General features: G+C 50.3%; 9 protein-coding genes and 3 long non-coding RNA genes across 41 annotated transcripts; 3 read left to right on the top strand and 9 right to left on the bottom strand.

Moving 5' to 3' along the window:
- Positions 1–9,250: 9,250 nt before the first annotated feature.
- Positions 9,251–12,841, bottom strand: HOXB2 (homeobox B2). Its single transcript, XM_084749949.1, has 2 exons — positions 12,353–12,841; positions 9,251–11,614 (listed from the first exon to the last, which is right to left on the bottom strand). Exons 1-2 carry the CDS (start codon positions 12,735–12,737, stop codon positions 10,932–10,934), a joined length of 1,068 nt encoding a protein of 355 aa, XP_084606075.1. The 5' UTR covers positions 12,738–12,841; the 3' UTR covers positions 9,251–10,931.
- A 1,236-nt stretch (positions 12,842–14,077) lies between these two features.
- Positions 14,078–21,717, top strand: LOC311579421. Of its 5 annotated transcripts, none has more exons than XR_014773136.1 (3): positions 14,078–14,558; positions 16,252–17,889; positions 21,572–21,717. It is a non-coding gene; the product is annotated as an uncharacterized lncRNA (long non-coding RNA). The 5 variants fall into 5 exon arrangements; XR_014773137.1 differs by having other exon boundaries at positions 21,566–21,717; XR_014773138.1 differs by lacking the exon at positions 21,572–21,717 and adding an exon at positions 18,932–19,056 and having other exon boundaries at positions 16,252–17,881.
- On the bottom strand, positions 16,731–73,044 carry HOXB3 (homeobox B3). 18 transcript variants are annotated; one of them, XM_084749937.1, is made up of 6 exons: positions 58,452–58,586; positions 57,567–57,610; positions 42,103–42,283; positions 23,659–23,746; positions 20,059–20,659; positions 16,731–19,193 (listed from the first exon to the last, which is right to left on the bottom strand). In XM_084749937.1, exons 5-6 carry the CDS (start codon positions 20,507–20,509, stop codon positions 18,340–18,342), a joined length of 1,305 nt encoding a protein of 434 aa, XP_084606063.1. In that variant the 5' UTR covers positions 20,510–20,659; positions 23,659–23,746; positions 42,103–42,283; positions 57,567–57,610; positions 58,452–58,586; the 3' UTR covers positions 16,731–18,339. The 18 variants fall into 18 exon arrangements, with proteins under 18 accessions (XP_084606063.1, XP_084606062.1, XP_084606049.1 ...); XM_084749936.1 differs by lacking the exon at positions 57,567–57,610 and adding an exon at positions 47,216–47,291; XM_084749923.1 differs by lacking the exons at positions 57,567–57,610; positions 58,452–58,586 and adding an exon at positions 72,906–73,044.
- HOXB4 (homeobox B4) lies at positions 43,961–46,989 on the bottom strand. Its single transcript, XM_084749960.1, has 2 exons — positions 46,343–46,989; positions 43,961–45,525 (listed from the first exon to the last, which is right to left on the bottom strand). The coding sequence occupies exons 1-2, from the start codon at positions 46,794–46,796 to the stop codon at positions 45,227–45,229; spliced, it is 753 nt and encodes a 250-aa protein (XP_084606086.1). The 5' UTR covers positions 46,797–46,989; the 3' UTR covers positions 43,961–45,226.
- Positions 52,073–56,011, top strand: LOC311579427. Its single transcript, XR_014773148.1, has 3 exons — positions 52,073–52,742; positions 53,473–53,866; positions 54,965–56,011. It is a non-coding gene; the product is annotated as an uncharacterized lncRNA (long non-coding RNA).
- Positions 58,704–76,056, top strand: LOC311579420. 2 transcript variants are annotated; one of them, XR_014773134.1, is made up of 4 exons: positions 58,704–58,933; positions 68,976–69,075; positions 72,338–72,516; positions 75,946–76,056. It is a non-coding gene; the product is annotated as an uncharacterized lncRNA (long non-coding RNA). The 2 variants fall into 2 exon arrangements; XR_014773135.1 differs by lacking the exon at positions 68,976–69,075 and having other exon boundaries at positions 58,710–58,933.
- Positions 59,578–62,157, bottom strand: HOXB5 (homeobox B5). The gene is made up of 2 exons (XM_084749957.1): positions 61,535–62,157; positions 59,578–60,819 (listed from the first exon to the last, which is right to left on the bottom strand). The coding sequence occupies exons 1-2, from the start codon at positions 62,094–62,096 to the stop codon at positions 60,572–60,574; spliced, it is 810 nt and encodes a 269-aa protein (XP_084606083.1). The 5' UTR covers positions 62,097–62,157; the 3' UTR covers positions 59,578–60,571.
- Positions 64,245–73,033, bottom strand: HOXB6 (homeobox B6). The gene is made up of 3 exons (XM_084749961.1): positions 72,906–73,033; positions 66,203–66,694; positions 64,245–65,133 (listed from the first exon to the last, which is right to left on the bottom strand). Exons 2-3 carry the CDS (start codon positions 66,615–66,617, stop codon positions 64,874–64,876), a joined length of 675 nt encoding a protein of 224 aa, XP_084606087.1. The 5' UTR covers positions 66,618–66,694; positions 72,906–73,033; the 3' UTR covers positions 64,245–64,873.
- Positions 75,909–79,574, bottom strand: HOXB7 (homeobox B7). Its single transcript, XM_084749962.1, has 2 exons — positions 79,036–79,574; positions 75,909–76,719 (listed from the first exon to the last, which is right to left on the bottom strand). Exons 1-2 carry the CDS (start codon positions 79,433–79,435, stop codon positions 76,460–76,462), a joined length of 660 nt encoding a protein of 219 aa, XP_084606088.1. The 5' UTR covers positions 79,436–79,574; the 3' UTR covers positions 75,909–76,459.
- Positions 79,575–80,844: 1,270 nt separating this feature from the next.
- On the bottom strand, positions 80,845–84,917 carry HOXB8 (homeobox B8). 2 transcript variants are annotated; one of them, XM_084803354.1, is made up of 4 exons: positions 84,902–84,917; positions 83,593–83,819; positions 82,811–83,282; positions 80,845–82,023 (listed from the first exon to the last, which is right to left on the bottom strand). In XM_084803354.1, the coding sequence occupies exons 3-4, from the start codon at positions 83,232–83,234 to the stop codon at positions 81,716–81,718; spliced, it is 732 nt and encodes a 243-aa protein (XP_084659480.1). In that variant the 5' UTR covers positions 83,235–83,282; positions 83,593–83,819; positions 84,902–84,917; the 3' UTR covers positions 80,845–81,715. The 2 variants fall into 2 exon arrangements, with proteins under 2 accessions (XP_084659480.1, XP_084659479.1); XM_084803353.1 differs by lacking the exons at positions 83,593–83,819; positions 84,902–84,917 and having other exon boundaries at positions 80,845–82,020.
- A 5,545-nt stretch (positions 84,918–90,462) lies between these two features.
- HOXB9 (homeobox B9) lies at positions 90,463–94,897 on the bottom strand. The gene is made up of 2 exons (XM_084750787.1): positions 94,264–94,897; positions 90,463–91,703 (listed from the first exon to the last, which is right to left on the bottom strand). The coding sequence occupies exons 1-2, from the start codon at positions 94,778–94,780 to the stop codon at positions 91,468–91,470; spliced, it is 753 nt and encodes a 250-aa protein (XP_084606913.1). The 5' UTR covers positions 94,781–94,897; the 3' UTR covers positions 90,463–91,467.
- A 1,270-nt stretch (positions 94,898–96,167) lies between these two features.
- On the bottom strand, positions 96,168–115,894 carry LOC311579856 (uncharacterized protein). Of its 7 annotated transcripts, XM_084750785.1 has the most exons (7): positions 115,631–115,894; positions 114,643–115,001; positions 109,016–109,120; positions 104,572–104,715; positions 102,010–102,233; positions 101,492–101,630; positions 98,336–99,799 (listed from the first exon to the last, which is right to left on the bottom strand). In XM_084750785.1, the coding sequence occupies exons 2-6, from the start codon at positions 114,881–114,883 to the stop codon at positions 101,565–101,567; spliced, it is 780 nt and encodes a 259-aa protein (XP_084606911.1). In that variant the 5' UTR covers positions 114,884–115,001; positions 115,631–115,894; the 3' UTR covers positions 98,336–99,799; positions 101,492–101,564. The 7 variants fall into 7 exon arrangements, 4 of the variants coding, with proteins under 4 accessions (XP_084606910.1, XP_084606909.1, XP_084606911.1 ...); XM_084750784.1 differs by lacking the exons at positions 98,336–99,799; positions 115,631–115,894 and adding an exon at positions 96,168–97,025 and having other exon boundaries at positions 114,643–115,398; XM_084750783.1 differs by lacking the exons at positions 98,336–99,799; positions 115,631–115,894 and adding an exon at positions 97,047–97,347 and having other exon boundaries at positions 114,643–115,398.
- Between the last annotated feature and the right edge of the window lie 6,002 nt (positions 115,895–121,896).

The raw sequence follows: 121,896 nt of genomic DNA, 5'->3' as shown, positions 1-121,896 counted from the left end.
GAGAGTAGCAATGAGAAGATCCAGGTGATATTTACAGAGGAGGAAGGAGGAAGGGGACTTTTATTCTCTTTTCAAATGTGCTTAAAACTAGCAAAGACTCTGCATTACTCTGGTTTTTTTTCTCCTCTCTCTCTCTCTCTCTCTCTCTCTCTCTCTCTCTCCATTATCTTTAGTCTCCCTAAAAGGTTTTTTTTCTTTTTAATCCCAACCATCAAATGCGTATCCTAGTTAAGTCTTTATGATTATTCAAATTTTCCCATGAATGTTCTAGAATAAATAGGTGGAGTTTAGTTTACTTGGAGAATGGGAAAATTGATGCAGAGCTTCTAACTTAAGACTTAGAAGTGGAGTTCACCTTTTTTTTTCCTCTTCTTTCTTTCTTTCTTTTGGGTTAAGGCTGGGGGGTGGGAAAGCAGGAAGTGCCTCGCTAACTCTCTGAAACATGTCTTGGGATTAGAAGAGACAGACGCTCTTGGGTAGAGCCCATTGATGCCTCCTCCTCCAGACTCGGGAGGACAAGAATCCAACACCCACTCTCATTTGTAACTTGTCAGGGTGTCTGCCCTGACCACAGGCCTGGGGGGTCTGAGCTAGGGCAAGTCCAGGAGGGCAAGAGTTCAGGGAGGGATCTCAGTAAACAGTGGCGCTCAGGGAAGGAAGGCAAAGCAGGTGGGACAGGTCTGGGGCAACCCTTGAAACCTCTCAGGTTTCCTTATCCTCAAAAGGCCTGGCTTGAATTCCTCTCCCTTTAAGGGCCCCGGCCCGCCCCCACCCCAAGTTGTCTCCGCCTCTACGTCTCTACACCTTGCTGGCTCCCCCAACCCCCAACCCCTAACCCCTGCTTCTGCCGCCCAAGTCTGGCTCTCTAGTCCCTTTGCCTCTTTCTATTCCGCGTTATCAGAACCACTGCCTTGCTCTCCTCTCGCAGCTGTAAGCCCTGCTTAGCCCTCTGGTAGAAAGAGCTCAAAACACTTTTCTGACACCTCGTCCTGTTTCCTCTTCATATTACGCGCTGTTTTTTAGATCCAGACAGTTAGCAGCTTCTTCAGAAGACGAGGGTGCGGTGCTCGCTTGCCAAAGGGTTGTGTGCGGGACAAAGGAGACCGGAGATGCAAAGGATGGCCTGCAGAGGACTGACTGACCGTCAGGAAGTGAGAGTGAGGTGGGAGGAAACAAGTTTCTTCCTACTTCATTCACACTTGGGGGGCAGGGAGTATGGGGACATTAGACTTTCTCTCACACTTTTCCTCTTGTCTTAAGATGTGCTGTATGGAAGAGGAGGATGGGGCCCTTGAAGGGAGAGAGTGGGCATCATTTCCTAGACCCCAGTCTGAGCTAGGCCCCTTCGTGAAGTGGCCGACCTATCCTTCCCTCATCTCAGGAAGAAATTTCTTTTTTTTTTTTTTTCTTTTTCTTTTTTTTCCGGGATAGGGTCTCTCTGTGTATCCTTGGCTGTCCTGGACTCACTCTGTAGACCAGGCTGGCCTCGAACTCACGCCTGCCTCTGCCTCCCGAGTGCTGGGATTAAAGGTGTGTGCCACCACCGCCCCGCTGGGAGAAATTTCTCACCTAAGTCCTTGATTTAGGAACCAATTTGGCATCTAAAGGAAGAAGTAGACCCCAGAGGTGTTTAATAAACCGCATGCAACTGTCTGGGAGTTGTGGGGTGCATTTCCCCTCTAACAGTTGAACTCGGTGTCACCTATGGGCAGCTATTAACGACAGGAAGAAAAGAAAAAAGGCTGGGTCAAAGGTCCTTCAAGTCACAGTCAATGCAGACACTGGTGTCTGGACTGAAGCCCAGGCTGTACCTCAAGTCTCTAGATGTGTTTGTTAGGCTGTCTAGTTCAACCTTGCCACTCTTCTGTCTGGTTAGCAAGTACATAAAACCTTTCCAAAACTACCAAGCATGGTGGTGCAGGCCTTTACACCTAGCACTTGGAGACAGAGGCAGATGGATCTCTGTGAGTTCAAGGCCAGCCTGGTCTAATAGCAAGTTCCTAGCCAGCCAAGGCTACATACATTGTAAGAGCTTATCTCAAACAAAGAAACAAACAAACAAAAAAACCAAAAACCAAAAACACAAAAACAAAACCAAAAAAAAAAAATAAGGCAAACAAAGCCCTCACCAAAATTCCTGCTGGCAGAAAATACTGGAAACCCAATTCTAGAGCTTTCTTTTCTTTTTTGTTTTTGTTTTAATTTGTTTGTTTGTTTGTTCGTTTGGCTTTGGGGGTTGTTTGTTTATTTTTTTAGGGGTTTTTGTTGGTTTTCGTTTTTCAAGACAGGGTTTCTCTGTGCAGCCCTGGCTGTCCTAGAACTTACTCTGTAGACCAGGCTGGCCTCGAACTCACAGATCCCCTGCCTCTGCCTCCCAAGTGCTGAGACTAAAATTTTCTAACTAGTTTACTGAAATTCTCCTGAGGGTCTGAGTGAATCCAACACCCCAAAATGAAATAAAGTTGATTTCCTACTGTATATAATGTGCTTAGACATATATAGAGAGCATAGGCATATTTAGATCTAAAATTGTCTTGTGGTTATGTTTTGTTTTTAAGACGGACTCTTCTGTAGCTCAGGCTGGCCTTGTGCTTGTTCCATAGCTGAGGATGGCCTTGAACTTCTGATTATCCAGCCTCCCCCTGACTAGTGCTGGCCTTACATGTGTGTTGTAATATGCCTGGGCTAAAACTCTTCGAGGTCTCTGGTCCGAGCGCTAAGAATACAGACAAGGGAGATAGCCTAACCTGAAGAAGAATATTTTAAAAACATACATTTCAGATTTTGGTCCTTTTGGTTAAAGAAGCTGCATGGGCTGGGAAGCAGGTGGAATTGGCAAAAATCAGTGTAGCAGCACAGCTGTGTGCTCATCCCAGCCCAAATACCGGGAGGCAGAAACTCAAAACCAATAGCCGGTACTTCAGAGTAAGAAGAATATGTAAGGTTATCATTTTCCCAGCACAGGAAATAGCATCTTGCTGCCACAAAAGCGACATAATGCAGACCCACTGTCGTCCCTTAGTACCTATGCTAGTTCAAGTGTCATGGGTCTGGTTGAGACTTCAGGCGGTCTTACATGTATGGTATTACAACGCCGTAGGGTGAGTCCTAGACTCATCTGGAGTACTTGGGCTTAAGTCCTTGCTTGGCCATTTTTTAATATTAGGGCTCTGGACACGTTCCTTGACTTCTCTAAGTCTCAGCCTCAAAGAAGAAGAATGGGTTTAATATGACTTTTTCTGCTGCAGTGTTAGTAGGAGTAAAACAAACAAGGAGGCACCAACCAGAGAGAATTCTGCAGATGTATGATAATAGCATTATATGCTCACTCTGAAATCGTACAAGTCAGTCTTCTGCTTTTTAATATGACTAGCATATTAAAATATGGAAATAGGAGATGGGAGAAGAGCACATGTGCTATCCTTTTATGTAACGCATCACCATATATTACACAGTATGCACTGTGTATCATATGCAAATTTCATTGAAAATGGAGAGGGTTGGCCCTAGTTAGGTAGCCGGGTTTTCTTCTAAGCTAAAGCAATTTTTGTTTCGTATTATTTTAGGTTTTGCTTTCAAATTAAGGCATAACACTTAACAAAGAACTCAAATGATAAACAAAAACAAAAACAAAAACAAAACAACAACAACAACAAAAAAGCAACACTGCAGCAGGGAGATTTAAATTTACATACTAGAAAAGAAATTCTTGATTTTCCAAGTATTTAATGGAAGTCTTCTAGAGAGGGTGGTGTTTTCTTGTCTCATGGCATGTGGCTTTTAAAGCTGTCCTTTTGAGAGGTGGACTTAGAGAGTTTAGTAGGATGCAGGCTGAACTCATGTCTGGAGTGAATGACAAGTGAGCACATGACCAAATAGCAATTGAGGTAGTTCTAAAAGAAAAGCTTAGCTTGTGGTGAAGAATTTCAATGTTTTTCTGTCTGATTAGGGTTATCCGTTGCTGAGAATATAGTGTAGACATAGAACACTTGCTTGGTATGCATGAGGCCCTGGGTTCAATTTATAGTACTGTGAAAATTAACATTGATAATAATAAAGGAAAATAGTAGGGGCTGAAGAGATGGCTCATTGGTTAAGAGCACTGGCTGCTCTTCCTGAGAGCCTCGGTACAATTCCCAGCACCCACAAGCCAGCTCACAACCTTTAATAACTTCAGTTCTAGGGATCTAACGACCTCGTCTGGCTTCTAGGGGGCAGTAGGCACACACATGGTGCACAGACATGGAAGAGGGCAAAACACACATACAAATAAAATTAAATAAGAAAATGGGCAACTGTAATGAAGCATGCCTTTAATCCTAGCACTTGAAAGGAAGAAGTAGGCAGATCTTGTTAGGTCAAGGCCAGCCTGGTCTACATGGTGAGTTCTAGGACAGCCAGAGCTGTCTTGTGAGAGACCCTGTCTCAAAAAATTAATAACAACAACAACAACAACAACAACAACAACAATAATAATGGTTAATCAAATATGGAGGAGTTTTTCTTCTTTTTTGTCTTGGGGGGGGTTGTTGTTTTGTTTTTTTGGCTGGTTGGTTGGTTGGTTGATTGGTTGGTTGGTTTTGGAGACAGTTTTTCTGTGTAGCCCTGGCTGTCCTGGAACTCCAACTGTAGACCAGGCTAGCCTCAAACACAGAGATCTGTCTGCCTCTGCATCCCATGTGCTGGGGATTAAAGGCACGAGGCCACAGCCCCTGGCCAAATGTAATATTTTTGAACAAAATATATACTTTGGAAAGCTTATCCAAACTTGATCAAGGGACTGACTGGCAAAGATGGTTCAGTGAGTAAAAGTGCCTACTGCTAAGCTTGACCGCGGGAGTTCAATATCTGTGACTCACAAGCTGTCTTCTGGCCTCTACATTTGCTCCTTGCACATGTACACACACTAAATAAATCTAATTTTTATCTTGAAAACAAAAACAAAAAGACCAGGGCTGGAGAGATGGCTCAGAGGTTAAGAGCACTGGCTGCTCTTCCAAAGGTCCTGAGTTCAATTCCCAGCAACTACATGGTGGCTCACAACCACCTACAATGAGATCTAGTGCCCTCTTCTGGTGTGCGGGCACACATTCAGGCAGAATACTGTATAAATAGTAAATAAATAAATATTTAAAAAAAAAAAAAAAAGACCAGGCATGAGAGATGGCTTAGCAGTTAAGAACACTTATTCTTGTGGAGGACTAGGGTCAGTTCCCAACACCTCTCCCCCCCCCCCATGACAGCTCACCACTGTCTGCAGCTCCAGTTTCAGGGGGTCAAGCCCCGCCTCTTCTGACCTCTACAGGTCTTACACACACAGGTACACACAAAAAGTAAATATTCATTAAAAATTGATTACGGGCCTGGTGAAATAGCCCAGTGGGTAAAATCCCTTTCTGTGCAAGCCCAACAACCCTAGTTCAATGTCCGGAAGCCACATATAAAGGTAGCAGGGAAGGATCAGTTCCACAAAGTTATCTCTAACCTCCATACACTAGCCAAGGTCTGACTACCACACCTTCCCACACGTATATAATAATAATAATAATAATAATAATAATAATAATAATAATAATAATAATAGTGGTGGTGGTAATAAATAATAATAATTAATAATAATACTTTTTTTTTTAAAACTTGATCAGGCTAAATTTAGAACTGGATGGCTATCCAAATTGGCATTTCTGCAGTAGCGACTGGAAGCTGTAGTTGCAACAGAACTGACTCCTTCCCTGTTCACTCTGTCCTCTGTGGAAGGCCTGTTGAAATCCCTGCTCACCATAGACAGTGGAGAACTGGGAGTGGCCAGGAGGCAGAAAGGCCCCAGAGGCCACCTTCTGCAAGGCGAGGGCATGCATTTGATTGACAGCACATCTCAGGAAGCTATGCAGCAGGGCCCCGTGATACTTATCAGAGGTCGAGAAAAATGATGGACACCAAGGTTCTTCAAGGCTGTTTAGGGAACTTCGTAAGTTGTGCCTATGTTCTGACACCCAGTAACTGGATAAAAAGTCTATTATACATTGTGCCAAAGAATCTCGGTGGTTCTTTTTTAAACGAAATGGCCTACTCCTTTTAAATAATAGTAAAAATAGTCAAATATTGGGCAAGATGGCGAAGGATGAAAGCCACAGAAAGACTTGGCTAGGACACTTTTGAATACTTGTATTTAATGACCATATAGCTCCTGGTACATAACACTGTATCTGGTGACATGCTTGTTGAAAAGATGTTTAAAAAACAAAAACAAAACATGGGCTTGATTGTAGGTGTAAAGATACACATTACAATTTGTTAAAATGATCCCAACCAAAAGTGTGGAGGTAGGCTACTGTCAAATGTCAAAAATCACATGAGAGCATGCAACCCCAGCCATAATAAACTTCACAGCATCACCTGTGAAGATTGACTAATGTACCCTTAGCATAAACTAACATAGACTGCATTAGGAACATTTAGTCCTTCCATTTGTCTCACAGAGAGAAACTGAGGTCCAGAAAGGGGAAAGGATTTGCCCAGGCATAAGTTAACTTTTTTTTTTTTAATGACTCTGGGTTATCATGATTGCAAGTAATTCCTCAGTTTAATGGTCCTTTGCTCTCACTGTGGTATTAATGAGCCATTTTTCTTGCAAGAAGGATTCACTGAAGAGCATGGCAGACTGGCCAGCCCCTCTTGGGCCTGCACTGAAGCCTTCCCACTCCAGCCACAGCCAACCTATAACCTGTCTGTGCCACAGGCTACTCACAGTTGGTTCCGACCCAAGAGGAATCCTGTCCCAGTCAGGATGGGATTAAGCCTGCCACCACTGGCGGCGTCAGCTACCCTACCTAGGAGCCAGTCTGCTCCCACTTTCTCTATATTCAATCTCAGGATAGAGTAGACAGGATGGCCCTGGAGATGAAAGAAGGCCAAGAAACTAAGTAGGACAGGTTCCATATTGACAGGGAATCCCCTGATTTTGAAATTGAGAGGAGAAATTTAAAAAAAAAAAAAAAAGACTGTCTCTTCCTCTGGGAAAAATATTGCCTCTTTTTTATTCTGCTGGGCTATCACCAAAGATAGTGAGTTTGTGAGTTTGAGAAGAGACAGAGACAGAAAGGCTGTGTGGTTCTTGGAAACAGAATTTCAACTCTTCTCTAATAAACACCAAGGGGAAAGATGGATGCCCTGATTTCCTGGACTGGAAATGGCTTTCCCCTATCATACAGGTAATACAGGAATCTAAACAGGTAGGTTGAACTACTACTGCACCTTTTATTTAAATAGGAGAAAGCAAGACTGGCCCAGCCTCAAGCAGTGACTGGGATCCTCTGAACAACTGAGATTTGAAGAATTGGAAAGTAGGAGCCAAATAAAGTGGAGCCTCTTTTCTTGCTCTTTCTTTCTTTTCATTTTGTTTGTTTGTTGTTGTGAGGGTTTTAGGGAGGTGTTTTGGCTTTCGGTTTTTCTAAGACAGAGTCTCTTTGTGTAACAGCCCTGGCTGTCCTGGACTCCCTTTGTAGACCAGGCTGGCCTCGAACCCACAGAGACCCGCCTGCCTCTGCCTCATGAGTGCTGGGATTAAAGACCTATGCCACCACCACCGCCTCAATGTTTTTCTTTCTTTTGTTTTATTTTTTGTTTTCGATTTACTGATTTTGTTTTTATGTGTACGGATGTTTGCCCGAATATCTGTCTGTCTGTGTGCCACATGTGTGCCTGATACCTCTGGAGATCAGAAATGGAGGATCAGATGCTCCGGAACTGTAAACACAAATAGCTGTGAGCCACTCTAGGGGTACTGGAACTCAACTCAAGTCCTCTGCAAGAGCAGCCAGGGCTTATAACTGCTCAGTCAACTAACTTTCTGGCCTCTTCCTCCTCCTCCTCCTCCTCCTCCTCCTCCTCCACCACCACCACCACCACCACCACCACTACCACCGTACCTCTTTCTATCTCTCTGAGGGGTTTTTTTTTTCCTGTTGTGGTTTGGTTTTGGTTGTTGTTTTGAGATGGACTCTCACTCCTCAGCCCAGGTTGGCTTAGATGTCCACATATGTAAATCAGTCTTGCCTCAAACTCACAGCAATCCTCCAGCCTCACAGCCTTCTGAGGTCTGTGTTGACAGGCATGAGCCACCCATGCCCAACTTCTCCTTTTTTTGAGACAGCCTAGACTACGTAGTCCTCTTCCCTCCACCTTCTGAGTGCTAGGATGACAGGTGTGGACCACCAAGCCCGGCTCTCAAAAAATTCTTAAGTGTGGGAGGAAAGCAGAAGGCAAGGTAGCAGTGTAATCCAGCAGCCCTTCTCAGACTTTAATAGACCTATAAATCACTTAGAAATCTGTTAAATTGCAGGTTCGGGTTCTGTGGGCCTGGGGTGGGGCCTAAGATTCTGCATTTCCAACCGGCTCAGTAGTGTTGGTACTGCTGACCCATGGAGCAACCCAGCAGCTACAGAAATGGCACTGCAGGAATCCCTGGGTATCACAGACCAGCATCCCTGAATGGGCTTTGCTTGGGCTCTTGCCTTTTGGCATTGATGAAGGATGTTCTCCTTTTTACCAAAGGAAGCTGGGAGGTGGGTGATTAGTGAGATCTTTCTGGTATTCTTGATTTTTTTTTAACAACCTAGTATAGCTGCAAGAACATTTTTAATTAGACTAAATGATCTAGTTTGGCTATCCATAGAAATCAAAGCCCCAGCTGACATGTCTCTTTCATTTTGCTAGGGTGGAGATAGCTTATGTGATGTGATTTTTTAAGATGTTAAACACAGCCTGTGGACATATTTTATGGAGAAATAAACACACAGCCCAATGAGATGTATAGTGTGGTTTTAATATATTATATATTCACTTATTTATGGGGAAAATAAACACACAAGCCAATAAGCTGTGTATTATTACTTTAATATATTGAATTTATTTCATACCTATATATTTTATGAGAGAAAATAAACTAATAAGATACACGATATTATTATAATAACACATCTAATTGTTCTATATTAATTTATTTATGAGAGAAATAAGTGCAATTTAACATGACATAGGATTATTTAATGCATGAGGTGAATTCTATATTAAGACAGTTTAAGGGATTAAATTTTAGCTGAATAAAACGTGTGAACTTCCCACACTGAGGGACCCTTTGAAAAAGAAATGTAGTGGGTTTGCCTAGGCCTCCGTGTCACCACCTACATTGTCCTCTGCTGGTCCGAGGGAAAAGTCTGGGAGGCCCAGGAAATAAACTGCTCTTCCCCCCCCCCCAAAAAAGGCAACATCTGTCGGGGAGGTAGGTAGGTATCTGTTTCTGAGCCTGAGAAATATTAAATAGACCTGAGGAGGATAAATGGCTTTCCAGGGTCCCTTAAATCTCCTGGTTCCGGAGAACAAAACAAGAGGCATATGGGGAAGAGCAACCCTTGCTTTACTAAGTTTACAGAACAGGGAAGGGTGCAGTGGGGGTTGGGGGGGGGGCGCGAGAGGAGGGGAGCCCTGTTGAGACAGAAAATGAAGTTGTTGGTCAAGACAGGTGGGCCTGCATTTGGGAAACGGCTCTGGCCGCGGTTTCAAAGGCCAGAGCAAAGGATCAAAAGCCACCACTGGGTGAAGTGGTCCCGGGTCCCAAAGCACGCCACCCCCTCCCACACCAAAGGGACTGTCTCCGCATGCCCGGTCCTCCCCATTCCTAGACTCACTCTTCCTTCCTTCCTTTCCTTCTCTTTCTTTCTTTTTTAAGGAAAATAAAAACCCACAATTGTTGAGAGGTTCCCAGACTGTCTTCTTTTTGGCGTGAAAGATCTGGCCTCAAGAAAGTGGGAATGGGAGTGGGCCGGGAGCCGGACCCCAGCAGCCGCTATCATGGCGGCCACAGTCATTTTCCTGGTGCTCCTTGCTGCCCAGCCCAGCGCCATTTTGAACATCTTCCTTGCTTCCCGCTCTCCTGGCCCGACTCCACGCTATTCCTTCCAGCTTTGTAAGCCGAATGCCTCTCAAGCCGCCCCAGGCCTCATTGCTTCCGGACAAAATTCCTAACCCCGATTCCAAACCTGGGCGACCTGCAGCCCCCAGCAGCACCCTGGGCGCGGCAGTGCAGAACCTCGGCCCAAGCTGGCCGAATCGCTGCCCAGTTTCCTGCACCTGAAGCCAGCCGGCTAGCAAGTCCAAGGAGTCCGCCTTTGATTCTTTTAACCCTCTCTCTCCGCGGCCTCCAGGGCAGCTGGTCTTTTTCCACCCACTCTACCTTTATTTTCAAGCAGGGACCCTGGGAACACACGGGCAGGACCAAAGGCCATCTGTTGGCAGATGAATGGGTGATCAAGCTTCTTGGTAAACTCACAACTCTTCCTGGTGTGGTGGATACAGAAGTAGCCACCAAACTGAGCCACTTTTGTACCATCCGGACTTTGCCAGCCCCGGAGATGGGACCAGGACACGGCTAAGGTCTCTTGAGCCAGACCAGCCTCAAATGGGGCCTGGAAAAAACGAAGACCGGCCTTAGGGACTTGGGAAAAGAGTAGGATCCCAGCACAAACACTCGTTTTCGTATTATAAAGACATTTATTTACTCTATGAAAATAATGTACAATAAATACTTTCCCCTTTCCTATTATTAAACAATTTTAATAAATAATCTACAATCTAAAACTTAAAAAAAGAGGAAAATAGGTCCGTCTAGTTCTTTTTAAGAAATCCTCCCCCACTAGAAGTTAATTATTCCTGAGATTTCGTTGGAAGGAGTTTTACCTAATGGACTTTTCTGTGTGGTTTTAAAAAGTGAAAAGGGGCGGATTCAGAGCTAATTCGTTAATACCTGAATTTTAACAAAACATAAATGTGACTAGGGGTGGAAAGGGCTCGATTCCTTCCCTCCCCCACCCACCCCCGCGCCCCCCACAATAGCCAAGGAAGGCCAGGTGGAAAGGATCGAGGGAAGAAAACGGTTAGGGAAACTGCAAGTCGATGGCACAAAGCGTGCTGGTGAAGAAGTCTAGCTCTTCCTCGGAAAAGGGCACGGGGCTGTCCAGCGAGCCCTGCAGGCTGGGAGAAAGGCCTCCGGACATCTGGAGACAGGAGTCTGCAGCGAAGAAGTTGAGGTCGGGCAGGAAAGGCGAATCCTGCCGTTCGGGACAGGAGTCTTCGGGCAGTGGCTCGGGCTGCAGGCCCCCGGCTCTGAGCACCGTGCAGCCCGGGCTCGGTGCGTTCACACTCTCCAGGGGAGTAGCCGGAGGCAGGAGTGGCGGTGCGCCCCGGGACCCCTGCGCGGCCTCGGCGGGGAGGAAGCAGGTTTCCCGCAGTCGGTGAGAAGCAGAAGCGCCGCCCGGGCTGACCGCGGGCTCCTCCGATGGGTCTCCAGCGTCGTCCGTGGCGCTCGGCCCGCTAAGCTCCCCATCCTGCGGCTCTCGGTGCTGCGTCTGCCGCTTGTGTTTCATTCGTCGGTTCTGGAACCAGACTTTGACCTGCCTTTCGGTGAGGTCCAGCAAGGCGGCGATCTCAACGCGCCGCGGCCGACACAGGTACTTGTTGAAATGGAACTCCTTCTCCAGCTCCAGCAGCTGTGTGTTGGTGTAGGCCGTGCGCAGTCTGCGTGAGCCGCCGCCGCCGCTCTCCGGCAATCCCGGACCATCTGCGGGGAAAGCACCCTGCGTATCAAGAGAGTCTCAACGCAGCCTCCTCCGTTTAGCTGAGATCTGGGGCACCCCATCCGCTAAAAAGACTATCGGACCTACTTGAGCTCCCACCCCACCCCCCCAAAGCGCTTCCTTCTCTGTGTCTTTTTTTTTTTTTTTTTTTTAAGCGCTTTTCCACGTAGGCAGACCCGGCCCGGGTCAGGCCGGTGCATTCAGAGCCGCCCACGGGCCACGTAGGGGGCGGGGAGCAATTTCTCTTCACTCCCAGAACCTCCCCCCAGTCCTCCCAATGGACCCCTCAATTCGGAACTTTCCAACTCAAGCTGGGGAGAGGGATCATAGGTTGTTCCCCACCCCCTTTCCTTCCTAGTTTTTTTTTAATTCCCTCTTCTCCTATGCCTAGGAGAGATAGAAGGATCTCATCTTTGCCAGGTTCCACGTTGAATCCTAGGTACGACACTTCATTCCTCTACACAGATAATGGAGAAACATTTCTATGGAATCGTTTTCTTCTAGCACATTAAACACACACACACACACACACACATCAGCTTCCAAAATCTGTTGGGGGAGGCGGAGGGCGCTAGCAGTGGCTAGGCCCGGACCCCAGCGGGATACTGTGTGCCTCCCTAACCCCAGAATCCCTCGACCCAGAGAACCCCATCGCTTCACTTTCTCCCCTCCTCTTCCAGCTGTCCCCCCACCCCCACCCCGCCTCTACCACGCTTACCCACCTGAAGGGGTTCCGACCCCGGAGGCCCGGACCGAGGAGGCGGCTGGAGAAGAGGATGTGGCGGATTGGCTGGGTTTCTTGGCGGATTTCTTCTCTTTCATCCAGGGGAACTCGGGGGCTGCGGGGGCGGCGGGGAGTGGCTGCCGTGGCCGCAGAGCAGGCCCATCTTCGGCTTGCTTTTGGCTCTCGGGTCTCGGGAGGGTGGAGGCGCCGGGCTGGAGGCTGGGGAAGGTTTGCTCCAGAGGAGGAGGAGGAGGAATTAATGTCGACTCCTTGATTGATGAAGTTTGAAATGTCTCCAAGACAGCGGGGAAGGAAGTCAGGCACTCGGCGAGCGATGGCTGGCTGTTTATAAACCCAATCTCCCTCTCAAATTCAAAATTCATGGCTTTCAATGGTGGGGGAGGGGGCCTGCTGGGGGGGGCGTCAGGAGGGAGGATCGGAGGGACCCCCTCTCCCGCCCCCCCCAGGTTTATGCAATGGAGCGATTTCGCGGGGGGAGGGGGATTTTCCTCTCTCCTTTTTAAAATTTAGGCCTTTATAATTGTATATTGCTGATAAATACAAGCGTATGGGGATTCTCTCTATTAAACCCAGGACTCCGACGAAATTGCAGGGAATTCATGGTCACGGGACCGGTCTCCACCAATCGCTCGTCTGGGCCTGGTAGAAAACACAGGCCTTATTTGCTTTAATTGATTCAAAAACTCCAGAGGACCACGACCTGGATACCATAAGGCTTCCTCCTCTCCCTCCCACCCCTACATCAGTGTCCCACACTCTCCCCAATGGGCTCTCTTTTCCCAGAAGAACCAGAAGAACGGCTTCCTCACCTTCAGGGATGGTATGGTGGTGGGAGCCTGGGCAACGACCAAATTTAAGGGAGAAATGCTCTTCTTGTCTAAAGATTTTAATGGAGTCAGTCAATATGCTTTTTCTATGTGACCACCAGTATCCTCTTCCCCTCCGACCCCACCCCCCCAAAATAGCAAAAGCCCATTTGGGAGGAAGTAAGAGTAGGCGACTTCCACTCTTTGGGGAGAGGTGAAGGTGGCAATCAGAAAGGAGATGGAGGAACGGGACAGTAACGACCAGTGGCATCCCACCCACCCTCGAAAAGGAGTACTCTACACTTAAGAAAGGGGCAGGCTGGCACACAGCGGTGAGACAGGTGCCAGGAGCACTTTGGGGCATTGGCCCCTCCCCAGCCATGTACCCTAGGTTCTACTCCCTGCTCAGTATTTACAGACAATCCCTTATGTCCACCTGCCTTCTTGTTGGGGTCACCTTATACTCACAATCTGTGATACCCCAACACTGGCAATAGGAGGATGTAAGAAGGTCAAAGATGGCAGATGCATTCACAGCCCTCAAGTTGTATCTCTGTCCATATCCAGGGACACTGAGGTAGCTATCTACTTAACTTTCAAAACTAAGGGCAGTGCATGGGGGAGGGAAGGATCCCTCGGGACAAAGGGACCTCCCATATTTGCTTTTGGGGTGTTTTTGAAAATCCCTGGTAAGGAAAAAAAATCCCTAAAAAAAATTGGAGGGAGAAGAAAATGGAAGGAGAAGAAATAACGACCACCACTGAGACTATATTCTGTTTATGACCACCACCCCCCCCCCAGAGAGAAAACCCTTTTAATCTATTCTATTGTGAGGAAGCTATGATAGGCTTAACTTTAGAATATTGTAATTGACTAGAGGAAAGAGGCAAAAGAAACCAGAGCCACAAGCAATTTGGTGGGAAACTAGGCCTCAAAGCTGAAAATGAAAAGTCGATCCGGGGGAAGATTTTTAAATAAGTGGGTCAGGAGGACGAAGGAGGAGATGAGGCGATCAATCTTAGCCCCCTGACAGCTCCCTCCGATTGCATCAAAGAATTTGGCTCTTTGGGAAAGCAGAGGGGAACAGCCTAAATTCCACATCCCTTAAAAAGGCCTGAGGGAGGGGGGTAGCAGAAGAGAAAGGTGATTCTGAGAGAGCCGGGGAAACAGATGGGAAATGGGAACAGAGGGAAGGCGCTAACTTGGGTGGAAAGTTTGCCCCGGAGAACTCCCACGGCTCTGGCCTTCCCCTCCCCCTCCCCCTCTTCCCTCTCGGCCGCCCAGCCTGGAGGCGAAGGCTGGTTAGCAAGAAATGGCAACTCAGCGGAGAGCTGGAACTAGAAACTTTCTGTCAGTGTAACGTCCGCGTGGGTGGTGGTGAGTATTTAAAGAAAGAGGAAAAAAAAAAGAAAAAGAAAAGAAAAAGGCGGGGAAGTCTGAGTGCAAGCGGGGGGAGGGTAGAGGATCCGGAGGTGGCGGCTGCAAAAACAGAAAGAGGCTCTTGGGAAACTGCTCTTAACTAGGCCAGAGGGCCAGAGAGGGTGGTGTGTTATTCAGCTAAAACAAAACAAAACTATGTATATATATACACACACACACACATATATTTTCCATATTTTCCTGGATGGTGGTTAGCGGGTGAGAAGTCAATTAGAAGCCGTCTGGAAGGGAGTCTTGAGCAGAGAGGCCCAGGAGGGACCTTCTCCCTGGCGGCACCCTTGGGCACCTCTGCAAATTTTGTAACAGACACTCCAGCTGGCTGCAGTATCCAACGCTTCTCCCAAGGCAGCCAGGGCCCAGGCTTTCCTGTAGGAAATACAGCTCTCTAACCCTTGATGACAGATTTTATGGCCAGATTAGTGAACAGCAGAAAACTTGGGTGTTAAAAGGGGGCCAAGGGAACCCGTCCTCCCAGACACATCTCTCCTGCCTCCTGACTACTAGGAACATTACCGCACAGATTTTTTTTTTTTAATCCATGTTTTTAACAGTTTTAGCTGAGTACCTCGAATCTTGAAGACGGAAGGGTAGGTCCTATTTTTGTTTAGAGACCTAGGTTTAAGTCAAAGCCCTGCTTTTCTTATATTCTAGCTAAGGTCTCTCTGGTTCCTCTCCAGCTAAATCCATAAGCAATCTGCTCCCCCTCCCTCCACCGTCACAGGCAAACATGGCCCCTCGTGTGTAGTTATATCATTCAGAAATGTTATTCAGGGAAGAGGAAGAGAAAAGGAAAGACAGACCCTTGAGCGTTATTTGATCCCAATCAAACTTTGCAGGCTTCTCTACTTTTAATTTATAGCCTGACCCAATGCTAAATTGCTTGCTGCCTGGATAAGCCAAGTCCAGTTTAAAAAAAAAAAATCCTACTTGGGTGGGGAGAGGGTGTATTATTCGGGTTGGTTTTTTTTTATTGTTATTTATTGTTGCATAAAGACCGTAATGGCTAACCTTGGACTGCCAGGCTGCGACATAAAAATGAAAATCAGCCTTTGCTTTAAGGCTGAGGGCCTGGAACGATTCTCGCCCCACCCCCCACTATCACCACTGCCACCAAATATATGCTCCTAATTAAGCAACGCGGGCGCATCGCTTACAATTAGAATTATGTAACTCTTCAGCAAGCAGCCACCGCTTCTCTTCCGACGACGAATTAGCCCCATATTTCAGCCTTGCTGTCTTCTCGCTCTTATCGGATACTGCGATGCTGCGGTGACATTTCATCTTTGACACGCCCTCTCTATCTTCTCTCCAGTGTGATAAAACTTTTATGGAACCAGGAACTAAAAGATGAAGTTTTCCCAAGGATCGTGGAAACAGAGCTTCTCATTAGCTTGGGGACCATTTTTATTTAAGCTTGGTTCCAACAGCTTCCCTGACTCTCTTGTCCCGTTCCCTGGCAGGAGAAATCTAATCGGCCCTGCCCCACCCCCACCCCCCTCGTCCTGGGCTTCACTTAATGATTGAATATCACTTTAGTTTTAAGGCTTGACCTGAGAAGTCTAGGCCTTAGTTTGTTGTTGGGTTTTTTTTTCCCCCCCAGATGAATCATTTTCCTTTGTTTTCATTTTAGACCCAATGGTGGTGTGGCTTCGGGTCACGTGACAACCTCATTGTAGCTCCGGAAGGAAGGAAGGAAGAGAACAGTGAAGTTTAGGTTGCCTGGAAGAAGCAGTAATAAACTAGGTTTTGGGTTAGTTCGCTGTGGACAGAGGGTTGCGTAGGGGTGGTGGCCAAAGAGAAGAGAGGCCAAGGCCTGAGAAAAACAGACAGGCAAAGAGAGGCTAAACAGACAGCCCAGGTACTCTCCCTCCCCCCCCCCCCTTAGCTTATTACTTAAATCTTAGCTGAAGAACTTGGCAGAACGGTCTAGGCTGATATGAGGGTCAAAAACTAAGCTGAATGGAGGAGGAAAAGCTGGGGACCGGGAGACAAGGACCTGAGGACTGGGCAAAGGGGCCAGGAAAGTGCCACCAATGCCCTCCTTTTCCTAGCAGCCATTTGGCAATTGTACCCTTTCTCTGCAATCTGAGTTGGACCACCAGGACAAGATAAAACTGATAACAGAAAAGTTTATTCAAGAATTGTTTCTGACAGACAACCCTTTTAACTAAGGGAAAAAAAAGTAACTACTGAAGGACAAAGAAAGTTCCAAGAGAGAATTAACTCTAACTCTACAAATTCAGGACTACACAGTGACATTTAGGAGCTGGGTTCATGCCTTTTAGAACTAATTACAATTGCTCATAAGTACGAGTTTAACATAAATCTACAGCTCGTGTCTAGAACACAATAAAAACTAAAATAGCTGGTTTCACATGACAGGAAACACAACCTTTTTTATAACAAGTAAATCCTAAAAAAGTACATTTTTTCCATTTTTTTTTGTCCCTCATATAAATACATAATGTAATGGGGGATAAATAATACAAAAAAGAAAATATTTTAACAGGCTATAACCAATAAATATATATGAAAATGTTCACTAGAACACACGCTTTTTGAGCGAAGCTGGACTTCTGCAGGCCCAGGCATCTCTCACAGTTTTTTTTTTTTTTAATATCCATTAAAATGTAAACTCCAAGTGCAACAAGAGTGTCCTCTCAGGAACTGGAGCAAGGCGCACAGGCCTAGCTGCAGTCCCTGTCTAGGACAGACAGTTTGTTCAAATATACCCTGTTTTCACGTTAAGTCAAGAGAGTAACAGAAGAGAAGGAAAGAGTGGAGAGAGCCTCGCGTGGGTTGCTTTCTGTGAAAAGAGTGGCACGGGGTGGGAGCTGAGAGACTGCACAGTGGGGGCAGACCTCCAGTCCTGATGACTTGCCTGCCTTCCTTAGCCTTTTAGCTTTTCCTTAAAAGAGAAAAATATATATATATTTATTTATATTATAGGCAGCTCTAACTTTCAGGATATCTCACCATCCCTGAGCCCTCTGGAAAAAAATTGTAATCAATGGGGGTAGAGTAGGGTCCTTAGAGCAGAAAAACCATAGGGCTAGAAGTGATGAGCACTAGCAAGAAGCTTCCTCAAATAGATGGGGGTAAGTTGAAGCTTCCGGGAGGTGGGGGGGGGGGAAGGGGGAGGGGGAGCATATTTTGTGCCCTTAGATTTAAATGTGTTTTCTTATTTTTATAAGGAGAATGAAAGGGAGGACCGAAAAAATAAAATCAAGATCTGGGGCAATTACCCACAGAGGTGGAAGGTAAGTTGGTTGGTTGATGACAACCAAGCCTTAAGTTTTGAGTGTGATCCTCTGCCCTGCTTGCCTATCTTGACTCCCTTTCCAATCTGAAATTCTAACTTGGTAGTGCTGGAGGCCTATGTGGCGTGGCGGGCTTCAACCTGCTGGGGATTCCTTTCCAAGGGTGTTGGGAGGCAGATAAAACAGGCTTGGAGGATTTAAAAGACAGACCCTCTCAGGCCAGGGAGCAAGGAAAGCACCCCAGGCCTGTCCTGTTTCTGGAAGCCTGGCCACAACCCCAACACACACACACACACACACACACACACACACACACACACACATACACACACACACACACACACACACACACACCTCTTCCTCTTTCAGGCCTCCAAACAGGCTGCCCTCAACCCCCAGCTCCACCACCTCCCTGGCCCTTGACCTCGCCCCACACCCCCCACAACCCTCCCCTCACATCACAGGTGTGTCAGTTTGGGTGCTTCTTGGATTCTACCCTGAGGCGGTGCGTGGTGAGAGGAGAGGTCTGTGTACGTGGGGTGAGGGTCACAGGGTCCGTGATGCTGGCTGGGGGCCATAGGGGGCGCCCCGTTGTAGTCCAGGTTACCCGAGGGGTGGTGGGAAAGGTGATTGAGGCCATAGAGGGAGGGGCCGGCAGGGGGCGGCAGCGGATCCGCATAGCCACCCCCGCCCACGTACACAGGGCTGCCCTGCATGGTGGGCGTCCCGTAGGCGCCCCCGTTGGCTTGGAGGACGTGGGGCTCGTACTCTGGCCCCGGAGTCGGGGTGTACTTCTGTGGGGCGCCGCAACCCTTGAGAGGGGGTTGGTAGTTGGAGGGCAGTGCGTAGGCATTCTGGTGGCCTTTGCCGAAGGCTGGAGGGGACGGGCTGTCATAACTGGGGGTCATGGAGTGTAAGGCGTTCATGAAGCCGGCCGTGGACTGCATGGGCTGCGGGGGGCTGCCGGCTGGAGAGGGACCACCGGACGACGAGGCCAGCCCCTTGGCTTTCTGGTCTTTCTTGTATTTCATGCGGCGGTTCTGGAACCAGATCTTGATCTGGCGCTCGCTGAGGTTCAGCAGGTTGGCCATCTCCACGCGGCGCGGCCGGCACAAGTAGCGGTTGAAGTGGAACTCCTTCTCTAGCTCCACCAGCTGCGCGCTTGTGTACGCCGTCCGCGCCCGCTTGGACGCCGCCGACCCCGGGGGGCTCTTGTCCCCACCCCCGCCGCCACTGCCGCCCCCGCCACTGCTGCCGCTGCCGCTGCCGCCGCCGCCGCCGCCGCCGCCACCGCCACCACCACAACCTTCTGCTGGACCCGAGGGGGAGGGGTGGAAAGGGGAGAAAATGAAATAAAAGATAATTACTGAACACGCCGAAATTGAATGCATCGTTTCTTAATAAATCCAGGCCTGGACTCAGAGCCCTCGCCGCCCTCCCCTTCGCGTTCCCGCCTCCTCCTCCTCTACACCCCCTCCCACCTCCCGTCGCATTAGCGGACACTCTATAATAGTGGCATTTATTAAGAGACCTGTTCTCCTCTCACTGCCCCAGCTTATGAAAATTTGATCATGTCACACAGACAGAGCTGCGTGGCCATTTATTTAGGGCTAGATTTTTTTTTTTGCGTGTGCGCGCACCCCCTCCCCATATATCTAAATCCACGTCTGAGACTGAGCCGATCCCCCTCTTTGGTCCATCTTTACGGGATGGATGACTGAGAGCATCTTAGTGGGACTGGACACTGGTGGGCAGGACCTGGAAGTATGGCACTTAGAGGCGGCAGGCAGTGGCTGCGGACCGGGAGGGACCCCAGGCCGCCTAAGCAATGATGATTAATACCCACAGTAATAATACTTAATAATAATCTATCCTTGATGACTCTGTGCCTCTAGGCGGTGCGGCCTTGGGAAGGGCTTTGAGGCCAACCGTCCCACCTCCTGGAAAGCTCCTGGAAGCCTAGGTGGGAAGATGGCTGGAGGGACTGGGTGTTGGCCAGGTCAGAGGTCATCAGGTGGTGAGAGGTACCAAAAGGAAAAAAAAAAAAAGACACTAGGCAGCCACCTAATATTGTTTCCAGGCCGCCTTATGGGCGCCTAGGGGTCGAAAGCTAGAATAACAGTGACATTCCTGGACTGGACAAAAGCTGACTGACGAGGAAGGCAGAGAGCTGGTACCTGTGCCGGGGGAGCTGTTTTTCAGCTTGGACGTTTGCCTCGACTCTTTCATCCAGGGGAATATCTGTTTGGTGAGGGTGGAGTTGGAGCCGGCACCGCATTTGGGGGGGCCGCTTTTGCTGGGCCCGCCCCCATTATTGCTGTTGTTAGTGGTACTGGTAGGTGCGGCGCTGGGTGGGGGTGAACCCGGCGGCGGGGCGGGTAGGGGTTCTGGGGCCAGGCCAGGCCTCATGCAGCTGCCGTTGAGCTCCTTGCTCTTGGCATGTGGGGCGGCATTGCCCAGGGACTGCAGGGAACACGCTGAGCGCTGGTAGTCACCCTCCAGGTGCGTGGCGGCCTGAAAGGAGGGCTGAGGAGGCCCGTCGTAGCCGAAACCATTGCTGCCAGGGTACGAGGAGTAGCCTCCGAAGAGAGCAGCTGCGGTGTTGTCGTAGTAGGTGGCTTTCTGCATCGCTGGGCGAGGCCCGGGCAGTGGGTGGCAACTTGCAAGGGCCTGGTACCCTCACGACCGGACATTGGCACCCCTGGGGGTCACGTGACACGCCGGACCCCCCCTCCCCTCTCTGCCCCCCTCCTCCCGGGTCTGTTCCAAGCGGCTGACCTGCGGGGCGAGAGAAGAGACACAGGGGGAGAAGAGGACTGGGCCTCGAATCCATCTTAGGAACTAAAAAGGGAACTGACATCAATAGGGTTTTTTTTTCCTTCTTCTTCTTCTTCTTCTCTCCCCGCCAGCCAGTATCTCTGCAGCAGACGCTGAGACCAAGTATCTGACCTGACCTGGATGTTTCTTACTTCAACTTTAATTTTAAGGGAGGAAAAAAAGCACCGATTTTTATTTCCATTTTTAAAAAAAAAATCAGGACTGTACCCCTTTGGGGACCGCTTAGGATTAGAACGCCACTGCTTCGAGGACCTATGCTTCTCTCTGTCTTACTCACTAACCCCTGACCTTCCCTACAATTTCTCTTTTAACATCCCCCCACCCCTCAACCCCCCACCCCACCCCCACCCCGCCAACTCTGGAACAGGACAGTTCCAAGGAGTAGAAGCATCTCTGCCTTCTCTCTCTCTCTCTCTCTCTCTCTCTCTCTCTCTCTCTCTCTCTCCTTTCATATCCTTCCACCCAAGCAAAGTCTAGCTAGGAAGGAACTCACAGATCTTGGACCCAAGCCGGATTGAAAAGCAAGTTCATCTGAGACCCTTCCCTCCAGGAAGACCCATAGCAGCCTAAAACAGAAAATCCCTGAAGATTTTTAAGCCCCAGAGGCAGTGGAACCAAGCCTCATCCATCTGTGTCCCTTCTGAAGGTACCATCACCTCCATCAGCCTCGGCTCACACAGGCCTGGGACCTAGCAGCCAGAGGCCCCCTGTGGAGCCTCCAAATGGACCGCGATTGTTTAGATTTCCCAGGCAAGACCGGTTGGTGCTATGTCCATTTGGCTTGGGTCTCCCCCATCCTTTCCATAACACTCTATCTTCTTTTCTTTCTCAGGAAGAAAGAAGAAGAAGAAGAAGAAGAAGAAGAAAATTGTGCAACTGCTGGAATTTTCTGCTGAGATGAGGAAAATTATTCAGGATGAAAAAGACTCACAAAACAATTTGAACAGCATTCTTCTCTGGGTTCAAAATGGAGACTGTTTACTAAGGCTCCCAACAGGGAGGGGAGGAAAAAAAGTCACTACTTTAATACAACCTTTTAAAAATGTACCAGTAAAATAAAGCTTGCCCATGTCAGGGGATGTCGTATTTGTTCCATGATTTCTGACTGTGTGGCCTTCCTCTGTGTCTTCCCCAGCGCTCCCTGACTACTTCCCTACGACCCCCAAACTGATCCTTTCTGTGTCTCTCTTGCTTCTGGCAAAACTTAAAAATACCATTCAGCCCAGTTGATCAACTCCAGAGAAAACTTAGCTTAGCAAAAATAAAATGAAAGGAATGCAGGTGAAATACGTCCCTCCCACAAACAGATTCATAGCCCTGAGTTCCGATGGGTTTCTGGGACTTTTTTTTTTTTTTTTTTTTTTTTTGTCTCTGGAAATACACATGGGTCTGCCAAGCAGCAGGTCCTTCCAGGGAGGACTGGAGTTCAATTGACCAGGCTGACCTAATCCCTTTATTATTATTACCATTAGCCTCTGATGATTTAACCAAAATTAGCTTCGGAGCAGCCCTGGCTGAAAGGGAGAATTAATTAACCAACATCCGTTGAGTTTGTTATTAATAGATAGAGAAGAGAATGAAATAAAAACGTTGGAGGGGGCTAGCTGGCTGGGCCCTGGCTTTATTTAGTCTAAATGATTGTTACAACAATAATGGTGACCGTGGTGGTGGTGGTAATAATAATAATAATAATAATAATAATAATAATAATAATAATAATAATAATAATAATAAAAACCAGTAATTCGACTAGACGCCTGGGGCCGAAATTTTTGTCGCTCCCCCCCAGCAGTAAGCCCCAAACCATCGCAGGACAGAAGCCAGGCGAGTGTGGGAAACGAAGGAGTCAGAGACTCGATAGGAAAGAATGGATACACTCCGCTGGCGGCGAGACAAGGCCAGGAAGGTTTGTGGATTCGGAGAGCCTCCAGCTGCCGCTGCTGGCCGGCTGTCTGGCCGCTGCTGCCGCGGTGGCTGGAGAGGAGCTACCAGCCTCCTGCTCAGGCTCAAGGAGGCGAGGAGAAACTCATCGGGACGCCGAACTGGTTAGCTGCGGCAGATTCCAAGCACACCGGGGCCAAGCCCTGGCCGAGCCCCGGCGGCGGCAAGTTTGGCGCTGGAGGTAACCGAATTAAAAGGCGCCTCAGCAACTCTGCTCCGGGACTTTGCCTAACAGGATGGAAGACGCAGAGGCCTGGCTGACGGGGACAGTAAGGGAAAGGGAAGATGCCATTGGGGGGCGGGGGGGATCTGAAATCTGGGGTCCAAAAGAGGGGGTGAGGGGAACTGCTCTTCGCAGCCAAACATGTCTATTTCCCTTGCTTCCATGTTAGAAAAATTCAGGCTCCATATGGCTCCTCGGAAGGGTGGGAGGAAGACAGCGGGCTCCTGGTGTCCCCTCAGGGGTCTCACTAGAGAAGGGAGGCGAGCCCCCACCTCCAGAACCCCCACCTTTCCAGGCACACTCGTGGGAGAACCACGAAGGGTAACAATAGCAGGAGAAAAGCCCCCAGGAGAGAGGATATGCCACCTTCCAGGACTTAAAAAAAAATTAATGAAAGGAAGAAAAATAAAAGAATAAGAAAAGGAAAGAGAAAGGCTCAGGCTCTTCTTAGCAAACGGGGTGGGGGTGGGGGGAGAAGGAGAAGGATTTCAACCCTGGATCTGGCTGCTATGGGAGAAGAGGGAGGAAAAGGAGAAAAGCAGAGAGGGAGAGAGAGGGAGGGAGGGAGGGGGAGAGAGAGAGGGGAGAGAGAGAGAGAGAGAGAGAGAGAGAGAGAGAGAGAGAGAGAGAGAGAGAGAGAGTCAGTCGCTGCGTGGAAGGAAGCTTAAAGCTTGTGAACTCTTCTTGAACCGAGATTGGAGTCATATGGGCCATAAATCATTGAGACATACTCTCCGCCATTCACAAACTGATAGCCTATTTCAGTCCAGCTTACCTTAGCCACCGACGAGGGGAGAACAGGCAGACATAATATATATTCACATCGAGCCCCAGCGCGAGCGGCAGGCGAGAAATCTCCCCTCCTTGAAGGCAAAGGAAAAAAAAGACCACTGTTTAAAGCTGCGTCGCGGCCCCCCCCCCCACCTCCCCAAAGCCACCCCGGCTGGGGAGCCCGAGGGGCAGACCGGCCAAAGGAGCCGCGCGGCGTCCGCTTCAATTCACTCGGCTTTGGAGCGGGGGGTGCGCAGGAGGGAGGGGTAGGGGAGCGGGGGAAAAAAATAGCAGACCGAAAGGTGCTGGGAGGCTCGGCTCGCCTGAGAATCCAGCTTCGGGCTTCAGCTCGGCCAAGCCGCCACAGTGTGGTTGCCCTATAAGACTGGTACGCCCTACTCTCTGTAACAATGGCCTCTGCTTTTGCACAGGGAAAAAAAAACCCACACAGACACACACACACACATAGACAGACACAGACACACACACACACACACATTCACACACAAGCTCACCCCCCACCTCTCCCCCTTTAGCAAGCAAAGATGCCTGATAAGGGAGGGAAGGTGATTGTGATGAGAGCTGGGCGGGGAGGGGGTACGCCTCCCCCAAATAAAAGTGCAAAGCAAAGAAAGTAGGTAGAGGGTGGTCTTGTCTTGTTTTGTTTATTTAAAAAAAAACAGTTAAAAAATGTTTACATTGAGATGGGGGAGGAAGAGGAGAGCAAAATGCAAAGAAAGCTGGTGCAGTTCACAGATTTGCTGCCCCCCTTCCCCCCCTCACCCCCCCCCCGTTCAGATCCTACTACTGGACCATTATGCTAATCTAAGAGATGGCCTCTGGAGATCAAGGCAGAGGCTGGGCTGGCTGGGCCAGGGGCACTGGGTGCCCCTCCAGTGCTCACTCACAGGAGGCACACTGGGACTTTCTTTTTTTTTTTTTAAGTAGTCACTCCTGCTGTACTGATGGCTGAGTCTTCCTCTCAGCCCTCTTCTCTCTACATTCGCTCCACCCCCACCACCCTCCAAATCTCCAGGCTCAGTCTCTAATGGGGGAGGGAGCAAGGCCAGACTTTTACACACACACACACACACACACACACACACACACACACAAACTCACACAAACACACGCCCCTTTTGAGAACAGACAACTAGCGGTGAGGGTGAGTGATGATTAAAAACCCAGAACATCTTGCGAGGGGTGGGGGTGGGGGGGCTCAGGGGTGGGGGGTTGGGGGGGGGAGTAGGGTTGAAGGGAGGGGTGACAAAAGGAAAGACTCTGCGGTTTAGCTTCAGCTCCAGACAGACGGGGTCGGTCAGGGGAAGGTCTCTGAAAACTTCACTTCAGTAGTTTCTGTTAAGATTCTCACCTCAGGACAGGCAAAAGGGGCCAGGAGATTAAAAGGACATTTGTACCTCCTGAGAAGAGGAGAACTCCAGAGCGGCTTCATTTCAAATGCCCTAGCAGATGGATGGAGGATAAGTATTATGACTACTCAGAACAAATCTATTTTCTGTGCTGCTGCTGCTGCTGCTGCTGCTGCGTTCTGTTTGGCACAGATGAAGAAGGCTACAAAAGCTAAAACTTTTCCTTAGGGTGTGTTTGAGCAGGGCAGGCAAAGACAAGGAGGAGGCCTGTAGGAGGAAGACAGGAGCCAAGAATGTAGGTGTCTGCAAATTTGGGGCAGGGGGTGGGGAAATAGCCATTGGCGGTAGAGGCAAAAAAGACAAAAAAAAAAAAAAAGCATAGGCCATTTCTATGGGCCGGGAGTGCTTGCTTGCAGGCTACCTAACTGCTGACTCGGGACTTAAGGGGTGACACCACAGAAGGCAGCTGGTGTCTCTTTTCTACTACACGGAAGGCTTGGAGGCTTGGAAACCGGTTCTCTTAACTTCGTATAGACTTCGGATCCAGCCAGGGCCCCGTGATTTCCTGATTAGGACACTTGGTTTGGGCCTTCTCCCATCTGGACCCACCCAGGACAGGCGATGATGGGACTGGGAAAACAAAGGTGAGAGAGGTCCAGCTATTGTCTCCCCTTCCAGAGAGGATGGCATGCTCTCGCCCTAGCAACAGTTCTCTTACTCATCCCCCCCCCCAAGGCTGCTGCTTTTTCTTCTTCTTCTTCTTCTTCTTCTTCTTCTTCTTCTTCTTCTTCTTCTTCTTCTTCTTCTTCTGTGTTAAAGTGGGGTGGGCCCTGGCTTCTAGCCCCATTATTCCTAAACCCATCAAATTAGGTCAAAAGGGCTGGAGCAACTGGTTTTCTGGGGGCCCTGTGACACAGCAGGAAGCTGAGGTCTTCCTACCCTTCAGCAATAGGAGTCCCAGGCAGAACCCTAGACGTGATCAGACGTGATCGCTGTGATCCTACTGCCTGCCCAGAGTCGGTGGTGGCCGGTGGCCGGGGAGGAAGGTGGGGGAGGACAAGGGAGTAAGTAGAAAAGATGGGAGCCAATGTGCTATGTTGATTAATAGCATCAAGAAAAAAAGTTGATGAAGTGTTGGGGCTCAAGCCAGGAGCCTCCTGAGGAATTGTTCTGATGCTATCTAAAAGCTCTGGTAAGAGGTCTCCAGGATCAGGTGCCAAAGCATCTCAGGCCTCAGGGAGCCTCCCACTGACTGTTTTCTCTAGTTCCCTCAAATAAAGTTTTGTTTGTTTGTTTTTTTAATGTACTTCAGACTCTTCAGCTCTTCTAAAAAACTACCACCACTGTCTAGAGATAGTTTATTATGAAATTGAGAGGAGAACCTAGTCACCTTTTTGGGACCGCATGACTTTGCCTAAAAGGCTAACAAAAGAGTCTACAGGTCATTTAGCCACTGCTGCCCAAGAGGAGCTGCTGCCGGCCACAGCAGCCCAGCAGCGGCCTGGCTTGCACTGGGGTGTGGGGTGTGCTCGGAGTAAGCAGAGACCAGCCCTTCCCATGCCTTCTTCAGCCCTTGTGGTCTAAGGGGCCAGAGGGGCGTCCAGGGATGGGAGCCAAAAGGAGGGTTCAGAGGATGTCCATCCCCAAGTGTGGTAGGAGCCGAATCTAAGCTTTCCTCATCCTGATTCTCCGAAACAGCACCCATTTGAAATGTTTGAGAGACAGATACTACAATTGGTTTATTGCCTTTTTTTTTCCCCACCCCTGGGCCACAGGGAGCTGCAGCCATGAAGCTGGGAGATGCACAGGACAGATAGAGCTATAAAAGGGCCAGTCTGCTCAGAAAGGTGATGGCGAGTTAAGAGTCTTTTCAAATTTAAGAGACAATGGCTGGGTGCGGAGCTTGAGTGAGGAACTTGAGGTGGGTACCCCTGAGGGTAGGTAGTCTCTGAGGTCAGACAGAAGACAGGAGACAGACAAATTAGCAAACGATTTTCTCCTAGATCCAGAGAACTTGTAACTTTACAGAAGGGTGGGAGGGGAAAGAGGAAGGGAAAAGAGGAAAAGTGAAAAAAAATTAAGAGACAAACAGCCAATGTGAGTCATAACTCACACTTGTTTTAAAGGGGAGGGGTAAAGCATCCCCTTTCACAGATCTTCCTTGCTCTGACTAGGTGGTACTCAGTTCTGGGACAGTAGGAGCTCTGTGCCAACCTTTGAGGGGTCCCTCACTGGCTGCCCACACTCGTGAACCTCAGTGCAATCATCCCTTCTCACCCACCCGCCCCCCCAAAAAATGTATCAGAGAGCAAACAAAAATTATTTCGGTAAAGGCAGACAGAGCTGGCTCCTTTGAAACCAGTCTCTGCTGTCTTCTGGTGACCAAGGATTCCACTCTGAGCTTGAACAGCAGAAAACTCCTCTGGCCCTGCTGGAGCTGCAGCGAGCATGTAGCGATTTGCTTCTCGCTTGCCTGGGCTCCACATCCCATGCTCTTTTCTAGTGTGGCGGTCCAAACTTTGTGAATACTATAAAGTTCACACACACACACATCTTCATCTCCTCTTAAATATTAAGGAGGATTTTTAAAGCTTTAGGTTTGTGAACAGAGGGTGTTGTTAATGAAGATAGCTTTGTAAGACTAAGCATTTGTTTCCTTAGTCCCTGGCTCTCTAAAAGTGCATGAGCTTGGGCGGGGAAGGAACAAAGAAACATGGGAAGGAGACAGAGACGATCTGAGCACTTTTTCCCCCAAGGCGAGTGTAGACGCAGCTGATGATAACTCAGGGGAGGGGGGGGTAGGGGGGGGAGGGAGGGCGGAGAGAGAAAGCCTAACCCAACAAGAGAAGAAAAGAAAATCCAGGCTGTGTTCTACCCCACCTCAGACTAAGAGAGGGTAGAGCAGAAAGAAGCAGAAGGCTACAGAGATCTATAAAGTCGACCAGGCGCCTAGAACTAACCATAACGGGACTGCAGCCCTGGAGTGACAGCAGCAGCACTCAGGCTCTTTGGTAATGAGAGACCTGTTTCTGAATCAGCGACTTCTAGAAGTTCAGCCCTAGAAGTGTGGAGGCAAAAGTAGGCAGGATGGAAGGGAAGAGAGAGGGCAGCTGGGGGTGGGGGGGGGGGGGGAGGAGAGAGTGCTGAGGGAAGGAGGGAGGGAGGTAGTGGCAAGACTGGCTGGCTGAAGGGTGCAGTGCACCTTGAGTGGCCAGCAGGCAGGGTCTTTCCTGACAGATTGCATGTCTCTTTCCCAGTGGCCTCTGTTTAGCAGACAATAACTCACTGGATTAATGGCCGATCAATGGAAGACCTCCTAATATAAAACTCCGAAGTCAGAATGGGACAGGGCCAGGGTCTGGGTCTGGCCCTCTAGTTTTGTAACTTTCTCTCTCAAAATAGGTTTTTGGAGGAGTGGATGTGACCAGAGCCTGGGATTTCTAAAGATGAAGTTACCTAGCTGTCTCCACCTCCTGCCTCAGAATCTATACTCCAAGCCATATTTCCCTGGACACCCTAACCCTCTTCCCCAATCTTATCACCCTCCTTATATCCTTGATCCCATAAGAACGTGCCCTTCGCACAGCTGTGCATCTGGGAAGGCACTGCTTTCAAATTTTATGTCTCTGCAGTCAGAAGAAGAGAAAAGAAAACACAGCAAAATGAAGTAGGAAGCTTTCCTTTCTCTGGCCCATGTCCTAGTTACCCTGGAAGCCCAGGACAGTATGGTGTTATGGCATACTATGGATGCCCTCTCCCAGACAAAGAAGGTCCAAGGGTTAAGGGTGAATGTGTGGGGAAAGCTGCGCCTGCTTTCACAGATTCCAAACTGTAAACTCACTTGGCTAGGGTAGGAGGACCCTCAGATGCTGGATTCTGGACAACTCTAGCTTCTAATGGGAAAATGGGTGATGCTAAGACCCATCTTCCTTAAACCCTATGGGTGATGCTAAGACCCATCTTCCTTAAACCCTATGCCAATCCCAGGTCAACCCATCCACCTAGACTACTAGCGCCATTGCTCCCAACCTGGGCTTCCATTCCATTGAGAATAGACTCCTTCAAAACACACAGTCCAAAGGACTTACTTTCTAGAGGTACAGGCAGAGACAAGCTCTATAAATTTCGCAAGCACATCATGCAGTAACTTCTCCAGTCAGATGCCCACAGAACTCCAGGACACACAGGAAGTTATTCCCAAGCAGAATCCCATGGAAGATGGAGACACAGAGAGATGCCCAAGGGCAGAAGGAGGGAGGACTTGGGGTGTCCGGGGCCCAATTCTGCCATTGGAGCAGACAGGGAAACTGAGGCCCAGTGTGGAAAACAAATCGATCTTGAGTTCTGCTTGCCAAAGTCTTGAACACTAGGAGGCTCATGGCTTCGGTCACCGCAACTTGGCTGTGTGACTTGAAGCCCAGCACCCCTTGGGCCTCAGTGTACTTCCCTCTTTAAAGCCAAACTATTTGTACAGAGGAGAAAGACTGATTAAACTAAATAATTGATCTTCAAGGTTCTCTTTCAGGCTGAATATTAGTAATTCTCTATGTCCTGATGTAAATATGAGTTAAAAACAAGCAATAATAAACCGAGTTCAGACAATAAATGCTCCGGGCGCCATTGCTACCAGATGCAAAACACTTCCTCTTGGGACCTACGTGTTTATTCTGCTACCACTGGGCACACAGTCTGGTCTTAGTCCTCTCTAGCCCCACAGAAATAGTGGGGTCTCCCTGCTCCTCTTCTGGGTGGAAGATGGGTCGTTTTCTACCCTCATTACCAAGTCTCCGAGTGCTGTTTTTTGGAGGCAGCAATCTGAGCAGTAAATAATTAATTTGTATAATTAGAGGAGGAAGCCTTCAACCTGGCAATTTTTAACCAGGCATCAGTGAGCCCATTGTATCAGCCTGGCCTTCTCACCCCAAACCTCAACCCCTACCCCCACAACCTCTACCCACACACTTACCAGCTTCCCCAGTTACCCTCCCCGCCCCCACACAACTGACAACCAACATTTCCAAGATGGCCCGTGTGTGGGGGGGGGGCGGTAGGGGCTAGGGGGTGGGCTGTCCTCAGAAGCAGAGTCGGCTTCCATACCAACCAAGTTCCCCCAGAGATGAATCTGCAGGCAGCTGCCCCTCTAGCTTGACTTCCTACACACACACCCCCAAGCTGCACTGAGCACCAGGCTGAGCTCTCAGCTCTTGAGAAATAGGCAATCCACCTTCTCAGCTCAAGATGCCCCAACAATGCAGTGGGTTTGCATTTCAAGAAACTCCCATTAATATCAATTTACTTCACTGAAACCTCGGGTTCTTCATCAAGTTGATGATTTATGATAAAATCAATTAAATTACGGCCACTTAGGGCCCCAGCCGCTTCCTCTCAGATTTCCATTGGTTCGGGCCCAAGTGTCTGGTGGGGGAAAAAAAAATGCAAGTTTAGCTGGAGGCGAGGAAAGATAATTCTGTGGCTGAGAAAATTTAATGCAAAACAATTTGCAGGCAGAGCCCTGTCTGGGCAGAAACGCAAGAGCCACTAGTTGGCGGCTGGAAATAACTATCTGAGGGGGTCAAAATATTTTTCTCCCCCCACCCCCACATTCTGCATGGGTCCCTTATTTTTTTTTATCAACTTTGTGCCCGCCCCTTTGACCCTCACCCCCAGCAGAGACTGGGGAAAGATGAGCAGTTAACGGAAGGACCCAATTCTTCCAGGAGCCAGGCTTCAATCACCCCCCATTTCCCTTGCCACCCAACGTCTCCCCTCCATCCTTTCACCCAGCGTCCCACTACAAAATTACAGATCCAAAGTGAAGATCAGTCTGCAGGCAGCGTGGGCATGGGCAGGCCCATTCCTACATAAGGAACCAGGCAAAGAGAAGCTGTGGCTGGAGGCCTGGATAAGCAGGCTTTGCTGCGTTGTGTCTTTTAGAATAAAGAAAGTCCAGGCGGGAGATGCTGTACTTTGTGGACAATGTAAAGGGACAGTGAATGATACCCAAAGCTACCCCACACCCAAAGTACCAGGACCAGAAGAAGACACCCAATCCTACTCCTGGCTCCTTAATGTCCACTCACAAATAGATTCTAAGTAACTACAACGCGCAACCGAGCAAATTCCCATCAGAATACACACACACACACACACACACACACACACACATACACGCCCCAGTGTGCAGACCCACTCCCACAGTACACAAACAATCTCCACATGTGTGTGCCTGCACACGCCTTTTGCCTCACAGAAGCGCCACACCCTTCGCCTGTAAAGAGGTGTTTCCTGGGGTCTCCTTGCATCTGAGAAAATAAATCCCAGTGCACCATCAGCCTGGCATCACCTCCCACTCCAAGGAAAGCGGCTTCTCCCGCCACTGCTCTGTTTGGTTTTTGGTTTCCAGAGCAGGCAGATAGTAAACATAGCTTCTCCGAAAGCCATAAATCAAGCCCTCTCCTACCTTCTCAGCTTAACACCCAGCCTCCCCGCGCGCGCTCAGCTTCAAATAACTCCTAGGTGCTAAAGGGCTGACCCACAGTGGCAGCTGGGCTGTGCGAACCAGGCCCAGCCTCAAGTATCCCTCATCACCCAGAGCTCCCGTTTCCCCCCCCCCCCCCCGCCCCGAAAAACCTTCCAAAGTCTCTATCCATCCTGAACCCAAGAGCTTCCCAAACCCTGATCGGATCTTGTCTACCCACGGGTCCACATTCCTCCACACTCGCCCTACCACCCCACACCCCCACCCAGGGTCCCAGACCCCACTCTCAGCCCCACACCGCCTCCTCTAAGCTCCATCTTTGTCTCGCATTTGGATGCCAACGTGGGAGGGAGGGTATCTGCGAGCCTCTCTCCACATCCACCATGCCAGCTGGTGGGTGGGGGCCGCTGGACTGAAGACCGCACACGTACCTGTGCAGTCCGGACTAGGGTGCGGACCAAGGCTGGCAGCCAGGTGCAGGAAACGCGCGGGATCTGATGGCCAGTCCCGGGACCCTCGGTCCCAGCTGGGGATATGCCTGGGCCGGCCACATCCTGATCACTCAGCCCAGAGAGCACCCCACGGTGCTGGGGGTTGGGGGGGGGGAGGCCGGCCTGCGCCCCGCCCCTGCCCCCGGCTTTGTTCCGCCTGCCGGGCCCAGCGCACTGCTCCTGCCCCAGGGTACTCCGGCTGCAGCGGGCCCGCGGTCCCACCAAGGCAGGCGCTGGGCTGCGGGAATCTCAGGTTGGTGCGAGACCCGACCTGAGATTGACCGAGTTGCCGGGCGAAAGAAGTGGCGACTGACAGGGCCACGGAGAGGCACGGGGGCCTCGGGGGCGCCATGGCGGAAGGCGGGCGCACCCGCGGCTCTTCAATGTCACCAGCGAAATGGGTTCCATATGTCCGGGCCCGAAGGAGAAGGGAGGGAAGGGAAGACGGTCCCGGCCTGGGCAGGAGGGGGTGGGGTACTACGGAGGAGGGAGAGACCCGGCAACAGAGGTTCTGGGAAGAACTGGAGGGCCAGACGGGACGCCTTTCTTTCTTTCTTTCTTTCTTTCTTTCTTTCGTTTTCTGCCCCCACCCTCCATTTCCCCTTCAGGCTTTCTAAAGCTGCTAATAGAATCGTTCTCTTTTTGTTTTTCCTTTTCTTTCCTGAAAGATGAAGGAGGCAATTCTTTTGTTAAATTGAAGGGTTAAGGGGAAGGGGGTGTGGATTGGAGGTGAAAGTTCTTGTAAAATCAACTCTTCCTTTGCTTTGGAAGAGAGTGGAGGAAAGATGCCAAAGCCAGAGCAGGGAAGGAAAGCCTAGGAAGGAGAATTCTTCACCCTAGGTTCCAGAGTTTCGATCCAACCTCTCCCTTCGGTGGGTGATGGTGCAGGAGGAGACTGGAGTGTCCAGGACATCTTGGCCATCCCCTGACAAGCTAGATTGTTCCCTGGATGAATTCACACCTGATTTAGGGCCTTCAAGGGCCTACTCTATAGGCAGTGGTTTCTAAGAAGGTCTCAGCTTGGGCAACTTCCTGTAAAAAAGCTTCCAGTACTAGTGGGGAGAATGGCTCATGGGGTCTGCTCTTCTCCAGTGGGTTTGGGCTTTTGCTTTGTTCCTCTGTCTCTGTCTCTGTCTCTGTCTCTGTCTCTCTCTGTCTCTCTGTCTCTCTCTGTGTGTCTCTCTGTCTCTCTCTCTCTCTGTCTCTCTCTCTCTCTCTCTCTCTCTCTCTCTCTCTCTCTCTCTCTCTCTCTCTCTCCCACCTCTGTTGTCTCCATCCCTTTCTCACAGCCCTTTTTGTCTCCTCACACTTTGCCTCTCCCAGCATCTTAAGTTGCACCCTGAGCTGCACCCTGGCCAGGACTTCTGAGTGTCTCCAGGAATGGCTTCTAAGCTGGGCTTGCTCCTTAGGCTGCTTCTCCTTCTCATCTTGAGGCCCTTTTCTCTGTGGCAGAGCCTACATTCTGTCTCTGAGAGAGTCGCTTCTAGAGAGAAGGGGACAAGATGAACAGCTTCCTTTCCACTTCTTTCGTTTAACTGTGTTTTGCCAATCTCTTCTCCTCTACGGCTTGCCTTTGTCTTCTCTCTTCCTACCACCCTGCCCTTGACCTCAGCCTTGACTTCCCACGCGAAAGAGTCTCTCTCTCTCTCTCTCTCTCTCTCTCTCTCTCTCTCTCTCTCTCTCTCTCTCTTCTCTCTCTCTCTCTCCCTCCCTCCCTCCCTCCCTCTCTCCCTCCCTCTCTCTCATTCTCTTGCCCATCTTTCTATCTAACTCCTCTGGTCATTAAAGCTTTAGCAGCCCAGCATCCTAGCATCCTAAAGGCACAGTGATAGATGCTACAGTTGTACAGAGAAAGAGGACATGAACCCATGCTGGGGAAAAGACCAGATCAGCAACTTTCCTAGAGTCCCATCTACCAAATACATGTTACTGCATCCCTAGATGGCATAAAAGCAGATCCAAGGGTGGGGGAGGCAGGCTGCTTTGGGGCAAATGAAACAAATACGTATGTATGTATGTATGTATGTATGTATGTATGTATGTATGTATGTATATTCTCCAACTTGCTGGTTTGGGGAAAGGCCTAGGTACCTGGATCTGGATGGAGAGCACCAGGCCTCTCACGGGGGGGGGGGGAGGGGGGGGGGCAAAGAGTGAGCTAAAGGGTAAAAGTGACAAGGACCTTGCTTTGTCTCCTAGGAAAGTCTGTGTGAGAGCTGGGGGGAGACAGGGCGGGTGTATTAGTACCACTTCCTTTCCCCAGGGCCAGAGGAGACAAAAGAAAGGAGAAGAAAATCCTGGGGTAGGGAAGAGAACACATAGGGAAAGGTGGCTAAGTAGCAAGAGACATACAGAAGGGAAGGAGCTCATAGGACCAGCTGCTAGCAATCTCTAATTATCTATGGCCCAGCTCCCCAAAGTAGATCCTCCTTTAACCTCTGAAGCAGGCTGAATTCAGAAGGCAGCACAATTCTACCCTCTTTCTTTCTCACTCTTCTTCCTCTTTAAGGAGAAAGAGAGGATCTTGTCCCCTCTTAGAGACTCTAAGATTTTGGCCTAAATTCTGGGGCACCAAGTGAGGGTAAACACACCTTCTTCAGCTTTAGACATGAAAGTGTAAAAAAAAAAACCTGCACACCAGATGAGCAACAAAACCACTCACCTCTCAACACTGGGGGTCCCTAACACTGAAGGGTAGATGGAGAATCATCGGACTAAAAAGCTGGGGGGGGGGGGTCCCAGCTTCCAAGGTTCTGGCATACTTCTCCCAAACCATTCTCCCTCCCCACAATTGCTAGCCCTTTTGAGGTTGCCCCTGAAACCGGACTCTTCCCAACTCCTGTTATCCAGACCCAACAGTGCCCTCCCTCATCCACCCCAGCCTCAGTTATTTGCCTTTCCCTTCCACTCTCAAATCTCCTGTTAACCAGGAGACACAAGGGCTCAACTATCCCTTTGAGCAGACCTCATGTAAGGTATAGATGCTGCAAGGGCTGTGGCCTATGTTGCCACTCCATAAGCTGATGCCATAAATAATTAACATTTGTACAGCATCACTCTAATTTTCCTTCTCAAAGGTTTACACTAGCAGGCAGAGTTAAATATCACAGATAATAGTGGCTATAAAGTCAACTGGCTCAGCTCCAGCTGGGAAAGGAACATACAGCAGCCTGGACCGGACTTGGCAGGGCTCTGGCTCTCTGTGTCTCATCCATCACAAGTTTGGGGCATAGTACAAGATGTCTTCAAGAAGCCACATCGGACTTTGCTTTTGACCAGCAACCTCTCCACCATATAAAGCAACAGGGGCAAGTTACCAGATCTCCCTCTCTTGATCTGCACCCCCAATTTCTCAGTCTTTGGCTGGGGGTTAAGGCAAAGAAACACATCTAATATTTTGGAACACTCTTCAATTTTCTAGGACCACTTGATTCCTAAAACATTTCTTTCTCTTTTTTTCTTTCTGGAAAAGAAAAGAGAACTTCTCCCACTTTTGCCCCCAAAACCACACACACACACCCATACACACACACACACACACACACACACACACACACACACACACACACGAGAGAGAGAGAGAGAGAGAGAGAGAGAGAGAGAGAGAGAGAGAGAGAGAGACTACTCAAGAGAAACTTTCTTTGTTTCAAAGGAAGGCTCCTGGGGTGTGAATTCATTTCCTAGTTTTGTTAGTCTAGAGGGTGGGGAGCCAGGGCTTTCAGCTTCTCTCCCTGCCCTTCACCCTTTGCCAGCCTCCATTGTCTCCCCCAAATTAGGAAGCCCTTCTTTTACCCTCAATAACCAGATACATACCAAATCTTGCAGTAGGACTTTAATACTCTAATAGAAGTCCCCTGACCCCTACCAATTGCCTAGCATTTCTATTGAGCCCCCCATCAAATACAAAAATCTTTGCCTTAAAGTCCCATCATTTCTTCCAATGCCTCCATCTTTCCTGCCCCCAGGTTCCTTCTGACTTCAGAGTTGGCTTTATCTACCCAGGGTTGGAGATGCCAAACTCCTGGAGGAGACTGCTGCAGACTACAGCAATATTTGCTGCTGGAATGTTGGCTCTCTGGGCCTGCAAATATCATTTTTTCTATTAGGTCATGATCTTTGACTGGGTTTATATGCCAATGAGGCATTTCTGGTTTACCAAGTTTATACAAATCTCATCTTAATTGATAATCACAGATGCTGTAATTTAAGACCTCCAGCCATAGAGCTTTCATATTAACTGCTGATGTATTACTATAAATCGTATGAAATAACCAACTCCTGGGAGCAGAGCAGAGAGGGAGGAAGTACCTCCAAGAGCGCCTCTCTCTCCCGGCCACAGATCCAGCCCAGCTTCTACATCATTTTCTGTGAGAAATGATTTATCGAGGACATGGCCATAAACAACACAACTCACTCACAAACACATGCAGACGCGCGCGTGTGCACGCACACACACACATACAATGGTTGGTGTGCCGGCTGAGAAGCTGACACCCATATTGCTATAAATCAAGAAAAAGGTTGGAGGAGAGAGAGAGAGAGAGAGAGAGAGAGAGAGAGAGAGAGAGAGAGAGAAATTCCTAAAATCTCTATGCAATGCCTCAATGGGTATAAACACAGAGCACCCTGTGAAGAGAAATGGCAGGAAATGAAGATGGCTATTTGTCACATTTTACGACAATAACATTAATAACAAACAATAAATTTACATGGACATATAAGGCGCGGTAGGTAGTGAGAAATCCCTTCTACTTACAGTACCCCAGCCCGCGGTGTGGCTCCAGCTGCGGGGCTGTTTTACTGATGCCTCCCTTTCTTTCTTTCTTTCTTTTTTTTTTCCTCTTTCTCTCTCTCTCCCTCTCTCTTTTTTTTTCTCGGGGTACAGGCTTGTTTTTCAAAAGACAGTTGAATTGGACGTCAGAAACAGGGAGACCGAGCCTGCGATTTTCCTGACGAATACATATCTATTCTGCAACCTCGGCATTAATTATTTAATGAATCACGTGACCGGGAGGGGGAAGGGGGTCTTTCGATTTCAGGCTCAAAGGACCACTATGACCTTCCCCTTCAGGAGGAGAAATTTTCCTGTAAAATAGGTTCCCCAAACCCACCAATGGAATAGTAGCAAGGTCTCTCTCCCACAGGCACATCTATAAGCACATACTCTGCTTATAGCTCCCTACCCCCACAGGCGCACACTTACCCACAGCCCACCTCTCCTCTCTCCCTTCTCCTGCTTCTGCTTGCCTAGTTCCTAGAGGTGCAGAAATAGTCTGCAGGGGCGTCAGAGTGGGGGTGGGGTGGGTATAGAGCCCTTCTCCGAGCCCCTGGTTTTCTCTGCTTCCTATGTGTATCCTTTGGAATTGAAATTCCCTATTCAACTCCATTCTGTCCCCCACTACTATTTTAGCAGGACCCACTTCCTTCTAACTCACCAACATTGTATCTAAGGGAACCATATAAAAAAGGAAGAATATATATATACATACATATATATATGAGAGAGAGAGAGAGAGAGAGAGAGAGAGAGAGAGAGAGAGGACTTCTTTAGGGTTTAATTCACTTTCTGATCTTTTGTAGTATACCTTTGAAAGGTCAGGCGCAAAGAGTGTGAAGATGATTGGCTCTCCCCGGACTGAGAACAATCAGGAAGGAGACTTTCCCCCTTATCACTGTTAACTGTCATAGGGAACTAAATGCTGCTGACACTTGACAATAGGCTTCAGTGACAAAGACCTGGGAACCAAGGATTCCCTACAAAAGAAGTAGATACCCAGACTCTACCTATGTCTGCCCCATCTCAGTCTCTGCAATACACCAACTAAGGTAGCTGCAATGCTGAAACAAGAGCTGAAAGGGGGGGGGGAAGGGGGGAAGGAAAGCCTTGAAGCCTGCCTGGCAGCCTGGGGTCTGTATTTCCAGGTGTTAGTGTCCAATCAACAGACAATGGAGATTGATCAATGAGGGAAAGATGGGGGTGATATATGTTAAAGTGTTAAACATTCAGATGGGAGAAATCCATGCCCTAAACGGGGATGGACGGTGAGGGTGCGGAGAGAGGGGTGCACGAACTCTAACCCCTCTCCCAACCCCAAAAAAAAGACAAAACCAAACAACCCCCAAACTTCACAACTTATAAGTGAATCTGAGTCCATAGCTGTGGCGGGGCAGGGAGGCGGGATGCAAAGGGAAGCAGAAAGGCATTCCTAAGAAGCCCCGAGCTGCACATTCTCAGCCTTATCTATTCCAGCAGCTCTGGAGTAGCTGCGGCCAGGCAGACACGGCATCCGTGTAATGGAGAAGAATAAAGACAACAGGGTAAGGGAGCCAAGGAATGGGGGTGTGGGGCCCCCCCTGGGTTGTTTAGAAGGATCTGAGCCAAAAGCGACTCAATGAAGGTTAAGGACCTCTCCGTGTAACACACCCCAAAGAAACAGCCTCCCCACGTGCGCCTCGGACATTTCAAGGCAGCAGGACCCCTGCGGAAAGTACTGGAACCCTGCCCCAGCCCCCACGGGGAGGGGGCGCCGGCGGGGCCCAGACTCTGTAGGGGGGTAGCCGGCTTTGATTGTCCAGATACCGAACAAACAGACTGGTATTGAAGTCAGCCTGATGCGGACGAAGGCCTGCTCCCCGATCCTGCGAGGACAACAGTCTACAAGGTCCCTGGCTACAAATCCATTAAAAGGAAAATTGTTCCCCAAAGACAAACGAAGGGGAAGGGGAGGAGAATGGAGGGAAGAGGGGGGGAGAGAAGAAAAAGAAGAAGAAGAAGAAGAAGAAGAAGAAGAAGAAGAAGAAGAAGAAGAAGAAGGACAGAGTGGATAAGTTGGGATATGGCAATATTTAAAACAGAAGATGGCGGTCCTTAAAATGGAGAGATTCTTTTTAAGGGCAAGAAAAAAGAGAGCTCTGAGATAGAAGTGAGAGGCCAGCTAGGTTCTGTGAAAGTACGCACACTCTTTTCGAATCCTGGGAAATGTCCGCGTTCAAATAAACAAGCGCCAGAGTGCGAGCTGGAGCGCTTTCTTGCTGCCGATAAAGCGAACCGTTTAGACTGGGAAAGGCGAGATTGATTTACGAATCTGAACGCGCCAGTTTTATGGCCGATCACAAATCCGTCAGCGCTCGACTCACGCTGGGAAAACTTCCCAACTCCGTTTTCCAATCAAACCCACAGCTTCTCAGGGAGACCCACCAGGAGCTGAGGCTGCCTTCAGGGCTATCACGGGACTAGGCAGCCTCCTGCCCAGGCTGGCAGGCAAGCAACCGAAGAGACGGCGTGCAAAGAGCCCAGGGAACTGGGGGATAGGTCAAAAGATTGGAAGGCCTCACTCCTCCCGGCGAGGCGGTGGGGGTGGGGGTGGCGGAGTGAACCCAAGCAGCTGCTGTCAACTCCGAAAAGGTTTAGGTCTGGAAATGAGAGAAAGGGGAGGGGGCGTCTTCCACCGTGGTGAAGCCCAGCCTTTCCCTTCTATTGTCGCCCTTTTTTTTGGTGCACCCCTAATCCTCAAGCCCAGAGATCAGTTTATAAAAGTTCTATGTGACTAGGTCTTTGTCACTTGGGCCTAGAGAGGACCTGCAAATGGCAATCAGGGGTTTATGTATCTTTACTGGCTGTAAAAGTGCGCGCGTCATCAACAAGCCCCAAATATTTTCAATATCCAACAAACAAACAAACAAACAAACAAAAAACAAAGCAAAACAAAAAAAACCGGCCCACTTTGACTCTCTGCCCACCCCCTTTCCTTCCTGAGGCCCCCCAGTTCCTTCGTTTATGCCACCCAGGGACAAAGAAAAAGCCTATGGCTCTCTTTCTTGTCGGAGACAAGAGCCTCTGAGTTACAGGAGAGATAAATGTGAGCAAAGAGCACTCCACACACTCTCCTGTGAAGCCCTGGCTCTTCCTTTCTTAATATAAGGAGAGCAGTTCCTCTTCCCAACTAGGAGAAAACCTCTTCCTCCTCCTCTTCATCTTCTCCTTCCTTCCTCCCCCCCCACACCCCTCAGTGCTTAACCCAGAAGGCGGAACCTAGCATGGAGAGGAGGGGTCTGTGCTCCAGCGTCCCCTTTGTAGCAAATCTTCCCTCTGTCTCTCCACTTGAAAAGTTTCTGCAAACTTTTGCTTAGTGTGGACAAGTGGGCCTGGGGGTGCTCAGAGCAACCTGCACAGCCTTCACCCCACTTCTCCTGTTCTTCTAGTGGTTGAGGGGACCCCAGAGCTTAGAAATGGGAGGTTGGGGTGTGGAAGATAAAGGTGTTTTATATAAAAAGAAATAGCTTCCTAAACAGGGCTGGGTAATCCCAGCAGAGGCAGGTGGATCTCTGTGAGTTCCAGGCCAGCCTGATCTACAGAGTCCCTGGACAGCCAGGGCTACACAGAGAAACCCTGTCTCAGAGTGGGGGTGGGGGGAATAGCTTCCTAAAGGAAGGGATTTCATAAAATGGATTGCAAGAATGTAGATTTTTGTGGAGGGAGAGAGAGAGAGAGACAGAGACAGAGACAGAGAGACAGAGAGAGATAGAGACAGAGACACAGAGAGAGACAGAGACACAGAGAGAGATAGAGACACAGAGAGAGACAGAGAGAGAGAATATGAATGAATGAATGAATGAATGAATGAATGAATATCCCCTAAAGTAGTGTTCATGGTGGGAGCCCTTTCTCTCCAGCTCGGGAACTCACTCCCCTGATGGTCTAGCGTCCTGTGGACTGTGTCTGTCTAACCCCTCATTACTGAATCCTTTAGTGCCCCTTCCCTCTGCTTGCTTTAAGCAAAGCTGAAAAAGAGAGGGAGAGAGATGCAAATGGCCTTAGGATAGGGGAGGCCCAACCTAAGAACGGGGCTTCTTCCTGATAGACCAGCACTCTACTCTTCACCCACAGGACTTCTGGGCTAACAGGAAACACAAACAAACAAACCCCTACCTTTCTTCCCAATTCCCAATAATAGGAAAACACGATGCAGAAATTCTGAGATAGCAACGCATCTGTGGACTATGGGGGGGGGGTGGGGCGGGTGGGGCGAGGATGGGGAAGTTGGGAACCCCCTCCCTGAAGAGGTGTGACTTTCCCTCCGGGGCAGGAAGCTAGAGCTAGCACAATGTCCAGTCTCAGCGAGGTCAAGGGGCTTCCGAGGTCATTTTGTGGTTCTAATACCAAGCTAATCGCCTAGAAAACGTGGCCTCTCCATGAACTCTCTACCCTGCCGGCCTCCCGCCTCCAAACTCTCAGCGAGGCCTCAGGGAAAAGGGGCCAGGCCTGCACGTTCAGATCTGATGCAGAGCCCACTGACTTCCCAGCCTGAGATTGTAAGGCCCCCAGGAGAAAGACCAGAGCCCTGAAGCCCAGACACAAAAAGAAAGGACACTGACCACTGAACCTCCAGGAGGCCTGGGGCAAGGAGTGGGGTGGGCTAGGCTGGGCTGGGTGGGGGCAGGGCAAAAGAGAATTTCTGCATCCTCACCCACCTGGCCCTGAGCAGCGCCTCTTTTTCAGAGAGTCCAGATTTGTCTGGAATCTCAAGCTAGACACAGGAAGAAAAGCCCAATCAAGTCCATTTCTACCAGCTCCAAGGCTAGGAGGGACTCCATTCAAGATCTGGATTCCATCTTTTTCCAGAAGGCTGCAGGGACCACATCTCACTAGGAAGCACTGTAGACAATCAGAGTTCCAGAAACACACTGAGCACCTTTCTAGATACAGGCGCCCACACTCGCATCCAGGCTCCAGGCTCCAGGCTCTCCCCATGCCTGCCTGAACAGCCTCACAAACAACCTTCTCTGGTGTTTCTCAGGCACCCTGACACCTCTGTCCTAACCAGTTCAAACACTCTCCAGGTGTCCAGGCCCCTCTTGCCTTCTCTTCTCTGTCTCTCTGTCTCTGCCTCTCCCTAGCATCAGTCATCATAAAAGGCAGCAAACCTGCCTAAGAATCCGCCATTAAAAAACCAAACAAACAAAAAACAAAACAAAACAAAACAAAACACAGATAGTTGAAAAAGAAAGAGGAGGTGAGAGTGGGTTTTTCCCCCTCTTTTACTTGCGAAAAGAGCCCATAAAAATGATTTAAAAAAAAAAAAAGCCAGCCCAAGCCAGGGCTTTGTTACCTTCTGCGCCTCTTGCCTGCTCTCGCCTGGGCTCCGCTGGTCCCATTCATGACGAAAGGCTTCTTCCAAAACTGAGAGAAAAAAAGTTTTCAACTTTATGGTTCCAAAAATTTTCCCCCTTGCAGATCCGGGAGAGACGGCTAACACTTTTTTCCCCCAACAGCCGGTCTGCGGAGATTTGCTGTTGAATAATGAGAAAGGAGAGAGAGTACGTATTTAAAGAAAAGAAGTGATTAATGGTTTTCTGTATAATTCTCACATTTTTCTTAGCTCTTGTCTACACAGAATGGCTGTGAACTTTAAGCTCCATAGAAATCTTCCTCCTCCTCCTCCTCTTCTTCTTCGTCTTTTTTTTTTTTTTTTTTTTTTAGATTCTATTCATACTTTCCAAGAAGCAGCTTTGATTTGATTCCTTAGAGACATTCAGGGTGGGGGCTTATGATTTTAAAGAACTATTTCCCCCCCTCAACTAAGGGTTGTCTTATCTCTTTACAGCTACAACATTACAGCACACAGAGGAGACAAAGCTAACCCTCTCATCCTCCTCCAGGTCCACAGGGCTACTCTTTCTTTTTTTTTTTTCCATCCATCCATCCTTTCTTTCTCTTTTTTTAAACCGATCTTCAGGTTTCATTTTAATGGGCAGTTCTACTGCCCTGGGGATACTGGTTCAACGGGGGTTCTCTGGCTTACTCAGGCTCCTGCTGCCCTTACAGACTAACTAGAGAAATTCAAAATAAGCAACAATCAAACGTGTGGGTGGGATTGGTTCTTTATTTTCTGGGAAGAAATGTGACCAACAACAACAACAACAAAAAAACCAACAACAACAAAACAAAACAAAACAAAACAAAAAACCAAAAAATGAGACGATTTTTAATTGTGGAGCCTGGAGCTTCTTGGAGGCAACCTGGCTGCGCCTGGAGTCATCACTGGACCATGGAACCCAAGACCAGAGCTCCAGACCTTAGAACTTCTGGGCTGTACAGCACAAAAGTGACCCAAACCTGGCAGAGATTTCTGAGGATCACCTGCACCCCTTCCCCTTCCCCCACACAATTCTAGGGGTGACTGGTGTCTCAGAGACAGACAATTATTTGGTCCCCAGCCTTACTTTCAATACTTTCTATGAGAAAGAAAATGAAAATTAATACAGGAGCAGGGCTTCACAAAAGAGGCCATTTGTCTTCTTGATTATCTGTTTGCTTGTCAGGGTTTGAGCTATGGCACCAGCTAGTTCCTTTGTAATATAAAAATACTCTGAAAACCTGCAAACACCCAGAAACATCTGTGCAAAAAATTAGACTCATTAAAGCCTTAAACACCTCAGAGGAAAGCGATACCTTCTTATGTGGGGTGGAAAAGAGGCCGGCCTCATGGAGTCCTCTCCGGAACTTTAATAACCAAAGAGCCTTCTGTCTAGAAGGAGACAGCTTAACTGCATTTTATTTGCTTATGACAAATAAATCATGATATGAAAGACTTTGCCCTACTTAAGCCTCTGGTGTCCTACAATGACGCACACCCCCACTGGGGGCTGGAATCATTCCTCCCAGTACTTATGATACATTTTTGGACTGGAGGGGGAAAAATTTAAAGCCTCAAACAAAACACATCCACCCACCCCCCCCAAAAGGGAAAACAAATCAGCTACCACAATTTGGAAGCCTCTGAGGTAGAAATCCCCTTTGGAGGGGAAAAAAAAAAAACCCCAACCAAACAAAACAAAACAACAACAACAACAGCAACAACAAAACTTCCTTGCGAAGCCATCCCACTAGGGAGCTTAGCAAAGACACTGGGCGGCACCTGTTCGTATTTTTAACATTAACGGTCCAACAAAAACACAATGTGATGGTCACGAGAAACCAAACATTTATTTCTGTTGTCACTCTGTACAGGACACGAATTTTTTTTTTACACCATCAAAAGGTTCTAGGCTCAGGCAGCCCCAGAGGTAGGACGGGGCCTGGTTTGGAATGTCAGAAAGAGAACAGGAGAGAGGACACACACATGACATAAAATAATAATATTAATATTAATAATAATAATAATAATAATAAACGATGCAACGATAATAACAACGGGCTCTGCAACATTGTCCTTCCAGAGTCGGAGGCCCCCAACATTTTATTTTTCTAATTTCACATTCATTTGTAGTCTAAGAGAAAGCCTCTGCTGTATGTGGACTGACCAGAAGACACTCCCAATTCCCAGAACTCAAATGCCCCCTCACCCTGCCAGGCCTTCTAGCAGAAGGCCTTCCTGGATGTCTCAATTTCTTTTTTTGTATTTCTTGGGTTCAGATTGGGGAACCCACGACGTGAAGACCACCCATCGCTTTCCCTTCTGCCCCTCTTCTAAGCCTGTGGTGGATGGGAGTGAGCAGTTATCCCCGTCACATCCCCTCCCCCCAAAGTGGGCACAGACAGGGAAGGAAGTTATGTGTGTGTTTGTTACCGTGGCCAAAACACTGTGCTATCTGGCAGTCAGAGGGTGCATTCGCTGGGTGTAGGAGTAAGGGACAAAGAAAGAAAATCCAGGCTGTGGTCCAGCAGCGGCAGCAGCAGAGGCGGCGGCGGCAGCGGCCAAGCCCGGCCTCATTTGTTAGCCGAGTGTCGAGGTAATGGTCGCCACCGAAGCTCGTCCTCTCCTCGACAGAGTAAACAAGACAGATGGGCCCAGGCCTGGCATGATTAAAGATGAAACGTGGATCCATCTTCACCAAAGCTGAAAACCAGGCGCAGCAGCCTCCTCCATTTCTCTTTCTGTCTTTTCCTTTCTTCCTCCTTCTTTTCTTCCTTCCTTCCTTCCTTTCATTTTTTCTTTTCTTTTCCTTCTTCTTCTTCTTCTTTTTTTTTTAAAGGAAGAAAGCAAGAGAATCTTGCGTCCAGAGGGCTTTACCCGGCTCCCTATGTCGTTTCTATAAATAAGGCTTTCCTACCCACCCCCCCTTCTCTGCGTTTATTCTTTATAGATTAAGTGGGGGTAGGGTAGATAGGTTTGTTGTTGTTGTTGTTCTGGGCTCAAGCCCAAGGATCCCCCCCCCATACCCCGCATCCCCCTTAGGTGCTCGGTGCCCACCCCGCCCCCCCCAGGTTCGAGCTCCTGCTTGGGGAGGGCACTAGAGCGCTGGGGGGCCTCCGTTGGGCCGGCCAGGGGGTCCTCCGGCTGCGCCCGCGGTGCCACCCGAGCGGATCTTGGTGTTTGGCAACTTGTGATCTTTTTTCCACTTCATGCGCCGGTTCTGGAACCAGATCTTGATCTGGCGCTCGGACAGGCAGAGCGCGTGGGCAATCTCCACCCTCCGGCGCCGCGTCAGGTAGCGGTTGTAGTGAAACTCCTTCTCCAGTTCCAAGACCTGCTGGCGAGTGTAGGCGGTCCGAGAGCGCTTGGGCTCCCCGCCGGCGTAATTGGGGTTTACTGGACACACACAGAGAGAGGAAGAAAGAGAAAGTTTTATTGCCCCCCGAAAGGGAGGAGGGAAAGCCCTTTCTTTCTTTCTTTTTTCTTCTAGTTAACACCTAGCCTCCAGGTCCCACTACCTCATCTTGGAAGGAACTAGACCTTTGGGACACACTGAAGAGAAAAGCCTCAAACTTTTGGAGGGCTGGGCTGTTGTCCTTGGGGCCTGGGGGAGGGGGCACTAGGAGGAATCTTGGAAAGATTTTTCAACTCAAGTCTTTGGCCTGCGGACCCCGGGTGGGAGACTGAAGGGTGGAGGAAGGAGGGGTGTTGCCCTAGACCTTTCCTCGGTTTAGTCCCCACCCTCACTGCTCAGATTCCAAGCAGCGCCTTCTCCCTAGAAAACTTTTGCCCACTTCTCCAGCCAAGGAACCACATTGGAGGGGGGGGGGGGGCTCGCTGGAATCCTGGAAGTTGATTCAACTCTCCGTTTAAATACGGATTACTACCTCCTCCTCCTCCTCCTCTTTCTCCTCCCCTCCTCCCACACCCCTCCCCAGCTTCCAACTTCTCTGGGATCGTGTATCCCTGGCGAAAAAGTCGCTGGGAGAATGAAGAAGAGGATGACTTCAAAGGCGCAGGGCCCACCAGGCCATAAAAATTTATGGGCGATGTAATTATGTGGCTCTGAAAACAGGAGACCGTAAATCTCTGGCAATGGCGAGTTTATAGCGGGGACAATTGGCTTCCCCCGGCTCCCTCCCCCACATGCCTCGGAGGTCCCTTCACTGTAAAGCGCCGGGGGTGGGAGGGGAAGGGGTGCCCACGCACTCACCCGTGCTCACGTGAACTTTGCGCATCCAGGGGTAGACGACGGGCTCTTTGCACGCAGAGTGGGACGGGCTGGGATGCAGGGGGTTCTGGGCGCAGGGAGGCGGCGGGGGGCTGCTGCTGACCGCCTCGCAACGTTGCCCGGGCTCCGGGAGGAGGGCCCCGGCTGGTGGCTGCACAGGAGCCCGAGGGGACAGCCCGGGCGGTGGCGGGGGCGGTGGGGGCGGCGGAGGCGGCGGGGGCCCGGGGTCCCGGCAGGCCGCGTAGCGCTGCACGGTGCACGGAGGACGGCGCCCGAAGGCCGCCTCCGGCTGGAAGCCGCTCTCTCGCCTCTGGCCGCCGGCGTAGTACCCCGGCGAGTGGTCGCTGGGTAGGTAATCGCTCTGTGAATACTCCTCGCACGGAGGGAACTTGGGGTCGACATAGTTTGAGTTGATCAAAAAGGAACTCATAGCCATTAATTTCTGGGAATTGCCCACAAAATATACTAAAATTTATTCCGACCCCTGACTCGTTTTCCTGTTTCCGAAAGCCCTCCTACTTACTGTCAAGTGAACAAAGTTAGGGACCCACGTGATCCTCCGAGCCAATGGCCACCCGGGCTGCGATTCCCGGATAAGGAAATCTGCTCACCCGGACCCTACTCCAGCCAAAGAGGTTTATTTCCCCCTACTCTCCCCCTCCCCACCCACCCAACACCAGGATTTACATAGGGCTCCTGCGGGGCGACCCCCTCCTCGCCTAGCTTTCTCCTCAGCGGAGAGCTGGGAAAGCTTAAGACTAAAGGGCCTGTTTTAGTGGGGCTGGGCACAATCCCTGCATCCCCCTCCCTCAGAAGTTGGGGCTCCGGGTGTAGCTCCCCCCTGCCCTATCTCACCTCCGCCAACCGGTCTCTGCTTTTCACAGGGCCCCATCTCCTCCCCGGGTTGAGAAGGAGCTCACGCAGGGGGTGTCTGTGAAGGGAGTTAAGTGATTGGCGGGCCAGGGGGCTCCTTCGTGAAAGGGGCACCCACTAGATTAGAGGGAGACGCTGAGCTTGGGGCTTCTCACTGCAGCCAGATGAGGAGGGGTAGGAGGTGAGTGAGGAGGCGTCGGGAGCAAGAGGGCGGGTGCGCGGAGGCACTTGTCAGAGATGAATGGAACCGGGAGCGGATCGATAGGAAATTCACGCACTAATTCGGGGAGACTTCGTTCGCTTTCCAAATCGCATTTAGCTGCATTATTAGCTTTGCTGTGTCCGTTAGTCTGTCCTCTTCTAACCACACTCCCTCCCTTTGACCCACAAGGCCCAAGGTCGGAGAAAGGACTTGACTTCCCTCACTCAAGATAGAAGTTGGAATAAAAACAAAACCTGCAAGTTGAATAGAAATTTGCTAATTCCAATTCCAGAGTCATCGAAGCAGTCCTAACCCTGGCGCTAAGAGTTCTAATCGCCGCTAAAGCCGCGGCCTCTGCCTGTGTGGCAGAAAATAATGTCACACCTTTGTGATACTAAGAAAAGAAGCCCCAGCTGTGACACCCCCAATAACCGCGCACAAGCACACCCATGGCAACCTCATATTTCCTAGGGTGTTCTGTCCTGGACCCAACGAAAGAGCGGCCTCCGCATTTGTTTGAAAAGCAAATTTCCTTTGCTCTTACACTGTAAACAACAGCAATTTCCCCCCATCCCCGCGCCCCACCCCCGCGACCCGCGACCCGCCATGATTTTCAATAAAGCCCTATGGTCCCAAAATAGAAAATAGGTAGGTTTGGGCTTAAGAATAAATTTTAAAGCACCAGTAGTATTAACCTCTTGAGTGAATAAGGACCCAAGCTTCTAAGGGCAGGCATGGGAACAGCTCAGGTAGATGAAACTTCTCCTTAACCAGCTCAGAAAAGAAAGAAAAAGGAGTCTTCTTGAAGCCAGTCACTCGATTGTCCTCATTTAGAAAATAATCTATATTTCTTCTGGGAAAAAAAATGAGCGGAGTGTTTATGTCAACTACATATTCCCCTAGATACGAATTTGTGACCACAAAATTTCTTACACAAATTCGGATCTACAGGGTATATACAGAAGACAGACAGGTCTTCTTGGCCCAGGAAATTCCCAGTTCTCTTACTTTCCGTGCGTTCTTCTTTTGGGTGTGGTCTGAATGCTTTCATTTTATTTCGTTTTGTTTTAATTTTGAACTCCGGGAGCAGAAAAGGTCATTGTGGGACTGTTCTTGGGATTAAAATGTTTTTCTATTCTCTAGTCAAAAAATAATAAAATAAAATAAAAGCAAGCCGTTTGCAACAGACTCTAACCTAGTGGCTGCCTGCCGCCTTGCGACTTCGGTGGCGCATGAATTATAAGATGTAAACATTAGCTAAGCACAAAAAGAGGAAGGGTCATCTTGAGGCTGCCTGAAGTCAGAATCAGGCCTTTCTGGGTGCCCTCAGCCCCTCCCCTCCCCCAGGACTTTTTTTTTTTTAAAACAAAACCCCAAATCGGCTCCTCCCTTGTCGCCACAGCCTTTAGTTTGTGATCAAACGCAGATCTAGATATTTTTCCCGAAAGCAAAGGGAGGAAGGAGAGGAGGGCTGGCTGTGAAGGGGGTGTAATAAAACTCCTTTTGGAAAAATTGAATGGTAAAGAGAGAGAGAGAAACAGCTGTGAAGAAAAATGCTGGGAGACTAAGCAGATGGGCCCCCCCCACATATTTAATGATGGGCAATTCCGTTTACAACCTGAGAAAAAGATCAAAGGCGGTTCATTTCCGAATGAAGGGCAACGGGGAACCATAAAAGTTGCAGCCAGATGATGCGCAGGCCCCTCCCAACCTACCACCGCCCCCTCATACCTCCTGGGGCCTGGAATGAGGGGAAGATCCCCTGAGAGGTGTGAGAAGGACCCCCCAATACCCACTTCTTAGCCCTAGGCAGAGATCCTCTGCTTAGAGGCACACCAACTGGGCCCATCCACCTGCTTGGGTTGCTGCCAGTAGGGCCAAAGTGGGATTTTGGAGTTTCTGAATGAGTTTCCCAGTAACTGTTGGTTTACTAAACTGGAAAATGAGAAGTTGAGCGAGGAGGACAAGGACGGGGGGGGGGGGCGGTTAAGACCCGGAGAGCTGTGACCAGGTGACGGTCCTTACTGAGTAAAGTAGAGCACTGTCAATTTCATGAACAGACGCCAACAAGCCAAAACAACAGACAAACCGCCTCACCCAAGCACACACCAGGAACCCTCGCAAGCGGGCAGGAGAGCTCCCACCTGCAGGCCACTGGGTCCTAAGACCCAGTTCTTTTTAACCTCATCTATTCTAGGCGTTACAATGCTGGCCTCTGGATTTGGCATCTAACCCCGATGCTCTCCCAGCTAAGCCAGACCCAAACGCAGCTGTTCAATTTGGCCATCCATAGATAAAACCAAGTCAGGACTACGTCTTCCCAAATGGTGTTTAGGGGTTCCATGACCCACACCAACTGCCCAGGCCCCCTCCCCTATCCCATATGGCCTGTCCTGCTCAGCTAGCAGCTCTCCGACAATGGTCTTAACCTATCTGCAGTGTGGCAGAGCATCTGGGCGCCCCCCCCCACCCCACCCCCGGCCTCTTCGCTGATCTGCATGGAACAAGAGACGTGGCCCAGGTTTCCTGAACGCCAAGAGAGAGGAATGGGGGTAAAGAGCAGGCAACGCTGAATATAGAGTGTGACCTGTGAGATTTTCGATTCTGCAAACTGGAGAACCTGCCACCAAGGCGCCGTAGCAACCCCCAACCACTCTCCTGGTGTAAAAGCCAGGGGAAGACAAGATTTATCAGCAACACGCCCCCCCCCCCAGGACAGGTTTCACCGCAGCTAGAGGCAGGCAAGCCTCACCTCACTATGCCCAGAATGCCAACAATAATAAGCATAAAAATAAAAATACGCAGAGCCAGGGGCTTGTGTACGGTCTGTGCCAACCTCTCTAGTGCTCCCGAGTTCTTTGAAGGCCTTCTCCTGGCAGCCACAGGTTGCTACTGTGACCCCTCGCTGCCTAGCCCACCCCTCCTCAGCCATCACAGGCTTGCCCCCGGCCCAGAAAAAGCATCCGCCTTTTCTGAGTGAGTTGGTAGGGGAGCAGAAAGGAACAGGAACCTAAAGGCCAGGCAGAGGCCAGTCTTAAGTAGGCCCGGGCACCCCCAAACGCGCTGAGCAAAGCAAGGGCCTGAACCAGCAAGAGTACTCACCCCAGCCGCTCCCTGCCTGCTCCTAGCCGACCCGCCAAGGCCGGCTGAGCAACAGCTGAGCTCGCTCCTGTCCACTATTGTGTGTCCGGAAAACCGAACCAGCACGGCTGCGGCCAGAGGAACCACAAGGCCCCCTCGGAGGCCGGAAAAAGACTTTTTTTTTTTTTTTTGGTGTGTTTTTTTTTGTTTTTGAAGCGCAAGTTTTCGTATTAATCTCATACTTTGGCAGTCTTTGTTAAAGAGCAAGGCGCGTCACGAGGCTCTCGAACATTTTAATAATTTTTAGACGCCGTGACCTGCGGTTCACCCCTCTCCGGGCCTCCCCCACGAGCAGGCGGTTACTATAATATGCTCACGCAGTTCGCTCGGTCATATTGAATTTTGCGCAGGTCATTACTTGGGAGAAAAATGACAGAGCAGGAATTTGATTCAGCTAACCCTCTCCAGCTCAACTTTTCTCTTACCCCCAACCCCCATCCCCCCCCCAAAAAAAAGCCTCCACTCGAATGTGATAAAAGTTGCTCCGCCCCTGCTTTGATTTTTCCATCATTCCTATAATTTTGTCAGCTCCAGTTCCCAGGGCTAAGAGCAAGAGCGTGTGATCACCTTGCAGGGAACCCTTTTGACCCCCCCCCCCTCAGCACTAATTATGCTGGCACTGTGTGTCACTGGGCATCTGAACCCTTAAAAAGCAGGCCTCAGCCAAGAGTTTCCCTTGAATGCCTGTGCCTGCACCCCTGTTACCTTCCCTCTTCGGCCACTTTATTTGCTGTTCTGAAAAAACAAAACAAAACCTCTGGAGGCCCCAAAGTCCAAAGTCCCAGAAATGACTTTTCCACCTTTCTGGGGGGGGGGGTGTTTAATCCACAGCAGAACCCATTCAGGAAAGAGAGAGAGAGAGAGAGAGAGTAGGAGAGGGGCTACACCACACTAACCAAGGCTGGGAGCTTGAGACCCTGACTTTGGGTGCCTATTAATTGTCACTAAAAAACAAAACACTCCCCCTCCATTTTGCCGTGTCTTGTTTAAAGTACACGGGGGTTTCTCATTCGTCCAGCAAGTCCCGTGCCTTTCTCCATTGCCGTCAGAAAGACCCGAGGGTGGAGACAGCTGGTGGGATGACTCCTATGCCTCCTTTTCTCTGGTCCCCAGTAGACTGGCTGAGGTAGACTTAGATGATGCCCCTTCCACCCAGTTCAGGACCCAAGCCTAAGGTGGGTGCTGGCGGGAAATGGTGCCCTCCAGTACACATGGGCTGGGGGAAATATCCTCCAAGGATGCCAACAATTTGGTCTGGGATGGCAGAAGTCACCTTTCCCTTCTTCGGATCTTTTTAGCCTGGGGACCTTGGACTCCCAGAGTTCTAAATGTGTCAGTGCTTTCTTCTGAGGATGAAGGCAAATGATACTAAGAGGAAGCCAAACGGAAAAGATTTTTTTAAAAAAATGGATTCTCCAATTGAATCTGTGACTTCTACTCCTCAGGACCCAAGAATGCCTCTCTGGGCACCCCCTCCCCCAGAGAATTTCACTTGAGGACTAAATCAAAGTAGAATTCCACACACCTTTTAGTAGGGGTGGGGGACCCTGGGGTTAATTTGACTTGAAACTTGCTATTAACCTTTCCCCCCCCCCTCCTCTTTGACTGTATTTCAAAAGTCATCTTTACAGAAGGGCCCGGGTTATCTCTATAGCAGAAGGACCAACATCCACAGTGCACCTCCTGTAGCAAATACTTAGAAAAGACTGTGATGACATTTCATAATGCAGCAGTCATTTAAAGACCCAAAATAGGCATATGCCTGGTTGTTATAATCACAGTCTCTAGGAAGCATTTTACTTATGAGCTAAGCTTAATGCACAGACTGAAGGTTCATTTCAGGTCGCCAGTTTCAACTCCAGGTACAAAGATCTCCAAGGAACCATTAGGTGTTTTTCCATCACACTTGCCCTCCCTTTTCCAAAGAGGGAGCGAGGGATGAACATCCAAATGGAGGCTTGGGGGGGGGGGGGTGATGAGAGAACAAACTACCTTTCAATGTCCTGCTTCTTAAGCATGACGATTTGAAGGAAAGAATTGAGAATTTTAAAAAATCTCTAGTACTGGCCCAAAGTCAGCTACCTTCAAATAATCAAGGACCTAAGAGTCTGGGAAAACTGGGGACATCCTTGGAAGAGGAGGAGCCTGCAGTTTAGCCCCTTTAGGGTAAGCAGGGTGGGGCTGATGCTGGCAAGAATCGCGCCTTCTTCACCTTGGAAGCCTTCTTTTGGGCCTGCCAAACGTCCTGCAAGGACGTGTGGGTAATTGGATTTTTTTTTTTTTTAATGTGTGCGGCTGGGTAGGTTTTAATTAAATTTTATATGGTGACTCAAAGGTTATCTTTGGGAGAGAAAATTGCGTAGAGGATTCGCCACGCCCCGGAGCTCTGTCTTTTGTGCAGCTCTCCGCTAGCAGCCTTACTAATTCAGCTTCTGTAGAATTAGTTTCTTCCTTCCTCAGTTTCCCCTTCACCAGATATCCGCCTTTCCCCTATCCCCCTACCGCTGCCTGCATCCTTCACATCTTTCAGCCCACTCGCCTTACCTCCAGCATCCCAAGCTCTCTCTTCTCTCTTCACATACTCAGCCCCCTCCCCCTCTCCCACCCCGCCCCCGCCGCTAGACGCCGGGGCCGCCCGGATCACGCATGCACGTAAACTTTTGACCCTCCAACTTTGCGACCCCTCCGGCAATAACACTGGCCTCACTGCCCAGGGTCTCGTTCGGTTTTGAGTACTGCAGAAACCAAAGAGCAAAACACCTTCCTTGTCCCTCCCCTTTGGCCACTTTGTACACCCCAGCCCCCAAAAAGAACCTTAGACCTAGGGAAAGAGTTTTAGGTTATTAAATAACTCCTGGGTGGGGGAGTAGGGACCCCACTTCTTGCATTTTCATAGGTCTCTTTGGTTGACTGAAAGAGTGAAGCCGCAGATGCTGAGAGAGGGGCCTCTGGGAACCGCAGAGTGGGCTGACCCGAAGAAACGTGGTTTTTAAGACGAAGACTGGAAAGAGCTTGAAACACGACTTTCCTGGGATCGGAGGAGTCTACCGTGCCCTGAGGGATGGAGGGAGAGCTAGGTCCCGACAATGCAGACCCAGCGGGCGCAGGGCCACCTTGAGCAGTCGCTCGCTGGCGGCTCGGAGACCCCAGCCTGCCTGTGAACTTGGTCTAAGGCGGACTCTACTGGCAGATCCGGGAAGTTACAGCCTCTGTCTCCCGGCCAGTGCCGCAGTCACTGCAGCGGACCAGAGCGCTTTCGGTTTCCCATCTACCCAAATACCGCCTCTGAGGTTCCTATCTGTTGCAGAGAACGGTTTCATTTTTCCTTCCATGGGGTCCTTGGGAGAGACATTAAGCAAGAAGGAGAAAGGAAAGGGAGGAAAGAAAGAGAGGAAGGAGGAGTAGAGAGGGAAAAAAAAAGGCGAATAAAGTAACTCCAAAGCTCCCAAGAGCTTTGGGACCTTCTTACACGCTGTCATTCTTCCTCCACTGGTCTGCTAAGCGGCTTGGTGCCATGCTGCCTGCCCCGCTTTTCCACTTAGGGGTCGAAGGAGGTGGGTTATCTGGAGGTTAGACTCCAGCTTCGGGCCTAAGAAGTATTCCTCGATAAATGAATCATCTTACCCCACTGGGATGTAAACCCATAGCTCACTGCTGCAACCAGTCCCAGCCGCTGAGCCCCAAGGCCTCAAGGCAACCTGCAGCCACGTGCAATCTTGCAATTGGGCTCCAGTCCTTTAAAGAACAAGGCAAAAGCACAGCCTTTGCCAAGGGCAAGATGCTGCAAGGTGCTCCCCAAGGGTACATCTTCCTTTCTCAAAAGGAAATTAAGAGAGAGGGGAAACCGGAAGGGAGGAACTTAAGGTGTAAAGGAAAGGAAAGACCGAGAGAAGGAGAGAAAGTAAAATTTGAGGAGTGGGTGTAATGTGCGGGCCTACAGGCTCCTAGATTACCCGAAATTTGATCCTATCATCCAGGACTTTAAACCACCACCACCACTTCCACTTGGAGCTCCTAACTCAATGAATTAGCCTAAAGGAGGAGGCTAGATGGCCTAAACCTGTCGGCATACCCCCGCAGATCCTGCAAGTGGCTAATGTGGTGGTGTGGCCGGCAGCGGGGTAATGTATGCGGCAGAGGCTTGGAGCCCCCTGTAGCCCGGCGCGCGCACCCCTCCACCCCCGTCTGCTGACCTCTGCGTGATCCCGGACTCTATGAATTATTGATGAGATATGAGCGTTGATTTCCCCTTTCAGGATGCAAACTCCATTATATTGTTAAAATGGCGATTTAATCGTTGAGAATAGCTTTGGTGTGGGTTTTTTTCCCCCAACTCATTTGCGCCTCCTTCCTTTTCATTTAACTCTCTTAATTAAATCCTTTAACAGATTTTAATCACTTTTTGGAGAGAAGGAAAGAAGGAAAGGGAAGGCCACAGCACCATCACTACCACCAACAACAAATGGGACACTAAGATGGCCACTCAAAACATTCCTGAAAACCACCAGAGAGCTTCTACCTTCGGGAAGCTAAAGGGAAGGTGCCAATATCACCTCTAAAAAGATGGCTTTGGGAACCCCCCACCAAAGACAACATCAGAGGGCTGGAAAAAAAAACAAGCCTGAATGAGGAAGGGACATTTAAGAGGTATCTACTCAACCTCTAGGAGATTTTGAGGGAGTCCAGTTGCGGCAACCAAGTCTGGCTTACCCTTGCTGAAGTCCAGGGACTTTGAGCTTGGGAGGGTCACAGGATTCTTGTGGAAAGCAACTCTCCTATCTGGGCCTCAGGGACACTCAGGAAGAAATGGCCATTCTCCTTAAAGGGCCCCCACTGCTCCCCTCCCCCCTTCCCAAACAGCTCAGTTTTCCATGTGGTGTCTGGGTTAATTAATATGGATGTGTAACTGCGATGCTGCAATCGATAAACCCTGCTGTGGGCAGATCCCAGCCTCAAAATCCAATTACTCTAAAAACCTCCAAAAATGAATAAAGTGACCTACTCCTAAAAAATGGGGGAAGGGAGACTCTTATTAACCAGGTCTTCTCAAGTTGGCCTTGTAGCTTCCAGGCTGGGGTGCTTGTGTTCAAGGAGAGCAGTCCTTGGAAGAGACTGAATTTGGGCACATATCTTTTTCTTTTTGTTTCAAATTTGCCTTTTTTCTTTGCTTTGAAATCCTTGGCTCCTGTCCCAGCATCCAGAACACAGGCTTACCCTAAAAGATGTGGGCAGGAAAAGAAAGTGGCTGTTGGATCTCTGGTTCTGCCCTTTCCTTCCCTGAGAGAAGAACCTCTCCCAGCCAGGGAAGGGTTAAGTGTCCCCCGCTGCTGCAGTTATGGAAAGGAAGCTGATGAAATATGGGCACTTGGAACTCCAGGCCAGGCCAGCTTTTCCTGTTTACACTTCTTCATACTTCCTCCCATCCCCGTGGCCACAGAGAAACAAAAACAAAACAAACAATCAAATAAAAGAAAACAAAATCAAATTGTCCTCCAAGTGGTGGCCAGGCTGGGCTCTTCCCCTGGGGCAGATGCTTTGGCCAGAGGGTATTGGCTTGGGTTGTGGCTCAGAAGTTGAGGCCTAGGTATGTGGGGAGAGGAAACTGTAGGAGAGGAGAGAGAAAAGAAATGGGGGGGGCAGTAAAGCAGCATTTTCAGAGAGAAACTGGAGAGAGGCAGGAGGGTGGGAGAGAGGGAAAAAGAATGAGGAAAATGGGGAAGGAAGAAGAAGAAAAGAAGAGGAAGGGGAGAAGGCTGAGGCAACACAAGTCCAGGGCAAGGAACATTCTTAGCACTGGCCTCATCCTCTTCCCCAGTTTGCCCAGTAAAGAGTTACTCCAGACAAGCTAAACTGAAGGAAAAGAAAGCCCACTAGAGTTTTTTCCTTCAGATTTGCTTAGAGTCATTGAGAGACCTTCCAAGGGGTTTATCTCTGAAGGAAAAGTATGCATCTGTGCCCAGGACGGTTCTTTGCCATTCTGGGAAAAAAAAATCAATTCAAATATGCTCCAAATATACTGTCAGCCTGGAATGTTCTATCAGCTTACAAAACTGACATGCAACCTGGGATGGGGGGGGGGCATCTTTCAGGGACAAGCCTAGCTATTTGGCATTTCAAGATACTAAGAAGGATCTGGCAAGCAAGATAGAGCAAGGCCAGGAACAAACTAGGAAAACGGAGTTCCCTGGGAACCCCCAGGTTGGACTCTGCTTCTGTCGCATGCCTCCTTTGCACTTCTTTCAACTGCTTTGAAGCCTTCAGAAGCCAAACCTCCAAAGCGCATTCATATTTTAAGTGCTGCTGGCATCCTTTGATCCTTTGGGAGAGGAAAAGAGTGTCCTTTACAAGGGGTGTAAATGTCCATCGTTCTTAGGGAGATGCATTTTCAAGCCAGGGCGAGGATCCCAAGCCCTCAGTCTCTGTTCTGTGATCCTAAAGCCCACTGAGGTTCTTCCATAACTTGGGCATGAGCTTACAAAGAGAGAGAGAGAGAGAGAGAGAGAGAGAGAGAGAGAGAGAGAGAGAGAGAGAAGAGTAAAGGGCAGAACAAGAAGAGGGGAGCATCGTCATCCCCTGCATGGCCCTTTTTCGTCAGAGATCACAAGCCCTTCAATATGCCAAGTTCTATCTCAGGAATTATCCACCAGAGCTGGTGAACCCAGAAACCGTGAGTTTGCACGGTCAACCAGGACCACCAGAGTCACTGGGCCCCAGAGATCTTAATTAAAGGCACTGGGGAGACACATCCATTTGATCTATAAGAGGATTCTACCTTTGAGAAGAAGGGTGACTTTTCCTTAGAAAACAAGGTTCCCATGGAGGCGGACAAATTCGGGAATCCCTCTGGTTTGCCGGTGTTAACAAAACAAAGAGAGAGCGTTCACAATCCGGAGGGAAGAGGCGAGGAAAAAGAAAAGACATCACCTTAGTCTCTTTGGGGAATCTATGTTCCTGGGCAAGTTGTATTTGTGGTGGGCTAGTCAGACATACCTATGTCCTCCAGACCTGGACAGAGGCTCTCTTCTTTCACACTCCTGGTCGGGAAGGAAAATTGGGTTTGGAACCTAAAGCTATGAAACAGCCGCCCGGCCCACAGCCCCCCCAACCCCCCAATTCTGTCAGCTTCTCGGGTTTTTTGCCTCAAGCTCCTTCTTAGAGACCAGCAAAAGAAATCAATTTGACACCAACAGGCTGGAGTTTAGTGTAAAAACACTGAGCTCCCACATTCTAGATAACCCTGGGGCGGGGACCATAGAGAAGGCAGGAGGGCTGCTCTTTATGGGGAACAGACACCCAAAATCCAGAGATCTTTCTAGGATAAAGTAGCCCACAGCTACTGTCTTCCCCAGTCCTTCCACTCAAACAAATCCAGGTAAAAGTGCCTGCCGGGTGCCCCTCAACACACCCCCAGACAAACGAATCTCATAAAGTTTCTTTCCTGGGGGTTAGGAGAGATCTACCTGAGGAAAGCTTGCAGTGAACCACCACCACCCGGCCATGCCATACAACCTTTATTCCAGCAGCTCAGTTCATGCCCCCTCCATCTTGGGCCCTAATTTCCAAAGACATTGAAAGAACATGGTCCCCACAAAGCCCCCTTTCTCCACAGAACCTGGTGCTCCTGTAAATAAACACCAGACCCCCTCCTATCAATTGAAGCCTTACAGAACTGAGCCCTCACTTCAAGCACCCCATTCCTCAGAACTGATTATGAAAATAATAATAATAATAATAATAATAATAATAATAATAACAACAATAACAATAATAACTGTTAAATTGTATCATTCTACAGTCCTACTGGAAACAAATTATCTTCTCCCTTCCCAAGCCCCAAACTGCAAGGGGAGAAATTGAAAGCAGGAAGCGACTTACTGTGGAGCGCTGGGCCTGGGCTGAGGCTACTGTCTTCCTGGGCTTTCCCCGACTGCTCTAAGCTGGAAGAGCACTCACCTACCTCTGCCCCCTTCCCCACCACAGTGAGCAGTTAAAGTGTCACTTAACATTCTGGAGAATGTGAAATATACCGCGCGGTGTCAACTCCCCAAAACCATAAAACTAACTTTATGGACCTCACGTGACTTTCTCGAGCCAGTGAGGGGTATCTGTCTGACTTCTCGGCGATTTTTACGATCTAACTTCGAGATAAAACCCCTGTCCATTTGACATCTAAATGTCATAGCGACTTTTGGGGTAGTTTGCTTTCGGCAAAGGGGGACAAAGTCATGGGGTGAGAGGGAAGGGAAGCCCAATGCAGCCTCCAAGACCCTCACCATCTCCTCATCGGCTCCCCCTCCTCCCCTTCCCCCCCCCCAGGTCCTGTAAGAAGTTGGGCCCAGCTGGAAGGGATTGACCGGGTAAGTGTCCAGACTTGACTCTATGCTCAGGGTGGAGGCTTGAACTGGATGGAAGAAGACTGGGCCCTGGTCCTGAACCAGGCTGGAGGGGGGAACCAGGGGGTCTTTTAGAAGGAGCCCTAGCCAAGAGGGGAAGGTCAGCCAGGACCCCTGGAGAGGAGGACCCCCTAAAAACTGCAGAGAAGGCCAAGTGTGATGAGAAACCGTTGAAACTGAGCTGATTTTGTTTCCCCCTTAGTGGGAGGCAGAACTTTGGATCAGGAGTTTGGATCAGGCATGTGGGCAGGCCTTTACCAGTCTCAAAGACTAGGAACTTTCCTGCTCAGAACTTAGGCCCAAACTACTCTTCCTGGAGTATTTTCCAGAGGCTTCCCAACCCAGCTGGTGGGAAGTCAGGATGGAGTCCAGCTAAGGCCCACATAAAGTCCCTGGACCACTCAGTTCCCTAGGCATGAAGGCCTGTCTCATGGCCCAACTGTCAGTGGCCAAGCCAAGGACTTAGACGGTGGCTCTGAGGGATTTCTGGTGAGCATCCTATTTTCCCTTCCTTGTGCTCTAGATTTATTGAAGATGGTCTTGGGCTAGGCTGTGCCCAATGGTGAAAGAGGCAGACCCTCGGAGAAAAGACAAGTGGGAGGGCAAAGGAGTTGGGGGGGAACATTTATTTGACTTCAAGGAAAGCTACAAACATACCAAAAGCTAATCACCAAGACAGGCCTGGCAAAGACAGACTTCACACGGAGCTCGGCATCCACTGGCTCACTACAAATGGTCTTGAAAGCGAAATGGGTAGGGGAAGAAGTGATTGGCCTGACCCAGACTACCCTCATATTTACAAGCTTTGGGCCTTCTAGGCAGACCCACAGATTCACAGAGGAAAATCACACGACATTTTTTTTTTTAACAATTTACACTAAGGATTATTTCCGTTTGCATGTACTCCCAGACTAGGCCTTGTGGGGCCTACCAGGCAGCAGGAACTTAGCTTTCACTCTTTTCCTCCCCTCTTTCTTCCCAATAGCCACACTTTGGTCCTTCCCTGGCCCCCTTCCCCACCCCAGGAACAAGCCACTAAGAGACCTGAGCCTAGGGAGTGAGGGCTGAAGAAAAATGAGGTGGGTGGAAAGAGACACAGCTATGGACTCCATTTTCCAGGCCAGCTCAGCTGGGCCCAGCACCACCCAACCCTCAACCTGCTGCCCCTTATGGAAGTTTCCAGCTGAAACTCAAAATACAGCCATCATCCTTTTTATAAATAAGTTAGAACACAGACGGGGAAGGGAAGTCACATCGAACATGCGAATTTCTTTTTCTTTTCTTTTTCCTGGGGAAAGGAATGCAACCACAGATACAAGGACATTCAGAAACACTGGCAATTTGGGGCGAGCCAAGGGAAAGTGGGGAGCATGGAGGGGAAATAATAATAATTATTATTATTAACAATAATAACAAGATAACCAGTCCAGGAGAGAGGGAGCCATGAGAAGGCCTAAGACCAAACGAAAAACTGTAACACAAGGCTGGGGCGAGACAGGCTCCAGGGAACAGGTCCCCAGCGGGCAGCGGCAGGGAGGGTTAGGAGGGTCGGGCTGAGGATGGTGCGGGCTCTTGGGCCGCCCAGGGCTCCTCCGGGTGGGCTCATGGTTGGAAGGCGCTGCCGGCTGTAGCCAGGCTCATACTTTTCAGTTTGTTGTCTTTCTTCCACTTCATGCGACGGTTCTGGAACCAGATTTTGATCTGACGCTCGGACAGGCAAAGCGCATGGGCGATCTCGATACGTCGCCGCCGGGTCAGGTAGCGATTGAAGTGGAATTCCTTCTCCAGCTCCAGGGTCTGGTAGCGAGTATACGCGGTCCGGGCCCTTTTTCCATCTGGCCCAGTCATATCTAGAGCAGTCAGAGGGGCGCCCGGAGGCAATGTTATTCCGGTTAAAGGAGGGGGGCACTGAGTGGGAGGGGGCGGGGAGCAGGACCCAGGCGTCCCCAGCACCCAGCTCACCTCAGCTCCAATCCTCCTCACTCCAGATGCCCTCATGCAGCCTCTATTTCTTCGTCCCCTTGTCCAGCAGCCCCCACTTCTCATGATAGTGAATGCTCCCGGCTTTGTCTCTTGCTCATTCCCAGTGCCTCACCCTAGGCTCGGTTCAGGCGGCTGCTTTCCCCCGTTGGGGGCGGAGAGCCGCTGCACTTTTGCCCTAGAAAGCTCCGTTTACAGCCCGTTCCCCTCTTTGCTAGCAGCAGTCTCAGAATTTCAGGAATAAACAGGACCCTTCCCCACAATACACAAATCCCATCTTTCATCCTAAAGCCGGTGGCTGGCTGGGTAAATAAAGCCTAAGCCGAGCGTGGCAACAAATTGTTTTTGTAAAAATGCCCACCCTTAGCAAAAGACCCCGTTTGACTCTACCATGGAGCTGTGGGGACCCTTTCGGACCCTTCTCCCTCTTGGTGGGAAAAGAAAAAGGAATCTATATTTGAGGCAAAGCCAGGCTTTCCTCGCCCCCCACCCCCAACACAGGGCAGGGATGCCGAGAGGACAAAAAGAGAGAGAGAGAGAGAGAGAGAGAGAGAGAGAGAGAGAGAGAGAGAGAGAGAATATTACCATGGCTGATGTGAAGCTTCCTCATCCAGGGGAATATCTGTGGAGCCTGCCCCTCGGGCGCGGCTGTAGAGGTGGCCATGGGCTCTGGCTGTGCCCGAGCCAGGCTCGGACTGCTTAGCTGGCTTGCCGCTTCCTCAGGCTCGGAGGACGCGCTGGCCTCGTCTATTTCGGTGAAATTGGCGCTGGAGCTTGCTGGGGTCGCCTGGTCGGAAGGGGACGAAGCAGAGGGCTTGGCGCCGTGGCTGTCGCCGTTGGTGCAGGGCAGGGACTCGGGCGAGGACAGGGAGCAGCTAGACGTCGCCTGCCTGAAGCGGGGCTCCTGGGCTGATGCGGGGAAGGCGCGCGAGCTCTCGCCCACCGCCCCAAAGTGGCTGGAGGAGGCCGAGGAGCGGTTGACGCTGAGATCCATCCCATTGTAATTGTAGCCGTAAGAGCCGGTGTGCATGGCAGCGGGATCCCTGTAAGAGCCGCTCAGAGAGCTGCCACTGCCATAATTTAGCAACTGATAGTCCGGGCCATTTGGATAACGCCCCGAGAAGGAGTTTACAAAGTACGAGCTCATTTGGGTGATTTTGGAGGGCTTGATTTGTGGATCGTGGTCGTTATAACCCTGTGCTTCACGATTTATGATGTATTAATGAATTATAGCGATGCACTGTACTTCGTTTTGCTATGTATGCGGCCAAATATGGGGGGGGGTTGGAAGGGGGATGGGGGGGCGTTAGGGAATCACGTGCTTTTGTTGACCAGTCGTAAATTCTCGCTGATGACCTCAAGAGGTAATTCATGCTCTATGGTTACAAATAATGACGATCGGAGAATCGTTAGGGCCGATTCAATGCGAGCCTCCGAGGGGGGGGGAGAAAGAGAAGAGGGGGAGAAACAGGGAGAAGGTTGGCGTTGGCCTCTGAGCTGAGCGCGCCACCTCCCGGCGATTGACGGGAGCACGGACCGCAGGCCGCCATGGCGGCGGCGGCGGCGGCAGGCTCCTTGCTGGCTCTGTGCTATCGCCAAGCAAGAAAGAAATCCCGGCCCCTGCAGCTCACCCCCAGGGTTGAACCTTTAGGAAGATGGATTTGAGTCTTTTGCCCATTTTGTTAGGGTGCAGTTATTTCCTCTATTTATGTCCTTTCTGACATTATTAGTATTATCATCCTTATTATTATTATTATTATTTTAACTCTGGATAATATGATCAAAGATTTAGTTGCCTGACTTTTCCCCCTTTAAGCTTTGCCAGTCCCCAAGTTGAGTAAGGAAGTAAGGTGGGGGGGGGAAGAGTTAGAAGTTATGTGTGAAAAACAGTTACTATGAGTTATCTCCATTAGCTCAGCCAGACCCGCTTCCTGGCGAGGCTTCGCTGGTGGGTCTACACCACCAGAGAGCCGCGGGGCTGGGCCGGAGGCTGGAAGAGGCAGGGAAGCTCTTCGTTCTCCTGGGCCCCTGGGAAATTTGAAGTTTTCCTTCTGACCTCTGATCTTCAGCCTAGGCCTAGGAACAGAGCTGAACAGGGACCCTAAAAGAGGAACACAGCCCGGCCCGGCAAAGAATAGAGCGGCAACCGCCTAGGCAGTATGAGTTTGGGTAGTAACTCTTAGAGGGGAGTTTGGGGATAAAACAGATCCCCTTAACAATCTCGCCAGATGCCAGCTATCGTCTTCTTCGGAGGCCGGATCCGAAGGGCTTGTGTGGCTGGTGGCTAACAGTTGGAGAATTCGCTCATTGGCTTTACCGCCTTCCCTGGGAAGGGGTTCGGAAGACCGGCGGCCCCTTGCTGAGCTCACTGGGCGGCCAGAGGTCTCCGCAGCTGGGCCCCTTCTGCCAGGCGACTATTTTCTTTAAAAATAAGAGAGAGAGAGAGAGAGAGAGAGAGAGAGAGAGAGAGAGAGAGGAAGAAAACGGTGCCTGCAGCTTGCGGCTTGGGTGAGGTTGGGAGTAGAGAGAAAAAAGAGCCATTTTCGGTTGAGAAGACCAGGCTAACTGCACCTGGCCCCCTGCCCTCAGGTCTCTGAAGAAGAGCAAGATAAAGCCCGGCCCTTGCAGCCTTCTGCTCCCAGGATCCCATTCTCTTCCTTGCCACTGAGGTCCTACTTAATATGAGAAGGGGCACCCTGGAGCCTGTAGACAAGCTGTGGAGAGATGCCCAGTGGCTTCATTTTTCAGTCTCCAGAGCAATAGGCCAGGGAGCCGAGGGCCAAGACCGGCAGAGACAGCCATGTGGGCGGGCCAAAAGGCCAGGGGCCTTGGCTCGCAGAGGACAGGAAAAAAAACAAAAAACAAAAAACAAAAAAACACGCTGCTGAGGCGCCCAGACCCGCCTAGCGCTCGGTCTCTCCAAGGCTCTGGGCAAGGAGGCCTCAAGTGGCATCTCTCCAGAGTCTCCCAACCAAGACAAACGTAGAGAACAAGAGAGCAAAGGCTTCCTCCATCCCTCAAGTCTGAATGGAAGAGGCAATTGTGAATTTAGCAGCATCAGGGAGGCACAACCAGCGCTGAGGCCTGGGAGGACCAACCGCTGGCCTCTGCTTTTAGCTCCTGCTTTTATCTCAACATTAACTTCCGAATTGAGCCTGGCAGTTGGGAAGGCCCTGGGACCTACCCCCCCCCCCAAACCATGATTCTTGTCTTTGCTGTTCAGGCTCAGGGGTGACAGGATGGCTTCAGCTATGGAGGGGGGAAAATGGCAGGGAAAGATTGGATGTGACCGAGCTGCGAGTTTTCACATCTTTATTATTATTATTATTATCATCATCATAATCATTATTAATAATATTAATATTATTACCGAAGTATTTCACATCCAGAGCTAAGACAAGACTACAAACACAACACATAGAAAATTAATAAAATAGAACTTTGTTTTCTTCTGAGGCTCCTCTTCTTACTTCTAGGTAGTATGTGCTCCTTCCAGTGACTTTGGGGGAGGGGGTAGGAGAGACAAGTCTGGGGTCAGGGAGTCTTTCAAGTCCCTGCTGAGGGGGACAGCGAATCTACCATTGAACCGTGCACAGGGGACATGGACGAAGTGAGACCCGACAAGGACAAGAGCATGTTGCTCTGCTTCCAGGAGACAGCAAGTGAGTCCAATTCTCAGTTCTCACCAGGGAGGCTGATGGGGCCAAAGTGGGCTCTTCAGGGAGGGAGGAGGCGCTGGGGTGCTGGGTGGGCAACCTCCTAGAGCCGAGGAAGAGCTCTGCGGAAGGGGGTGTCCAGTAGAGCGCTGGGCCCCGCCCGTCTTGCGCTGGAGAGCAAGTCCCCAGACTCTCCCCCGACCGCAGAGCCTTCTGAGGCTTTCGGGTGCCCTCTTCCTTCGCGGTCCCCCCTCCCTTTGCAGCACCTTCACTCGGCTGGTTTCTCTTCCTCCTCCTCCGCACTGAGCTGAGACGCACTGAGCAGTTTGCTCTCCTTTTTCCACTTCATGCGCCGGTTCTGAAACCAGATCTTGATCTGCCGCTCGGTCAGGCACAGGGCGTGCGCGATCTCGATGCGCCGCCGGCGGGTCAGGTAGCGATTGTAGTGAAATTCCTTCTCCAGCTCCAGAGTCTGGTAGCGTGTGTAGGTCTGGCGGCCTCGCCGACCGCTGGGCCCAAAAGAGGAACCTGTTACACAAAGAGGAGAAACTGAGGCCCTGGGGTCAGCGCATCAAATCCCACAGCCCCTCCCCCCACTTGGCCCTCAAACGTAATGCTAGGCGGTCTGGAGTTGTCCTTCTCGCCGTACCCCTTTCCCACTCCTCCAGCGCCCCCTCCAGATTCCCTCTCGGACTCTTAGGCCAATGCTTTCTTTCAGTCTAGACTTTTGTGGGGGAGGGGAGGGGCAGTTGAACTCCCACCTGAGCTTAGGGGGAGGGGCTGGCCAGGTGTGTCTCCTACTAGCTGTATCTTTTCTTTCCCTTCCTTTCTAGCCGTCCAGTTCTCCCTACCCTACTCGACGATAGATTCTGGCCCTTAATCCATAATGACGTGAATCGATCCATAGTCCGCATTAACAGCTCCTCACTTTCATGTCCTGCTAATGGACATCAATTGGGACTTGAAGCCGACAAATAATCCAACCTGAGACCCAGGCGCCGGTTTGCCCCTCTCACTCCCTCCGCTTGCTTCCTCTTATTATTCCTCCTTCCTCAGACTACTGTCTCTTTCTGGTGTCTCAGCGCTCCCCAGTCCCCCACCCCCCAGCCCCAGGGAAATACAATCCAGGACCCAGTAAACTTGCCCTTGCAGGCGTCATGCCACCCCCTCCCCCCCCTTTCATGACGCACTCTTGTTTTTAATGGAGTGGTCTTTGGGTGCGGGGGGGGGGACCCAGAAGATCCGGATAAGAGAGGGGGAGGGCATAGAGGAAAGCAAACCCAGAGACTAAGTACCCTGTCCTCTTCGTGACCAGCAATCCTAGCCTGACTCTTTCGGAGAGCCCACTTACTCCCCTCGACCCCCCAGCCCCCCCCCCCCCCGCCTTGCTGTGCAGCTGGGACCTTGCAAACTTTGCAACTTCTGAGGGCAAGAGAACTAATCTAGAGTCATGGGCCCCATCTTGCCCTATCTGCTGAGATGCCCACCTAGTTCCTAGTGGGAGAATGGGGGGGGGGTGACACCCACTAGCTATGCCTCTCTGCTTGCCCCCTACCCCACCCCGGCCGCCCGCGGGACAGAGAGAAGTCTCACTCACTGTTGCACGAATTCATGCGCTGCATCCACGGGTAGACAGGCGTGGAGCACTTCTGCTCCTCGGTCTCTCCAAACACGCTCTTGTCCTGTGCGCAGTCGGACTTGCGCGGCTCGGGGTGGAACGGGGGAGGCTCATCAGCGCCGGAGAGGGCGCAGGCCGCGTCCTTCTCCCGGTAGAAGGCAGGCGCCGGCCCATAGTCGCAGGGCGCCGCTCGGCCATAGCCGCCGCCGGCTGGTGGGTAATAGGAGGATGTCGCAAAGCCCTTGTCCTGGCCCGGTCCCGGCCCATAAGGCGCGGGGTAGTGTCGCAGCGGGTCCGCATAGCCAGAAGAGTAGAGCGGCAGCTGGCCCAGGAAGGACTCCTGCCCGCTGGCCAGAGTGACGGGGAAGGTGGAGTTCACGAAATAGGAACTCATCGGGAGGGAGGCGCGCGCGGCCGCTGCTGCTCCGCCGGGTTTATGATTTGTTGTGTTTTATAGTCCGAGCGCCGCGCCTATTAGTAGTATAGCCGAGATTGGGTTTTAGCTGAGGGGGGATGGCGAGGTGCCAGTGAGGGCCAGAAGGAAATACAACCATCTGATCCAACACTGACCAATGGCAGAGGCAGGAATTGTCAAATAGCACCCAGGAGGAGCGCAGCCTGCACGAGGGACCCGCGCACAAACCTATCAACCTTTCCCCCCTCCTCTCTCTCTCTCTCTCTCTCTCTCTCTCTCTCTCTCTCTCTCTCTCTCCCCTCTCTCTCTCTCTCCCCCCACAACGCGCCCTGTTCCACCTACGTAGGATTTGCGAAAGACACGTCTGTGCTTTTGAGGGAGGAGAAAACATTTAGATGGAGATCATCCCATTCCCCAGTGATGAAATAAATACACCCCTCCCCCCACCCCACGCAGGAATAGGGAAAAGTTAATTGTGTTTTCAGAAAAGTTAACCCCTGCATTGCATGGGCCCGGTCCCTTTAAAGGAAGGCTAGGTAAATCCCCACGGATGTCGTTGAGATAGAATGAAGGGAAAATGTCTGTTTCTAGGGTCTTGTGCTACTAAAGAGGAAAGCAAAAATTGTCCGCGTATTTGCTTCCTTTTAGAAACGGGGTGGGGGGGGAGAAACGCCCTTCTTCGAAGGTTTGGAAAAATCGTTTGTACTGATTATCAGGTCTGCCTCCCCACATTTTAAGCTTAAGTTTATCTTGTCGAGGCTTCAACACAGCTCTCCAGGTTAGAGAGGGCAAGGCAGAACGCTTTGCCTAGAAGACCCAGAGGAAGGAAATGCCAGGGGTATGAGGAGCCAGCTTCTCTCCCTCTGGCTGCTCTGGCAAGCCAGTCTCAAAACAGCTCAGCCGGCCTGGTTGCAGTCTTGACTGAGAATGGGGCCCTAGAGAAAGAAACTAATAAATCCCTAAACTTGGTATTATGCAGTGGAGGGGTAAGGTGCTACCCCAGCCAGGTGACTTTGCTTGTTTGCATCTCTAATCTGCCTGTAACTCTCACTCTGTTTCCACTCAATCCACTTAATCCACCCTTACCTCTCACCCCAAATGAGTAACCCCTGGCTACAGTTTGGTTTTGTTTTGTTTTAAAGAATCAAGGTTATCAGTAAATCTAGATGCAGAGAAGAAAAAAAAAATTATCTTAGAAATGTGAGTCCTCGGATTCTCATATTAGAGAAGATGAGAGCCCACTGAAAAGAACCTTCTCTTTTTTCCCCTGCCCTCTCTATAAATTGGTGTAAACCCCCTCCCCTGGAGAATTCCTTTCCAAGACTTGGTTTAAATTTAGTTTTGTATGAAGGGAAGGGAATCCTGGCTGCTAGGTCCTCCTAGAGACTCAGCTGGCGTGTCCACTCCAGCTCAAACACGATGCCCCTCCTGCTTCTTAGCAGCTTTCCAGCCCCCACGATGCCTTCTGTTTTGTATAACCTGCTTTAGCTGCAGTAAGAGCTTGGGAGTGAGAGAGTATGTCTGTGTTCTTTTTCTCGCTCATCCAAAAGAAATGAGGACAGATTCCCAAGCTGGGAGGCCCCAAATGTATCTCTGACATTCTAAAATGCACACACAGGCCAACGAGTGAAGAGTTTGATAACCTTCCTTCCAATCTGATTACAGGAAGAACTGGGTTGTAGGGTGGTGATGTCTGAGGTCAGACCAGGCTGGCCCACCTCTGCCTTGATCTTTGGGCACCCTTTTCATGGGCCAACTCTGACCACCGGAAACAGGGAAAGGCTGAGAATGGGTCATCCAGAGTGAGGATTGGTTTGGCTGCAAAGTGGTCCCTGAAGCTCTTTGAACTCAAAGCAACTGCATGGCTGTCCCTTTTGTGGGAAAATGACCGTCCCTGGGTGCCTCTCTTAGCCTTAATCCGTGTGTGTGTGTGTGTGTGTGTGTGTGTGTGTGTGTGTGTGTGTGTAGGTATCTTTTTAAAAGAAGCTCAAACCTCCTAAGGGTGAAGAAATCATAAATGCTCCAATCTAGAAATGGCTAGGCCCCGTTCTGAGAGAGTAATAGGGGCTATTTCAACAAGGGAAACAAGACACAGAAGAATGCCCCATTCCCCACCACCACCACCCCATATTGCCACTGAGGCTGGGCCTTGGGTCTCGGCCTTTCTCCCTGGTCACAGTGTCCTCATCATAGGAAATACGGTATAGTAGTCCATGTAAAGTATGGTCAAAGTAAGAGGAGGTGAGGGAGGAGGCTTTCTCCTGTGCTAGAAGGGGGGGGAAATAATTGCCTTATCCTTTAAAGTAGCAGCCCTCTGAATTAGCCTCACCTCTGCAGGTTGCTTGTCTGAAGATGGAGCCACTACAGGCAGGGCCAGGGCGCCTGGAGTCGGGCATGAAAGGAAATAGCGCCTCATCGCTCTTATCTAAGCCCAGAGGTATTTATGAGCGTTTATTCATCTGATCCGTTTGTTTGGGAAAAAGAGCAGGCAGGCAGAGCTGGGCCAGAGACCGCCTGGTTTCTGGAGCCAGATCTCTACAGATCTGTCTGTGGTTCTATCCTCCTCAGTTTGTCTGTCTCCACTGGGAAATATGTAAATACACAGCAGGCACCAGCCAGTTCTCCGTCAGGGTTCTCGCTCCCTCATTCACAGAGGGAGGGATGTAAACATATACCAAGTCTTGAGTACACATCAGTGGAATTGTCCTGATACCCCACAGGCAGGATTTATAATTGTGATTTTCTGTGCTTTGAGCCTGCAGTCCCGTGGGTGAGCAGGCACATTCCAGCTCCCAGAGAAATGTTGCCTAAGCATGTTCAGCTCAGGAGTGGAAATCTCTGGAAGGTAATCTTAGGAATGGCGGTTGTCTGTGTGAGGAGGAGGTGAGACAATTTCTAGGCTTCCTGTTTCCCCTAAGACACAAAATCCTCCTTGGATAGTGGGTGCTTTCTCCCTATTCCACCCCCAACTTCACCTGGGGTGGGGGGAGGATGAAAAAAAATCTCTCAAACCCAATTCTCCCCCTGAATTCTGATGTTTCCCCAGTGGTACAATGTGATAGCCTCTACAGATTGGAAAAAGGCTCTTTAACTTGGACACTCTGCCCTAAAATTGGCTGGTCCAAACCGAGGTACAAAGACCTCATTTCCATTATGCAAATGAGCGGCATTCTCTCTGATCTTCTAGGAGGAGAAGGCGATCCTTCCCTCCTTGCCTTCGCTTCATCTTTATCCTAAGAGCTCCCCGCCCCCCCAAGTGGTTCAAGCCCTGTAGTAGCTTGACTTCGCCTCCCTATGTTTCCTTCTGGTTGCCCAAAAGAAAAAAAATTGGAGGGCCCCAGACCTTCCTGCCAGACCCCTCGAGGCCTCCCGCAGAGCGACTCACTAAGCCGGGCCACCCAGCCGCCAGAAAGCCACTCTCCACAAGGGGGGAAAAAAAAAAGCTTAAAGATCAGCTTCAGAGGCTTAGAGTCCAGAGGCGTCTAAGGCACAGGGTAGCGGCGGTGGTGTGTACCCCCGCTCCCAACACTACACAGCCCCTGGATCCTCAGCTCCCAGCCAGACCTTAGTAACACCTTGGCCAGCCTGGCACCGCAGGCAATTTCCTGGAGCCCCCGCCCAAGAGCGGGGGCCACAGCACCTTGAAAGGAGCAGCCAGAGCTTCCGCCTACAGCTTGAAAGCCCGAGCTAATCAGTAACCGGTGAGACTGGGGCCAAGACTCCAACGCCGCAGCGGAGGCGCGCACCCCGCCCTCATCACCCCCTTCTGGGAAAGCGGTTCCGCTAACCGAGCGTAAGGGGTCCGCAGGAACGGAAATTACAGCGGTTTGGGTTCTTTAATGATATCTTCTCCTTCCCAATTTTCTATCAAAGCATTTTTTTTTTTTTTTGGCGTCGATTTCGCTAGAAACGGTCGAGAATGGGGGAGGGGACCAACACCCACTGGCAAACACTAACAGTTTCCAGAAAACTCAGTTCAACTCCTTCACCACGGACTCTGCCAGCTTAGGAATTGGCAAAACCCACAAACCAAGTGGCAAAACACAGACTGGGTTTGTCTTTTGACAACCGAGTGGAACTGCCTGGTCGGCGCCTCCCTTGACGGGCCCCCTCCCTTGGCTGAGAAGAAAACTAAATACACCTTGAACAGATTTGGCTTCACATCTCTCCATCGGCCCCCCAATCGTGTCTCGTGTTTTAGGTGGTGATGGGTGGGGGTCGTGGGTCTGAACCCTCTACCCTTTAGTTCAGTACCCCCTGCCCGTGGGTTGTAGTATTGCTCCTCTCAACAGCCTCCAGGTTTGCGGCTGGAGTGAGTAAGGGTGTACAGGAGATGGGAGAAGGTTGAGGATAATGCGACAGGAGACTCTTTCTGCTTTCTAATCTACACCCGGGGACTAAGACGCTGTAGAAAGCATCACCGTGGACCGGAATCCCACCGAACCGCGCGCTGCATGGGCTCCAAGCAAACACACAGGGCTCGGAGAGAGTCGAGCCGCTTGCTGTGCCAAAACCCGCCTATCCCAGAACGGACGGTAGATGGCAGCAAACTGCATAATTTGGGTCAGAGGAAACTGTTTGAAGGACGATTTATAACCCACCGAGACTACAGGAGGAAAAGACCTTTAGTTTGAGTGGGTTTGGGGAAATATTTCCGCCGCAAATAGGGTCCGAGCGTCCTAGATGTCGGCGAGTCATTTCTCTTGCTATGAAACCATGGTGTCTCAGTGAGCCAGTCCAGGCCTGTGTCCCTAGAGCTTTTTTTTTTTTTTTTTTTTTAAATCTGGGCTCCCAGGAAGCCCCAGTCTTGTGCCACAAGTGGCTATGGCTCCTTTTCCGAATAGCTCAGGAGGCCAAACGTACCCACACACTCGCCTCGGATCCTAAAACCCCAGACAACCAAGGCCTGACCCTCAACCACCTGCACAGGCTTTTAAGAAACAGGAAGGCAGCGGATCTCTATTCACGCAAACCAAACTAATTCACAACGTGTCCCGCCCTTCACGCCCAAAGTCACTTCTCTCTCTACACGTAGCTTTCCTAGGGACCCTTCACTCGTTTCGTGGCTCTCACCAGCCGGCCTGAATCCTACTAGCTACTTTAGGAATCTGTCTGATACCCGACAGATCTCTCCCCTTGCCCCACCCTCAGGAAGCTAGGAACAAATATTGCGTGCTGAGAGATAGGACTTATCTCTGAACTCAGCCTCCTAGCTCACACCACTGGATTCTCTGGTTAGGCATCTTTTTCTTTTTCTTTTTCTTTTTTTTTTACCCACCCCAACACACATACATACACCAAATGGATTTTTGTGTACATGCCTGAAACAATATGCTAAAAATCTCTTCACATCCACATTTGAACCTAGGAAAGTTTGAAATGTCTCCATATCAGATATGCATTTTTCTTCACCAAAATCCATACATCCTACACCAATAAAACACAAGTAGCAGAATGAATCACACACAGATCAACAGACTTTAACCTACCGCATTAAAAATCACAAAACTCTCTCCCTGCAGACGAGGCTCCCTCGGGCTGGCGGGAGTGGCAAGAGACCTGGGCGTTCTCCGGCTAGCTTCCTGGGGTGTCTCCCTTGCTTTGGGGTCTTTCACCCACAACCCTTTCATTTCAGCAATATCTCCAAAGGAAGATAACGAACATTTCTCTGGTGAATTGTTCTTTTTATGTCACTCTAGCCGCCTCCTCGCCCTCGGCTGGCCTTTGCGGAGATTCCAGGCCCTACAGAGACCAGGACGTCCCTCAGCGCCACCGCCCCTCGTGCCAACGCAGCCGGGAAATCGCTGTTATCCACACTGGCTAAGAGGACTACACCCGTCAATCGCGGGAGGCCAGGGCCAGGGAGAGGTGGAGGGAGGTGAGCACAACCCCCCCCCCCCCCGCAAGGGCCAGAGCAACTGGCCGACGTGGCTGTAGCCCAGACACCCCCTCCCCACTCTCTCTTTCGCAGGCCCCTCTCTGGAGCTCTCTCCTAGCTAAACCGGCAACATAAAACTAGCCTCAGAGGCCCTTTTCCGTTCCTCCTCCCCCCCATCTTCCCTGCAGCCGCTCCCCCTCCAGGAAGCAGCCACCCCTCTCTCCACCATAGAATTTCCTTGGGAAGCCTCTCCCAGCAGCACCCAGAGGTGGGGTTCAACCCGGTCTTGAGATGGGGGGGTGGAGGAGGGAGAAAAGCCTAAGCCCCACCCCCTGCAAAAAAAAAAAAAAAACGAAGCAAAAGAATAAGAATTGTAGAATCTCTCTTACCTTTGCAGAACTTGGGGTTTTGTGGGGCGGTTTTTTTTTTGCCCCCTCCGGATTCAAAAGGTGGGGAGGGAGGGGGGAAAAAAAGGAGCGTTCGGTTTCTTCTTCAGCTTCCAGATAATATTGTCCCAACCTGAGAGCCGTCGTTTCTCCCTCTCAGACTTGAGAGAGAGGTTGTTTCGCTTTTCTGACATTTGCATAGAAAATGGAGTAAGTTCTGGCTTTGAAAAAATGGTATCAGGCTGCAGTCCTGGGCAGATTGTCCGTTTACCTTTCATGGCGACTAAAAAATCCCAGATCAGCAAGCAAATTGACTTAGGAATCAAAAATTATTTTTTGGTTCTCTCTTTTGTGTAATTCCCACCCCCTCCTCCTTCCCTCTCTCACTCACTCTCCTCTCTCCCCCCTCTCTCTTCCTCTCTCTCTCTCTCTCTCTCTCTCTCTCTCTCTCTCTCTCTCTCAAGCTGATATTGAAGTATAAAAATATCAAAAAGCTGGATGGAGCCCTGAAGGACGGCAGTGCTCCGACCTAGGTGTGGTGTCCAAAAGAATGCTGCATTATAACCACCAGGGACATGATAGAAAGTTCATGTTCACCATCGCCCGGCCACATGACCGGCGCCGGCCAATCGCTGGATTCAACCACTCATAAACTTCTATCACAAAGTTGTAAATTTTCATAAAACAACAAGGAATTTATTGCATTTCTTCATGGCTGCTCCACCAGCAACCCTTTCCTCGGTCGCCATCTTCTTTTCTTCCCCTTCTCTTTTCAGGGGAAACCCCAATCTGAGACAGGGTGAGATTTGGGGTGCAAAAATTCAGGGTGGAGAAGCCATAAAGGTTCAGCTAGAACCGGGGTTTTCTCTGGAACCTCCTCGTTTTCCTCGAGAACTCTGCCTGTCTTTTATAGTAAAAAAAAAAAAAAAATCCCCCCCCACCCGCAAATCTTCCACATGGGACTGTTCTGAGGCAATAGGAAGGTGAGGCGAGAGCTACAGCCAGTGCTGGAAGCTGCTCTCTGCTGCATCGTGGCAAAAAGAAAAAATAAAAAAGAAAGAAAGAAAGAAAGAAAGCTCCTGTAACTCCCCTCTCCTCCTCCTCTGAACATGGCCCCCCCCCCCATTCCAAACTCTAGAGACTGTGAGATTTCCCCCACCTGTGAGGCTTGCAGCATTGCAGGTGTGTGTGTAGGGGTGGGGGTGGGGGTCGGCCCACGGGGTCTAATTTTTGCCTCGGGAGGGAAGGTGTACTGGATGGGGCCCAAGCTTAGTAGTCTAACAAGCAGACTCTCCACCTCAGCACCTCAAAAACTGGGGGAGGGAAAAGCCAGACCGTGGCCTCTCCAGCCTAAACGCCACCCTAGGAGAAATCCGAGCGCTCTTTCAGGGGTTGTGTGGCCACTACTACCACGCCGCCCCCACCCCTCCGCCCCGTACCTTTTCTTACAAATTGAAGGCTCAGGTTTTAAGGCCCTTTTCTTACAAATTGAAGCCCTGGGTTTTAAGGTCCTTCTCTCACAAATTCAAATTAAGCGGATTATTCCGGAAACCAACCACCTTTCTCAAACCCCTTCGGCTTCACATAGTATTCTTTTAACAATCAAGGGTTTGTAAACGAATAAATATTTAAAAATCAGCACCTCAAGTCTGGGTGTAAAAAAGACACTGTTGTTTAGGGATTTGTCCAACAATTAAGGATTTACAAAGAATTAATAATAATTCACTCTGTTTTTCTAGGTTAAAAAAAAAAACTCCAATCTTTTAGGTTGAGCGTCTGGTGATCAAATTAAGAAAACGAAATAATCTCCTTTGTAAAAAAATTTTCTTCTTCTTCTTCTTCTTCTTCTTCCCCCTCTGTGTGTGTGTGTACTCCTCAGAATATTCCAGGTTGGCAGCACTCAAGAGCAGGCTGAACAGCGCAGAGGAAGCCTTGGTGGCCTGCGCTGCCAAGCTCGCCGCGGCCACTGCTGCGGCCACTCCAGCCCGGTAAACTCCGCTCTGACTCAGGCGTGGCACTGGTTTTTCTCTCCCACTTTAAAGTTTCATATGGGTCACTCATGTCGATTCAGAAAGAAATAGATTTTAGCACATAAAGTAAAAAATATATTGAAAATAAAATCAAGGAATCACTCTGATGAAGGAAAATGTTTGCCGACTGAGCCGACTGAGCAGAAAGCTGTGTTTGCTCTGGGCGGGCTAAGAGGCCTCTACCGGCGGTCCCGGCCTTTGCCCAAGCATCCCCAGAGGTGGAATGGATGGGGTGCCCACCCTTCGCTTTCCTACCATTTCTCTTTTTGAGGCCTACCATTTTGGATTTCACCGCTGTATTTGTGGTTGGTCACCAGGCTCTCACCAGGCTCGGATTTCATAGTCTCATTTAAAGGCCTGGACAAGAAAAGGTGTTTGTGAAACTGGAAGCAGTTAAATTTGGGGTTGTATGTTTTATGTGTGTGACTGAGCATATGGTCCCATGAATGTATTTACTTGAGGGCAAATGTTAGTCTCTGTTTAGAGGCCAATGTGTGAATGGACACTGGTGTGTATCAATGTGTCTGTGAGTGACTGTGAATGTGTCTTAACTTGTGAGTGTGTGTGAAAGTGAATGCATGTGTTCTGGGCATGGAGCCGGGGGTGGGGGGTGGGGGGTGGGGGTGGGGTTGTGCAAAAGCCTGTGTGTATATTTGTCAATCTATGGATGTCTATGTTTATTTGTGACTGTAACTGTATATACATTTGTGTACTGACAGCTTGTAAATATAGAAATTATGTGTCTTGGTGAAAGTATAAAGTGTGTGTGTGTGTGTGTGTGTGTGTGTGTGTGTGTGTGTGAGATATGGGGGTTCATTGGTTGGCCATCTCCATAGCAAGGGCATCTGGAAAACAAGAGCAAACTCAGCACAGACTAACAAGGCCAGCAGAGGGGCTCTGGGAAACCCACCCGCTACCAAACCTTGATTTCCCCACCCCTCTCTCAACCATAGGGAGACAGGAAATACAGCATCCGTTGATTTTAAATTCTGTTTTATTTTCCATCCTTTCAGATACACACTAAGAGGCCCACGGGTAGGAGCCAGGATCAACAGCCAAGTGCACCAGACACAGAAGCTAGTGGGTCCTCAGGGGCTCCCTAAGGCCCTTGTGGTGCTGCTACGGGGAAGTGTGGGGCAGGCAGGGGACCACGAGCTAATCTGTTCATCCAGAACCACCACGATTCACAAAGACAGCTCCAAAGAAGGCTTACAAAACAGCAAGATTCTACAAAGACCTTACTAGCAACATAGAAAAGAAGAGGCACATATTCCAGAAAGCCACCGAGCAGGTAGATAACGTCCTCCCATACTGTACAAAAACAGACAACACGCTTTCCCATAGGTAGTATTTTTTTTTACAATGTTGAGGAACCCAAGTTTCACCCTTCTCTCTCCTTATTTTTTTTTTTTATAACTGCTTCATTTAAATAGAGTTTTCCCCCTTATTTGAGTTTCCGTGCTTCAGTTCCCAGAATTGGGCTCTCCCTCTTCTCTTTTCTCTCCTCCTCTTCACTCTCTCTGTCCCTCACTCTTCCTCCTCCTCTTCCTCCTCGGCTTCTGCCTTGTCCTGGCCAGTGACCCCGGAGCCTGAGGTTTTATTCTCCTTTTTCCATTTCATGCGCCGGTTCTGAAACCAGATCTTGATCTGTCTTTCGGTGAGGCAGAGCGCGTGCGCGATCTCAATTCGCCGGCGCCGAGTCAGGTAGCGATTGTAGTGAAATTCCTTCTCCAGCTCCAGGGTCTGGTAGCGCGTGTAGGTCTGGCGGCCTCGCTTTCGGTCAGTCCCTACTCACAGTATTTAGGAGGGGGTGGGGGGATGGGGGGGGAGAGAATGAATCAGTGTGTGAAAAACACCAAGAGAATTCCAACCTCCTTCCTAGGTGGTTAGATGTTTGAGGAGGGGGGGGAAACAACAACCCACATTGCTGGAACCAAATTAAGCCCTTGCACTGCCATGTGCAGAAGAAAAAAAAATGTCCAGCTTCTCAAGACAAACAGTTGTTTTCTTTTCTTCTTTTCCTGTGTGTGTATTTTGTGTGTTTGTGCCCACAAGAATTGTTTTGTTTTTCAAATGGGGTCTTGCCTCTGACTGGCTTCAACCATCCTGACTCGGCCTCCCAAGTACTGTGTGCTGGGTTTACAGACCAGCCCTACCACACCAGATAGCCCTAGTGTCCATTGAAGGGTGGTTTTTCTCAGCTAGGAGCTTCGGAACACCAGGTAGGTCTCAGCTGCTGGCTCCTGGAAGCTCTATTCCTAAGGGACTACCATAGAATGGGGGGGGGGAGGGGGAATTAATCCTGTTACTCTCTGGGGCCAGGAGCTCTGAGTTCTACCTTTGTAGTATGGGGTTCAGGGCAACCATATTTGTGTTCCTAGCTAGAAGAGGACGCCAGTGTCTGAGAAGAAAAGAAGCAAAAAGAGACTCATAGGCCCAGTCCCGCCGCCCCCCCCCCCAGCCTGTCCTGGGATGGGGATGAGGCAAGAGTTTGATTTTCTCGGACCTTGGAATTTTTAGTCTACAGCAGCTGCCTGCCTTCTGGTGTCCCCTTGGCCAGTAAGTATCAAGCAAGGCCTGGCTCCCTGCCTGCCTTCCTGCCCAGACCACCTAATTGTCTGAGACAATCTTTGTGCCTCCCCATGGAATGCAAGGAAGAAAGGAAAACCCATGGCCTACGTGAGAGAGAGGAAGGTGAAGATTCCTGTGGTGGGGTTGAAGGTCATCTGAGAACTTCCAGCTTAGGTCAAGAAGCCTGAGGAAACTCTGCAGAGCTGCTGGTATCAGCCCTCTTGGGAAGGAGACAGGAGAGAGGAAGGGCTGCGAAGGACCTTACTTTCAAATCAGCTATAAGCCAAACTGAAATGTTTATGAGGGAAAAGGTGGGGGGGGGTCAGGGGGGAGGGCTTGATACACCAACTGGAGAGTCAGTTCCATTACAGGTATCAGAAGGCATGAACACCAATCCCCCCTGTGTGAGACCTGGTTTGCTCATGGCCCCACAACCCTGGTGAGTCTGAGAGTCTCTGACCCACCTTGGGTCTTCTGAACCTTGGAGTTGGCGTCCAAGCCCATCTGCCCTTGGGAAATGTAAGGAAGGGAGTGGGAGGGCGCTTTGAAAGAGACCTTTTTATAGAAAGAGGCCTTGGTATCTTATGGCTTCTACGGCAGTGCTGGGTGGCTTGGACTCCCTAAGTCTTAATTTGGTTCCATGGAGTCTTAGCCTCCCCCTCCCCCAAGAGGAGATGCATCTTTTTGGAGTGATGCCTCCAAACTTAACTGTTGCCCCCTCCCCCAGGGGTCCACGGAACCCTGGGAAAGACACCTGAAAAAGCCATGCTCTCTCTCTGAAGGCCTCTGCCTCTTTTCCAGCTCGCCCTCCTAAGTCCACCAGGGGCGGTAGGGGTCAGGAGATTCATCAACTCTGGGTCTCAGACTAACTCCCTTCACCTCTTTCTGGCTCTGTGTCCTCATCTGTGTCCTCTTTCTGGCTGGGTCCTCATCTCTTCTGTACCCCCCTCCTCCAGCCAGGCCTCTAGAGCCCACCTCTAATTGTCCTGATGGGAATAATGGGGGAGCAGGGTTGGCTGGAAAGGAAGGGGGAGGGGAGAACGGCTTAGCGCCATGGCCCCCTCCTCCATATCTTATCCAAGCTGGGCTGGTGGTGGTGGTGGTGGGAGACACACCCAGAACTGAGCTTTCAGGCAGGGAAGGGGGGAGAGAGGAGAGAGACCCTAATGGCTATTCTCTGCAAACCCCAGCCTTCCTAGGCAAGACAAACGGCCTCGTCTCCAGCCCGTGCCGGCTCTGCTGATAAATATTTAAAGCTAAAAGGCCCGGAGGAAGGGTTGGGGGCGGGCTGGGGGCTTTAAGCGCTATGGCGTCGGCAAAAAGAGATCCGCCAGGGCCTGAGAGCACCGAGCAAAACTGAGGGTGGGGGCGGCGCGCGGGGTCCCAGCCCAGACTTAAACGGCCTGGCAATGGCCGATCTGCAGCTGGGGAGTACCCTGTACACAGAGAAGGGTGCCCTGCAAGGAAGGGGGCCCTTCTGGGCACTGTGGCCCGGACGTTGCGGCTCTGGACCGCTCAGTGCGCGGCGTTACCTGAGCTTCGCATCCAGGGGTAGATCCGGAAGTTACTCTCGGCCGCCAAGTCCGAGTCCCTCTGCTCCTTGGCGCCAGCCGCCTTGGCGGGGTCGCCCGGACACACCCCGGAGAGGTTCTGCTCAAAGGGCGCGCAGTGCATGTTGAAGGAACTCGGTTCGAGCCCGTAGCCGGCCGCGTAGACGCCGGCCGCGCTCTGGCCCGCCATGCCACCCCCGCCAGAGTACAGGCCCTGCACCGAGGCGGAGAACGGGGCGCCCGGACCTGCTCCATAGCCCGGCCGCTGGGGGTTGGAGGCAAAGGCGCAAGAAGTTTGTTCGGGGAAGGCTCCTGGAGCGAAAACCGAACTTGCGGCTGGATATTTAGAAAATAAAGCATTCGCATAATACAATGAACTCATAATTTGGCCAGATGATTTGTAGTCAGGGACGTTTTAGTGTCGGTTTTACGAGATTCCTTGATATATTACAGAATTAGAGTCCAGATTTACACCAAAAAGGACCCCCTTTTTCCTCTTCGGACCACGTGACCCCGGCCCACGTGATATCCCCTCGGCCAATGATCTGACGGCCTCCCGGAGGCTCCCAGTAATGTGGAAAAAATTGTGTGGCGTTGGATTTATAAAATATGATCAATAATGAATGGGAAGGCCGGGCTCTGAGGATTGAGGCTGGGGGCTCAAGGGCCGCTGTCGACCCCCGCGGGCTGGAGGCAGCTTGCAGGCGAGATTTGGGGAGGAAGGAATTGAGCGCAAGAGAAAATAAATAACCTCTGAGCGGTCCGTGTTGTCACCCCCCCCCCCATTTCCCCCAGCCGGTTACAGAGCAAGAGACAGACGCAGGGATTGAATGTGTGCAACGTGCCGGGTGGGTACTGGCCGAGTATTTATTAATTCGGGCTAATTCATCTGGGCTGATGCTGTTCCCCCAAGGGGAGGGATGAGGCGTAACTGGCCTCCCGGGTGTCTCTAAGCGCCCCAGTTGCCGAGACTAGATCTGCATCAAGGCATCCCTAAGGCAGGAATCCAATCCACAGGCGCTGGATGCTGAGATTTCTGGTGACTAAAGGGGAAAAAAAAGGAGTTGCCAATATAAAGATAGACAAAAATAAGAAGAATGGAATGAGGTAGGGAGAAAAAGGAAGGGAGGAGAGCGGCTTGGGTCCGGCTCGCTGCTTTCCTGGTTCCTGAAGGCGGATGCCTCACTCAGTGGAGCGTGGCTGCCAGCGGGGCAGAGGCAAAGGAAGGAAGGCCACCGCAAACCGCGGCCTAGAAACTGGGAGAAAGTGACCATATCCTAGAGAGGGGAGGGAGGGAGGAACCTCTTCCCTCTGCTCCAGCTTCCCCAACCTAAGTCCGAGAAAAATGGAAATGTAAACTCAGCAGTCCAGCACTCCATCTTTTTCACCAGCCCCCAACCCCCCCCCCACCCCGCCTAGGACACATGCGGAAACAAAGAGGAGAGAAGTGGCAGGGAACGCTAGCCACCAGCCTGGGTACGTCTCTTCACCGGAGCGGCCTGGGAGCTGGAGTCTCCCGGGCCCAGCAGCCACGGATCGCAAGGGGAGGGGGGTTTCTCTTGGCTCCCCTCCCTTGATCCTCACTCCACCAATCACGTGCAGCCGCCTCCCTCACCCCCCCCCTCCCCAGCCCTTGGGCCCAGGGACTCGCACCACCTGCTTTCAGCCCCCGCCCCCTCCTCTCTACGACCTAGCCTAGGCCGGCCCAGGAGCCTGCTGACCAGCTTCCCCCCAAGCCCTGCAAGACGCCTAAGGAGCGAATGAGGAGCGCTGGCCCGGGCCAGTCTCGGGTTCTCGCTTGTAAACTTTATTGTAACTCTTCCGCCCTTTTCAGGCGCAGACAACAGAACAAAGTATAGAGGAACAACAAAATATATAATTAGCCCTCCCTCCCCCCCCATAAAGCAATTCACGGATACAGGGTACATTCTCTTCACAGTAAACCTAAGAACACTTTTAACAATTGCTCACAGCGCGCATGCTAACTAAAGTAATCTCTTTTGAGAAACACTTAAGACAAAATTGTCAAACCAAAGGGGGGATGGGGGAAAGGAGGAAAAGAGAGAAGCAAGAGAGAAAGCCAGCGAGCTAGGGAGGGCGGGGGGGGGAGGGGTTGCGAAGAAAGATGAGGACGCGGTGAGAGAGAGAGAGAGAGAGAGAGAAAGTGAGGGGAGACAGAAAGAATTACGGTGTGAATAGGCAGTTTCATGTTGTTGGGAGAACTTAGCAGAAATCGGTACCTTGGTCATTTACAAAGAAGCACGTTCAAAGGAAAAAAAAAGACCATTGCACAAGGAGGCTTTTTTTTTTTTACATGGGGAGGGGGCGAGGGGATTCTGCCAGGCCGCAGTCGATCACCCTCTCAGGACGAGGGAGTCCTTGCTTAAAAATCCTTTTCTTTTTTTCCCCCCAGCCCCCAAGAGAAGGGAAGGAGATCCACGGTAGCTCACACACAGAGGCTATTACGAGATTCTACCACTAGCGGGGACTGGCGCGGCGGGGGACGCTGCGATGGGAGGCCCAGCTCCTGGCTCGGCTTGCGGGACCAGAGCTCTCGGAGGCGGGGGGCGGGCGGCGGCGGCGGCGGCGGCGGCGGCGTGGTCGCGGGAGGGACCGGCAGACGTGCGGGCAAGCCCCGGCCCAAGCAGTCCCAACTTGGAGCCTATTTCTTGTCACCCTTCTGCGCATCGCCCTGCTCGGCGGTCTCTGGCGCTCGCTCCAGCTTCTCTTTCTCCAGCTCCTCCTGCTCGCATTTACTGCTGGGAAACTTATCTTTGTTGTTTTCCTTTTTCCACTTCATTCTCCGGTTCTGGAACCAGATTTTGACCTGTCTCTCTGTCAGTCCCAGAGCGTGCGATACCTCGATCCTCCGCTTGCGAGTCAGATAGGGATTAAATAGGAACTCCTTCTCCAGCTCCAGAGTCTGGTAGCGGCTGTAGGTCTGGCGGCCTCGCCTGCGTCCGGCGGCTGCTGGGAATGGGGGAAAAAGGGCGAGACAGAGGGGAAGGGTGGGGGAGGGGGCAGAGACAGAGAAGGTTGGAAGATTCGTGAACCAGCCTAGGAGACCAGGATAATAAGGGCAGGGGACCCTTATGCGGGGGCGGGAGGGGGCGCGGGGAGGCCGCGGTCATCAGAAGGGGGGGTGAGGGGGGACTAGACAGCTCTGAATCTGAGGGGGCCATAAAAGAAGAGCCCCTTTCCCTGGTAACTAGAACCAGAGTGGGGGGGGGGGGCTCCAATATATTAAAAGTGCCATAAAGTTTAGGAGGAAGGATATGAAGGAGTAAGAATAAAAGCCAGAGTGGGGACCACGAACCCACCTTGAAAAGCCCCCAGAGCCTCTGCCCCAGAAGAAAAGTTTCTTCAGGGTAATTAAACTATAAAGCAATTGAGAAGTGCAAACGTTGAGCGCCCCCACTCCCACCACTCTTTCTCCACAGCCCCCATAAAACAGTAAAAGGGGAAAGGGGGGAGAAGAAGAAAAGTAAAGGAGGGTGAGGAGTTTATGGATTCAGGAAATTCAGTTAGTGCTCCCCCCCCCCCTCCTTCAAAGGAAGCTTAAAGAAAAGGGGAAAAAAAGAAAAGAAAGTGGGAAGGGAGAAGGTAGGTGATTGGAACGGAGCCCACAAGTCCTCTAGAAGCAAAAGATGCTCCTAGCCTTCCAGCCTCTCAACGCCGCCCTCACCCCCTCCTCCCGCAGGCTGGCCTGGGACCCTTCTGGCTCCTTCCTACCCCGGCAGGCCCGACAGGAGCTCACCTTGAGGGCGCATCCAGGGGAAGAGCTGTGTGGGTGACGGGCTCTGTTCAGACCCCTCGGCCTCTTCTCCCAGGCCGCTGGCGGCCGCAAGCTTGCAGTCTGCGTACTGCACCAGGTCTGGATCCTGCGCACCGAACAGGCTCTGGCGCTGCAGTGGGTCGTAGCCGTAGAAGTTGCCGGGGTCCCCGTGGCACGCCACGGCGCACGGGTTCTGCTGGTAGGGAGCCGTGGACAGCGATGATGGCCCGTGGTAGAACTCCTGGATTTGCGACGGGTGCTGGAAGCTGCCGCCGCTGCTGGGACCGTACACCACGGTGGGTCGGCCGCCCAGGTCCTGGGCGAAGCCGCAGTCATAATAATTGGGGCGCAGGGACTCCCCGGTTTTGTATTTGGAGAACAGTGAGTTGACGAAATAAGAGCTCATTTTATTGAATTTTGAGGCGGCGGCGGCGGCGCAGGCTGTAGTTGGGGGCTGTTGGGGAGGGGGTGGGGAGGGGGAAGGGAGGGAGAGAGAGAGAGAGAGAGAGAGAAAAAAACGCGGATTCGCCGGCTCCTAGTCACCCTCGCCAGGAAAGGAGAGGAAAGGGAGGAGGAGGAAAAAAGAAGGAAGGAAGGAAGGAAGGAAGGAAGGAAGGAAAAGAAAGAAAAGACGATCTCGAAGCCGCCACACTTTTTGTGATTTCCAGGAATAGAAGAGCGAAGCCTGCAAAAGTCTAAGCCTGCATGGCAGCCGCGGCTCGCTCGCCCTCCCCCCACCCCCCACCCCCCAAACAAAAATATACCGCCACTTAAAGAGGTCCTCGCTTTACATTTCGAAGAAGGGATGCCAGTTCATAAACAGTTTTCGGTGATTTACTTCCCTCCAAATGAGTTGTTTCATATTTTGCCCCGTCTTTTCACCATCATTTGCATCCATTAGAGACCCCGCATCCTATTGGCTTCTGGGTACTCCTCCCGGACAGAACGCAGAGCGAGGGTGAGAGCGAGAGAGAGCGAGCGCGAGAGAGAGCTAGAGCGAGAGAGCGCCAGGGAGTGTGGAGAGGGCAGGAAAAAAAGGAGGGGAAGGGAAAAAAAAACACCCAGGGAGAGAGGGGGAGAGGGAAGAGGGAGGGGGGAAGAGAGGGGACGAATACGGATTAAATCTGTTTAACTACCTACATTAATGAGATATCTCTTGCCTCACAACAAATCAAATACCTTCTCAGACCACCCCCAAAGACTGATGTGGGGGAGTCACGAAAAAAACACCATGCACACACACACATCCACAACGCTGTGCCTGGCGTAGGCACGCTGTTAATTTCGCGATTTTAACGAGGCAATTGGAGTCTTTCTAAATGTCAGGGTCGCTTCGGAAAAATGTAAAAGAACACGGTTTAATTGCGCCGAGTTTTAAAAGGTCCTATAAATGTAATTGGTATTTTAATACAAGTTATCAAATCATAGAGCTTCCTCTCCTAAACATATTTTCAAACAAACGAGGTAGTCATATTTAAAGCTTTAATGATCAATTTCCTTATTATTGATAAAGGTTTAACTATCGTGTGGAGGGAATTGGCTGGGTAACCAGCCCCCAAAAAACGGCTGTAAACTCTTTAACAAACTATAAAACGCAATAAAGCCGGAGTCTGTTGTTGTTTATGCCGCAGCGCATAAAAGCTGTTAGCATTTTACGAGTTCTTTCCTCTACAGCTATAAAACTGCAGCTTCGATCGCCCCCGCCACCCGACAGAAGCACAGTGGGGGTGACTAAGCTGAAATGAGACCGATTATGGGTTGCTGTTGATTTTTTTTTTTTCTTTTCGGTGCAAACGGTAACTTTCCCTAGATTTTCACCTCCTTCACTCTAACAGATACACCTGCCCCCACACCCTTTTTGGGGACCCCCAAACCACCACCACCCCAGAACTGTCCCCACCCAGGACACGCACATAACATTCCTTCATTAAGCAAACACTCAAGATTTTCTACAGAAAGGGAATCCAAGAGGGCCTGAGAGGGGAAGAAAAAGCTTTCTAGTTAATGGGCAGTGCTAAAGCAGAGCAAAGTTCTGCAGGCGGCTGCCAATTCTGCAGTTTGTACAAGCTTTACCTGCTGGTGGCTGGGGAGCTGCAATAAGAAGAGAGGGGTCTTCTGGAGGTGCATTGGCCTACTCAGCACTTTAGAGGGGAGACTTGGGGAGAAAGAAAGGGTCTGGTGCTATCCAAAGGACAGCGGCATCTTGTATGGCTCTTCCACACCTGTGCCCAGGCCTTGGAATCCAGTAAGCAAGCCCAGTTAGCACCCAGCTTTCCGAGGGTAGTACCTTCCACGCAGGACTTCCAAAATAGAGACACTGACAATTTCATCACCACCCCCCAAAAGAGAAAAGGACAGTGGAGACTGAGGCTGGGCACCAAGGCCTTGGTCCCCCGCTGTCCTATGCCCTCCAGCGCCCTGGGCAAAGGCTGCAAGGTGCGAGTTTAAAAGGCACCTGCTATTCCGGCTTCTTTCCATGGCCCACCTGCATTAACCTTGGGGTGAAAGGACTCAGATAAAGCAAGGCCACTGAGGTCTCCATTTCCCCCTTCTTCTCTTCTTTGGGGGTGCCTTTAGTTGAACCTTAAAAATCTAAAGATCTAAGGCCTCAAACCCAGAATGTGGAACTGAGTCAACTGGCTCCCCCCCCCCCCACTCTAAGATGCAGGGCCCTTCTCTGTGTACCTGGCACTGGGTTGGTAGCAGTCGGCCCTTAGGAGGGCCCAGTGTGAGAGGCAAGACCAATGGGCTCCTGAGGCAACTGAAGGCCAGGAACACAGAGAGAAGGAATACTCTAGAACAAAGGCAGAATCAATTTTACAAATAAATTCAATCTACTGCTTGTTCTCTAAGATGCTTCTTTTGGGGTATTTCCCCCCCCCCAGGCCCCAACCTCTGTAAAAATGAAACCACAACGTTTCCAAGTGATTTCAGTCAACCTTCTAAAGTAAGCCCAGTGAATAAAAGGGAGGTGGGAGTGAGAGACAGGAAAAGTGAACTAGGCTCTGGGGCTTTTAAACACAAGGCTGCGTGTGCGGTGGGGTAACCTAGAGCAGAGTCAAGTTGTTTCGGAAGCGAGTATTTTTATCAAGTGCGGAGGATTTTATGGTCATGATTTGAGGACTCACTGGTGAGGTAGAAATTCAATGGCTTGTTCTAAATCATCCCTACACCGTGCCAGAAATTTCTGATGGAAGGAAAATGTTCCTGTTATAAGAAAGAAAGGGGGGGGGAACAAGAAAGAGCGCGGAGATAATTTATAAGCACCCAACGGAGGGCAGATTTATTGGAGAAACTCAAGTTGAGGAGACACTCCCGCTAGCCTATTTGCACCTGGTCCTGAAGAAAAAGAAGAAGCTACGCTGAGGTCATAGGGTCATTTTGGAGGCTCAGGTAGGAAGCAGGTTCGGGCAGCCAGAACGACAGTCTCAGAAGGAAAAGTGCCTGCCTGGGTCCAGGCCTCCAGCTGCTCTGTCGCGGATGGACGGACTACCCCAAGGTTTGCCTGAGGATGGAAGCCAACAGCCAAGCCTGGGCACGCCGGAGGGAGTCGCAGCTCTCACCCGTCAGCTGGAGCACGAAAAAGCCAGAGGCTGCCCTGCGCCGCCGCACCTGATTCTAATCGAAAAATGCTCAGTTTGGGCTGAACCTCACAAGGGGATGCCGCAGCCTTCCTGCATCCCGCCTCCCTGGAGAGGCCCTGCCCGAGCCTGGGTAGCCAGAGGCTGGCCCAGCTCAGACTTGGACGCATACAAAGGCTCTGGAGTCCGCGCCCTCGCATAGCGGGGAGGGGGGTTGGGGGCTCCGACTTGGGGCACCACCGAATCTTCACCGAAGCCAAGCACCCATTCTTCCCAAATCTGGGGCTCTGTAGGACAGCACGCTGGATTCCCTCTCCAGCAGGTGTAGGGGAGCCCGCCTAGGGTAGTTTCCACTTCAGAAGACCTGCCGGCAGCCGCCTCTCACCTGACCCCACTGGCCTGCGTCTTACACCTCTCACTCCCACTGTAGGGAACTCTCACTTTTCCAAATCAATTAGCCTCCTTGATGTGGGCCCATAATTTCTATATTTTATTATTAATATTATCCCCAGCTTCCACGCATTTCTGGCCCCACCAAACACAGCAACTGGGAACCAGCTTTCTTCAGGTGAAAAAATTCAGAAAACGAACCATTTGAGGAGAAAGAGGAACTCCACTATAACTGAAATACATACAATAGAGGAAATGGTCATAACAAACCCTATATTTTTATTATGTGCAAATTATTCATGACTTTTGGTAGCTCTCAGTTCCTAGCTACAGGGCCGAACAAGGTGCTGTACGGAGCCGCCGGAGCCCTCATCCACAGCGCTGGAAAAGTTCATATGGAGCAAGGCTGCCATCTAGCGGCCACTTTGCAAAAAAAGACGTCCTTACGTATGCTCAGCCAGGTTCTCTGAGAACCCGCAGAGGAGGGCGACAAAAAACGATTAAACGATTAAACTTTTATTATTACTAGAAATAGGGGAGCGAGATGAAAGTAGATAAAGAAAAAAGGCTTCGGGATCAGGAAACATCTCATGAAATAATTCAGATAAGCTAAAAGAAAAAGAAGATGTTAGTCCACCTAGTCCCTAATTTTTGTTGGAGACGCTAAGCCTTGCACCCTTTCTGGTCAGTAAAAAGAAGAGATGGACCACTTTTTAAGCCCTACACGATTGTTTCATATGCTGAGGGGTAACAATTGGGCTTTTTGTGAGGGATAGGAAGAGCTAAAGGGGTGGAATGGAATGAAGAAGGGTCAAGAGGCTATCCCCCCCCCCAGACGTCTGGCCCCTTTGGCGCTTGTGTGTGTGTGTGTGTGTGTGTGTGTGTGTGCGCGCGCGCGCGCGCGCGCCTCCGCGTGTGCAAAGGTTTCTTGTTTATGGTTAGCGGTTCGAGTAGAAAGTAAAGAACAAAGACAACAGTGGGTATTTCTCCATGGCTGACGCTTTGGGGACAGCAAACTGTTCTTCCTTCCAGCTGTTACCTCCTTTACTTTTTACCCTCGGGGAACCCTACCTCACTGCCCCTGATTCCCAAGTTCCAGACCCCAAGCCCCAGACATGGGTGCAAGACGGGTGAGGGTGAGGGTGAGGGTGAGGGTGAGGGTGGGGGCCGATCCCTTCTCCCAGCAGGACCGGAGCCCAGGCTCATCCGTGGCTCATCTCCGGAAAGTTTCCCCTCACTGTTTGCTTTGCTGCTGTTTAGTTTCTTAACCTTCAGAAATTTATACCCTATAAACTTTTATAGCGGTCATATTCTTTTATTGCTGCGCACACGGCATTGAATTCCTCTCCCAGCTTCTCTCTGCCTCGCACTCTCTTGGTTTCTCTCTCTCTCTCTCTCTCTCTCTCTCTCTCTCTCTCTCTCTCTCTCTCTCTCTCTCTCCTCTGAATTTCTCTTTTATGACAACTGATTTGCCCATCTCCGGTTTCCGAGCCTCTGCACCGCCGCCTTTGTTTATCTTAAGAGAAGCCACCCTAGGCTGGGGACCCAGACGCCACTGCCCGGAGGCCACTCCAGACGCCCTCGCCTCCTACCCTGCAGAGGCCCGGTCTCCAGCCTCGCTTTTATGTTTCCTTTTGGCAGAAACTGGCTTCCTTGGCTCATTCTCCGCCAAGGCAGAGCCTGGAGAGCTAAGGATAGAGAAACAGCGCCGTTTACACCAGCTGTAAAGCCAGATTAATTTTCCATCTTTAACATAACCCTCCTGGCAAGCCGCCTGTCCCAGCTGCGGTACCGGGAGCTTCCCCGGCTCCTGCCTCCTGTTTCTCGGATCCTTTCGTCCTTTCGTTAGAGAGGGGTAGGGCCGGCCTTGGCAGACTCCTTCCTTTCACTCAGGCTAGCCTTTGTCCCCACCTCCATCTCAACCCGCAGTGTCTTGGCTGCAGTCTGGCGCGTGCAGCCGATGAGAAGCTCTCGCAAGGCCAGCGGCAGAGCTGCAAGCAGGCAGCAGCCGGATGCTCACGACCGAATAAGAAAAGCAGGGCTTCCACGATTTCACGACAGGCTCTTGTGGGGACACCGAAGTATGCAGTATGAGAGGAATGGAAATAAGTCTCTTGAAACCAAGTATAATTCCGGGGGTCCTTTTTGGGAAAGGAATTATTCCTCCCTTCCGAAACAGAAACATTTGTGTTCCACATGTGGTGGCTTTCTTTTGAGAACTGCCACACGCTCTGATCTCAAGCCTCCAGACTCAGCAAGCCTCAGACTAAGGCTGCTAGCCCATGAGCCGGACCCTAGGTGTGTGTGTGGGGGGGGGGTAGGGGGTAGACATGGACAAAGAATCCTGAGGTTCAACCATTTGAGCCACCCCAGCTCTGTTCCACCCTCCGGATCTCAACCTACATCCACCCACCCATCCTCCAGACAATAGCAGAGGGAGGCTACAAACTTCCTCCTTTGCAGGGTGTTTTAAAGTGGTTAGCTGAGGTGCGTGCTTCCTGGAGCTTTAGCTACAAACCACCCTGAGTTGGGGGGGGGTTTTCTCCAGAGGAACTTTGTCTCCGTGAAGACCCCTTGCTGTAGGGAGGCGCACCCCTCTTTCCAAATCACAGAGGTCCTCTTTTCTCTTCCCCACTCTCCCGGTTCTACCGAAGGGGTCTTGGGACTGGGTACCCACCAGGTGTCAGCCCCCCCCCCCTCCAGCAGGTACATGGCCCTGGGAGGTCTAAGGAGAAAGCCGGTGGCTATGAACTAACTTGTCTTTGTTTATAAAAACCATGCTTTTAGCAACTGGGCCCTTCACTTAATGACCAGAGGAGAAGCAATGCAGAATATAAACGCAGGCAGGTGAAGTTTGTTTTCTAGAGTGATATATATTTTTTTGTTTTTTTTCTTTTTCTTCCAAAACAAACAATTAGAGCTCTAGGCCCCTTGCCCTCCCCACTCCCACTCTCAACCCTCCCTTATAAGCAGCAACTGAAAATCATTACCAAAGAAATCACAAAACACAAGCACAATTTCACCACAGCCACTGACAAAGCAAAAATAGTAATAATAATAAAAAATAAAATAAAAATTCAAAGTTCTACTGGAATGGCATCTTTTCGGGGTCGGGAGAAGCAGGCACAAGAGTCCATGGGTGGAAGGGTGGAAGGGGGCGATGGAGCAGAGGATGAGCCTCTGCTTAATGGGGGAGGCATGATTTTTGCCTCTTTCCTTTGCACACGGGACTGTTTGCGCATGCACCAGCAGCAGTATGGTCGCAGTGGTGTATTCAGCCTGAGGTGACATCCCCCCACTGAGCTTTGGGGGAGTCTTCCTTTGGCCATCTGGCTAGATGCCAAGGGCATCTCTTCTTCTTCTTCTTCTTCTTCTTCTTCTTCTTCTTCTTCTTCTTCTTCTTCTTCTTCCTCTTCCTCTTCTTCTTCTTGGGTCAGGAAGCTAGTGAAATAGGGGGAGACCCACTGGCCCGGCTTGCTGAGGCCATTGCCCCTCCTGTCCTGACTGCCTACTCTGGAAGGGATCTGGGGAATTGATTCACAATAAATTCTCAGACTCTATCCTGACCTGGCCTTCTCTGTGATGGGGTTGACCTAGCAGGGGGTGAAGGGACTTTTTTTTTTTTTCCTACAAGGGAAGACTTGACTCGCTGGTGCAAGATGGATTTGGTGGAAAGGAGAGTTGATTTCAGAACTGGGGGGGGGGAGGATGGAGAAGAATGCAAGACTGTAGTCAGCAAGGAAAGCTACATTCTGTCAAAGGGGCTGTATGAATGGGGGAATGGCATTGTCAAGGCTCTACGACCCATAATTTGACCTCCTTTAGTTGGAAGGAGAGGAAAAACATGCAGAATTAAACACTTCCTGCAGGAAAATATACGAGGGGGGGCTCCACTAAAGGTACCTTCATAAAATCCACTCCCTGCTTTTTCTTACTTTTTCTAGCTCACAACAGCTTGGGGTCTGGACTGGCCCCATCTGCCCACAGGCCTCCCCTGACCTGGGGTACATAGTTGGCAATTCCGTAGAGGTAATTATTGGGATGTTGAGACTGTGGGCAGCAGTGCCCCCATTCAGGACCGCTCTAGATATTTCCCTAGCACATTTGGAAATCAGGGGCAGAACCTGATGGGGCTGATTTGAGGGCTGCCCTGCTGGATTCAGTGAACAGCATCTACATGTGAGACGAACTCCCTTCGTCAGTTGGCTGTTAGTGTGGGCTCTGAGTCTGTGGGCATTGTTGGGCTGTGTGCAGTTAAACTGCTTCTGGGTGACAACCGGATAGCTGCAGGGAGGGGACAAGTGGATTGGGAGAGAAGGGCTGGGGTTTTCAAGGGGAAAAAAAAATTAGCAGGGATGCTAGGAGCTTGACTAGGGTTCTCTTTCTTTGAGGCTCACCACTTCTCTAGGAACCAAAAGCAGCTAGCTTCTAACTTAACAAAACTTCCTCCTAACACCGGGAGGGGGGAAGTCGGGGGGGGGGGACATAAAGGAGCGGAGACAGGCTCCAGGTGCAGATGAGGGACTTTAAAGAGATGCCCTTCCCCACTCACTTGGATACAGCCTCAGACAGCAGTGGCTTTTGCGGCCATCACATAAATAGTAAGAGTGAGGCAGGGAAGGGTGGGGTGGGGTGGGGTGGTGGTGGGGTGGGGTGGGGGGGTCATCTTTACTCTTTGCCCTGTTCTTTATTCATTTTCTTCATTTTCATCCGCCGGTTCTGAAACCAGATTTTGACTTGTCTCTCACTCAGATTGAGGAGTCTGGCCACTTCGTGCCTGCGGTCCCTGGTGAGATACATATTAAACAGAAACTCCTTCTCTAGCTCCAGCGTCTGGTATTTGGTGTAGGGACAGCGCTTTTTCCGGGAAGAGCGGGCGTGCAGCCAGTTGGCAGAGGGGTTGGCTGAAAGAGAAGCATGGTAGAATCAAAGGAAGGAAGGGTGGGAAAGGGCTCCCCCCCCCAAGAGGGTGCCCTCAGAACTCTGCTCTCCATCTTGCGTTGGAGAAAGACACCCAGACCTTCAAGATCCCAGAGAGAATTCCTAGGTGGGCCAGGAGTTGATATAGACAGCTCCAGGGGACTAGCACTTTAAAGAGGAGCCAAGCACCCCGGGACAGGTCAGGAGAGCTCAGTATAACTGGAGCCACACTACCAGCTGAAGGTGGCTGACTGGATGGGTCCCTCGGCTCTAGATTTCAGAGGAAAGAGGAAGAATTGGGTAAGGAGTGGAGTTCTGTTCAGCCACGGCCAAGAGAGATCTCTTGGTACTTCAGTCCGGTCCCAGTAAACCCTGCCTAGATTGTCATCTTTCTGTTCTAGGCCAGAAGGCAGCAGACGTGTGAGTCTGTGTAGACAGCCCTCCCCATCACACTCCACAAATAAGAGTCCGCATTTTTTACAGCCGCTAACACCCAGCACACTCCAACTCACAAGCAACCCAATTGCAACCATTTATCAATTGCAGCCAGTGGACAGGGGGAGCCCCGGGGCTCTCAGATAACTTATGGTGGCAATCGCCTCTTCTTTTCTGCTACTCAGCTCACAGTTTGGTTAACACAAGTTCAGGGAAACTGGGAAGCAAAATTGCTCCAAGGTGGGGGGGTGGGGGGTGGGTGGGAAGCAGAGATGAGGTGGAGGTAGCAGAAAGCCCTTCACTGCACACCTAGCCTTTTAACTGACCCTATGGGTGAGGCAGAGAAAAGTGTAATTGAGTGGGAGAAAGGCAAAAAGAGGAAACAACATAAACAGGCTTTTCTTTATCTCTCCAGCATCTCTCTCTAGACCCCAGGACTCAGAAAAGTTGCCCCCCCCCCGCAAAAAAAAGCAGGGCCAGTTCCAAATGAGATGCACCCAACCAGCTTCCCACTCCCCAAGCGGAAAAAGCCCTCAATATCTATGTATTATTTTTACATTCAGTTCATCCTACACTAAGTAGCGTGTCTTACCAATTTGCAGCGCTATTTCTTTAATGTGATTGCCTGGGATGGGACCCGCAGCCACATTAAATATGAAAGAGGGAAAAAAAACTGTTAATAATTGATCCTAGCCAAATGGCTGCCTTGCAATAATGGGTTCTCCAGGCCGAGTTTGGAGTCATAGAGGTGAGGGGTCCGTTTTGGGTGTTTGCTGGAGGTTTGGGAAGAGCTCTGTACCTGGACATCAGCTCCTAAGGACTCAACCTGGCAGGTCGGAGGCATGGGAACTGCAAAGAACAAGACAGAGTACTCTCTCTCCCCCTCTCTCTCTCTCTCTCTCTCTCTCTCTCTCTCTCTCTCTCTCTCTCTCTCTCTCCCTCCTTGCTTTTCAGAGGGCAAGCATGCCCCCAGAGGATCCATTGGCCACTCTGTTGGTGGGGAATGTGACAGGGCAGGCAAGGACTAGACCACTTGCCCAAAGGAGTAAGAGGTGAGGACTTGACCTGTCACTCTGCCCCTTATTGTTTAGAACTAAGAGCCCGCAACGAGTTTGTCTTTCCCATCCTTAAAAACAACAACAACAACAACAACAACAAAAAAGAGTTTTCCCCTCTCAGGCAGCATCACTTTCCACTTGGGGTTTTAGCAAGGGTGTTTTCAGGAGTGGGAGGTGGTAAGAATCTCTCTACCAAGGGTAGAATTCTCCGCCCCTGCGCAGCCCCCCTCCCCGTCCCTTCGGGTATCTTCTCCCCCCCCCCCCCTACTCTAGAGGTGGGCTCTGACTTGAGCAAGTGACTGTTAGACTCTCCAGAGGCGGACTATCTGGGCTAGTGCTGCGGAGCCCCCGGGGAGAGCAGCGGGAAGCTCTAGAGAAAAGGCCGCCCGGGCGAGGATGCCCTATAAGGGCGGGGGACCCTGGAGGGAAGGCTCCCGGGGAGGGGCCGGCGCACCGGGGAGGGGGTTCCGTCACCGCATCCTGGGTTTCCCCCGCCCCTCCTGGCGCCGGCTGCCGACCCGACGCGGCTACTGCGTGAGATATGCTAGGAACAATCCTCCGCCAAGCTGTTGCATCGCAAATAAAATCCTAATGAGCCCCCTCCCCCCTTCCCCTTGGCCGGCGGGGACCTCTGCGCGTGGCGCTGGCGGCTCTGCCGGGTGCGCTCCCGGCCCGTGCCCGCGCGGGCTCTCGGCCACACTGGCCATCGGCCCGGTCCCCTCCCGGTCCTCACTCCACTGTCGCAGATCCCTTTCCCTATTTCCAGCCCGAGCCTGGGGAAGAAAAGAGGAAAGAGGGCTAGAGAGTCTCAGTCCCTGCGCCACTAGGAGGAGTGGGGGCGGCCTCAGTGTCCCCATTTGGGCATCCACCTTCTTCCTTTCCGGGTCCCTACCTTCTTCTTCCCCCCACCCCCTCTAGCTCTGCGGCCCCCGGCGCGCTGTTCCTACACATTGTCCATTTTATGGCCTCTCTCTCTCCCCCCTTCCCTCCCCTGGGCCTAGCCTGCAGCCTGGGGGGAATTTCCTTACTTTTTTTTTTTTTTATAACTTACTTTGATCCGGCCTCTCTTTGTCCTCGCTTCCTTCGCAAATTTTATTGTCCCCGTAGCCGGCTCTTTGATTAGACAGGACAGCCTCCCGGCCCGCCGAAGTTTCCAAACTGTATTCGGGCGTGCCCTGTTTGAGCAGCTCCCCCGGCGCGCCCAGCAGCGGCTCCGCCTTCACGGCCGCTTGGCCCTGCCCCGGGGCGGCCTCGGCGCGCGGGGCCGGCTCTAGCCAGGTGCGGAGGTACCTGCTCTCAGCCCCCGGCGCGCCCTGGGGCTGCAGGTAAGGGTGGTAGACTGACGGCAGACTCCCCGAAGCGTGCGGGCTCAACGGCGCCCAGGAGGCGCCGAACACCGGCGCTTTGGGCTGGAAGCTGCACGAGGGGAAGTCCAGGTGCTCGGCGTGGCCCGGCTGCCGCGGGTTCGCGTACTGGCCCGAAGGAAACTTGGCTGGAGGCGCGTCCTCGCTCTCGTGACTTATGATCGAGTCGACATAATAGCTGCTAAGCGTCCCAGAAATGGACATTCTCAGACATTATCCGCGCGCTCGCAGGGGGAAGGGAAGCGCTCGCGCCGCGGCGCACAAGCAGGGAAAGGTGGCACACGGACCCGGTGTAGAGGGCTTTCGGACGCGACCCCCCCAGGCCCCCACCCTCCCACCCCCACCCCCTGCTCAACTTCTCAGCCAACAAAGTACAGTGGAGCAGCCCGGCTCGGAGCTCCTTGCAAAATGATTGGTCAAAGTTTTGCGGACTGCCTGATAAAGCGTCAGCTCCGACATAAATCAATCGGGGCGAGGGGGTTGCGCTCGCGTTGTCATCCGTCCTCACCGCATTCCATATCCAGGATGGATTGTTTTATGCTGATGCAATGTGCTATCACGTCAGGGCTCCGGCGGCCACGTAACCTCAGCCCGAGCTGCCGGGCCGCCCGGGGCCCCTCCCGCTTTTGCAGGAAGGGGGGGGGGTTCTCAACATGGGGCGAAGGGGGCGGAGGAGAGGCGGAGGCAAGCAGCGGGCTGCCTCTTGAGGGACGCAGGCTGTGAGCCCTCTCCCCAGGCGGGTTGGAGAGAGAGAGGAGAGGGAGGACCAGCTTAGGAGGAGGGGGAGCTCCCCAGCCTCAGAGCAGCGGGAGAGACCCGACAGGGTAATTAAAGAGGAGGTAGTCTTGTCACACACACACACCCCAACACCTCCACCTCCACCCCGCAGGCCCTCATTTCCTGTCCTCTGTCCCCTTGACAGAGATGTTTATTAAACAACAGCAGCAGCACAGCGACCCACAGGAGATGAAGTTAAAAGATGGGGAAGAAGTTGGGGTTTTTATAGAACAGTTATCCTCCTTGGAGGGAGTTCAGGACACAATTTGAGGAGATTTACATGACGAGGCTCTTCCCTTGAGCCTCTAGCAGCTGAGAGAGGAGAAAGGGGAATTCAATGGGACCGGGTGTCCAAAGAATCATTATTAGGCCTGAAATTAGAGCCTGCCTGAGGCCAAAGGGAATCGCCAGGCCTTGGAACTAGTCTAGTCTTGGAACTGGAGTTTCTCAGGCAACTAACCAGTCTTATTCAACTCCTTGAAATTGCTTGGGCCTTTATGAAGGGTCCATGGCCATTTTTCATCCTTCATCCAGAAACCTCTGAGACCTGGAAAGCTGTCTGATGGGGGGCGGGGGGGGGGGAGGACAGTGTGAGCAATGATTAAAGGATGAAGAAAGAAAGGGACACCGAGTTAACCTTCCTTTCCATCCAAAAAGGGAGAGGCTGTACTCTGTGCCCAGCTCTTCTCACACCCAGAATTGCTGCTCTGGAAAGGGTCCTAATGCCAACCTAGGGCAGTACCAAGTACATCGGAGAGTTCCGTCCACTGGATCAGTCCGCTTTCCCCTACCCGCAGCCTCCCCACCCCACCCCACCCCCGCAGCCCCAATCCTCTCGTGGAGCTTCTAAATAGTGCATTTTATTAGCAGCTATTCTGCGGCCCTGCGCAGGCACTCCCCAGAGGCCACCGGCTGGCTTCCTGGCGGCTCTCCCAGCTCCGGTTTCTACAGCTTCAGCTGGGGTGCAGGCGCCTCCCCCGGTGTGGAGGTCTGTAGGGGACCGGCCCTAGACGGGTTGTTTCCTCGAGTTAGATGTAGGGGCAGATTTCTTGGCTGTTCTCTGGCAAACTGCTCCGAGGACCATGACCTCCTTACCCTCCCCTCCTTTTAGAAAAAGTGGAACCATTCTAACTTGGGATTATGTATTTTTTTTTTGGCCACTACCCCATCTGCCCAGTGGAAGACTGTGAATCACCCGCACGCGCGCGTGCACACACACACACACACACACACACACACACACCCAGCCCCACACACCAACACACACACTCCCGCCCGCTTGTCTTTCCAAATGAAGCCATCTCATGTCATTACACGTGAAATACGAGAGTGAAGCGCCATATTTCTTCACATTATGGCGATTTCAAAATGATTTTTTAAAGATCAATGCGGGCGCCCAGCCGGCCCCTTCCTTTCCACCCACGCTCTTGGAGAGCAGCAGCCCAGCAGATCCGGAACCAAACAGCGTGAAGATCTGTCTTTTCCACAGTATCCAAATGGGGAAACAAAAATCCGCTGCAAATTCTTCTAAGTAGCGGCTGCACGCTTGGAAAAGTCAAGGGAGCGTCCCAGACCTACCAGCAAGAAGCTGGGCCTGGAGCGAATGCATCACAGTAGGGTAAAGCACCTGTTCCTGCCTTGCTAGACGAATGGAATCTGCCATCAGTTTTACCTGTAATAAATAGAGTCTTCAGGCAAAAAAAAAAAAAATCTCCTCCCACGCCATAAATAACAGCGTTATGAAGCATGTCGAGGTTGGTATATAATTTTCTGTAGTATATAAATTAGGGCCCAAAAGGACATGGGAACTGTGGGCTGGAGTATTTTTATTTATGGAAAAGTCATAGAGCAAGGCTGTTTTTAAGACCCAAGCTGTGCAGGTTCTGGGGTCTGCCTGCTGCTCTCCTGAGCTTTGCTGGAGAGAAGTCAGGGGGCCCCTGTTCAGTTTAGAAAAAAGAGGCAGAGGCAGCGTCTTTGGGCCCCTGGCTTGTACCCTGCAAGAGGGAGAGAATCCACTTAAATTCCTATAATTGCCTACTAAGTTGTCCTTAATCCCCGATGGGATCATTGGTGCTTCCCCCTGTGATGGGTGAAGAAGAGACCCAGTCGTGTTTTCTGAGTCAGACACAGTTTTGGTGTTTGTTCAAGATGCTGAGGGTAAAAACAATGTGGAAGAGACAAGTTTGGGAGACCTGACTTCTCTAGAGAGATGATTACAGAGGGAAGAGAATAAACTTTTCCCCTCATTCCTGCAGTCTGTACCCCATTACACACACACACACACACACACACACACACACACACACACACACACACATGAAATCCAGCAGCAGCAGCAGCAGCAAGCAAGCAAGCAAACAAGCAGAGTCTTCCTTCCCCCTTTGCCGCCAAGCTTTCTAGAAGGCATTGCTGCCTCAAACTAGAGCTCAGCTTCAACAGAGGCAAATAGCAAAATGGCCATCAGGGTGGCTGTCCCCTTGCTGGGATGCTCTGTGAACCCCTCAAATCTTTTTTCTTTGCTAGACAATGATACCCACCGTACCAGAGCAGAGCACACAGAACTGGGGCCCCTGGGGCCCAGAGTCTAAAGAGACTTAATTAAAAATAACATTACAGTGGAGTTACTTCTCTGGAGAGCAAAGCTACACTGCATCCCACCCACCCCCCAAATTCTAAAGAGAAAGGAAATCCTGTATCCCCTGCAGCATCTTGCTACTTCTTACACTGGAGCCTTGGTGGAAGACTGCTGGGACCAGTGGCTAGCAACATGGGGAAAAACAGGAAAGGCAAAGCCTCCAGCCACACTTGGGGCCCAGAGTAGCCAAGAAGAGGAGGCTGGTGCTGACCACAAGCAGCTGGTAAGTGCTTGCTCTTTGGGAGTCTTTGATGGGGATGGGGGTGGGTCTCTTGTCAGTAGGAAGAGAAAATCTAGGGGTTGAAAAAGGAGTACAAGAGGAAAAAGAAAATAAAAGAAAACAGTGAGAAAAGAGAAAATAGTTTGTTTTTTTAATTAATAAGCTAAAGCTGAAATGGAGCCATGCAGGATTTGAGCAGATTTTGTCCTGTATTGGTTTCAAACCAATTATTCCTGTAAGGGAATCTAATGTTCAATTATTCTCTATTCCGTACTTTTATAGTGTATATAACAATCCTCCCAATTGTAATACTAGATGTGCCTGGGCACAGGCATTTAAGATCTAATTATGCCTATGTGGTTATGCATACAGTCGCTGTGGATAATGTAAATTAATGATGATTCTGTTCCTTTAAAAAATATATATATACACACGACCCAAAATCTGGTGTGTACATTTAAAAAGAAAATCAACACACCTATGGAGAAGGCCAAAACCTGAATATTTATGCCTAAATTTTGGTGTAGAAACCTCATTGGAAATCTTGCCTCTTAATTTAGTATTCAGGAAAAAAAAAGTTATATTACATTTTCAAATAAGTGTGTGTGACTTAAAGCTGGATTTAATTACCAGAACATTTTATTGGAAGGTAGAGGAAATATCTCCAACTGACCCAGAAGAGGTCATGAAATTTGGTGACTTCTGTTATTCAACCATGAAATCCTTTTTACTGTCATATCTTGCCCCAACCTGCAGGAACAGCATTGCACAGTGTGATATTTATTTCCTGGTAGTGTTGAGTATAGGGGTGGAAATACTGTTATGTGTGTCTTAAACAAGTGTGAAGAAAAAGTAAGACAAACTGAGTGTGACAGTCCTCAGGGAACTGTGAAGGTCGTGCCAAAAGACGGCTGCCTGCAAAAAAAAAAAATTATTAATTAAAGTCCCCTGGCTCTGGAGACATTTCTTCTGACCTCCAGGATTAGACTCCAGACCTACTCTGGGATGGAGTGAGGTTTGAAGACACTTGTTCCATTAGAAGGAGGGGAAAACAAGATCCCAGAACCTACACCTTTTGTCTAAAATAATCTCCAGACAGGTATAACCTATTTGAAGAGTGGGGCTCCAACCTGGGGGCTTTCACAGCCCCAAGGAGGAATCTTAATTGGAAAAGAATGAAATCTTCTGACATCCTCATAGGGTGTCAGAGGTCAGTGGCCTCACTGGACCCAAGTAATCTCCTTACCAACTCTCAACCACCATGGATATCCAAGACAGGGAGAGGTGGCTGAGTCTTTTGGGAGGAAGCATCAAGGAGGCCAAACGGGGTGGGCTGGGCTGCAGGCAGAGCGGAAAGGGTTCTGAGCAGGTAGAAGGCTATTACACAATTGCTTCCATAAAACCTTTGGCTGTTGTAAAACTCTCTGCTTTCCAAAGACTTTATTATTTTCTCCTTTCTCTCTAACTTCCTCCTTTTTCTTTTTCTTTTTCTTTTTCTCTTTCTCTTTCTCTTTCTTTTCTTCTCTTCTTCTTCTTCTTCTTCTTCTTCTTCTTCTTCTTCTTCTACAGTGCTTTTCCTGGGAGGAGGTGGCTAGGGTAGGGAACCAAGGGATGAAAACTGGCCAGGCTCCTAATGCCTGGATAGATTTTTTTTAAGAGGTCAGAAAGGAATCAAGGCAAGGCAGCAGGAACATTCTAGACTCCCTTGGCCCACAGAGGAAGATGCGAAAAGTTCAGAGTTTAAGGCCCTTCCTTATCGAGACAGTAAGTTGTAGCAAAAATATTCTCTGCTCTAGAAGTGGGTCTCCCTGTGCCCTCTGCCTTTTGCAGAGGCCCCTTGTTCAAAAACCACCCACCCACCCACCCGCCCCTCGCTGGCGCCAGAGTCCCATCCGGTCAGAGCCTCTTTCCTGGGCCCCTTTGCACATTTCCTCTGCCTCAAGCAGGGAAAGAGTTAGGAACAAAAGTTAGCCTATGCGGTGGCAAGCCTTCCTTCCCACCAGCACTCCTAAGAACGTCTTTCCTGGGCACAGAGCCAGGGGTAGCCTTGAAGGGTTGGAGTCAGAGTGGACGAAACTGCTTTACCCTGTCCATGTTCCAGCCCCGCCAGTACACCAGGCTGTGCTGAATAACCTGTAGTTTAGATTTTCCTTGTTAGCCTCTTCTCCCAGAGGGTGGCCTTCAGGACTTGTGTGAACCTATAGGCCAACTAGAATTTGGGAAAAGAAGCCCCCCATCCTCCACTTCTAGAAGTCCTGTTCCACTAGGGGGCCCTAGAAGGGACCCCCAAGCTCCCCCACAGGGCCTGCAAACGGAGACAACAAATGATCCTGATGTTTCTCTTTGGGATTGGTACCCATTGGCCCCTTAGAGAAACTTCAAACTTTTGCTGAGGTAGAGCCTCCCCCTCCCCCCATCATGCGAAGCTTACAAAGATTCAGAGGAATCCTTGTAGCCCTGGTGGAAACCAAGTCAGGGCAGACACCTTTAAGGGAAGGTCTGACTGCAGACAGGTGCCCACAAACCCAAAGGCTTGGAGCCCTGGCTGCCACCTTTAATTTTGCAGCAAAAGAGCTTAACCCTGCCTTGTCTGGAGATGCCTTTGAGGGATGCTTACCTCACACTCCTACCCTACCCTTTCCTGCAATCTCTCTCTCTCTCTCTCTCTCTCTCTCTCTCTCTCTCTCTCTCTCAAAGACACATCCTAGAACTCCCTTGAGGGAGCATATTTGCTATTCCCAGATGAGGGATCTCAAACCCGTTTATTGTTTTGCAAGGGGCACACACACACACACACACACACACACACACACACACACACACGTCCTGAAGGACCCTACGGGACTCCCCCAGCTAAGCGAGAAGCAGTAACTGCCGTGAGTCAGGCGGTTCCATGTGGTTGTGTTCAGAAAGTCAGGCCCAACAACATGAAACTACCTAATTCACTCTGCAGTCCCAGTTCAAGCTCCTAGGCAAGAAGTTCACTGGGGGCAGGGCTCCTGTGGGCCAATATGGCCACGGAACTTAAATCCTCTCTCATTTCTTCTGCTTTTCCCTAACAGGGCCCAGCTGCTAGTAAACAAGGGATTTAAAGAACTGGACCCAGGATTCCAGGAACACCTTTCAAGAACCCTTGACCAAAGAAGGTTCTGGGCCCAACTCTTAAGCTTGGCCAGGACCTCTCTGGGTGATACCTGCTTGGCTTCTCAGTACAGACTGTGTTTGATGACAGATGAAAAGGATTCTTAATCTCAAACTGCTAGGGAGGTTCGCATACACTCACCATCTGGCCAGTCTCTGGGCTCCAGGGTTACTCAGACTCCCCAGGCAGCTCTGAGAGGTCAAACCTTCCAATCCTAAGCCAACCCCAGCCTTGGGGGTGTGTGGGGGGGGAGTAGACAGGAGAGTGGAGCCAAGTAGAGCTGAGAAAGAAAGTGACAGAGAAAGCGTCAGAGTTAGAAAGTGTCATGAATTCTAAGGCACAAAAACATTAGGGCTGGAAGGAGACAGCAGACTGGCTTCAAAAGTCGCTCTGCTGAAAATTTGCTAGGATCCTGGCTCTACAGACGCCAGACGCGGCCGGCCAACACCGTGGAACAGCCTCAGGTAGGAAAGATACACTTTTTTTTTTTTTTTTTTTTTTTTACGAATTTACAGAGAAATGGACGTGTTGAGGACCTGGCTTGGGCAGGCAGAGAACAAATTTGTGTCCTCCTTCTCTCCCCGCTCCCCTCCACCCTACGTTGTCACATCCTCTCAGGTGCTCAGGCGGCAAGCCCTACACAACCATCAGAGACTTACCTGAGCCAGTTGAAGGAGAGTCCGTCGGGCCCAGCTCCCTCCCTCCGTGCGCCCGAAAGTGAGTGCCCGCTTGGCCACGTGTCCGGCGGCGTGGAAATTGGAGGTAAGGAAGGAGTCTGCCTGGCTGCCGGCGTCCCCTCTAGGGTGTAAATCTTGGGGACCGGAAATACAATAAAACTTCACCGTGCTGATGAACTTCAAACAGTTTATAATCCCCTCTTGTCCTGAAAAGAAACACGGCCGGGGGCGGGGGGGGGGGCGGGTAAAAGGGAAGGGAAACAATTTACGAGGCGAAGGAGCTTGCACAGACTCTGTCCGCGTGGAGAGAAGTCTCCGTGTCTCTCTAGCTCCGGTAGCCAGGACTGGAAGCCGACGTCTAACCCGGGCCCCTAGAGCCCAGAGCACAGGCGAGGGCTCAGGGAGCGGGCTCTTAGCAACCTGCCTAGGCAGAGCTGGGCGCCCAGCACGCCTCGCTACAAGCCCAGCTCGGTGTCACTCCCTGTGTAGTCTGCTTGACGCGAAGGTTTTAGGGTTTTCCGGTTCTCTGGCCTCCAGACCTTTGCCCTGCCCCGCCTTTTTATTGCCAGGTACTTGCTAGAATGGGACAGGGTACTTGGAAAACTCTCAAGGCCGGAAGGAGGCTGAGCAGTGAGGGGCTCCAAAGGAGAAACCCGCGGGGACCAACTCGTCCTGTCCGGTCCCGCTTAGAGAGCAGATGTCTCCCTGACTTTCCCCACTTGCTTCTCTTCCGCTCTTTCAAAAGCTTAAAAACCAAATCAAAACAACCACTGAATGGACCCCAACTTGCCACTGCTCTTTCCGCTATGGGCAGATTGCTTTTTTTTTTCTTTTTCTTTTTTTCTTTCTTTCTTTCTTTTCTTTTTTACAATTTTGTGGAAGCCGGATTTGCTCTACCAGGGGACTGCAGCAAAACTAAGAAAAACAGTCCCCATTCCCGTTCTCCAGAGAACTGGGAGCCATCGCAATACCCTCTTTGCCTACTCGATGTACATAATTACATAATTTAGGGCGACAGAAGAGGGATTCCCATGCACCCCAAGTATTCATCACCAAACACCAAAGCTTCCGGTCTAAACTACATTTGAAAGGCTCAGAGTGCCTCAGCTCAGGTGCCGAGCTGAGCCTGAACTGCAGGCCTCTGAGGGTTATACCCCAGCCCACAGACACAGGTGCAGCTCTGACCCAGCCAGCTTACTCCTCCCTTCAGGAAATGCTGCCAAAGCTCCCTTCACTGGAGACTTTAAAAAAAAAATTTTTTTTTAATGGGCTCAGAAAATATCAAGCTGTTTCCCATCGTTTAAAAAAAATATATGAAAAGCTGAATTGGCCCCATTCTGGCCAGGCTTGGTCAGGGGTGAGTGATAGTATGGCGGTGTGCCCTGTGGGAGTTTCCTGACACCAAGAGGGAAGAACGTCTGTGACAGGGAGCACCTTATATCTATTGCATATTTATTTCCCAAAATGACCTGGGGAGGCTCCTCCAGCCCTGGTCAGTATGTACCGCACTCTGTACTCCCTTGTTTCAGTCTTCAGCGGTCTCCATTTCTATTGGAAATTCTGTGGTGGTAGCCATGCCCGTCTCACCTCCATTAGCATTCCCCTCTTAGAAGACACAGAGGGGGAAAGGCCAATGGGTCTCAGGCCAGTCCCGAACTATTATTTTTCCATTTCCAACAGTGCTGGCTCCCAACCCACTGCTGGCCTGGTCTCTATAAGCTCCCTGGCTGAGGAAAGAGGCTCTTTGGAAAACCGGGAGCGGCAACTTGTATGCCTCCATACATACTCTCCTGTGTTTTCAGAGGCTCTGTAGCTTCCTTTACTCACAGCTCCAGAACTCAGGTCATCTTGTCTGTTTCAAAAAGAAGCCCGCACGGGAATAAAAGGACTCCTCAAACCTGTTTTCCCAGATGCCAAACTGTGTTGTCCTTCCAAGGTCACCCCTACCTCAAAAATCAACTTTCAAATGCTGGGCCCAGACTCCCCTGGGCAGGGCTACTGGTGTCTTAAGCATCCCCCTGGCTATTGGTGGGACATCAGTAAGTCAAGGCTGCTTGGGCAATTATTCCTATAACTCTTCAGATGTTTTCCAATTTTTTTCCCAAAACATGTCCATCTCCAAAATTATTGAGCTATAAGAGGCAAGTGTGACTTTTCCACACCCGATCCCCTTTCCTCTTGACGTTAACGCATATTCCTAGCATGAACCGGAGAAGGAGGTGGCCAGTCTAGGTGCTGAGAGGAGGCAGTGCAAGACACAGGCACAGGATCCAAGAGCCTTAAAAGAAACTGACATGTTGAGACTCTTCTTTCACTTAGTAGGAATCACAAGGATAAATATTTTTTGAAATCCCTGGTCCCGTTCTCTTCCTGGGGTTTAATTATGAAGCCGAGAGGGAACAGTTTCTGACAAGTCAGAGGTGCCAGAAGCCAACTCACGGACCCAAACTGGAATTTTGTTTTGTTTTGTTTTAAGTCTGTCGCTGTGACTTGGACAAGCAGCTCTGTCGTTGGTTAGTGAGCGAGACGCGGGACGCGACCGACCTCTAGGCGGCGCCCTGGCGTTGAATCCGCGCACAGCCAGATCCTCTCGGAAGCTCTGTGTGTCCAGAGCTGAGTGAAGGGACCCGGACGCAATGGGCCTGGCTGGCTTGGAGCTGGCCGCCGGCGCGTCGCCTTTGGCGCCCTCTGCCAAGCAAGAGAAACAAGATTAAAGAGTGCTGGCTGGGAACGGATTGGATAGCTAAGGCTTCACCAGTTCCCCAGCCCCCACCCTTACTCAGATCCGCGACTCAGGGAAACCTTCCACAGCGGAATCTCCTTTGATCTTCCCTGCAGCCAGCTGCAGCGCAGTGCCAGCGTCTTCAACTCCCACCTCCAACTAGAAAACGAAAGCGCGCCGCCCCCCCCCCCCGCCCGTAGGTCTGAAAAAAAAATAATACTTAGCCCAAGATCTGAGCAAATATTAATATTAGGGCAGGGATGGAAAAACGTGCCCTCCACAACAAAGTGAACGTTCTATTCCAAATAACCACCATTCGCACCAACAAATGTGGTGGAGTTTGTTTGTTTGTTTGTTTGTTTTGTTCTTTTTAAACCATAAGTCATTTCCGGAACGACAACCTTTAGAGACAGTTTTTGTTGCAAATTTGGGGTTTCCTGGGTTTCAGATCTGGTGCAACCTGTAAGAACGTGAAAGTGAAGATAGGGGACGCTCAGTTGAGAGCTAGAGCCAAGACAAACCCAACCCCCTCCCTTCCAGGAAATGGCTAATTCATAACCTTTCTGGCTGAGTGATACTGGACCAGTGTTTTAGGCTCTCAAAACTCAATAGAAAACGGCACATTGGGGCTGGAGAGATGGCTCAGAGGTTAAGAGCACTGACTGTTCTTCCAGGGGTCCTGAGTTCAATTCCCAGCAACCACGTGGTGGCTCACAACTATCTACCACGGGATCTGATGCCCTCTTCTGGCGTGCAGGTGTATATGTGGGCAGAGCAATGTATACATAATAATAAATAAATACTTTTTTAAAAAGAAGAAAGAAAATGACACACTGGATAGAGAAATGAAGTCTGAAAACCTTGTGAAACTAAGAGAAAGTGTCCGGTGAATGAATGTTTCATACACCCCAAAGTCAGAGGGCATTCTTGGCTAAAACCGGTAACTGTAACAGGTAACACCCCCCACTCCCCACCCCCCTACATCCCCACCTCCATTACTACTGCTGGGACAGGAGTGGAAGCTACTCAGTAAGTAAAAGCTTTATTAAGCTCTAGGTGGAGCAAAGAGAGACTTTATGCAGACCTCTGGCCCTGTGTGCCTGAGCTCAGAGCTATCCAGGACCCCAGAAGTGTGGGTCAAGAGAGATCAAATCCTCTACTCTCCTTCCTAGGTGACATTCCTAGGTGGCATTTTTTTCTGGAACCATCTGCTAAAGTTATTTCCAAGTTAGAGAGACCAGAGAATCTCAGTGGAGAGGAAAGGGTAGAGAGGAACAAGGGAGTCCCTGAGCTGGGCAGCAAAGGGCAAGAGCCAACTATGGGACAGACTGTGGCACAGAGCCTGCTGGGGGTCTCTGGTCCCAGAGGATGCACGTTTCCCATCCGGGCATCAGCCTAATTACCCAGCGCACATCTGGAGCAGCTGCGCCCCACCCGGCCTCCGGCACATTATTTCTCTCCAAACCCTATTTTCATTCCCAAGGCTGAGTCATAAAAGACTCTGGAGGCAAAATAAAGTCAGGTCTGTGTGTGTCAGCATTCCTGTGTGTGAGTTGCGTGAGTGCGCGCGCGTCCACGTGCAGCGTCTGGCGTCTGTGCGGCTCACTGTGATTGCCCAATGGATTCGCAAAAGTTAGAGGGGAAATGGAGCGACATCAGGCGAATTCAACTGCGAACATACTGTGGGCCTCATTATCCGCCCATTTCAAGGGAAAGCATTTGGGTCTTGGAATTAGCCAGTTAATTGCCTCTCTTCTTTGTTCATTTCAGGGCAAGGGAAACTATCTGCCTTCTAGTAAAACGTTCTATATTTCAAAACTTTAAGATCTTTTCATCCACAGTTTTATTTCCATCCTGTTATAACCTGAAACATTAGGATTTGCCAAGGCGTCTCTCTCTCTCTCTCTCTCTCTCTCTCTCTCTCTCTCTCTCTCTCTCACACACACACACACACACACACACACACACACACTTCCTGACTGAAAATATCCTCCTTTATACCTCTGGGGGAAAAAACTGGATGTCTTAGATCTTAAGGTTGTAATAATAATTAATGCATTTTGTGCCTAGAATTAAGCAGGGCGCCTGCAGCACAGGGAACACTTAGAAAATATTAATAGCAAAGAAGAGAAAGGGGGGAGGAGGAGGAGGAAGAGGGAGGAGGAGGAGGAGGAGGGAGGAGGAGGAGGGAGGAGGAGGAAGTCTCCTTTGTTTCCAGAGAACCAGTCTAGGTTGGAGGGCGTGAGCCTCAGCCTGTATGCGTGTAATGTATTCTTTTGACTTAGAGCAGTGTCCATAAAACTGAGGTCCTTTGAACCCCTTAGCCTGTAAACTATCTCTTCAATAAGGAGCAGCGAATTGGGGCAATTATCTGGCTCATTTCAGGTCCAAACACCCTGTAGCCTAAAGTATCTGGATCTCACGGGGTGAGGGGGGAGTCTGGAGAGTGGTGGTATATGAGCTTCTAGGTGAGCCCTTTGCCTTTGCATAGGGAAAAAAAAAAGGCAGGGTTTGTGGGGGGGGGGGAGCAGAAGGCTGAAGTGAAACAGAGCGTGTAAGAAATGATGTAGAAAGAACTAGGTCTTGCACCTGCCTAGGAAACCCTCCAAATAGGTGAAGACTTTTTTTTTTTTTTTTGCCCTGGTAGGGCTTTTATTCCACATCTGAGGAACATTTACAGAGCTCCTCCCACACGCCCAGCACCCGGCTGAATTCTGGGCCTCCAGTGGGAGCCACACTCCACCAATTTGGTGGTGCTGACTTGGCAGCCAGCGAGAGGTCTTGGCTCCTAAAAACAAATCTAGGGTTGTGTGAAAGGAGACAACCCTGCTGGGCACAAACTTCTGGCCAATCACTGCACGACCTTTCCAAGGGCCTAAGTTCTGGCATAAAGGCGGAGGCTGAGGGTCTGGAGCACACACACACACACACACACACACACACACACACACACACACCTCCCATTGTCTGTTAGAAAGAGGCCAACTCCATGGTGGGGACCATCCTTTGGAGGAGGGATGAAAAGATGACTAGAGGCTTCTGACCCTCAGTCGGAAGGTTCCTGAAAACACCAATTAGCTTTTTTTAATTAGTAAAGTAGGGAGCAAATGGGCATATATTCCTTCCGCTCTGATTAAAAAAAAAAAAAAAACATTTAGGTCAGGTTGTCACAGTCATGATTATTCAGTTTAAGCTGTCCCAAGCAGAAAATTGTTTTTTTTTTTTTTTCCTTTTCATTTTCAGGCAGGGGTTTGAATACTATTAGGCTAACTATTAGCCATTGGTTTCTTGCCACTGACCAGAGCTGTCACTTTGGGTCAGGGTCTGCATGTACAGACAATGGAGAACAGGCAAGAAGGGCACCACGGGTTAGTCACATAAGCGTGTATTGAGGGAGAAGGGATAATAAAGCAGGTGATTTCCACACCCCATCATTTGAACATAGTCCTGCGGGGTGGGGGGGTTGAAGCTTGTTTGCTCTCAAGGTCCTCAGGAGGCCCAGCCTTTCTTCTGGGGGAGTCTGGGTGGGTTGAGTCACCTAGGTGGGGTAGGGGGCCAGGACAATTTTCCTAGCTAAAGGAGAAGAGAGACACCCCCCTTTTTTTTAATTGAAATAAACCACAGCATAGGAAGACATTCAGAAAAGTGGGGAGGTCCCCTAGGATTGCCAGAGGTTTTCCGTTCTTCATCTCTTACAAACAATATAAGAAGTTATTTAGACACAGGCTGGGGCTATAGCTTTGTGGCTGAGGGCTTACCTAACTTTCATAAGACTCTAAGTTTAATTTCCAGTACCAGAGGATGGACACACACACACACACACACACACACACACACACACACACACACACATCAACTCAAGGACTCAAGGGAACAGAATGGGTGGATCAGTAAAGGGACACAAAAGAGCATTATATTGTTGATGGTCAGCTTGGGGATAGTTTCTGGAAAGCCTTCTCTTTCCAGGAGTTCCACAGGTGGCAATTGGTCTGGCTGCCAGACCAAGATGGACATTCCCCAGGCAAGCTTGTCTCACAGCCTCAGGTCCTTGGTCCTAGGGAAGACAAGCTGGCTTCCACTGGGAGTCCAGACACAAGGCTGTGACTGCCTTCTGCAGGTTTTCTTTTTCTTTCCTTTTTTTTTTTTTTAAATCTTGTTGCTTTTTTCTTTTTCTCTTTTCTTTCTTTTTTCAAGACAGGCTTTCACTATGTCTGCCTTTGAACTATATAGATGAGGCTGGGCTCAAACTCACAGAGAGTCACCTACCTCTCTGCCTCCCAAATGCTGGGATTAAAAGTGTGGGCCACTGTGTCCAGCCCTGAGTATTTTCAAAGGCGATGACACGTAGCCTGGGATACACAGACTTGCCAGCTAAAGAAAAAAGAAGTGAAATCTACATAAACTGACCCTTTTTTGGTTTCAGCATTTTCCAGAGACTGTCTCCCTCACTCAACCCAAATGTCCCTTCACTTGAGAACTGACTAGTCCTAAAACCCACTGAAGCTGTGGGATTTGATGACTATTCCCTAAGCGAACTTGGGGGGGGGGGTATTGTCTTTTTTTATCAAACTTTAAAGTATCAATGAGTGCCCTTAAAACATCAGGAGCCTCCCCACCTCCGGGTTCACATACAAGGAACCAAAACTGAATCAGATGAAGGTGGTGAAACTGACTTGGAAGAGCCAATTAAGAGGACAGCCATGTGTACACTGTCACTTGGCCTTCCCTGGACCACCCTGCATCTCTTACCGGCGCTGAAAACTCCAGGACTGAGGCAAAGCAACTTACAGCACACCTGCCTCACGATGGAGTGTGCACAGTGTGGCCTCTGTGCCTGTAACCCAAGTTTTGTGGGTTTTTCTCCTTGAGGTTATTGCCTCTTCTTGAGCCGGTCAGAGGAGAAAGTTTTGAAACTATTTTCCCTCTGACAATGTCCTCCTCTTGAGGGTGTATTTCGGTCCAGGGGAGTTTTCAGCTCCCACACTTTAGGGCTAGGTCTGAGGAGCCAGATATGAGCCCCTTGAGCTTAGACACCCAGTTGTGCTGCTTCCGGTGACCTCTGAGTTATTTTGGTCTCTGACAGGTAGGTAGAAGCAGGTCCAAGAAAGATAGAGACCGAAGGAGGGAAAGAACCGCTGCCCAAGAGAAGAACGCTTGAACGCTGTGGACAGGTGAGGTGACCAAAACCCGGATACAGAGAAGGGCCCAGAGGCTGGGCCGGCCGGGTGCTTCTGCGGTTCCAATCTTTACTAAGAAGTTAATGACCTCATCAGCGCCCCCAGGTTCCAAAACTGCCCCATTACAGCTCCTCCGGCTCCCTAATGGTCTCTGATTAATTGGCCGGCTCCTGAGAATGGAAGTGTCCCTCTGCTGTGGACCTAGTGGGGGTTTTTGCACGAGTGTTTGTTAATGGTGGCAAGGGAGGTGGCATCTAAAAAGACCCTAGAGCTGGGAAGTGGGGGCGGGGCTCGGGAAGTTCGTGTTAGCTTGCCCGTGGCCCGGAGGGAAGCAGCTGAATTGTTCCTAAGGGCGGAAGATTCCTCCGCACTGAGATCCAGAGGGGAACTCTGAAAACGTGGGGGTCTGGCGAGACGCCCTCCCTGGTTCTCGAGATTGCTGGGTCACAAGAGTGGTAAGGCCACACTTGGCACCCAAATCAGAGCATCTAATCTGTGTGGGGTCCAAACGCTTGCAAGCCCTCCGGTTCCCAAGGAAGGGGATGGAGCTCCGTCTGCAGGCCCTTGGCATTGCAGCACGTGAGGACGGCACCTGTGTGATTGCGACCTCGCCTCACCCCTTACATACGACTTCCTGCTGCCAATGCTAGTTCCCAGCTCCAGGCTGTTGGGGCTCCGGTCTGGTCCCTCTAGGGCTTCAGATTCCATCCTGCTACGGGGGGTTGCCAGCTCTCACAGCACAAACCCGGGGTGCCTCAACCTTTCTCCAGTCTCAGGGAGTCTGCGGCGACTCACAGGCTTGGCCACCTCGCTGTCTATCAGCGGTTTTGTCCTGCCTCCCCGGCCATCACACCAGCCATCACAGAGGGGCCAGTGGATTGCAGCAGTTAGCTCAGTGTGAAGCTGCCTAGAGATGCCAAGCCCCAACGGTGCTGCGAGTCATGGGTGGGGAGTCGGCACCGGCCTGCACTGAGCGCACCTGTGCTAGCAGCCAGGAGTCGACTGAAGAGATGAACGCAAACGCCTCCATTCCCTTCACTAACCCAAGTCCAGAGATACCCAGGTCCCACCAGGAGCCAAAGAAGAAAAGAATAAAAAAGAGACTTCTCATTCTGAGGAAACCCAGGAAAGAAAAAGTTGCTGCTGGAACCTCTAATCCCTCTGGCTGATCTTGGAGTTCAGAAACCCCCATGCCTGGGCTGAGTAAGCGGTAAGAGCAGAAATCCCACTTCTCTGTTTTTAATTGTCTTTTAAAAGTTAAGTCTATAACCTTGACTTCTCTCTCTCTCTCTCTCTCTCTCTCTCTCTCTCTCTCTCTCTCTCTCTCTCTCTCTCTCCATCAGGCCCTGTCAATCCTCAGCAACCACCCTGCCTATAAGTCAAGGGGTAACTTTTCAAGTCTTTGTACACAAATGACCCTCTCCCTCTGAAGCTCACACGGACTTGGACTTATTTTCAGACTAAGACCCGTTCTTTCTTTCTCCTCTCTGGCAGGGTCTCAGGCTTAAACAGAAGTCCAGAAACGCTTCAAAAGAGGGAAGGCCTGGAGATGGGAGAGTAGGGCAGTAATCTTGCTAATTATCGCAGCTAGGGAAAAGCATTTCACCAACAACTGTGGCTGGAGAGAGGGGAGGAAGAGGAGCAAAGGGGAAATGGCCCCTTGACATCTTCCTGAGAAAGAAGACATTGGAATTCCAGACTCAAGTTTTTGGCCCTGGGTGCTTTTGTGTGCTGATTGCACGTGGTGGTGAGGGGGAAACACAGTACCAAATGGTGTTGTTGTTTTTTTTTTTTTTTAAGGTGCCGGTTGACCTGGTTCAGCACAGAAATCTCAGTGAAGGTGGGTGATGGGGTAGTGAAGAAATCAGTCATTAACCAATGTATGGCCTCATTTCCAGACACGTGCTGCCCTCAGCAATCCAGAGAGGCGGGCTGGAACTGAAGTTCAAGGAATCAGAAAGCCCACAAATGGGATTTCATGATTTAAAAAAAAAAAAATAAAAGCTTTCTGTGATTTTCTGAGAACGCCTGGATGGGGGAGCGAGAAGAGGAGGCAGGAGGAAGAGAAGCGAGAGGTTTCAGCCCTGCCGCTTAGTTCGGTAGACCCTAGTCCTGAGAGCCCCACGCTCTGAAGCTCAAGTTGGCCCCCTCTACGTTGCCAAATTGAGTGGAAGGTTGCAAAGCAGCCAAGGAGACCTATATTTCCTCACTGCCAGCAGCACATTACAAGTGTGCCTGTACACTCTCCGATGTTTATGATTTACGGATCAAAGTGGGTTTGGGACAGCTAAGCAGGAGAGACATAGCCCCCCCACCCTAACCCCCAGACCCTGGCCTCATTTCCACAATCCTCAACCCGCCCTGCCCCCACAGCCCCAAGCCCTCACTCTGGGATGCCTTTCTCTGTCTGCCCGGAACTTTTAGTCAAATTGTAAACTCCCTCTGGCTACCTGAATAGCTACATTCTTTCCTTCTCCTATTTTTGAAAACTGCAGAAGCTCTGATCCTTACTCCTCATGAGGAACCAGGTGCTGCTGGGCCCTGGGAAAGGGACTTCTAAGCCTGGGAAGGCAGGGTCTACCCGTGGCATCCCACCCTGGCTGCTCCTGCATGGAGGGGGGGGTCATATATTCCCCCCTCTCCCTGTCTACCCCCTTTTCACCAAACCAGGAAAAGGCCATGAATTTTCAGTTTCTCTATATTTGGAGAGGAACACACAAAATCTGGGAGCACGGGAAAGATGGAGGGAATAGAAAATTTGAGAGATAGGTTACAACAAACCCCCTGATTCAGAAGTTTGAAATCCAACTTTTTACTCAAGGAGGAAAGTCTGATACTAGGCTCCCAGCCTCCTCCTTCCCCCCTTCCCTCCCCCCCCCACCCCCACCCCTATATGAGGTCTACGCCCTCTGAGGTGAGAGGACAGTTTTTCAGATTATAGCATGGAACAGTGAGGCTCCTCCTAGGAGGCCCAGGACTGGGAATCTTTCTCTAATTTTTGGTGTGTGTGTGTGTGTGTGTGTGTGTGTGTGTGTGTGTGTGTGTGTGTTTTCTAACGTGTAGATTGCTGAGATCTCCCTAAGAGTGAGGAGCCAAGAGTGGGTGACATAACTGGCCTTGGAGGAGCCTTCACTTGATCCCTGCTGGCAGCCTCTCTGGACTTGGAACCAAGTACAGGAAGAGGAGCATTGGTCCCAGCGACCCAGGAAGACTTGGAAAGAGTATTTTATCAGGAAAAGCCCCCCAGCCTCTCTCTCTTAAAAGGAGTAAGCAAAGTGCATGCAGAAACAGGAATTTGGCCCCCAGGAAAGCCAGGTCGGCCATTATGGCTTTCTTCAATTCTATTTCTTTTGCAAAGCCCAGACCCAGGCGGCATGCACACATGTGAAATATACCAACATGCATATAGCACTTGTGTAGCATTTAGCACATGTGTGAAATATGCTGCAAACTGTCTTATTTGGGGAAAAGAGAAGTACATAGTGACCACAGATAACTCGACTGATCCTTTTGTTACTTAGCACAAACCTAATTGGGAGGACTTGACTTCATGTCTCTTTGGCATGTTTGGACAAATCCTCACTTTTACTCACTGTTTACTTTGAGATGGGCAGTTTGTTGTCTTACGGAATTCCTAACTTCTGCATGTTTTAATGATTCCTGAGACCACAATACCCACGAGTGCACGGCCTCTTTAGTTTACACTCTACATGCCTCTTCAAACCTTGAATGATTTTGGTGTTGACCCCACAAGCCCTGTACCTATAGATTTAAATCTTCCTCCACCCCCCACCCCACCCCCACCCCCACCAGGACTTGTGCCCACTCCAGTAAACGACAGGTTCTTCTACAAAAACCGCAGCAGCGTTTCTGTGAGTGTGAGTTACAAGTAAGATGGCGGCGCTTAGATCCCTCAGTCAGAAGCATGCTTTCCAAGGCAGGCGCCCACCCGAGGTCTCACCAAAACCCGCAATTCAGTTTCACAGGGGAAGGAACCTAGATTTTCTCACAGTCCCTCAAAAAAACGAAAGACTTAACTCCTCTGCTGCCAGCATTCTTCCTCCATTTATTCCAGGGACCAGCTAGAGAGAGTACGCCTGATGATTCTGAACCCCGGTCCGGGAGGGGTTTTCCTCTGGACTCACACACAGTTTCAGACAGAAGTGTTTCGGGGTTTTTTTTTTTTTGTCGGGAAAGGAATGACCGTTTTTTCTTTTCTAAGCAATCCCCACTATTGTGGCCATTTAGGGTAGATCACGTCTGTCGCCCTTAGGTCTTATTGGAGTCCAAGCTTGTGAGCTGGAAGAATGGAAGTAGATGAAGATGCAGTGGGATGAAGGAGGAGCGGGGACCCTGGGCCCACACATCAGCGTTGGAAAGGAATAGTTGAGCCAGAGAGAGTAGGGAGGCCGGAGGGGGTTGCCCGCGGGGGCAAGGAGGGGTGCGGCGGGCCGGGCAACGGGGAAGGGAAGGCGGGCGCGGGGGGGGGGGGCCACGATGGTTGGTGCGTCCTTGAAGTCTGATTGAGAACCAAGAACCTAGATCGGTCTGGAGCTCAAGGTTAAACTGGTGGCCGCTCGCGTTCGCTCGCTCGTCACCACCAGTTGGTGGTCGAAGCTTAAGCCACCAAGTCGCAAGGCCGCAGAGGGCCTTTCCACTCTGCGCTCGCTCGGTCCTACACAAAATGAGATCAAGAGCGGAGTCCTTGTCACCTACCTCTTGGAATGGCGCCGTCCTCCGAGCGAGTGAACTCCATAGACTTGCGGAACCATGAGGGTGTCTGGGGATCAAGGTGGTGGCCACCCGAGAGTCTGCCTCGGGCCACCGCCCTCACTCTATGAGGCCTCGTGAACAGTGCGTGTCTGCTGCGGTGGCGCGGACGTGGCTGCGGGGTTCTGGAGCATCCTGAGTCTCCGGGGCGCCGCCGGTGGGTGCGGGGCGAGGCCGCGTGCATCATCCCGGAGCCTCCTTCCCCCACCCAGAGCAGTCTCGACAGCCTACACCGCCCTGGGTGCCGTCGGATCAGTGGGTGTCCGGGAAATGCCAAGGACAGGCCAGAACCAGCTGTAAAGACGCTAGGTGGCCAGGAGGGAGAAGAAAAGACGGTGTGTGTGTGTGTGTGTGTGTGTGTGTGTGTGTGTGTGTGTGTGTGTGTGTATGGGGGGGGGGAGCGGGGGGCGGCGGACAGACAAGAGAGAAGTAGATTCAAGATATTTTCAGGAGAAATAGATAAATAGACAAAAGAAGCCTAGAAGAAAACAGCAGAGTCAGAGAACAGAAGAAAGCCTCAGGGCGGGCGTCCGCAGCCAACGACAAGTTGTCCTTGGGAGTTGGGAATGTGAGAGGGAGGGGCGAGGCTCAAAGACCGAGAGAACTGAAGAGAGCGTGCAGACCTTGGGCGGGAGGCTACCCATTCCCCTTTTAGGGCACACTCTGAGAGTAGGACCCTCCTCCACCCCCTCCCCCGGCCTGTTGCAGCCCACCTCCAAACAGCTCAACTTCCCGCGCTCGAGGAGACACAGCAGCTCCTTGTCTGGAGGGGAAGCACCAGGTTGGAGGTTGCCGCCACCACCTGCCTACTTATTAAAATCACTTGGTTCCAAGGCCATTAATGCTGGCTTTTTGTTTCTGAATAAACAGCACAAATTGAGCCCAGAGGAAACGACCTTGGCCAAGGTCAAAGAGAGCCTGCAAGTTTACTTACTTGACCAGCTCCAGAAACTTCTTTGAGTTCTGACTCTGCAATTCTGAACCTTTTTGCTCTATGCTGGGACAGTGGTGGCGCACGCCTTTAACCCCAGCACTCGGGAGGTGTATCCCTGTGAGTTGGAGGCCAACCTGGCAAGTCCAGGACAGCCAAGACTACACAGAGAAACTGTCTCAGGGGAAAAAAAAACTTTTTTTTAAATCTGTAATTAGCCTGAGGTTTTAGGCTTCTGACTTCCAGCAGCCAGATTTACAGGGAGCCAGCTGCTTCTCAGATTTCACAGTTTCTTTCCTTCTTTCCTCCTCTTCTTCTTCTTCCTCCTCCTCCTCCTCCTCCTCCTCCTCCTCTGGCCCCAGGTAGCTGAGGCTGGACTGAAAGTCTGTGTAACTGAAGATGACATCAGAAGTTTGACCTTCCACAGATCTGGCTTCCCCCTTCAACCTACATGGGACTCAGTATGACTCCGTCCAGCCTTTTCCTGCCAGCCTTTGTCTAGGAGGCCAGTAATGGTGGGCTCCCTCTGTATTCCAGGCCAGGCTCTGCCATTAACTGTAAGACTTCAGTCTCCACACTTTCTCCCCCAATCCCTATTTCTTAATATGGGAGTGTCATACTGTAGCCTAGGTTGGCCTGGCCTGAAATTAACTGTGTAAACCAGACTGACAGTGAACTCAAGGCAATTCTTCTTCCTCAGACCGCCTGGCTTCTGGGATTAGAGGCATGAGCCTCCATACCTAGCTATCTTCTCTTTGGGAATCAGTTTCTGCCTTTGTAAAATGGGAACGAGCCGAGTGCTGTAGTAGTTGAGTGGTGTGTTTTGCATTTACCGCCATCTTAAGCTGCATTTATGGCCATCTTAAACTGCTGAAGGAATGGCACTTCAAAGTGGCAATTTCTGCCGAGTTCGGCTTGGGGGTGTAGCTCAGTGGTAGGGCATACCTGTGGCCCTTGCTTAGTTTGATTATTTAAAAAAAGAAAAAAGGTAAAATTTTGCTTTCACACCTGTTTTTACTTTTTTCTTTTCAGGACTTTTAAAAATTGATATGTAGTGCACATGCAATAAAGGACATTGTACATTTGTGTGTGGTGACAGGCCAGTTCAAGATGCCTACAGGTGCACACTGCTCCTTCCGCCTGCAACCATGCATTCAATACCTACCCTTCAAGTAAACGTCATCGTGTCTTCTGTCATCTTAGGTTAGTGCTGTCCATCCTTGGACTTCGTAGAAACGAGGTCCTGAGTTTGTATTCTTTTGTTTTGTTTTATTTCTTAGGCAGGGTTTCTTTGTGGTGCCCCAACTAATCCTGGAACTCCCTCTGTAGACCAAGCTGCCCTTGAACTCACAGAGATCCGCCTAGCTCTGCGTCCCAGTGCTGGGACTAAAAGCATGCGTCACCAGTGCGTGGCCATCTCTGTGTTTTGAAAATTAGTTTGCGTGTCTGGGTATGTTGCTTGCAAATATGTCTGTGTGCCATGTGCATGCCTGGTGCCCACAGAGGGCAGAAGAGCGCTTTGGGTCCGCTGGACTGAAGTTATAGACTGTTGTGAGCCACCATGTAGGTGCTGGGAATCAGTCCCAGGTTCTTTGGAAGAGCAGCCAGGGCTGTACCAACTCTCTCCATCCTCTGTCTAACCATGTTTTGATGGATACTTGCACTTAGAGACCAGAAGTAAAGTGCTAGGTTATAGGGCAGGGGTGTGTGTGTGTGCTTATCCTTGCTAGAAACTCAGTTTTCTGCAGTAGTTGACCAATCTGCACTCCCCCAGGAAAGCCTGAGAGAAACCATTGCTCTACATTCTTTCCAGGATCAGGAGTTGTTTACCAAGATTGTTTTAGTCACCATGGTGCATTGAAGGATTTCATGCGTTGAAAATTGTGGCCAAAAAAAAAAAAAATTGCTGGAGAGATGGCTCACTTGGTAAATTACTCACTGCCCAAGCTTTAAGGAGACAAGTTCAGACCCCTAGTACCTATATAAGGAGCTTGGGGCAGTTTGGTTCTGATTTTTGTATTTTTAAATTTTTAATGATGGAAACAAACATATACCTAAACGAGAAGCTTCTGGAAAAGCCATTTGTTCTTCCCTGTCCTGTATCATTCCTCAGACTTGGCCTTGGTCTCCCTCCTGGCCTTGCCTATCAGAGCTAAGTCTCTAAAGGCCTCCTGTTGACAACAGTCTTGTCCAAGGGAATTACCAGCGTACCTTGTGGGCATGAGGTGGCTGTAGTTATAAACTTGCACAATGGATCTCTGAACGCTTGGCGATTTTCTTCTTGCTCCTGGCAGCTGTCACAATTCCAGCCACCAGATGCTGGGGTAAAAGCCTGCTAGTTCAGAGAGGCAGAGAAAACACCCTGCTGACATGCCTCCTCAGCTGACCACATGGGCTCAAACTGAAGGTCCCTCCCTTCTATTTCCTGTGCATCTCTCAACCCACCCTCCTCACTTCCTCCTACTCTCTGATTTTTTTTTTCTTGTACTTACTCTCTGTCAACTGGTTGCTTGTTCCATTTCTTTTTTTCTTAATGATTTTTTCAAATTTATTTACTGTATATACGATGTTCTGCCTACATGTGTGCCTCCCCGCCTGAAGAGGACACCAGATCTCATTATAGATGGTTGTGAGCCACCATGTGGTTGCTGGGAATTGAACTCAGGACCTTTGGAAGAGCAGCCAGCGCTCTTAACCACTGAGCCATCTCTCGGGCTACAATAGTCTAGTCTTAATGAAACAAGATGCCAGCGTGCCCGCTATTTCGTTATTTTCAGACATTTTGTTTGTCTTGCCTGTATGAGCTACATGAAATTTGATGTCTTTGCTACGTTGCACTAGGTTTTGCCACTTCCACTCACGCCTGCCATGAGCAGACATCTTTGCCATTTGCCTGCCAGTTGTGGTTTTCCATAGAGCTGTACCAACGCCCGTGCACCAGGACATGGAGAAGACAGACGTTTGCCCTTTTTGCTTTCTTGGTTGTTTGCCTCATAGCCAAGAGTGCTGTGATGACCTTGTGGTTCCTTCCTCCGTGTTGGTCATCCCATCCCCTGGTCTTTAGGCCGCCGCTTTCCATTGGTTTTGGTTCCATCAGTGGTTGATGAACCATTAGTAAACCATGCTTTAGCCAAATGTTATGTCCATTCCATCGGTCCCCAGGGTGCCTCTTTTGGGGGGGAGGGGGGAGTGGCTTAGGGATGGGGATTATAGGCAACTGAGCTATCCCCTCAGTGAGGGAAAGCACAGACCCCCTCGCTGCCACACCCTGGTCATGAAGCAATTCAGATGGGTACCAGTCTACTGCAATATCTTTCCTTCCATGGCTAAGCCTGAAAAGGACTCTGCCTTTGAGTGGATGCAACCCATCATTGTAAGGAGCGCCCTTAGGACCACAGGGTGGTTGGTAATGACTGGGTATAGGGTTCTTCATGCCTTGTATTATATCCAGATTAGTTTCTTATTTTCTTCCCCCCCCCCCCCACCCTCCCCTCTCTGTTTTTCAAGACAGGGTTTCTCTGTTTAGCTTTAGCTGTCCTGGAACTTGCTCTGTAGACCATGCTTGTCTCAGACCCACAAAGATCCACCCGCCTCTGCCTCCTGACTCTGGCGTATGCCACCACCACTTGCCTCAGATTTGTTTCTTCTTTCTTTCTTTCTAAAGGTTTATTTATATGTATGTGAGTGTTCTATCTGTATGAACACCTGCAGGCCAGGAGAGGGCAATCAGATCCCAGTATAGATGGTTATTGGCCACTATGTGGTTGCTGCTAATTGAACTCAGAACCTCTGGAAGAGCAGACAGTGCTCTTAACTGCTCAGCCATCTCTCCAGCCTCATATTTGTTTCTTAAAGAAAGAATAGTTATTCTCCATATATAGATAGTATTTGCAATAAAATCCAACAGGCAAATGTTGGTGGATTCCTTTTTTTTTTTCTTTATGAATAGTCCCCAGTTGCCAATTCACCAATAAATATGATATCCATAATTAGGGTATCAACTGGTTCATATTGATCAGCGTTGCACGTACAGAGAAGAGCTTACCAGCAGTCGCAAAAGCTGCTCTTTGTTCCTGTCCCCATGGGAAATTAGCTGCTTTTCTAGAAAGCCTGTAGGTTTGGGCTTTGTTTGTTTGTTTTTTAACGTCTTGTTTTCTGGCACTTAAAGCAACTTTTTATTTTATTTTATTTTATTTTACTTTAGGTTTTTTAAGACAGGGTTTCTCTGTGTGTCCTTCGCTGTCCTGGAGTCACTTTGTAGACCAGGCTGGCCTCTAACTCACAGCGACCCGCCTGACTCTGCCTCCCGAGTGCTGGGATTAAAGGCGTGTGCTGCGCCACTACACCTAGCTTTAAAACAACTTTTTAACCCTGAAAAATCAGTGCTAAAGTCAGGGGTCCTATATGCCAAGTACTTACCTGCAGCTTGCTTCCCCTTGCTTCATAAGTCTAGTGCATATAATGGGGGAGGGGTGCCCCGGCCCATTCCCCACTCTGTACGGGGGTGGGGGTGGGGGGGTGGGTACGGGGTGGGGCAGTATGAAGCAGAGAGGAGCAAGCTGCACACATCTCCTGTACCTTAATGGGGAGAACGTGAGCACATGGATTGGCTCTCCACCAGAACCCGCCCATTCAACCCAGAGGGATGCAGTCTTCAGGTTGAGTGTGCAAGGCACCTTAAAGGGACAATGTAAGCTGGCACTGGCTGTCTGCCGACATTTAATAAAGTGACTGACTGTCTGTGCCCTGCCTACAAATAGCCTCTGCTGCACAGGGTATGCATTGGAGGAGGGGTAGACTTATATGATGAGTATATTCTACCACCCAACTTATTCCAAACTCTATATTTTAACTGAAAAAGTTGGGGGTCGTCTTATACAACCAGTCATCTTGTTTTGTTTTGCGTTTGTTTGTTTGTTTTTGGTTTGTCGAGACAGAGTTTCTCTATGCAGCCTTGGCTGTCCTGGACTCACCATGTAGACCAGGCTGGCCTTGAACTCATAAAGATCCGCCTGCCTCTGCCTCCCGAGTGCTGGGATCAAAGACGTGCGCCACCACGCCGGCTACACTCAGTCATCTTATAGGCCAGAAAATATGGTATATAATTATCTGTAAATATGTTTATGATTTCTCCAGTGTGAAAACATACAGATTAGGAGCTGTATCTGAGTTTTTGTCCCTAGGTGGTGGGATTAAAAGTGTGTGCCGCCACCACCCTGTTAACTGTAACTCTAGGATTTAGGAAACAACTGACTTATATAGATCTGCCTATTTCTGCAGGGATTAAAGGCATGGGCTACCACTGCCCTCTTCAAATATTTTATCTTAGCTCCAAATCACTCCAACTCTTAGAGATTTAGAAAACAAGTTTGAACGGTAGTAACCTTTTGAATTTACTTAAAACATTTTAAATCTCTTTAACTGTTTTTTTTTTTAAATACCAAACAACAAAAATATCCTTTTTATTTAAGAAGACAACTCAAAATTTGATGTCCAAGATGGCATGGGCCACATGGCAATTTACAGTCTAACATTCTAACATGAATTAAAACACATTTTTTTTTTCATTTCATTCCGATAAGGCAAATGTGTCTTTGGTAAATTATAATTTTTTTTTCAAAATTCTGCAAAATGAGACATATCCATCTGCCAAATTTCATTTCTCTGGGTACCTTTTGGGTTACTTCCTGCAGGCAATGGAGTTTAGTCATACAAAGAACAAGTAGGACATTTCTTATAATTTCCTCGTTTTGTTGCCAAGTGATAGAAAAAATCTTTCTTTGCTTTTAACATGGTGTTTCTTATGAGATTCTGGGGCTTATAGCACATTTCCTATTAACCGCTGATCAATTTCATCACTACCTGTTCTAGAGGGCCTGGTAGACCTTTATGGGATCTGATATGTGTTGTATACAAGGGATGATTTCTATTTCTAATCAGTTGTTGTACTTGGATAAATAGTGAAGTTAACTGTGACTCATTCGGAATGAGGTCAGTGGTTTCAGTATGTAAAAACAACCCTTTCTACATATTGAGAGTCGCTAACTATACTAAGATTCAGCAACGTCTAATAATGCCATAAGAACGGCACACCGCCCTGATTTTTGAACTGAATTCAAAGGGCTCTGAGCCACTTGGCTTATTTTTCCTGACTTATAACCTGCCTTCCCTGGTTTATTTGCATCAGTATAGAATGTAGGGGCTCCAGAAATGTGCGTCCCTTTTACTATGCAAGGGAGGATCCGATTCGTTCCTTTTTATAAACGGAA

Source organism: Acomys minous (assembly GCF_964271855.1).
Source record: "Acomys minous genome assembly, chromosome: 12".
Taxonomy (NCBI): Eukaryota; Metazoa; Chordata; class Mammalia; order Rodentia; family Muridae; genus Acomys; species Acomys minous.
Note: the sequence above shows the minus strand (reverse complement) of the source record. Positions and strands in the feature narration are given on the sequence as shown.

Excerpts from the sequence above, each read along its gene's own strand:
- HOXB2 (XM_084749949.1), bottom strand. The coding sequence starts at position 12,737 with ATGAATTTTGAATTTGAGAGGGAGATTGGGTTTATAAACAGCCAGCCA. Across the intron at positions 11,615-12,352 it reads CGGGGTCGGAACCCCTTCAG|ATGGTCCGGGATTGCCGGAG; the intron begins GTGGGTAAGCGT and ends CTTTCCCCGCAG.
- HOXB3 (XM_084749923.1), bottom strand. The coding sequence starts at position 20,509 with ATGCAGAAAGCCACCTACTACGACAACACCGCAGCTGCTCTCTTCGGA. Across the intron at positions 19,194-20,058 it reads AAACAGCTCCCCCGGCACAG|CAGAAGGTTGTGGTGGTGGC; the intron begins GTACCAGCTCTC and ends CCTCGGGTCCAG.
- HOXB4 (XM_084749960.1), bottom strand. The coding sequence starts at position 46,796 with ATGGCTATGAGTTCCTTTTTGATCAACTCAAACTATGTCGACCCCAAG. Across the intron at positions 45,526-46,342 it reads CAAAGTTCACGTGAGCACGG|TAAACCCCAATTACGCCGGC; the intron begins GTGAGTGCGTGG and ends GTGTGTGTCCAG.
- HOXB5 (XM_084749957.1), bottom strand. The coding sequence starts at position 62,096 with ATGAGCTCGTACTTTGTAAACTCCTTCTCGGGGCGTTATCCAAATGGC. Across the intron at positions 60,820-61,534 it reads GAAGCTTCACATCAGCCATG|ATATGACTGGGCCAGATGGA; the intron begins GTAATATTCTCT and ends TGACTGCTCTAG.
- HOXB6 (XM_084749961.1), bottom strand. The coding sequence starts at position 66,617 with ATGAGTTCCTATTTCGTGAACTCCACCTTCCCCGTCACTCTGGCCAGC. Across the intron at positions 65,134-66,202 it reads GCGCATGAATTCGTGCAACA|GTTCCTCTTTTGGGCCCAGC; the intron begins GTGAGTGAGACT and ends TTTGTGTAACAG.
- HOXB7 (XM_084749962.1), bottom strand. The coding sequence starts at position 79,435 with ATGAGTTCATTGTATTATGCGAATGCTTTATTTTCTAAATATCCAGCC. Across the intron at positions 76,720-79,035 it reads CCCCTGGATGCGAAGCTCAG|GGACTGACCGAAAGCGAGGC; the intron begins GTAACGCCGCGC and ends TACTGTGAGTAG.
- HOXB8 (XM_084803354.1), bottom strand. The coding sequence starts at position 83,234 with ATGAGCTCTTATTTCGTCAACTCACTGTTCTCCAAATACAAAACCGGG. Across the intron at positions 82,024-82,810 it reads CCCCTGGATGCGCCCTCAAG|CAGCCGCCGGACGCAGGCGA; the intron begins GTGAGCTCCTGT and ends CCCCATTCCCAG.
- HOXB9 (XM_084750787.1), bottom strand. The coding sequence starts at position 94,780 with ATGTCCATTTCTGGGACGCTTAGCAGCTATTATGTCGACTCGATCATA. Across the intron at positions 91,704-94,263 it reads CAAAGAGAGGCCGGATCAAA|CCAACCCCTCTGCCAACTGG; the intron begins GTAAGTTATAAA and ends CTTCTCTTTCAG.
- LOC311579856 (XM_084750785.1), bottom strand. The coding sequence starts at position 114,883 with ATGATGCACGCGGCCTCGCCCCGCACCCACCGGCGGCGCCCCGGAGAC. Across the intron at positions 109,121-114,642 it reads GGACGGCGCCATTCCAAGAG|CTGGCAAGTCTGTGTATCCC; the intron begins GTAGGTGACAAG and ends TTTTTTCTTTAG. Across the intron at positions 104,716-109,015 it reads AGCATTTGGGAGGCAGAGAG|AGGGCGCCAAAGGCGACGCG; the intron begins GTAGGTGACTCT and ends CTTGCTTGGCAG.